We start from the raw sequence: 141,956 nt of genomic DNA, 5'->3' as shown, positions 1-141,956 counted from the left end.
GGCTGAGTAAGAGCTGAGTAAGCATTTGATTCAAATTCCTGAGTTGCATGTATATGGAAAAAGGAGTAAATGTGTTTGAATACTGAGTTTTCTTCCCTCAAGTATAAATCTTGCACAACACATCATTACCAACTCTGAAAACAGGGGTCACATGAGGCTACACTGGAAAACTACCCAACTTGGGAAATCTTAAACATGTTGCAACACTTTGACAAACAGTAACACCTTAGATTTCAAAACAATGACGAATTTTATTGTTTATGATATAATCTGATTTACATTTTTAAAAAGAAATGGGGCTGACAATGTGCTCTTAAACTTATGCTTTTTTAAAAACAAAACAAAACTGCAAACTCATTTTACATTGTGAGTCACATATAGCCTTTGACCTTGAGTGGGCCGGACCAGCGAAACTTCCCTTTCTGTCAGTGAAAAGAAGTTTAACTATGCATTTAATCCCTGGAATATCTTAATATCAGAAAAAGAAATGCAGTTTTGTTTGTCTCAGTTTATCTAAATGATAAACAACATTCTGTAGTAAATGGGGAAAAAAGTCTGTTGGTACTTAAATTGCAAGAAATAAAATTTGAATTGTATATGTGGGGTAATAATATTTATGATAACTGTATAAAAGTACAGTTCCGATTTCCCAAAGCAATCCAATTGGACTCTTAAGCAGTGATTCTGGCTGCTGGCGCTCATGTTTGACATGATGGATGTAAGTCTCATTTGGCTGGACACCACCCGTATTGTAATTTTTTCGCTAGAATAAAGACTTGTAAAAAAAAAAAAAACCCAACAAAACACAACAACCCTACTTTGTCATTCCTGAGACTTCCCTGAGAAGAACTGAATATGACAGCCACAGGCAGAGTCCTGATTACCATACAGTACAATCTGAAGAATATCAGCATACAAAAAAGTAACCTTTCACACAAACAGTTATCCAAGTCACACACTCATTCACTGTCCTCCTTTGAAAGCTGAAGTGCTGAAGTGCAGCCACATGCTTCATCTCCGGTCCCGGTGCCTGCTCCTGTCTCCGTGCCTGCGGTCATCCCACTCTCGGCCTCTGTCCCGGTCATCTCTCCTTCCTCTGTTGCCCCACTCTGCTGTTCTGTGTCGGTCCCGATCATCTCTGGCTCTCCCGCTTGGTCTGTCCCACTCCCTCCCTCCACCACCACCACCTCGTTCCTGCACCGGGTCTACCCCGAGATTGATGGGTTTACGGAAAGGCCTGTCCCTGCCGCCGAACCGCAGCTGTCCGGATTCCTTTTTCCCTCCAAGCCCGCCGCCGAGCCGCCGCGGCACCCATCCTTTAAGAGTCCTCTCTTGCTCAAAATCCACGAACACTTCATGCTGGTCGACCACCAGCTTGTTGGCGTCCCGGCGGGCCCGGACCACAGATCGCTCCTCTTTGTACTCAATGAAGGCATATCCTTTGGAGAAACCCGTGACAATGTCCCGGACCAGCCGGAGCCGCTGGATGTCTCCGTACTTAGAGAACACTTTGTGTAGTTTATCTTCGGTGGTCTGTGGGTTCAAGCGGGACACAAAAAGCGTGAGCAGTGGGTCTCCAACGACGCCTTTGTTGGGCTTGTACCGGGCACCCATGGCCCTCCAGACCGCTCGATCATGGGGTTCCACGTCTGTGCCGTCGATGCTACCAGCTTTCAGCGGGTCGTACACCTTCGCTATCGGACTCCAGTCAGCCATTTTAAACTAGAACGATGGCACAGGAGACTGGCGGGCTTTACAAACAGTTTTCAGGGCTAATATTTCTCTGCATTAGTCGCCAATTACGCGTTAAACCACACCAGTACCGCTGAATCTATTCACTCTTCCAAGTGCATCAACAAAAACATTCCGTAATGAAACGGGGTCCAGTGTGTCACATTTTAAAGTCCCCCTACTCGCCCGACTAAGGATACTAGAGTTCCGCTGTGCTAAGATACTTAGACCAACTTAAAACTTAAATTAAAAATAGATAACGTAGATTAATTATAGCATCAGTCGACAAATTTGCAAGTATGAAGTAAGGTTAATTATTATTAATAATAAATAATACTTTTTATAAAAATAAAAAGTTTATAAATAAAACTTTTTATTCATTGCACAATACTGTCACTTTAAAAATTTTTTTTTTATATAATTACACCATAATCAATAGCATAGATAGTGACAGATTAAAGGCAATAGCATTGTTGTGTTATTAAGCCATTGGTCTAGCATGTGCAACCAGGACACCGATTCCTTGATTCTACAAATCATTCTTCCATAATTCTTTTTGACAGTGCTGGTGGAAAGTGCCTTAAAACTTTTACAGATGTTAGACTGAATCGGACATTGCTAGAAAAAATATTAGAGCCCAACCTGATTCCCTCACTGTGAGAGTCACAGCATCCTGTCAGTGTATGTACTCCCTGATTAATATGGCAAGGAATGGCTTATTTGAATGCCGCTTTTTTCACATCTCTGTAGGTCAGTCTTTTTTAGCTACACCACAGAACTCTCAAATGTGCATTTATCTTGTACACAAACGCCTCACAGCTATACCATACCATCGACAGTCAGCTGTGGACACTCTCTTTCAGCATTTGGTTGCTGTGCACTACGTTTCATTTTGGAGTCATGAGGGACATGTCTCTATTTCTATGTCCAGGACCAAAATATGTTGGTTGTAACAAGCGGTTATTTGAGTTACTGTTGCCTAATAAAATGGGTGGTAAGTGTATAAAATGATCTAAAAAGACTGAATGTCAAATGCTATCCAAGTTACAGGTGCCTGAACACTCTTGGGACAATGCATTACAAAAACATTCTTTAATAAAACACTGAAACCACAACAGCTTCTGCTCCACGGTGAATAACTTCTTACAAAAATTGTGAACATGCTTCACTTCATTTTTCTGTACAGTTCCATCTGATACACATGGTACAGTATCAAAAGGGTTTGGAAAGGTGAAACAAATTCTTCTATGTAGTTTATTTAAAAAAGAACTTTTGCTGCGTAGATGCATCTAGTCTTGTTGTTCTAACAGCATAACAATTATACATAAAGGTTGAGAAGGTGTGCTCTTTAGCTCTGCTCCAGATTCATCATTTTCTGAAAGCCTTTACATATCCTCCACACTCCATTTATAGGCCGCTTCCTGCACAGCCTTTTTATCTGCCATCCTCTGGTAGCGTTTCTGTTCAAAACCATTTGACCTGCAAGACACAAATAAAATAACCCTATTAATTATGATACGACAAGCTAAAAGGCCAAAGACAATCCATTCAATTAGGCGCAAATTTAATATAGACGTGGAAAAAAATGATCACAATTTCTTTACCATTAATGTGCAAAATGACAAACTGATGTGTGTATTAAAAACATTCAATATTAAACTACAGTTCTGTCCTCAACAGTTTTCCTCTGTCACCGATGCACAAACTCTACCTGTCAACTCCGTCCCAGCGGTACCCCGGTGGAATATTGAACCGGTTTGGAGGTGGAGCAGGGCCTTTATATCGAGGTTTCTCTACAAAAAATCAAAACAAACATACAAATAAATAAAAATACAAACAGTAGCAAAAGCAAAACTGCTGCTATTTAAAAGCTTCTTACAAGGATTGACCTGGTGAAATAAAATAAAGTCATAAATAAAATAAAACATATGTAATGTTAAACATCTTGTGTTTTTGTGCCACGGTCCTTTTTACGCCTGCGCATTGCAGCCATAGGATCGCCTTCTCTTTCCTGTTCTCTCAACATGCGGTCAAGATCCTCAAGTGGCTTAAGGGCTTCGCGCAGCGCTTCCTTAAGTTTCTGGTGATGCATCTGGATCTGTGCCAACCTATACATACATTTTAACATAAACCATTGAACCACTTTTATAATTTTTTATGTGGATATAATCACATAAACTGTGATATTTGAAATGATCATGCACATTTACCGTTTTCCCCACTGAGCGTATTTCTCGTCTCTTGCCGCTTTTTCACCAGCTTTCTTTTTCTGTTCATTTCTCTCTGAATTCAGATCCCTGCTTTTGCCACTTTTGTCTCTGAAAATCGCCTGAGCCTTACGCGATTCATCTGGTCAAAGGGGATGAATGGGTAAGTATGTAGAAACTTCATTATTTAATTTTAGGACTAAATAAAATACGACAATATAGATGATAAGCTGAAATGAGATGCAAAGCTGTATGAAGCTCTTCAATCAATGGGTGTAAAAAAATCTTAAGAGAGAAAAGTTGATGAAACCTTCAAGTGGCTGATTGTGTTTTTCTCTGCGTCTGTTCTCCTTTTGCTCTTTCCTTAGAATGTCCACAGAAACCAGGCCTGCCTTTCCACCAGATAGCATCCTTTGGCCCTGGTTATAAAAAAAAAAAAGACAATTGAAAAATATAACATTTGAGTGAAATCAGATTTGACATTAATCTTTGTTCCAACACAGTCTGCTTACCTGTGACTGGCCTGGCCTACGAGGTGGTGACAAATCTCCATCCGAGTCCCTTCCACTCGGTGGCTGCCCCCTGGGTGGAGACTGGTCAGAGTCTGAGCCCCGTTTAGTTTTTGAGGGCCTCCTTGGGGGAGATTGGTCGGAGTCTGAGGCGTTTCCCTTCAGGGGCCTTTTCCTCGGGGGAGACGGATCCGAGTCTGAATCATGTCTATTCTGACCCTTCTTAGCCACCGCTGACCGATGAGGATCCGGTGAGCGTTTTTTACTTAACAAGGATGAGCTGAGCTTGCTTTTGTTGGAGGCTGAATCTGACAAAGACACAGTTAATTTGTTAATTTTCATTTTGTAATGCCTTTTGAACAAAAATTAAAGATTTAGTATTAGATCAAGCTATGTCTTTAAAATAAATTTCAATTCAAAACTCATCTTAAATGGGTCTCTGCTTTTTACTTTTATTCATATGCCACACCAGATTCCACTTTACAATTTAAATGGATCACTGACCTTTACTTTGCATTTTTTCTGACTTTCCTGAACACTGTCTTGGTGGTGACAAGTCTGGGGAGTCATGGCGTCTTCTCCTGGGAGGAGAGACATCTGGAGAGTCGTGACGTCTTCTCTTGGGAGGAGAGACATCTGGAGAGTCATGACGTCTTCTCCTGGGAGGAGAGACATCAGGAGAGTCGTGACGTCTTCTCCTGGGAGGAGAGACATCAGGAGAGTCGTGACGTCTTCTCTTGGGAGGAGAGACATCTGGAGAGTTGTGATGTCTAGTCCTGGGAGGAGAGAGATCTGGAGAGTCATGACTTCTTCTCCTGGGAGGAGAGACATCTGGAGAGTCGTGAGGTCTAGTCCTGTGAGGAGAGACATCAGGAGAGTCGTGACGTCTTCTCCTGGGAGGAGAGACATCTGGAGAGTCGTGAGGTCTAGTCCTGTGAGGAGAGACATCAGGAGAGTCGTGACGTCTTCTCCTGGGAGGAGAGACATCTGGAGAGTCATGAGGTCTAGTCCTGGGAGGAGAGACATCAGGAGAGTCGTGACGTCTTCTCTTGGGAGGAGAGACATCTGGAGAGTCATGACGTCTTCTCTTGGGAGGAGAGACATCTGGAGAGTCATGAGGTCTAGTCCTGGGAGGAGAGACATCAGGAGAGTCGTGACGTCTTGTCCTGGGAGGAGAGACATCTGGAGAGTCATGACGTCTTCTCCTGGGAGGAGAGACATCTGGAGAGTCGTGGCGTCTTCTCTTGGGAGGAGAGACATCTGGAGAGTCGTGAGGTCTAGTCCTGGGAGGAGAGACATCAGGAGAGTCGTGACGTCTTGTCCTGGGAGGAGAGACATCTGGAGAGTCATGACGTCTTCTCCTGGGAGGAGAGACATCTGGAGAGTCATGAGGTCTAGTCCTGGGAGGAGAGACATCTGGAGAGTCATGACGTCTTCTCCTGGGAGGAGAGACATCTGGAGAGTCGTGGCGTCTTCTCTTGGGAGGAGAGACATCTGGAGAGTCATGAGGTCTAGTCCTGGGAGGAGAGACATCTGGAGAGTCATGACGTCTTCTCCTGGGAGGAGAGACATCTGGAGAGTCGTGAGGTCTAGTCCTGGGAGGAGAGACATCTGGAGAGTCATGACGTCTTCTCCTGGGAGGAGAGACATCTGGAGAGTCATGACGTCTTCTCCTGGGAGGAGAGACATCTGGAGAGTCGTGACGTCTTGTCCTGGGAGGAGAGACATCCGGAGAGTACTTCCGACTTCTCTTTGGTGGAGAGATGTCTGGAGAGTCATGCCGGGTCTTTTTGACAGGAGAATCCTGTCCTCTTCTCTTTGAAGACAACTCGGGTGAGTCATGTCGACCTCTGCTTAATGAGCCAGCCTCTGTATTTTGATGTTCTTTTCCATTTCCTTCCTCTGTGTCATCATTTTGATCCACTTTTAGGAGAGGAAGTAAAACTATAGTAAACAACAGTCTTAACTTAATATTGCACAAATCCCCCCCTACTTCTGTGACTTCTTATTTACCTCCAATTGCTTTCCATCTGTTGCTGGTCCTAAAAACTTCCATCTGTTTCACTTCCTCAGGTCGATCATCAATCACCTCAGCAATCTGAACAGTTAACAAGAGATTAAGTTTTAAAACAGAACTTGTTGACATAACAAAATTACCCAAACTACAAGCATACCCATTTAATACAATAGATTAGATTTCAGCATTAAGTAAATGGCCTGTATTTGTATAGCGCTTTACTTAGTCCCTAAGGACCCCAAAGCACTTTACACGTTCAGTCATCCACCCATTCACACACACTGGTGATGGCAAGCTAAATTGTAGCCACAGCCGCCCTGAGGCGCACTGACAGAGGCGAGGCTGCCGGTGTTCCAGATCTACTGGCGTTTAGATCTACTGGCGTTTAGATCAACTGGCGTTAGTCGAACAGATGTGTGGCAGACTTCCGTTTCAGGAGCTGCTACCTACAGACTAGCAAAAAAACGCCAAATGTGTCATCTGTGACACTTGTGAGGTTATCTCAAACACACTCCGTCAGTCTTGATGCTGTTGAACAACAAAATGTTTAAAAATGTGGCGAGTTTACCTAGGGTTATCCTCATGCGCGACGCGATCGCGAAAACAGCAAACAATTAACACCATGCCGATGTTGTTCACAGGACAACAAGAGTAAACGATCGGGAGACTCTTGTTGTCGTTATCGTTCCCCTCACACGGTTTGTTTCTCCGAATTCAGCGTTTTTGCTTCACAACTAAAGCGAGCAGTTTACTTTGTGTGCACTAACATGGACTCGAGTCAACCAGTGCCACCACTGGCCAAGTGCCACAGCCTACAGCCAGATCAACTTGTGACACACATCTGCAGCACGTCTGAATTCGTTTCATGCACAATACATTTGTACCTTTCAATTGTGTCTGTTTGTGCGTCATGCAAATAAACCTTTGAAATGAATGAAATGACACTAATATTTCACTAGTTTTGTAACATCACATGTCGTTACCGTAGTCTGTGTCTTTTCTCTGCGAACAAACATTTTAGAGTTGGTTGTTATATACAGTCTGTATAAGTGTGGTTAATCTAATAAACATTTGTAAGGAGATGGCAGTTACTGTGAATGTACAGCAGTTACACAGTGATTAGTAATAAACAGTCAGACAATGACCCTGACTTTCTCATTCAGTCTTGTAGATTGAATGCACCTTCTGTGGAAAGTGGTACCACACAGTGTGTGTGGACTTCCCCTGTGCAGAAGGCGACTACAAATGTTGTGCATGTTAAATAAACAGAAAAAAGTGATCCCTGATGTCTTTGCTTACTGATTGTTTTCAGTGTTGACAAGCCACATTGCTGCCATTGCATCTTTCAACATGTTTGTGGGTAGATTTGGATGTACCAGGGGTAAGTGCAGCCACTCAGCCTCTACTCAATGTCATCATAGCAAGTTAATCTAGTAGTGGGCTATGGTATTTGGCCACAGGTGGCAGCAGTGGACTGACCTCCATTTGAAACTGCTCCAGCTGCTGTGTGATAGTGGATCTGCTACAAATTGAAGATCATATGGAAGTTTTGGAAATTAACCCTTGTATTATGTTGAAAAACAAAAAAGTGACATTGATTTTGTTGCGGGTCATTTTGACCCATACTGTGTAAATCCACTCAGAATTGTCAAGAAACTGCAATAAAACAATAGCACCTTTATTTTCCATCAGATAAACATGTAGAACACAGACATACAACAGTGACTTTCCATAACTATTTTAGGAACAATTTGGTTTTTCGTTCTTACAAACACGTATTTTGAACTTGCCCAACGTTCTCAGTTTTTCAATGCTCAACATTTTCGATTTTGTCCACATGATGGACAGAATGTAACTGTGTGCTTTCTGCAGATGTACTTCTTGTATTTCTCACAAAAAGTGCTTGTTTTCAAACAGGAATCTTCCTAACTAAGATTTAAAACAAAAGATTTCTACGTCTCCTCCAGTCTCACAAACAGAACCAATCGACACACCTGAGTCACTGACTTTCTTATATCCACTCACTCTCACTGGCTCTGTTTATTACTAATCACTGTGTAACTGCTGTAAATTCACAGTAACTGCCATCTCCTTACAAATCTTCATTGGATTAACCACACTTATACAGACTGCATATAACTACCAACTCTCCAGCCATGTTGATGGATTGCCTATATTGGCTGGAAATATTAATTTCCAGAGAAAGGACACAGACAGACGATGCTTACAGGATGTGATGTGACAACACTAATGAAATATTGACGTGTCATATTTGTCCAAGGCGTATTTCATTGTTATGGAAAAAGAGAATATTAAAATCATGATGACCAATTGGAGCAGTGATTTCTATGACTTTGTGTATATAATTTGGAATTTTGTACAAATGTAGGCCAATAAGGAATATATGATATCATTTCATTCTTTTCAAACAGACACAATTGAAAGGTACAAATGTGTTTTGCATGAAACACTGGGTTTAACAAAAACAACAACATTATCAGTACCCTCAGGTGAGGAAGTACCTTGTTCATGTGTGGTGGCAGCTGGGGACCTATGAAGCCAACACTGTTGTGAGGCATGGTGGCGATGGTGCCTGGGCTCACCACCGGCTGGGGAGATGCCTGACCAGATATGCCAGCGTTATGGTTCAAGTGGCTGTAGTCCCCAGTTTTTCCCACATCTGTGCACCTGATGACATGGAAAAAAGAATATTAACCATGACAAAGCATCAACATTATAACATTAGGTTATAATAATACATTTTCTACAAGAAAAGTGAGAATAAACATGTCTACATTATTAAATAATGATGGGAAAAGTTCTACTGAAGGAATAAGCCTAGAATGTTTAAAAATACCGATGTTTACTCACTTGATGTAGAAGAGGACATAGGCCTGCTGGTTGAGAACAGTGCTAATGTCACTGACTGACACGGACGAGTCATTCATCTGAAACCACTGCTCATTGCTGGCCTGTGAGACAGAATGAGAGAGATGTGACACAGCAGATTCAGTTTCTGAATTGAATTTGAGCTAAAAAGAAGAATCTTATGGTTATATAGGGGTCTTTTTTTTCTTTCTTTCAATGCATACAAAGTAGTTTTCTGCTGAAATGTGTTGTTTATGGTGTTTGTTTGTTTGTACTACGCAACAGCAGCATTCAAACAGATTCGGGCACAGCCAGTACCTTAATATAGCAGAAATAGTGTCCAGTATGACAACTCAATCCAGAGTGAACCAGCACAGCATACAGCCTATAGAGCTGGGGCTCCCCGTGGGACTGCGACATGAAGGGCCGCAGATCCAGATGCTCCAAATACTTCACATCCTGATGACCACCAAACAAAAAAATTCAAACATTACATGCAAATATCCTGTTTTATAATAAAACAAAGCATCTGTCATGTATCTTTATGACTTAAGCAGACACTATTGGCCATTTGCCTTTGTGATTTTGCCTCCACTGAAGTCTGCAAAGCGTTTGAGTGAGATGGTGAGCACATTGGCGCTGCGATGGATTGTAAATCTTTTTGAGGCCGTTACCATTTTGTTGCACCTGAAGGAAACAAACATTCAGCTTGTTGACAAAAATCACACCTAAACACTAAAACTCATCATGGTTTGGCATCTCTTTGACTTACTTGGTGCATTTGTAAGCATTTTCACCACCCAGCTGTTCTGGCTTGACAAACTGCTCCAGAGCTTTGGAGACATTTGGAGCAGTCTATATGAACAGAGAGAGAGAGGAAAAACCTCACACTCCATAATGCAGAGAATACATAGTAGCAACGTCACTTTGAATGTTGTCCAATTACCTTAATTTCCAGAGTGACATCCAGAAAAGGGTCAAATGTATCTGAGACAGCTTTGCAGTTTAAACATTTAACTGAAACAGAAATCAGTGCTATGAGTATCACACAAGCTGTAAGACATAAAAAGACAAATAAAAGAAAAATAAATCAAACCTTAAAAAACAGTGACTTACCTCTGGATCTTAGGTACCCGCCAAACACTTGATGGATGAAAGAGGTTGCCTGCGTTTGCCTGTCCAATCTATAATAAAAAGATAAAGCACAAAAGTTAACTAATAAGGACAGTGCAACAATTAACTGACTGACCATTTATTTTTTAGCATTTTGGAACCAGACAATCACTTTACAGTATTCAAGTAGCAGAAAAGACAATAGGAGGAATTGGAGCACGATTAATTACTTAAGAGGCCATCTGCTGCTACACGGGAAGAATTGATTTGATGAGAATTGACACTTTAGGTTCTTAAAAAAATAAATGAATTAATAAATTATTTTTAGGAGTCTAACAAGAAGCACAACACTCAGCCCAGTGCATCTGTTAAACGTGTAGTTTTGGTTAAATGTGCACATAGACTTCGAAGCTCTATAGTAACACATAGAAAAACCTGGATTTTCTGAATTTTGCTGCTGCAATAATAGCACTAATGCCATTAGGGTGAATAAGAGATGACCTGAGGGGTTGAGTGCTCCTGCTCACACTGCTTACCCTGTTGCCTCAGAAGAAATCTATACTAGACACTAAGTCTGGCAGCTCTCTGCCATAATCCCAGACACCTGTTTTACTACACGTTTAAGCCGCTTCTGATCTTTTCAAGCCCTGTTACCAAAACAAGCTACCACACCCAGTGTAAGAATACTTTCTGTGTTGGAGCAGTCAAGTTCATTAAAAAACTTGATATAATAATGAGGTATTATATCAAGTGGCTTGCCTAGTATGTAAACTGAGGTGTCAGTCAGGCAAGAGACTGAGGAATCTGCATTTCTGAAAAATACTCTCAGCAATTGAAGCATTAATAGTTAAAAGGAACTAGTATAAACTGCACTTCCTGAAAAACAGGATAAAGGATTTATTTCATATTCTCCTACTGTCACGGTGTTACCTCTACGTAGCTAATTATGGATCTTACTACATAATAAAGTGCAAACACTGTCAAGCCCAAGTAAAAATATTTTTGTGTGTTTAACTTGTTTAGAATGCATGCAATGTAAAATGACACTCACTTGGTTCCAGGTAAGCAGGACCTTTGCATAGCATCCACTGTGCACCGCAGGAATTCATGAGCATCTTCCTGGCTTCCATAGCGGAAGTGGTTTGCAATCCCTGTGTGAGGGGACCGAGGAAAAACAGAACCAAAAAACAAAGCAGGAGGTGAATTATTGTAAAGGATACCACAGTTAAATGCAAGTTTACACTTATTTAAAAACAGAATTCAAAATCCCTCCAGATTATTTCCCTCCAAAATTACAAAAGGTAAACAGTCACACAGCGCCTCCTATCATTAAAATATAGGTAAACACTTTGCACAGAGCACAGCAACAACAGTCATCCACTTACACCCAAGCTCATTGAGTACACCAATGGGCTTAATGACATTCCCAGAGTTGGTAAAAACCTGAATGATGTGGTTTTGCATGGTACACATCATACAGAACCCTGGCTCATGACCTGCAGCAGAGACAGAGACAAAATACTGAGTGAGTAAGGAGTGATACAATGTGAGAATCAGCGCAGGACTGCGTAACACCACTGTTGGTGAAATAAACTTACATGTTTTGGAGTGCTCCCGCGTCAGCATGTAGTTTGCTAAAGGAGGGGTGTAGCTGAGACACTGCAGGGCTGAGTTGAGGAAGCAGGTGTTCCCCATGTTCTGGAGGCCTGCACCAATGAGGTGAACCTGGGCCCAATTTAGGCTGAGCCGATCTGGTGAGAACAGCACCTTCTGGGGCAAGTCAATTCCATCGCCACTGCTGATCACTGACACACAGAGCCACAATTATTACTAAAAATCTGTTTCAATACATTTTAAAAAGGAGATAATTTAATGCCACCTTACTTATACAACCACACACTGGCACATGGCAAAGTCATGTCAGGACATCACAGTAATAGCTACAACTATTAACAGTTATATAATGTGATTCTGGCCACTGTGAAAAACTCCTAAACAGCCTCAGGAAGAAAGATAGGACAATTTGCCTTCTCCTTTGTTTCTGCTAAACAAGTTGGGCTGCCGGTCTTTATATAAAAACAGCAATTGCATCACGAGCTGAAGTGACTGATCATGCAAAGCTGGATGCATTACATAACTGGATGAATGAACGGAGAAGGGAAGCAGCAACACAACACCCACAAAAGCAGTTGTCAAACTTGTGTGAAAGCAGAAGCAAAAAGATTAGCTGTACGTTACTAAAACCAATTCTGACAAATATGGGTAAATAATGGCTAAAAAGTGTGGTTCCATATTTGCTAAAACTGGTTGGAAAACTATTCTGTCTGACAATAAAAATCTTCAAACAGCTTAAAAAGACATTTTGAAAAAAAGCCAGGCTTTGCTCTGACCTTGGTCCTTGGGCTGGTCCTCAGAGGAGGGTGTACTCTGAGGACCAGCCCCTTGGTCCTTGGGCTGGTCCTCAGAGGAGGGTGTACTCTGAGGACCAGCCCCTTGGTCCTTGGGCTGGTCCTCAGAGGAGGGTGTACTGTTGTACACAGCAGCTCCAGGTCCGAGTCCGGCTGACTCGTGGTCAGACTTTTCTGAAGATCTGTCAACTATGGTCATTGTTCATAGCTGCATTAGGAACATAGACACATATGTTTATGAACTGAAAACAAAACAAAACAAAAAAAACAACAACAACTCATTGTTATTTTGGAAAAAGGGAAAGGGAAAGAAAACTTAAATACTACATCAATCCTACACTGGTTAGGTAGCAGTACAGTGAGTTTGGACAACAACAACTAAATACAAAAGCCACATTAACAGATTATACCCAATTTCGCTGTGCAAAAAACTGCACAATGACAATAAAAAGCTCTAAGTCTCTTATAGCTTATAGTTAAATAACGCTATATTAAACACTGCCCTCATACCATCGCCTAAACTTTCAGCAAACAAGTATCAGAAATTGTGTTAGATTGGATGATTTGTTTACATTCAAAAACAGACTAGCATAAGTGAGAGCCAAATATTAGTTTTTGACCGTTTGTTTTTATTTGAATCATCTTGTCAGATTCCTTTTAAATAACAAACACCAGTAGACAAGAGTAACTTTCGACATCTAATTTAACTCTGTCCAACTAACAAACTTAAAATATCGACAAAAATTAGTGTTTAGAAAACTCAAGAGGGGAAATGCCAGATAACCCACTCGACCGAGGAAATTTCCAAGTCGGAAGCACGTTTACAACAGAAGCAGCTGTTCCCTCCCACCTGCTCTTACAGAGTGGCTCACATTGGCTAAATGACGGCTGCTAGGCCTTTAACACGCAGCGTCGCAAAACCTCAAGAAAACACACAAAAAACCCTGATCATATCAGACGGAGAGCAAGTTGAGAGCTTACCAGTCTTGTCGATTTCCGAGATGGACTGACGCGCACTTAAAGAAGATGCAAAAACCATGGAAACCACATAAACATATTTGTACATTAACATAAAGCTGTTGCACACACACACACACACACATATGAAGAGAGAGAGAGAGTATGCATAGTATGCAAACGGCTACCAAACAGCCATCATAATTCGTCATACAATGAGAACAGAACAAATCAACAATTGTTATAAACACTGTTATAAACACTGAAAAGTTATAAACACTGAAAAGAGTAAAACAGAAATAGAAACAATGTCCTAGTCAAGAAATAACAAAAGGATTCAAAATTACCGTCATTATTTCTGATCTCGCTTTAATCTCGGTGCACATCACTAAATAAACAGACAGAAATAAAACTTTGTTTTGTTGTCACAAAAATCAGGTCTGTGTGAATGATTAATTGTCACTGCCATTAAGCATATTTTATAGAATTTATATGCAAAGTAAACAAGCTGTGAAAAAGAGACCTAACTGGAAAGATTTCAGAAACTGTGAAACTTGTAAAATATGTGTACACACACACACACACACACACACACACACACACACACACACACACACACACACACACACACACACACACACACGTAGGAAAATATTTAGTATACACATCCAGAAATGCATATACTATTATATATTGTACATATATTTATTAGTTTCAGATGTAGCCATTCTTGTGTTTTGCTTGTTTACATTATTGTATTTTGCACAACTCTGTTGCTTGTGAAGCTCGCACACAAGAATTTCACTCACATGTGCTGTACCAATGTACCTGCACATGTGATGTGACAATAAAAGTGATTTGATTTGATTTGATTTGATTTAACTGGAATCACTCCAAAGTAGTGGGTTAAAAAAGGGGAACAAGAGTCAACAGTCTACGTTTCACCCTTTTTAGGATTCCTCCTCTACCCGGACACACCTGCTAAGATGGAGACCACATCACGTGAGGCTTTCTGCTTCAGGCCTATCCCAGACCAAGATCCAGGCAAAGGTCAACAGACTTGGCTCACCCTAGAGAGTAAACTCATCATGTCTGTATAAAGATAAGACTCATTTATGATGGCACGCAAGGCTGTGGCTTTCTGTTCAGTGCATGTGTGTGTCTTGGAAATGGTTTGGGCAGTGTGCTATGAGTGAGAAGGCAGAGATGGTAGAGATTATAAAGGTGATTTTGTGATTAAAGCTTAGATTTTAAAAAAAACCCTACACTGCCATTAAACTGAAAAACACTGTAATAAAGTATTTAATACCTCAAATAGAACATAAGAAAGACCATATAAGGTTAAATGTGAAAATGCTGTTATAGACACAGAGCATCTGGAGGAGTGATATTGTTTTCTCTGCTGTGCAGTGAAATTCCTGCCACTCTTACTCACAGACACAGGATTGGATTGCCCTCAGCAGTAATTATTTGTGTATGTGTTCCCGTGTCCTTCACACAGCTCTGCGACATCCAAAGCAAATGATTTATATTCATAAGAACATTTCATCTCATTTATGTATAAAGTATTATTCTCTCAAGATTAAAATGAAAAAAGCAAATAGTGTAATACATGTAGTATGATCAAGAAAGTAAGAAAGTTTATTTATGGAAAGTGTGATTACTGTTGATGAAATTCTGCCTTTAGCAAAGTTCTGATTACCCTTCAGCAGGCTGTAACACACAACAGGAATCTCACCATTCTCCTCCTGCATCCTCATGATAAACAGGAAGAGGAAACAGACGCGAGGACAGAGAAGTGAGAGGGAATGAGCAAGAAGGCAACCGTGATCACATGTCAGCAGCAGCAAAAAACGAACAGGAAACAGCCCAGATGCAGTCTCAGTATCAGAAAGACTTCCCTCCCCCATCCTCCTGCCACAGGAGGCGGACACCTGCTTTCCCGCAGCCTGACAACATTGGCATTAACCCTGCGTTCAGGTGAGAGCAGGTTTATCATCATCACAGTGTCCTTCATGTAGGGAGCAGCTACTCTGTGTCTGCGTGCTCTGATTCTTCTGATTCACAGGATCAACTTCAGCACGGTCCAAAGAGAGACTTACCCAGGCTGGCCCATCGTGAATGTCGGGTACAGTGGAAGGCAAAGACCAGCTAAGCATGACTTCTAAGTGGCAGTGGAAATCATCTTGCATGTTTGCATACATGCATGATTAATATTAAATGTCAAAGTCATATTTAACAAATGCTTGAAATTTGTCTTGTCCCAGCATGTATTCCCAATAATCATACAGTAATAAACACAAACCAGTGGAAAAAAGCCTCAGTTTTCAGTGTGTTTGACGTATATGTGTTTGCACTAACTTCATTGTCTCTTCGTATAAATAACACTACAATTGACAGCTTACTACTCAGAACATACTTGGAAATAAAAGTCAGTTCTGCCTCTTGTTTTTTTCTGGTACATTAGAGAATTACCTTTTAATGAAATAAGAGATTCATTTCCCGTCATCTTTCATATTGATGACTTCAGAAATACTTGTGCACAGTTTAAGAATCCACCCAGTGACCCATAACCGAAAGCTGATTGACCTCACTGGGCAGGACCGAGGATCAGATGGCTGAGTAAGAGCTGAGTAAGCATTTGATTCAAATTCCTGAGTTGCATGTATATGGAAAAAGGAGTAAATGTGTTTGAATACTGAGTTTTCTTCCCTCAAGTATAAATCTTGCACAACACATCATTACCAACTCTGAAAACAGGGGTCACATGAGGCTACACTGGAAAACTACCCAACTTGGGAAATCTTAAACATGTTGCAACACTTTGACAAACAGTAACACCTTAGATTTCAAAACAATGACGAATTTTATTGTTTATGATATAATCTGATTTACATTTTTTAAAAAGAAATGGGGCTGACAATGTGCTCTTAAACTTATGCTTTTTTAAAAACAAAACAAAACTGCAAACTCATTTTACATTGTGAGTCACATATAGCCTTTGACCTTGAGTGGGCCGGACCAGCGAAACTTCCCTTTCTGTCAGTGAAAAGAAGTTTAACTATGCATTTAATCCCTGGAATATCTTAATATCAGAAAAAGAAATGCAGTTTTGTTTGTCTCAGTTTATCTAAATGATAAACAACATTCTGTAGTAAATGGGGAAAAAAGTCTGTTGAGACTTAAATTGCAAGAAATAAAATTTGAATTGTATATGTGGGGTAATAATATTTATGATAACTGTATAAAAGTACAGTTCCGATTTCCCAAAGCAATCCAATTGGACTCTTAAGCAGTGATTCTGGCTGCTGGCCCATGTTTTGATAGTGCTGGTGGAAAGTGCCTTAAAACTTTTACAGATGTTAGACTGAATCGGACATTGCTAGAAAAAATATTAGAGCCCAACCTGATTCCCTCACTGTGAGAGTCACAGCATCCTGTCAGTGTATGTACTCCCTGATTAATATGGCAAGGAATGACTTATTTGAATGCCGCTTTTTTCACATCTCTGTAGGCCAGTCTTTTTTAGCTACACCACAGAACTCTCAAATGTGCATTTATCTTGTACACAAACGCCTCACAGCTATACCATACCATCGACAGTCAGCTGTGGACACTCTCTTTCAGCATTTGGTTGCTGTGCACTACGTTTCATTTTGGAGTCATGAGGGACATGTCTCTATTTCTATGTCCAGGACCAAAATATGTTGGTTGTAACAAGCGGTTATTTGAGTTACTGTTGCCTAATAAAATGGGTGGTAAGTGTATAAAATTATCTAAAAAGACTGAATGTCAAATGCTATCCAAGTTACAGGTGCCTGAACACTCTTGGGACAATGCATTACAAAAACATTCTTTAATAAAACACTGAAACCACAACAGCTTCTGCTCCACGGTGAATAACTTCTTACAAAAATTGTGAACATGCTTCACTTCATTTTTCTGTACAGTTCCATCTGATACACATGGTACAGTATCAAAAGGGTTTGGAAAGGTGAAACAAATTCTTCTATGTAGTTTATTTAAAAAAGAACTTTTGCTGCGTAGATGCATCTAGTCTTGTTGTTCTAACAGCATAACAATTATACATAAAGGTTGAGAAGGTGTGCTCTTTAGCTCTGCTCCAGATTCATCATTTTCTGAAAGCCTTTACATATCCTCCACACTCCATTTATAGGCCGCTTCCTGCACAGCCTTTTTATCTGCCATCCTCTGGTAGCGTTTCTGTTCAAAACCATTTGACCTGCAAGACACAAATAAAATAACCCTATTAATTATGATACGACAAGCTAAAAGGCCAAAGACAATCCATTCAATTAGGCGCAAATTTAATATAGACGTGGAAAAAAATGATCACAATTTCTTTACCATTAATGTGCAAAATGACAAACTGATGTGTGTATTAAAAACATTCAATATTAAACTACAGTTCTGTCCTCAACAGTTTTCCTCTGTCACCGATGCACAAACTCTACCTGTCAACTCCGTCCCAGCGGTACCCCGGTGGAATATTGAACCGGTTTGGAGGTGGAGCAGGGCCTTTATATCGAGGTTTCTCTACAAAAAATCAAAACAAACATACAAATAAATAAAAATACAAACAGTAGCAAAAACAAAACTGCTGCTATTTAAAAGCTTCTTACAAGGATTGACCTGGTGAAATAAAATAAAGTCATAAATAAAATAAAAAATATATAATGTTAAACACCTTGTGTTTTTGTGCCACGGTCCTTTTTACGCCTGAGCATTGCAGCCATAGGATCGCCTTCTCTTTCCTGTTCTCTCAACATGCGGTCAAGATCCTCATCGTCACGGTGACGTGCCAGTGGCTTCTGGGCTTCGTGCAGCGCGTCCTCAAGTTTCTGCTGATGCATCTGGCTCTGTGCCAACCTATACATACATTTTAACATAAACCATTGAACCACTTTTATAATTTTTTATGTGGATATAATCACATAAACTGTGATATTTGAAATGATCATGCACATTTACCCTTTTCCCCACTGAGCGTATTTCTCGTCTCTTGCCGCTTTTTCACCAGCTTTCTTTTTCTGTTCATTTCTCTCTGAATCCAGATCCCTCCTTTTGCCACTTTTGTCTCTGAAAATCGTCTGAGCGTTACGCGATTCATCTGGTCAAAGGGGATGAATGGGTAAGTATGTAGAAACTTCATTATTTAATTTTAGGACTAAATAAAATACGACAATATAGATGATAAGCTGAAATGAGATGCAAAGCTGTATGAAGCTCTTCAATCAATGGGTGTAAAAATATCTTAAGAGAGAAAAGTTGATGAAACCTTCAAGTGGCTGATTGTGTTTTTCTCTGCGTCTGTTATCCTCTTGCTCTTTCCTTAGAATGTCCACAGAAACCAGGCCTGCCTTTCCACCAGATAGCATCCTTTGGCCCTGGTTATAAAAAAAAAAAAGACAATTGAAAAATATAACATTTGAGTGAAATCAGATTTGACATTAATCTTTGTTCCAACACAGTCTGCTTACCTGTGACTGGCCTGGCCTACGAGGTGGTGACAAATCTCCATCCGAGTCCCTTCCACTCGGTGGCTGCCCCCTGGGTGGAGACTGGTCAGAGTCTGAGCCCCGTTTAGTTTTTGAGGGCCTCCTTGGGGGAGATTGGTCGGAGTCTGAGGCGTTTCCCTTCAGGGGCCTTTTCCTCGGGGGAGACGGATCCGAGTCTGAATCATGTCTATTCTGACCCTTCTTAGCCACCGCTGACCGATGAGGATCCGGTGAGCGTTTTTTACTTAACAAGGATGAGCTGAGCTTGCTTTTGTTGGAGGCTGAATCTGACAAAGACACAGTTAATTTGTTAATTTTCATTTTGTAATGCCTTTTAAACAAAAATTAAAGATTTATTATTAGATCAAGCTATGTCTTTAAAATAAATTTCAATTCAAAACTCATGTTAAATGGGTCTCTGCTTTTTACTTTTATTCATATGCCACACCAGATTCCACTTTACAATTTAAATGGATCACTCACCTTTACTTTGCATTTTTTCTGACTTTCCTGAACACTGTCTTGGTGGTGACAAGTCTGGGGAGTCATGGCGTCTTCTCCTGGGAGGAGAGACATCTGGAGAGTCGTGACGTCTTCTCTTGGGAGGAGAGACATCTGGAGAGTCATGATGTCTTCTCCTGGGATGAGAGACATCAGGAGAGTCGTGATGTCTTGTCCTGTGAGGAGAGACATCCGGAGAGTACTTCCGACTTCTCTTTGGTGGAGAGATGTCTGGAGAGTCATGCCGGCGTCTCCTCAGAGGTGAGACATCTGGAGAGTCATGCCGGGTCTTTTTGACAGGAGAATCCTGTCCTCTTCTCTTTGAAGACAACTCGGGTGAGTCATGTAGACCTCTGCTTAATGAGCCAGCCTCTGTACTTTGATGTTCTTTTCCATTTCCTTCCTCTGTGTCATCATTTTGGTCCACTTTTAGGAGAGGAAGTAAAACTATAGTAAACAACAGTCTTAACTTAATATTGCACAAATCCCTCCTACTTCTGTGACTTCTTATTTACCTCCAATTACTTTCCATCTGTTGCTGGTCCTAAAAACTTCCATCTGTTTCACTTCCTCAGGTCGATCATCAATCACCTCAGCAATCTGAACAATTAACAAAAGATTAAGTTTTAAAACAGAACTTGTTGACATAACAAAATTACCCAAACTACAAGCATACCCATTTAATACAATAGATTAGATTTCAGCATTAAGTAAACGGCCTGTATTTGTATAGCGCTTTACTTAGTCCCTAAGGACCCCAAAGCGCTTTACACGTTCAGTCATCCACCCATTCACACACTGGTGATGGCAAGCTAAATTGTAGCCACAGCCGCCCTGGGGCGCACTGACAGAGGCGAGGCTGCCGGACACTGGCGCCACCGGGCCCTCTGACCAGTGGTGTCCCAAATCATCAGGCGCATTTTTATTGTTTAAAAGAACCCCTCATATACAGGAACATATATAGCATATGTTTCCGTAATCATTTCAACTGAATGAATGGATAGGTTAGCCAGGTAGCTAGCTAACGTCATCTTACCACCGGAGCTTCTTCTTCATCCTCTTCCTCAATCTCCGTCTGCTGTGTGACCATCTGTTTCCAATCTATGTCATCGTCCACTATTTTAAGTCTTGAATCAAAGAAGTAAACACGAGTAAGTTATTACATTAGGCAGTGAGGAAAACAGCGCTGCACAACAACAGAGTCGTTAACTAGCTTAACGGCTAACAAATACAGCTAAATCTGCGGCAAAAGTCGACTAAACCGTCGCCACCGGCTCACCCCTTCTCGGGAACCTTGCGCCGCTTCTTTTTTGCCTTTCCTTTAGATTTCAGGGAATCATCGTCGGCTGATAAATAACGTTTTAGGTACTCAGCCTTGGAGAGTTCCTGTCCTTTCTTACTGCCTGTGGAAGCAGCCATCATTGTGTTGTTAGAAACTACGGGTGGCGCTGAGGTTCAAGAATGCCAGTTCGGATAGAGGATGCAAAGGATAGACTGAGATTGAGGCAGCCAAGCAAGCATGCCTAAATTGTAAACAATAATATTATTAATAAATTCGAAATAAGGGCAGTATAGTTAGCAAATATAATAATACAAATAAATTAATACAAATAAATCATGAAAGGGTTTTGAGGAATATCCCATTGTTAAATCCAATTTCACTCCAGGTGCAGTGCTGTGAAAGTATTTGTGTGATAAACCACATTTTTTGCTGAGGTGCAAAAGCGAGAGTGAAATAAGTGAACACCAACTGTGTAGTTATATAGTTTTAATTGATATCAGTAAGAGGAAGTTAAACTATCACCAAAAAATTGTCAGTCATGTGTTGGTATTGTTTCTATGTCATCAAAACAATGTTGGTCCAGGATTACTGACACTTACTGACACCATCACTTTATCAATGCTGGTCATCATGCCCTTTTGCTGCTAAAGTATTTAGTATTTAGTATTTAGTATTTATTTATTTATTGTCATTGTCAAGAACAATGAAATTGCGTTTGGGGCTTCCATACAACCCCAAAAAAAGAAGAAAATAATAAATACCCCTTAAAACCCAAGTGTACATATTTAACCCAGTGTGACTCCAATGCAATAAGACAATCCTTAGCAATAATGTTCGTAGAAATTCAGACAAAGACCTGAGAAACATGACAAAATACAGCAATGCAACCCATTCAATATTATTGTACTGTGAGATATGATATCAGATATGATAGTTATCTATTTAAGAAAGAGGGGGGGGGGGGGGCAGGAGGGGGAAGAGAATAAAGATATGATGCACCAATGCAGACCAGTTCATTGCTATTAAGAAGTTGGATATGGTTATTGTCCGTGAGAGGGGGGCAGAGAGTTCAGGAGCCTCGCAGCCTGTGGATACAGGCTGTTGGCCAGTCTGGATGTTCTGGCCTGTATAGACCTGTACCTTCTCCCTGAGGGCAGCAGATGGAAAAGGTGGCGCGCAGGGTGATGTTGGTCCCGCAGGATACTGTGCACCCTCCTCAGACAGCGAGTGGGGAAGATATTACTGATCTCTGGCAGACTTGTTCCAATAATTCTGCCAGCTTCTTTCACCACCCGCTGGAGTGCTTGCTGATCGGCCTTGGTGCAGCTGGGGAACCACACTAGAAATCCATACGTCAGAACGCTGCTGATGGCACAGTTGTAGAAGTTCAACATCAGAGATCTGGGAATGTGTGCGCTCCGCAGTCTCCTCAGGTAGTAGAGGCGCTGTTGGGCCTTCCGTACAACTGAGGTGATATGGTTGCCCCAGGACAGGTCCTCGGTCACAGTTACCCCCAAGAATTTAAAACTGCTCACCCTCTCCACCGCCTCACTGCCAATGAAGAGAGGCAGATGGTTGTTATGACCCCTCTTCCGGAAATCTACAATGATCTCCTTGGTCTTTTTGGTGTTTAAGACCAAGTTATTGTCGTGGCACCATGACTCTAGTTGTTGCACCTCTGTCCTATAGTTTGTCTCATCATTGTTGGATATAAGTCCGAGCACCTACTTTTCTATACCTATACTCTAGGGGTGCAACGATACTCGTATCGATATTGAACCGTTCGATACAGTGCTTTTGGTTCGGTACGCATATAAGATAAGATAACTTTTATTAGTCCCACACGTGGGAAATTTGTTTTGTCACAGCAGGAAGTGGACAGTGCAAAAGTTGTGAGGCAAAAATTAGAATACAATAAGAATAAATACAGTACACAACTGTACAGAATAGAATAAAATAAAATAAATATACAATAAGATAAAAATAGAATACAAATACAAATACTATATACAACTGAGTAAAAATACAACGATGACAGAAAGGATTATTGCACTTAGTATTATTGCATATGTATGGATGTGTGTGCTTAATCAGTTAAAGTCTTTATTATGGAGTCTGACAGCAGTGGGGAGGAAAGACCTGCGAAATCTCTCCGTCCCACACCGTGGGTGCCGCAGTCTCCCACTGAAGGAGCTGCTCAGTGCTGTCACAGTCTGCTGCATGGGGTGGGAGATGTTGTCCATCAGGGATGACAGCTTAGCCGCCGTTCTCCTGTCACTCACCACCTCCACTGGGTTCAGAGGGCATCCTAGAACAGAGCTGGCCCTTCGGATCACCCTGTTCAGTCTCTTCCTGTCCCCAGCAGAGATGCTGCCGCCCCAGCAGACCACACCATAAAAGATAGCAGAAGCCACAACAGAGTCATAGAAGGTCTTCAGGAGTGGGCCCTCCACTCCAAACGACCTGAGTCTCCGCAGCAGGTACAGCCTGCTCTGCCCTTTCCTGTAGAGGGCGTCTGAGTTATGAGTCCAGTCCAGTCTGTTGTTCAGATGAACACCAAGGTACCTGTAGCTGTCCACAGCCTCAATGTCCATACCTTGGATGTTCAGTGGTTGCAGTGGAGAATGCTTGTGCCTGCGGAAGTCTACCACCAGTTCCTTGGTTTTACTGGCGTTGATCTGGAGGTAGTTCAGCTGGCACCAGTCCACAAAGTCTTGAGTCAGTCCTCTGTACTCCTTGTCGTCCCCATCAGTGATGAGGCCGACTATTGCAGAGTCATCAGAGAACTTCTGCAGGAAGCACTGGGTGGAATTGTGGGAGAAGTCTGCAGTGTAGATGGTGAAGAGGAACGGAGCCAGAACCGTTCCCTGTGGGGCCCCCGTACTGCAGACGACCCTGTCCGACACACAGCCCTGAGTCCTCACATACTGTGGTCGGTCGGTGAGGTAGTCCAGGATCCAGGTAGTGAGGTGATGGTCCACTCCAGAGTTCTCCAGCTTGTCCTTTAGAACCGAGGGAAGAATGGTGTTGAAGGCACTGGAGAAATCAAAGAACATGATTCTCCCAGTGCTTCCAGCGGTCTCCAGGTGAGCGAGGGAACGATGTAGGAGGTGAATGACGGCATCATCCGCTCCAATGCCAGGCTGGTAGGCAAACTGAAGTGGGTCCAGTGATGAGCTTATTAGGCGCCGAAGCTGAGCCAGGACCAACCGCTCCAGGGTCTTCATCAGGTGGGATGTCAGAGCCACCGGCCTGTAGCTGTTGAGGTCCTTGGGGTGTGAAGTCTTTGGCACTGGTACAACACAGGAGGTTTTCCAGAGCTGTGGGACTCTTCCCAACCTCAGGCTCAGGTTGAAGAGGTGCTCCATCACCCCACACAGTTGGTCCGCGCAGGACCTGACGACCCTCGAGCTGATGCCATCTGGACCCGCTGCCTTCTTGCCATTAATCCTCCTCAGTTCCCTCCTAACCTGGGTGGTTGAGAGAGACAGGCTGGAGCCTTGTGTTGAGTGTGTATTGGATGCTGCAGTTGGGGGTGGGGGGGAGTGAGCAGGGTGAATAGAGGAGGTGTGAAGTGTCTGAGGTGGAACAGCAGCAGTGGGGGTGGGTGAGTCTGCAGCCGATGTTGCAGACTGCCTCATGGCTGAATCAAATCTGTTGAAGAAATGATTCAGTTCATTTGCCCACCTCACATCCCTCGCAGGCAGTATCGAACAATACACAATTTTTAATTTATTTTATCAACTTTCCTTCTGACGATGCTGTCTGTGTTGAGTGCTCAGTGGATCTGCGCTCGACAGTGCAGCCTAGGCGGAGTAGTCGAACGCAGATTCACTGAGCGCAGGGCAAGCTAGCGAGACAGAAGTTAAACTCTCCTTGCAACATGGCAAATTGAACCTTCCCCACCCTAATTCAGAATCAGAATCAGAATCAGAAAGGGTTTTATTGCCAAATGTTGAGCGGGTTTACAACATTAGGAAATTGCTGCGGTGCTTCAGTGCAGACATATTGTTATAAATTAAGCTTAAATAGACATGAAAATAAAAATGGGAATAAGAATTAAAAGTGCTAAGTAGATAGATAGATATATACATGATATATACATGAGTGCAGGTGGTGATCAGTGCCAAACATGGAATGATGCAGTGAACACAGCGTAGGTTCATGTATTAGTGGTGGGAACAGTCATACGGTTATTGTTCATGTGTTCAACAGCAGAGGAGAAGAAACTGTTCTTTTGAGTTAATATATATATATATATAATTTTAATAAATGACAAATTAAAAAGGCATGAACATTTTTTTTTGTATCGAAAAAATATCGAACTGTGACACCAAAGTATCAAACCGAACCGTGAATTTTGTGTATCGTTGCACCCCTACTATACTCCATACTGGTACCCAGGTTGTTGCACTGTATTTATTTGTATTACTTTATTACTTGTTATTCTGTTTTTTAAATCTGTTTTTTTTTTTTTTAAATTCTGTTTCTTCATTATTCTGTTTCTTTTCGCTTTTCGCTCTCTGTACGTAATTTTCATTCCACCTCATGTAAACTTGTGATGCAAATGACAATAAAGCTTCCTTGGATCCTTGAATCAGCATTGCGACTGACCTGTGATAATGTCTGAGCATCCAAGAAGTTGGCTAATTCAATTATCACTGGCAAACCAATGTGAGTAAACTGTAAACTAATCTGGCTAAACTAAATAGCAAACCTAACTTAAAAATGTATTTACTATATTCTATAAATTAATAAAGAAAAAACTTATACTGACTATTTGTTCTAGGAGAGAGTTTTATATAAACAAGCACATATTTGAGGACATTGCAACGTTATGACATTACAACAAAATGATTGGTCAGTACCAATGTTGATCCTGGATTAGCATTATTATACGGATGCAACACCAACACAAGGACATCAGATACACTGTCACTCATCATGAAAAACAGCATGCCAGAGTCATGCCATGGCCTCAACATAAAAGACAATACCTCTTACAAATACCTCTGTCATGAGAGTGATAAACACACAGTGCAACATTATAGATTACAGATTAAGTTACTAAACTGCTGATCTTTTGTCTTGATGCATGCTCAGTCATCCAGGTAATGAAATCCCAAAAAATGGATTCTGTTCATTTGGATGTAACATTTTGAGTGGGAGAAACACTTCGTAACTCATCCAAGTGACTTCTTCAGTCTCAACTGTCTGCAGGTTTCCTCAATCTCAAAAACCGTGCCTTTGCAGAATTACTAAAACTAGCACCACTGGCAAACAGTGGGTTGTGAGGTAGTTTCTTGATCATTAACCATTTATGACTGTCACTGCTCAGTGACAGAAATACTTATGAGCCCCTGAAACAAGCCCAGGAAGTGGTAACAGGAAGAGGGTGATAGATTGTCTGAAGCAGTTAGAACAACTGCTTCAGCCATTGTTATACACAGACACAAATTTTCAGAGGCTTAGAAGTAATTGAACAAATTAGCATTAAATATAAGAAAAGTCAATGACTGAAGTCTCTCTCTGTCTTCATATTTCTCAGTAACTTCAGTAAACACATGTTCTGTTGGGCTGAGATCAGGTGAATGGCTTAGCTAGTGAAAAATATCTCATTTCTTTACCTCAAGAAACTCTTGGGTTGCTTTTACAGTAAGCTTTGGGTCATTATACATTTGCACTGTGAGCCACCATTTGATCAATTTTACAGCATTTGGCTGAATATGAGCGCAGAGTATTGCGCTGTACAATTCACAGTTCATCCTGCTACTTCTATCAGCAGTCACATCATTAATAAACACTAGTGAACCGGTTCCACTGGCAGCCATATATTCTCATGCCATAACACTGACTCCACCATGTCTGACAGATGAAGTGGTGTACTTTGTCACCTCGCAGTTTCAGACATGCAGATTTTCAGTAAGGTCAACAAGTTGTTGGACAATGACAGACCTTTTAAAATTCCCCCTCTCTGCACGATATATAATTAAAAAACAAAGCAAACAAAAAAAAACAACCGCGATGTGATTGAAGTCCATACCACAGGCTATACCCAGGGACAGTCTATATTGTGTACCTTTAGGACCAATTGTCCTAAAACTCGGTCACCTATAACACCTTAAAGTTTCTGGCTTTGATCCTCAACCCGTTGGTAGGCAACTCTAAACATTACATCCAGAACAGTTAGTTTCGGTCATTGTGCAAGGGTACTGTTTATTCATGTTACAGCAACTCATGAGTGAATGAACATGGTGCAATAAAAGTACTTTTAAAAGTAAATTTTTCCAAACTCTTACATGTACTTAAATTTACTGGAGTAGGGTTAGGGGTTGCCACTTCAGCATGCAGTGAAATTCTATACTCTTGCTAATAACCTACTAATTTTATTCAGGCGTGTTGCAACAGGGACACATGGAAAAGTTTCCGGACACCGGTCCTCGAGGACTGGAGTTTGAGACCCCTGCTCTAGTCTAACCTCCCTGGTACCTGTCCTAGCCTGTGTAACACAGACTTCCTCCCACCCGTAGGGTTGCAGCAATATCTAATGCGTGCATCACCTTTTGCCCTTAAATGGTGTCAAATTTGTAAGGAAAATGTGAGTTGAGCACCAGAGTTGAGTATGTGGGTTGCGGCCATGAAAAATTTGCCAATAACAAACAGTTTATTTTGCTATTGACACTTGTTGGGTGTCGTTTATAGAATTCTGAAAAAACAAGCCACATCCACAATTTAAGATTTTATTCTTTTAACAAATAGGGGCGTCAATAACATGTGGAAGAACAATACGCAGCCACAACAGCCTGGTATCTCAGCCTCATGCTGGTCACCAGGTTGGCCACACACTGCAACTCAGCCAGTGTGTGACCAAGTGCTGTGTTGGTCACTCTGTTAAATGGGGTTGTGTCCTTGTTTTATTTTGTTACATTTTTGGAAGAACCAAACTGCAGGTTCAGAGAGTGTTTCATTTTGCAACAACAGTATGTCATTGATATCTATGATCAACTACTTATTCCAAGACAAAACCAAGTTCCCGAAGGATGTACTAAAATATATTCTGTAGATACCATCCAAGATGTTGGGTCTAAATACCCCCTTTACGAAGTTCTACCAGAGTACTGCACTCAAGCTTGTATCTTTTTCCGACTTCTACAAGTTCATTTTTTTTGTGATTAATATTTTATTGTGCTTTTAGAACACTACAGTCCACTGCAGAGACAGGTTACATCACATAAAAAAAAACATCAGCATAGCAGCAGAACAGTAGAGAATACAAAACCAAAATGAGGGGGGACAAACAAAGCAAGAGAAACAAAAAAACAACAACAAACAAACCAAAAAAAACAAAAACAACAACAACAACAAAAAAGAAACAAAAACAGCCAGCCTTTGACTATGTGGGTCTCACTGCATGCCACACTCTGACATCCCTGAGAGTGCTTTGTCAGAATTCCAATGTCTGTCCCACTCTAAGTTCTAGTCTGATCCTTTTATTCTGGACAGATATGGATCCCACTTCAGATGGAAACTCTCCACTTTGTTCAGAAGCCTGTATGAGAGTTGTTCTAGTGCAGCGAGTCTCCCTAGTTGAATATGCCATACAGAGACAGGTGGGGTGGAAGGGGCCTTCCACTGGGAGATAATGAGTTTACGCCCCAGCATCAATGCAGTCTGTACCCACTCAGCAGCTTTAGGCGGAGCATATTTAAGGAGTGATGGGTCCCCCAAAACAAATATAGTCTTGGTGAAAAAGGAATATCCCATCGTATGGTTGATTTGATAAAGTCATGTATCTCAGTCCAAAAGATTTGGGTTTTAGGAAAGGGCCAAATCATATGGGTCAATGTGCCCACCCCAGTCTAACATCTCCAGCATTCAGGGGACTGCATGAGGTTTGTCCTATACAGTCTATGTGGCGACCAGTAAATTCAGTGTAGTAATATGAATTGGATTAGTCTCGTTCTAAGTTCCCTGGACACCTTTTTACTATTCTGCAAAATTGTAGTCCATTCCTGATCTGTAAAAACCACATCAAGGTCAGATTCCCAAGCTAACCGGAGGGTGGGTAGCCCTTTACTCGTGCCCTTAACAAGCACTGAGTAATATTTAGAGACTTCACGACCTCCCCCAAAGATTTATTTTGATGTAGCTGAGATATTCAATAGTTGGAGGTGGTGTGGAGGAGGAACCAAAGGTTTTCAGCAATAAGTGCCGGAGCTGCAGGTACCTCCAAAACTGACTCTGTGGCAACTGAAACTGTTCTTTAAGGTCGTTGAAGGACTTGAGAGTTCTCCCCTGATTAGAGATGAGTATTGATAAGATTTTCACGATTCCGATTCCATTTTCGATTCTGTTTAACGATTCGATTCTTTATTCTTTTTAAAAAAAGAGAACACTAAGGTCGCTTAGCTTAGAACTTTGTTTTATATCTTCTCTTTGAACAAGATAGAAATTTAGGAGTAACATGGCCTTACAAACCCAACAGTGAGATCTTAAGAGATCCACAGCCTACGGCTCTTCAATGGGTCACAGGGTCCCCAGGAAAAAAAATTGTAAATGTAAAATAATATAATAAATATAAAGTGTAACATAAATTATTCTGTAGCAATTACACAAGAATATCCAGTAATGTCCCTGCCTACAATTAATCACATTCACTTACCGAAAATCGGGGCCATATGCTGTGGCAAATGGGTGCAAGCCTTTGACCACAAACTTAGTCACTGCTAATATGCTAATATGCACTGTTAGTTGATTATTTACCTGCCGCATTAACGGGAGAGGATGGGCAAACATTACCGCTGCTTCTGGGTTGAGATTCACGAGTCCGGAGCGGAATTAAAAACACGACATTCATTTAAGGTTATCACGTGTTTTGTGAGCAAATGCTTTTGCATATTCGTAGTGTTTCCTCCCTTAAATGAAATATCTACTTTTCAAGTATTGCAAGTCGCCCTGTTGTCATCCATTCTCGTAAAGTATAAACAAACTTTTGAGCGTTTGAGCCGCTTAGGCGCCGTGTTTCCTGCCAGGTAAATGAAGCTCCGCAACATGGTGACGTCATTCGGGGCGACTGGAATCGATAAGGGAATCGTTTGCAAAAATGGCAAACAATTCCAAGGAATTGAAACAGTGGAAACCGGTTCTCAACAAGAGCCGGTTTTCGATACCCATCCCTACCCCTGATACAGGTCTCCGAGAACAAGTATCCCTCTCTGGACCCACAGTCTCCAGAAAAATGGAATACAAGTTCATTTTTAGATAAAATTAAAATTTAACCTCAAGGCCCAAACACAGTCATTTTAACCTGTTTTCCTACCATCAAAATATTTATAAATACATTACACAGCACATTTCGACACCCAGACTGTTGAATGCTTTTATTTTCAAACTTTTCAATCCAGGAAAGCCAAATGGAAAATACAAAGTATAGATTTTATTTGAACAACAGAGTCTGCGTCTAACTAATCAAAAGGTTTTTAACCCATGAAGCAGTTCAGCAAACATGTAACGCAGCAAAAATACACTAAAGGTAGAAAAGTGTTTTAAATAATTAATTAATGACGGAAGACTCACTCTAGTTTACCTGAGTTAATTTATTTAAATTCAGCAAGAAAGGGAAAAAAATTCACTGTGGTGTGAACATAAACCAAAAAGCCAACAAATGGTGTCCACAACCTGAAAAATGGCACCATCTTGTGGCCTCTATCTGTCCCCGTAATTCCTTCAAAGCTTTGTGAACAAAACTGTCCCCGCTGACAGTTTTGTTCACCTGCAGAACGTTGAGCGGCTTCAGTCGATGACGTCACACGAGAGTCAGAACGCAAAACTAGCAAGGAAACCTATAACGTTCATCTCTGCATCATTATATTTGGATGTAATTGGTGGAGAAATATCAGTTAACACTTAGCAGCGTTCCTCACAGCATTCACTTGGCTTACTCTACATTTACATCGTGTTTTTAAAAAGCTTGCTAAAACGTTTTCAGACAATTTTAAACGACTTTCGACAGTCTGAAAGTTTTAAACCAGTCAGCTTAAAAGTTGGACAACTGTACCGACCAGTTTCCTTCAGACTGTTTTCATAAATCAAATGGAGACAGGAGACGGAGAGCATAACGACCCCATTCGAAGTAAGAGCGTGATTTCTCTTTTCAGTTTTCAGATGGATTATCTGACAGTTTGTTAGGGTTGCAATTGCAATTCGCCCGATGATCCGCTGGCTGCAAGTCGGTCTTTCATGTGGTGTCTTGACTGAAGAAAGCCTCGTTGTTTTGAGTCAAGTGATTCTTCAAGTGTCGCAAGATGAAATTGACGACAATCTTTCTAACAATGAAGAAGAGGCTGATATTCTTGCAGGAGGAATTGAAATTAATCCACCTCAGGAAGAAGAAGGACCCTGGGAAAATATCATAGCAGAGATCCCAGCAGAAGAAATTGAATTAAACCTGGCCCAGCAAGCAGTAGATCCGATAGTGGAAGAAATGAGATGGTTCTGGGAAGACGAAGGGTCTGATAGTGACAACGAAAGTGTCCCTGAAAATGACAATGATGACAGTGACCCTGATAACAGTGACAATGAAGACTCAGACAGTGGACAGGCTGCCCCTGTGTTATTGCCCCCCAGCCCAGTACCGGGGGGTTCCAGGAGGAGACCAAGAGAAGAGGAGGACGATGAAGAGGAAGATGGGAGAGACAGAAAACATTTCAAATGCTGAATTTTGCTGCTGGACACTCAGCATTGCACCCCATCTTCCAATCCCATTGTCTGTCTTGTAACTCCTAAGAGACTGAATCTTGGCTGGCCTCCTCTGACCCACTGATTTAATTCCCTGCCACCAGGGACCTTTTTACCCGTGGCACAATATGATTGTGCATACAAATGGATTAGCTTTTCAATACTACCCAAGAACGAGGACGGCTCACACTGGAGCCGACACTGAACTCATCAGTGTCAATCAAACTCATCAGCAACCAGCTTCAGGTATGTTGCTTTGACTGATCATTATACCTTACAGTGATATCACCTATGATTGTAATAACTTGTTTCAGACTGATTCACTGTTTATTAGAATATAATATACATTCTGTTTCTTTCTCCAGAGGAGCTTGCATCTGATAAAAGCAGCAAGGACAAATCCAGGAAACAAATGGTTAGACGGAAAGAGTGAAAGGGTACACCGTGCACAAAGTTTTGAACCTCATTACAGCGCCAGTTTAAGATGGGGTTTTGGTCCACTGATCTGGTCTGGATTCTGCTGACTTCAATGAAGGGATAGATCCTTGCCATGAAATGCAGGAATGTATTCATAAAATATAGTTTGAGTTAGAGTTAATGGCACCAAATGTGATTTAATAGAATGAATGAAAAACTGATGTGTGTATTAAAAACATTGAATGTTAAACTGCAAATCTGTCCTCAGTAGTTTTCCTCTGACACCGATGCATAAACTCTACCGGTCAACTCCGTCCCAGTGGTACCCCAGTGGAATATTGAACCGTTTTGGAGCTGGAGCTGGGCCTTTATATCGAGGTATATTGTGGGAGTAGAAGTGTGTTTCCCTAGATCAGGGGTGTCCAACTCCAGGCCTCAAGGACCGGCACTCGAGGCCTAGAGTTGCCTACACCATCCCTGAGCATCTAGAGCAGGGGTGTCAACACACTTGAGTCAGATGATTAGTTCATTCCCAGGCCTCTGGAGAACTTCAAGACATGTTGGAGAGGTAATTTAGCCATTTGAATCAGCTGTGTTGGATCAAGGACACATCTAAAACCTGCAGGACACCGGCACTCGAGGCCTGGAGTTGCCTATCCTGACATAAACCAAACAGCCAACAAATGGTATCCACTACCTCAGGGGTGCCCAATCCCGGTCCTCGAGAGCTACCGTCCTGTAGCTTTTAGATGCATCCCTACCCCAACACAGCTGAATCAAATGGTTTGATTACCTCTTCAGCATGCCATCGTGTTTGGCAAAGGCCTGATAACAAGCCATTCATTTGATTCAGCTGTGTTGGAGTAGGGATGCATCTAAAAGCTGCAGGATAGTAGCTCTCGAGGACTGGGATTGGGCACCCCTGCACTACCTGAACAAACGCGCCATCTTGTGGCCTCTTTCTGTCACTATATCTCCTTCAAAGCTTTGAAGTCTGATTTAGGAAAAAGCCCAATTTTATCTGCTTTGCTTTGGTGTAGAAAGCAATGAAACATTTTCCAAAGTCATGCCCTTTAATTCAGAAAAGCGCATTACAAACATAAAGTTACTAAAAATGTGACTCAGAAAATTCACAAAAAATAGAAACAAACAAACAAAGCCCCAACATAACAATAACAGGATCGCCAAATGTATACTGCAGTTGAAGCACAGTACTGAACACCAATAAATAGTATCAATAAATAAATAGTAACAGCTTAGAATAACAGTGGCAAAACAGATCAAGCAGAAAGGTTCTGTTCTGTTTATTTTAAATCACTACAGTATGAAGCAGAGCTCACATTACCTGGAAGGGCGTTGCAGAAAAGTGGAGCATAAAATTCAAATGTAACTTCTGTATGTTTAGTCTTGACTCTTGGAGCAGAAAGTAAACCTTTTGCAAGTGATCTGAGAACAGTTCAGGGTAGCAGCTATTGTTAAGAGATTGGTGGTTGAAAGAGGAGTTAAAGAAGCCATGTATGTCCACTGTGAGCGACCATTTTTTAATAGAGGCGGTGGTTTACGACACCGTCTGCCATCTATAATCCAGTTTTGATATCCCTTCCCAGACGCCTTAACGCCCACTCACATCCTGGGCCATCTGACCTCAGGAAATCACATGATAGGGTGGGGCTAGGTTTCACAATGAGCTCACCCGAAACCTTGGCTGATTGTGACCTACACCCATTTTCACACCTTGGCTCATGTGATTAGGTAGAGGATCATTAGGGGGTCCATTGTCCCTCTCGGTGGGTTACTCCCACAGATCTTAAATCTGGGACTCTCCACCATTGGACCCTAGAACTGAAGAAGCTTCTCGGATGAGAGGTGAAACGTCTTCGAGGAACTTAAAGAAGTCCAGACGCTTTTCTTTCCAAGCTCCTTAGACTAAAAAGACAAGCTTCTTATGAATCCTTAGCTTTTTCTTTTAGGAGTCTTTAAAGACACCACTTGAGGTTTTTTTCTCTTTTTAAATCATGCCAAGACATGACCCCTTTAAATCATTATTTAGTGTCAAGATGAAGGTAAGACTGATTTTATAATTAGAACCCCCCCCCCCCCCCCCCCCACACACACACACACACACACACACATGTTCCATTTTCTTCATCTCAAACTCTATCTCAGTCCAGTGAGCTCTGACTTCACAGTAAATTAGAATCAGGTTTTAAGTTGTATCTTTATTGAAAACACAGGAAACAAATGCAGCATCTTCCAAAGTAATATTTACAATAATATTAATATTTACCCAGAGTACAGTTGTGTTTATGCATACAAATAGCAAATCGCTAAATATTTATGTTGAACCATATCTGAGTCATCATTATTACCGGAAACATTCCAATATTGTTTCATTGCTTCTTGGAAGAAAAGATTAGACAGAGAGAGACGGTTACATCTGTGCAGCATGTTGTTCAGCGTTTTTTATGCAAGGGGTGTTTGTGGACGTAGACAAAAAGCAGAGATGGGTTAGATGTGTGTGCTCGTGCACTAGCCTGTATGTTTTCTGTAACATAGCTTTCTTAGCTGTGTGTATGATAGAAGAAAAGCAGCAGGTAGACCATCCATGACCAGGAGTTCTTCAGAAGCAGGCTTACAGCTGAGCAGCTGAGAATATTATCTGCCAAAGAAGAAAAGTGGGTTCACACAGACCTCTTAATATTTGTCTTCCCCTCATGCCCACTGCTTCAGATCCACCCATACATGCGCACTTGCCAGTACACTTACCCTTCTGAACAGTGATGTTTTCACCCTGCCCAGATATTTTGCACAGGAAGGTGGTGTTGTCTGAGAGTTTATCTCTGAAGTCGGACAGCGTCATTCTGTAGCCGACGGGCTCCAGCTCCTCCACTCTGCTTTTGTCTTTGAACAAGTTATTTGCTGATTCACCGGACACATTGGTGTTAATGGTCTCCTGCCTGGGTCCGATAGACCACGAGAACTGATAGGTGTTGATTTTATTAGGCTTGGGCTCGATCAGACAGTCTACTCTCAGTTCCTCATCATCTTCCACGCACACGGTCATACGCTTAGATTTTACTGGAATGAGCATCACTGGGACAAAAAACACAAAATTACATACTTTGTGAAGCAGTTTCAAACCTAAGCATTCAAGTGCTTTTTTCCCTCCTCGACAGTAATATTTCCTAAAAATGTTTCTCACCTCCCAACACTCCATATACAAATAGAGACTTAAGCATGTTGAAAAAGTCCCATCCACCTTTAAACAAAAAAAAAGAAGAAAGAGGAAACCTGAGGACAAAGAAAGAAAGAGCAACACATAAATTGTAAACAAGCTTGCAGTGACGCATCAAATTGTATTATGATCTCTGTGGGTTGGGCTCTCTGGGTACATATGAGGTCAGGTTGGGTGAGGTCATAACAATATTTCTAGTATGGATTTTGATTTAAAAAACAAAAACAAAACAAGGTTAAAATGCTCTGTCCTCTGCCTACATCCACAACTTGATCCACCTGTGGCAAAATCTAATGATGATGCAGAATAAAAAGAGGATGACACGGTTCTGGTTTTCCCTTGTTTGTTTAGCTAAACTGTTTCTCATGCCTTTCCAATTACATTGAAACACTTCATATTTATCATTATCACAAGCATTATCATTTTAATCTTAAAGGTTAAAGCCTGTTTATCTCTGCTCGCAGCTTTTGCCTCCTATCATAATCTGGGTATTTCCACAGTCTTGCTCATCTAGTACCATCCAGTGACCCAGTCCTCACATATAGTCCCTGAAGGTGCAGATGAACATCTTCTTGGGGTCTTACCTCCTGCCAAGGTTGAATGATGCAGCAGCTTCTTCCTGCGTGGTCTCGTCTGGCTGTGGAGCTGCAGGAGGTCACCTCAATGTGCTGCACCGCAAAGCCCGACAAGTCTGAGAAGAGATGGAGCAGCACAGAAATGTGGAGGGAGAGTGGGAGGGATGATGGTTGAAGAGAGAGTGCTGATTCGTCTTTCTCCTCTGCAGTGCCTGACGAAGGACATCAGTGGGCAGGCTGTCTATGCATGGAAAGGAAAAACTCAGTCATCATTTTTACCAGCACAGTGTGAGGACAGTGAGTCTCCTCCTCTGGTCATCTCACTTTTCTCGTACATTCTGAGTCCTCTCCTCCTAATTTGTCCTTCATTTTGTTATCTTGTACTCTCTGTCTGATTTACTCTTCTGCAACATTAATGACTTTCAACATGATGAATAATTCTTTTAATGCGTTTTATGTAACAAGAATATGACTATAACCTTACTGTACTGATCAGAGGTATGACACAAATTATTTTGCAGTATAGAGAGAACACACACACACACACACACACACACACACACACACACACACACACACACACACACACACACACAGGCTAGAAATTTCTAGCACCAGTTACAGTGACTCAGGGTCTCCATCCAGAGGCCAATTCAAGGAATTGCACAGACTGATGCAGATTTTATATAGTGCGCTTCTAACGTGACTGTGCTGGGTTTCCTGTATATGGACTGATATAGAGACTGATTTGTGAAGGGCCCTGCTGGGCACGCTATATTAAATTGCCACAAAGTAGCTACAAAGAAATGTAAAACAACTGATATTAGACACATAATGTCATACAAAACACTGGCAAAACACACAAAACAACAAAGAAAAGAGTAAAAATGATCCAAATGAAACAAAAAGTGATAAAAGTGGGACAAAAAATAGGTGCAAATGACCACAAAGCTACAAAGATTTGTTACAGATGCAGAATAACCGAAGTGAGACAAAAACTGTGATGCAAAATGAGCAGAGATGGAAAGCAATTAAAAGCAAGTAACAAAGTAACTACGAAGACATCAAATTAATATTAGAGTACAAAAATAAGTTTAAAGAGATGTAAAATGATCCCAAGGTTACACAAAACGTGAACAAATACACAATGTGAAACATAACTCTTTAAGTGTGGGTGTCCTCAGTCGTTTACATGTTGGTTCCCATGTTCATTTAATCATCTGTGTACATATCAAATATCAAAAGTACTGTGTAAAAATGACAATATGGAAACCATCTGCATCATCCACAGTCTGATATTCAGAGAGTAAAAACATAAGGAAACTTCTAATCAAACTTCTAATATGAACATTTTTTTTTTCGATACTTTTTTACTCTCTTCGCCTGTTTTCATGACCACATGGGATTGTGCAGTTCCCAGGCTGTAAGAACACATCTGGACAGGTTGCTTGTTGCTCAGATGATAACACTGGCAGATTATTAAAATTCATACTATAGCTATAGTCCACTTACAGCTGCATGAGCTGAAAGCATTGACCTCACAGGACAGTGCTGCCTCTTTCCCTTAAATTTTCAATTGCATTCTCAGTCTTGCTTCCTTATATGCTGTAATGTTGTAGATTCAATTTCGGGTGCCTTTCTGGAGCTGCCCTCTGCAGCAGTCACCCTGGACATACAGGCAAGGGTTTAATACTTCATTTTGTAATCATTTCACCGTGATGCAGACTCGTTCATACAATTAATGTTATCATTAAATAAAATTTGTTAAAATTAGTTTATGTCATTTTCTATAATGCAGGGATGGGTATTTCAGCATATTCACATATGACAGGAAACTATTGAGTCATTTAGTCTTTCACATTCTCGCCATGAATTACTAGGATTTAAAGCAGTTTATTTTTTGATCTTGTCTGATATAATGCTGTGCAAAACTCTTAAGCCACCCATCATTTATTTATTATTGCACAGTTTTAAAAAACTTCTTGAAGGACATTCAAAGCTTCTTTGGATATTTGGTTCCTTTTGTCTTCTTCTCTGTCAAGATGATCCCACAAACTCTAGGAGTACTTTTGTACATGGATAATTCCACCAATTTTGACATGATATCCAACACTACATCCAGACTCAAACAATGACAGAGTCTCCACTATGCTTTACAGATGGCTGCAGACATTCACTGTTGTACCTCCCTCCTGACCTCCTCAGTAACTGATGATGATTTAAACTGAGAGTTTCAAATTTGGATTAATCACTCAATAAGACCTGCTACCACTGATTTTCAGATAAGTCCTTGTGGAACTTAGCACACCTGTTTTTTCTCCCTGTTTCCCTTCTTTAAGAATGATTTCTTGACAGTTGCCTTAAGATCATTTCTGACGAGGCTTCAGTGAACAGAAAATGGATCTGCTTAAGGTCCAGATGCATCCAATTTGTAAGGACACGTTGCATGTTGAGATGTACCAAGTTTTTGGCTAATAGCTTGTCTAAACTTATTGATGTGAAAATACAATTTTGTGTCTGTTAAACTATGATATCTTGGCATTTTTTTGTAGACTTGACAAAAGAAATGAGAAACAAATGATGTGTTTTTGACAGACAGTTAGTAACAAAATGCATAAAGTTGGTTCTTTGCTAAGTTGCCTGTTATGTGTGGACACAATGCTGGTTCATCCCCTGAGTTAGGTGCTTTTGTATGGTTGAACGATTCATTGTACAGTACACGGACTGGATTAAAATGGGTGAAAAAGAAGAAAGACTTTAGAAGAAGTCTGCCTTCTTAAAATATAAATATATATTTATATACATACAGGAAAATATAAAGTAAAATAAAGAGACAGCACAAATCAGTTGGAACATTTTTTTCCTGCAAAACCTAGGCTCCATTATTATTAACTGATTGCTTAATTCAAAAGGTAGCATACAGTATAGACTACAAATGTAACTGTGGCTGTATCAATGTGTGCGGTTTCAGCTCACTGTTAAAGGAGGGTTGGCAGGGGTAAGTCCCCCCGGACCACAATTGCTGAAGCTCTGCTTCTGTCCGAGCGCTTAATTGCGTCAACTGAGAGTGCTCATTTAAAATAGGATGTACACACTAACAGTTTACGCTGCTCAGCCCTCACACAGTGGCAGATATCTGTCAGGCGGGACTGGGGGTAGGCTCTCTCGGAAATAATCTGCCCACGCGTTAAGCTGCTTTATCCCCGCCAAGCCTCGGTCGGACAGAGACGCCGCAGCTCCGCTCGCAGTCACAGCCTCAATTAGAAGAGGGGGGCAGAGAAAGGAAAAGTGACCAAAGGTGCGGAGCAAGTTTGAGAAATCGTTTTCTTTTTTCAGGATAACTGTGTGAATCAGAAGTGTGCGCTGCTGTTTGCTCGGATACATGACTGGACTCAGACAGACGCTCCTGAAGTCGAACCTACTGCTGTCTGGGAGGCAGGAGGCGTAAAACAAGTTAACAGAGGGAATTTAATAGCCACAGCCAGACGCTGGCAAGGGTGGCATGGGCATGGAAAAGGCTGGAGTGTGGATATTCCTGATAACAGCTTTTTTTAATCCAGGTGAGCTACTCTGCTTTTACAAAAGCCCGTTAATTAATGTTAATGTGAGCCCGGTTCTGCTCAACCAGGTGAAAGAAGTGCTGTGTGATCATGCGAATTTTGATGTCGATCCGCTACCTGTATTGCCGACACCAAAACCTATACTTTGAACCTGTAGAGGCAGCTGTAATTTAAGAGATGAATCAGTCAGTTTGCTAATTCTGAACACAATTTAATGACTACTAAATCACTGTGATTTTTACTTTCTACGATAATTAGTTAACAGCATAAAAGCACACATTTCAGGTTCATGTACATCACAGTCAACATAAAAGGGTTCATAAAGTACTGGACTGATCATGCTAATATCAATTCAGTACCAATACTAGCATTGGTTTCGATACTGCCGATTTTTGGATTGATCTGCCCAACTCGAGGTGAAAATCATGATTTCTCCGCTCTATGGCGATCCCAGTGAATGGGATGAAGTCAAAAAAACAAACTCATTTAATATAAACAGGTTAACCCAAAAGATAGAGAACTAACATGATTTTCAGAGCTTTATGATATTTATAAACCCTTTATAAAACAGAGAATTAACACATCTCTGTTGTTTTATTAATGCACTTTTATTTTGGGTTGCCAGGTTGTGGATGGTTATTACTTCTGCTAAATATTAGTGCATTTTTGTATGCGTATACACCAGGTGGATATATTAATACCCATTACCATTAATTCTAGCATCATAAAGAGTTTGCATGTTGCATTAAAGGCAGAAATAATCTAGACATATTTGTTGCACCCCGGATCTTTTTTTCCCCACTGTGATTGACACGTTCACAGCCTGAAACTCCACTCTCATCTGCCCGTTTAAGTCTTTTCATCTGTCAAACCACAATCAGCAGTGATCAACTCCACAGGAAGTTGTACACAATGTCAGCAGGTGCGCTGCTGCAATCACACTAAAAACACAGGTGCCAGCGGAGAAAGTGTGCCACATATAAATGTGTGTATGTGTTTGGATGAATGGAGTAACTCTTGCTTTACTGTAACAGGTGCAGCGGTGTAATCACACTAAGCCAGGGCCAAACATACAGCTGTCATAAGAGTTGTGGTCTTGTAATATTGAAGCAGAGGGTGGGTGGGTGGGACCGAGGTATATATATTGCGTAATGGCAAAAGCTATTGTGGCTGCATATGGACGCTGAGCTGCTGTGATTGCTTTTTTCGCTCGTTCAGTGATAAACCCCCCAACTCCTGTGTGAGCTGAGCAGTAGTTTGCCTGTGTGCATACATGTGTTATTAGTGAGTATGAGGCTGGTGCATGTGTGCAGGATTGTCATGCTGAAGGCCAGAGCTGTGGATTAGAGCAGGGAGCAGAAGGGTGTAACAAGTTGATTGCTGCCAAGTCCCAGCCGGCTGACTGTTGCTGCAGTGTATCTGTCTTTTCTCTGGGCTCATGCAGACTCAGAGCACCTCTGCAGGTCTGTCAGATGGTGTAGGGTGTCACCAGGCTGATGTGAGTGCTGTCGCCACACTGTCCCCCCCTTTTGGAATATAAAAGTTTGAAATCCGTGTCTGCGGACTGACACAAAAAAAGGCTGAGTGAGACCAACAAATAGACATCCTCATGAATTCTAGCATAATCCACTGTCCACAGCTGGAACACACAGACGCTACCCCACAAAAATAATCCATCACAAACACACAGCCCGTCTGTTCCCTCCAGTTTTTTTTCCTTTCTCTTCTGTGTACCCCTTTCTCATTAGAGTCTGCAAATATTACGGCTCCCCCCCCCGCCGTCCCCCATTGTCTCTCAAACATTTGCTCTTCCTTCACAGATATTTTCCTCATTTCTCAGCATCTACCTCCCCCTCTTGGCTCTGTGTTCTCCTTTCATGTCTCAAACACAGATGCAGCAGCCATCATAATCCTTCATGAACTGCCCGCTGAACACCGGCCAAGCGTACTCTCCACGTTCCTGCGCTGCCACAGGGATTACACACTCGCATAGACACAAACATGTGTGGGTGTGTATTACACGCGCACAAACACACGTGCACACAAATTCCAAACAAACACAATGAGAGCTTATAATCGATCTGGGGGGAAATTAAAGAGAAGTTGTTGTTTTTTCATTTCATATTAGACAGAAATGGGCTGGAGCTCACACAGTTTAGTAAATGGAGTAAATGGAGGTCTACAAGTCAGTTTGATGCTGTGCAACCTTTTTGTTGGTGCTGCTGTGTGAATTTACATATAGTGGCATATATCATATCATATATGTTACTGTCAGGCCACCTGTAGTATGCACAAGGCAGGCTTCGGTGTGAGTGTTGTGTGTTTTTGTGCATGAGCACTCTACCTTTTAAAGAGGGCCTCTTTAAAAGTCTCACTATATTAGTTTTTTAATATCTGATTGACTTGAAATTTTGAACTTTTTATAGTAAATTTTGGCATAAAAAATGGACTTAGTGTCAGTCAAACCCCCAAAAAGAGAGAGGGAAATAGTTTGGTTTTCCTCTTTTGCCAGTTTAATCAGTCAAATGATTTTACAATGTGAATATACAATAATAAAAAAGAGACACAAATAGAGTGTATAATCCCCGATCAATCACAGATTTGATGGCCTAAAGATTAAACTGCTAATCTGTCCTCTTCCTCTGTCACATCAGGTCAGTTTTTTTCTTCTGGGTAGCAAAACACTGCAGCTTACTGCAGAAATCTTTATTAACAGAACCACGGCAGGTGATGAGATCAGTCTGAGTTTTTTTTAAACTCTCAGACACATGTTTGTAGTTACTTTATCTCTTTGGTATTGAGTTTGATCTCTGTGAACCAGTCATTCACAGAGATCATTTCATGAGTTAACCATAAGTCAGAAAGTTGTTTAACTGCAATTGAATGTTTAACTTGACCAAAATTGTAAAATAATTTACTGCTACCATAACTACAGATTTATGGCTACTGGTTGCTGCAGAGGTACTTTAAATTTAATGTATTGTCACATTAGGTCATTGTTTTTCATTGGTTTTGTGGTTTCAGACAGACTTTAGGAGTTGTTTTAATTAGAGTTTCAATAATTAGCAATCTCTTTAGGGCTGTATTTTACTGGTTGCTTACAAAAGGTTGGTGGGTCACTTCCAGCCGGAGACACAAATCCCCTTTGGGGTTGTGTCAGGAAGGGCATCCGGTTTAAACTGCTGTCAGATCAAACATGGAGAGCGACCTGTTTGGGCGACCCCTTGTGACAAGGGAACAACGGGGAAAAAAGGCAGCTCTAAAGAAAACAGAGATCAGCATTTTTACAGGAACTTAAAGTAATTACAGCAACAACTTGTACAATAATAAAACTCATGCTTGAACTGTTAATTAAGAGATTGATCGTGATAATACTCTTCCTTTCTTCCTTATTTTTTAAAAGCCTTCTACAACACCTGCAGGCACCTCTATTTTGAATTGTCACACATACAAGAAAATGTTCAAATTAGCCTCTCACGTAATGGCGCAGAAAGATGGGGATATCCACTCAGGATGCGAGGGAAAGGTCCAGCATGGTCTGGCTGCACGTTGCACATTCAAGTGTGAAACAATATTGGTATTGTTTTGTGCTTTTCCCATGCTCTTCTGTTGCCCATGCAGTGCTGTTTATGGAGTATTGCCATGTGGAGCTGTGAGGTCATTTCCCATACTCTAAACAATGGAAGAATGTGAATGGACGCAATAGGAAAGAGGAACGTGGGAGAGATGTAGGGCAAATGAGATATGAGTGTGGTGTGTGTGTGTGTGTGTGTGTGTGTGTGTGTGTGTGTGTGTGTGTGTGTGTGTGTGTGTGTGTGTGTCAAGTTGGTCTATCGGTTCTTACCTTAAGCCCATAATGAGCTCAGCTGCTCAGCTCAGTAGGGGGTGCTATCAATGGGAGGTGTGTGTGTTAAAAAAAAATCCCACATAAGTGAAAGTGGGTCACGCCATGGATGAAGTTACAATTACACTTTTCAGTGTTACTCGCCGTGTTGTCTCATATTAACCAGATCTGATTAACAGTGAAAGAAAATTGCCCGGTTAAGTGAACTGCAAGAGCAAATCTTAAGCGGTGGGATAAGCAGCAGGTTAAAACTCACTGCTCGACATCTTTGGGGTTAGAAGCAGGAATAATAGGTACATTAAGCAGATCTGTGGGGTCAGGAACCTTTTCTCTAAAAGGAGTCATTTTCATGCATGGAGCTGCAAACTATATGTCGGTTCGACCCAGTATTTTGAGTTTCTTATGTTTTGGTTTATTTTTGCATTATGGATTAGTTCTTATTCTCTGGTGATACTGTTTTGATTATAATTATATTCTGATTCTTTAGTTATCCGATGATGATGATGTTGATGATGACGATGATGATTATTTCTGGTTTAGGTTTTGTTATCTTGCCCTCATGTTTGGTTTAGGTTGCCTGTGCTTAGTCTTCTCTGCCCGTATGTCCCTCTGTCTGTCCATGACATCATTATGCCTGTTTACGAGTCTGTGTCTCTGTCTGTCGTGTGCTTCCTGTTTTATTTTGTAGGTCTGTGTCCTATGTCAGTGCGTTCAGCTTTGTGCTCTCCCTGTCTCGTCAGTGTAATCAGCGTCAGCCGTGTCTCCCAGCTGTTTCCTCTTCGCTTCGTTCACCTCTTGTATTTAGTGTCTGTCTTCCCCTACTCGGTGTCGCGTCGTTAACGTCTGTTCACCCTCGCTTCCTCTGTGTGTTCCGTTTGCCAGCCAGCCAGCCAGCCAGCCAGCCAGCCAGCCTGCCTGCCTGCCTGCCTGCCTGCCTGCCTAGTTATTCTGTTCTTCCAGTTTAGTTAGTGTTTTTCTGTTCTGCTTCTTACCAGCAATAAAGCTGTGTTTTGAGTTACTTCTGCCTCAGTGAGTCCTGCATTTTGGGTCCTCTCTTCCTGCCTGCCTACACACAGACATGACACAGGCTTTTTCATGGCACCACCACCAGTGTATATGCCACAGGTTAACCTACCAGTATGCACAACCTCTTTAATCAAAATTATATTTTTAATGCTAAAATAGAATTACTGGGTAAAACTTTATAATAGTGTCACACCATTAAGTGCTATTAAGGTATTAGCAAGTGCTTTATTCATAATTCGGCTTTCTTAAAAGTCAAGTTTGTGACAGATTTCTAAAATATTTGTTTGTTTTTTTGACAGTTGGTCTAATAAATGTGTTAAGCAGTGTATAGTTAAGGCAAAGACTCCTTGTTATCTTTGGCATGAATAATTTCTTGTCACAGCTACTCGAAATGTGTTTCCGCTGCCACATTCGTTTCCAGTCCTAAATGTATTTAGCATACCTTAGCATAATGACTGGAAACAGGGTGCAAGAGTTTTCCTGGCTTATATAGCTGGCTTCCCAGCCCCTCTGTTTATGTACAGTATATATAGTTATGGTACAGTATATTTCCTGAACTGTCTGGCTCACATAAATGTCACCACACATTTCATTCTTCATGATTTTGCAGGCTTTTTCAAAGTTTTAAGTGTGAGTTTAAAGCGCTAACATATGATTGAGCACACCAAAAGATAAATGCTGTGGCATTAGTGAGTCACTTTAGGATCCTTTTAAATGCCATTTACATATTTGTTTATAATTCTTTAGCCATTAGTGGCATTTTTTTTGCGACAAGCTGTTATTTGTTACTTTTAAAAAGCTTTGACTTGAAGTTGAAGACAAATGCTCCATTGTTACCTTTCTGAGGTGCTATATCATAGAATTACATGAAGTAAATGTACTCCATAACCTGTACTTATTCTTGTCGTGCTGTCAGGCCACAAAAAAAATTAAATAAAAATTAAGGGCTGTCGTAGACACATTCTTAATATTGTCATGATCAAATTCTTGTCAAAAGTAAATCAAAGAAACAGCAGTTCTAATAATGATTTTTTTTCATTTACCTAAAAACTGGACAGCCAGTGTTGTATCATAGTGATACAGATATTTCATTCTGCAAACACACAGCTTCTTTATTTCTGATGTTCATCTTCCACCAGCTGTGTTTCAATATGTTGATTACCTCGATTCAATATGTTTTCGGGGAAATAGCTTGCATTCACTGGCAACACTTTTGTTAAAATTGAATAGGAGGTGATGGCTGAAATATTACATATTACCATATTTAGAACAAGAATCATGCTTCAGGTTAATAATTATATATATATATATATATATATATATATATATATATAAAGTGAGACTCCAGTTACTGTAAAACCATCCAGATAACTCTTGTCTTGACTAAATGGTTAGTTTAGAGCAGACTCTGAAAATAACTATGCATTACTTCAACCAAAGCAGGTTATAAAGATGAGCTGTCTATATGTACAGTAGTAAATGGGTCATAAATTATGTAATGCAAACGCACTTTAATATCCTGAATGCTGTAATCTGACATTGCTGGCCTTCCCCCCTCCTACAGACCCCCCACAAAAGCACACAATGCATTAATGAAAATGACCTTGCAAAGCGCAGTGAACCCCAGCATTAATACAAAACTTGCTAATATCATAAAACACACAGCTGTGTTTGACCATGGAAAGATTTTGTTCATATTGTGCAGTTGGGTCCTCCTAAGAGATCTGTCCAAGCTCTTGAGTGCATGTTTGCATGCAAATGCACAAAAGCCTATTAAATTCTCTGCGGATGTATATGATGAGACCAAACAAATCTATTCAAGTACTGAGTTTATACACTTTTTCATAATTGGTTTCTGTAACGTGACAGGAAAATGACAACAGCCTTTTCTCTGTAAATCTGTGTGATTTTGTGTCCCACAAATCAGTGTTCACAATCAAAATTCAGTCTGGCAATGGCTGAAATTGAACATTTGAATGAGGTACTGATTAAATAGCTAAGAGAGGACGGTGAAATTAGACAGCAAATTACCTTTGCTTTATCAACTGTCTTAGTTCCTGATCGCACTGATTCAGCAAGGTGCTGGAAGATGGCTACACTGAGGTCATAAAGGGATGACATGGTCAGCAACATTACTCAAGCAGGCTGGGGTGTTTAAATGACTCATGTGGTGCTCATTTATGCAAAATTTTTGATGCTATTATCCAGATGTTGCAGATGAGATTGGGATTCATGAGACCAGACAACGTTTTTGTTCTATTATCCAAGTTTTGGTGAGCACACAAGAATTATGGCCTCATTTTCCTGTTCTTAGCTGTTAGGAGTGGCATCCCATGTGGTCTAAAGCTGCTGTAGCCCATCTGCATCAAGGCTTGATGTGCATTCAGGGGTGCTCTTCTGCATACTTTAGTTGTAACAAGTGCTTATTTGAGTTGCTGTTGCCTGGTGAGCTCATCACTGGACCCACTTCAGTTTGCCTACCAACCTGACATTGGAGTGGATGATGCCATCATCCACCTCCTACATCGTTCCCTCGCTCACCTGGAGACTGCTGGGAGCACTGTGATTTTGGACTACCTCACCGACCGACCACAGTATGTGAGGACTCAGGGCTGTGTGTCGGACAGGGTCATCTGCAGTACGGGGGCCCCACAGGGAACGGTTCTGGCTCCGTTCCTCTTCACCATCTACACTGCAGATTTCTCCCACAACTCCACCCAGTGCTTCCTGCAGAAGTTCTCTGATGACTCTGCAATAGTCGGCCTCATCATTGATGGGGACGACAAGGAGTACAGAGGACTGACTCAGGACTTTGTGGACTGGTGCCAGCTGAACTACCTCCAGATCAATGCCAGTAAAACCAAGGAGCTGGTGGTAGACTTCCGCAGGCACAAGCATCCTCCACTGCAACCACTGAACATCCAAGGTATGGACATTGAGGCTGTGGACAGCTACAGGTACCTTGGTGTTCATCTGAACAACAAACTGGACTGCACTCATAATTCAGAAGCCCTCTACAGGAAAGGGCAGAGCAGGCTGTACCTGCTGCGGAGACTCAGGTCGTTTGGAGTAGAGGGCCCACTCCTGAAGACCTTCTATGACTCTGTGGTGGCCTCAGCCATCTTCTATGGTGTGGTCTGCTGGGGCGGCAGCATCTCTGCTGGGGATAGGAAGAAACTGAACAGGCTGATCCGAAGGGCCAGCTCTGTTCTAGGATGCCCTCTGGACCCAGTGGAGGTGGTGAGTGACAGGAGAATGGCGGCTAAGCTGTCATCCCTGTTGGACGACATCTCCCACCCCATGCAGGAGACTCTGACAGCACTGAGCAGCTACTTCAGTGGGAGACTGTGGCACCCACGGTGTGGGACGGAGAGATTTCGCAGGTCTTTCCTCCCCACTGCTGTCAGACTCCACAACAAAGACTTTTTCAGCTGATCAAACCCTCACACGTGCAATAAGACTGCTATATGTGCAATTCTTGTACAATTCTTCTTCTGACGAAGTTGTACTTTTGTATTTTCTTACTCAGTTGTATATAGCATTTGTATTTCTATTTTATTCTATTGTATATATTATTCTATTCTATTCTATTCTCCATCCATCCATCCATCTTCATCCGCTTATCCGAGGTCGGGTCGCGGGGGTAGCAGCCTAAGCAAAGAGGTCCAGACCTCCCTCTCCCCAGCCACCTCCTCCAGCTTGTCCGGGGGAATACCAAGGCGTTCCCAGGCCAGCCGAGAGATATAATCTCTCCAGCGTGTCCTGGGTCTGCCCCGGGGCCTCCTCCCGGTGGGACATGCCTGGAACACCTCGCCCAGGAGGCGCCCAGGGGGCATCCTTGCCAGATGCCCGAACCACCTCAGCTGGCTCCTTTCGATGTGGAGCAGCAGCTGCTCTACTCTAAGCCCCTCCCGGATGGCCGAACTTCTCACCCTATCTCTAAGGGAGAGGCCAGCCACCCTTCGGAGGAAGCTCATTTCCGCCGCTTGTATCCGCGATCTCGTTCTTTCGGTCACTACCCACAGCTCGTGGCCATAGGTGAGGGTAGGGACGTAGATCGACCGGTAAATTGAGAGCTTCGCTTTTACACTCAGCTCCCTCTTCACCACGACTGACCGGTGCAGCGTCCGCATTACTGCAGCCGCAGCCCCAATCCGTCTGTCGATCTCCAGCTCCCTTCTCCCATCACTCGCGAACAAGACCCCGAGATACTTGAACTCCTCCACTTGGGGCAGGAACTCATCCCCGACCCGGAGTGGGCACTCCACCCTTTTCCGGCTGAGAACCATGGCCTCAGATTTGGAGGTGCTGATCCTCATTCCCGCTGCGTTACACTCGGCTGCGAACCGTTCCAGTGCGAGCTGGAGGCCCTCACCCGATGAAGCCAACAGAACCACATCATCCGCAAAAATCAGAGATGAGATTCTGAGGCCACCAAAGCGAAAGCCCTCCGCCACTTGGCTGCGCCTAGAAATCCTGTCCATAAAAATTATGAACAGAACCGGAGACAAAGGGCAGCCCTGGCGGAGCCCATCACCCACCGGGAACGAGTCCGACTTATTGCCGGCAATGCGAACCAAGCTCTTGCAACGGTTGTATAGGGATTGAATGGCCCGTAGCAATGGGCCAGACACCCCATACTCGCGCAACACCTCCCACAGGACGCCCCGAGGGACACGGTCGAATGCCTTCTCCAGGTCCACAAAACACATGTAGACTGGTTGGGCAAACTCCCACGCACCCTCAAGTATCCTCGAGAGGACAAAGAGCTGGTCCAGTGTTCCGCGACCAGGACGAAAACCGCATTGTTCCTCCTGTATCCGAGGTTCGACTAGCGGACGAACCCTCCTCTCCAGCACCCTGGCATAGACTTTCCCGGGGAGGCTGAGGAGTGTGATCCCCCTGTAGTTGGAACACACCCTCCGGTCCCCCTTCTTGAAGATGGGGACCACCACCCCGGTCTGCCAGTCCACAGGTACTGCCCCTGATCTCCACGCAACATTGCAGAGACGTGTCAACCAAGACAGCCCTACAACGTCCAGAGCCTTCAGGAATTCGGGGCGGACCTCATCGACACCAGGGGCTCTGCCACCAAGGAGTTGTTTAACTGCCTCAGTGACCTCGCCCCCGGAAATTGGTGGGTCACACCCCTCATCCCCAGACTCTGCTTCCTCCCCGGAAGACGTGTCAGTGGGATTAAGGAGGTCCTCGAAGTATTCCTTCCACCGCCCGACAATTTTCTCAGTCGACGTCAACAGCGCTCCGCCAGCACTATACACAGTGCAGGTAGAGCACCGCTTTCCCCTCCTGAGACGCCTGACGGTTTGCCAGAATCTCTTCGAGGCAGTCCGAAAGTCTTTTTCCATGGCCTCTCCGAACTCCTCCCACACCCGAGTTTTTGCTTCAGCCACTGCCCGAGCCGCATTCCGCTTGGCCTGTCGATACCTGTCGGCTGCCTCCGGAGTCCCACAGGCTAACCAAGCCCGATAGGCCTCCTTCTTCAGCCTGGTGGCTCCCTTCACCTCTGGTGTCCACCATTTGGTTCGGGGATTACCACCACGGCAGGCACCAACCACCTTGCGGCCGCAGCTCAATGCAGCAGCATCGGCAATGGAGACGCTGAACATGGTCCATTCGGACTCAATGTCCCCAGTCTCCCTCGGAATGCTGTTGAAGCTCTGCCGGAGGTGTGCGTTGAAGATCTCGCGGACTGGGGCCTCTGCTAGACGTTCCCAGCACACCCTCACTACGCGTTTAGGTGCACCAGGTCTGTCCAGCGTCCTCCCCCGCCACCTGATCCAACTCACCACCAGGTGGTGATCAGTTGACAGCTCAGCCCCTCTCTTTACCCGAGTGTCCAGAACATATGGTCGCAGGTCTGGTGATACGATTACAAAATCGATCATCGACCTACGGCCTAGAGCATCCTGGTGCCACGTGCACTTATGGACACTCTTATGTTCGAACAGGGTGTTCGTTATGGCCAAACTGTGATTAGCACAGAAGTCCAATAACAAAGCACCGCTCGGGTTCAGATCAGGGAGGCCGTTCCTCCCAATCACGCCCCTCCAGGTCTCGCTGTCGTTACCCACGTGAGCATTGAAGTCTCCCAGCAGGACAACAGAGTCTCCAGGTGGAGCACCTTCCAGCACCCCCCCCAGGGACTCTAAGAAGGCTGGGTACTCCGAACTGCCACTCGGCGCATAAGCGCAGATGACAGTCAGGACCCGTTCCCCGACCCTAAGGCGCAGGGAACAAACCCTCTCGTCCACCGGGAAAAACCCCAACGTACCGGCAGCAAGCCGAGGGGATATAAGAATACCCACCCCAGCCCGCCGCCTCTCACCAGGGGCAACTCCAGACTGAGACAGAGTCCAGCCCCTCTCCAGGAGACTGGTTCCAGAGCCCAGACAATGCGTAGAGGTGAGCCCAACTATATCTAGCCGGTACCTCTCAACCTCACGCACCAACTCAGGCTCCTTCCCCACCAGAGAGGTGACATTCCATGTCCCTATTGCCAGTCTTGGCAGCCGGGGGTCGGTCCGCCAGGGCCTCCGCTCCTGGCCGCCACCCGGCTCACAATGCACCCGACCCCTATGGCGCCTCCTGCGGGTGGTGGGCCTGCGGGAGGATGGGCCCATGTCTCCTCTTCGGGCTGTGCCCGGCCGGGCCCCATGGACTAAGGCCCGGCCACCAGACGCTCGCCCTCGGGCACCCTCCCCGGGCCTGGCTCCAGGGCGGGGCCCCGGTAACCCTATCCCGGGCAGGGTAAACTGTTCCCTCGATATTCTTTTCATGGGGGTCTTCTGAATCGCTCTTTGTCTGGTCCCTCACCCAGGACCAGTTTGCCATGGGAGACCCTACCAGGGGGCAAAAGCCCCCAGACAACATAGCCCCTGGGATCCCTGGGACACACAAACCCCTCCACCACGATAAGGTAGCGGTATTCTATTTTATTCTATTGTATATAGTATTTTATTGCATTCCAGTGTTTTCTAATTTCTGCTACATAACTTTGCACTTTTGCTGTAACAAAACAAATTTCCCACCTGTGGGACTAATAAAGGTCATCTTATCTTATCTTTCTATCACCTCAAGTTAGTCTGGCTACTCTCCTGACCCATCTGACCTCTGACATCAACAACGCCTTTTCCCACTAGATATTTTCTTTTTTCTAGACCATTCTCTATAATCCTTAGAGATGGTGGCGTGGGAAAATCCCAATATATTTTTGAAATACTTAGACCAATCAAATTTCATTCCCATTCTGATGCTCGATTTGAACTTCGGGTGGTCTTAATCATACGTCAGTGTATTTAACTGCTGCAATTTCATTGGCTGTTAGATATTTGAGTTAACAAGCAGTACATAATAAAGTGACTTTTGTGTGCCACTAGGTGACAGTTGTTGTGAATTAGCATTAAATAAATAGAACAGAATTATTGAATTATTGCCCTTAATGTTACCATTTGATTTGCCAGAAACCAGATGTAGTAGAGATGCTACTATCTATTCTTTAATTACAAATTCTCCCCTTTGTATTGCATAATCATCTGTTAGACGAACAGGTGTGCCTAACAAAATCCAGTGAGTGCCTGTGGGATTGTAGCTGCTCAGTTTGTCTCCTTCGTTGTATTTTCTTGTTCATGATGCTCCAAATGTTTTCACTGGATGACAGTGAGCCAACAAACAACCATGTTCCTCCATACCATCGCGTTTGCTGGCTTTTGAACTGTGAGCCGTTAAAGAGTCTGTGCAGTGATTTCCATTGCAGACTCTGGTGATCTCTGGATTTTCTGAGTCCTTTGATGATTTTATGCACAGTAAAATGAAATTCCCAAACCAGCTCTGATGTTATGTTGAGAAATGCTATTCATCAGTCGTTGAAGCATTTGGTCGCAAACTCTTACCCAGAGTGGTAGAAACGCCTCCCCATCTTTACTTCAGAAAGACTCAGCTTCGCTCAGCTCTGATATTTTTTAGTCTTGTTACACACTTTATCATGCAACAGACTGGCGACCTGTCCAGGGTGTACCCTGTCTCTTGCCCTACGACAGCTGGGATAGGCTCCAGCGCCCCCAGCATCCCTGAAAAGGATAAGTGGAAGCGAATAGATGGATAATGTAACAGCCTATGAAAAAACAAACAAACTGTGAGGTTTATACCAGCAACTTTTTCTATATCCCATTTTTTAAAAATCAGTCCTTAGTATGTGCTTTTCAAAACCCAACAAATTCAGTTGCAGCATTTTAATACATATGAAGATATGTCCAACAAATTATAGGGGTTAAAAGTTTTGCAAATCAGTTTTCTGGTTATCTTGGTCTTAGGCCTTAAATCTGAGCCCTTGCAATTTTGCTTTGCTGGAGATTTTCAGTGCTAAGTGAGTGATTTCCCATGATGCTTAAAGTTCAGAGAGTGGTAAAACTATTTGAAAAGATTCTTAACAGTCCTGATTGAGGCAATTTAGTTTTGAACAATGCTCTGGAGTTCACTTTATGTTGGTAATGAACTGTGTCTACATCAGCAAGATCTCTGGAATTAAATTAGAGATACAGCTGTGTGTTGTTAGCACAGCAATGATAAAGCATGTAACAAGACAGTGCAGTCCAGGAGTAGTAACGCAGCAAATATCACCGGAGCACTATTCGAGCCCTCGGGAGAACCACAAAGCTGTATTCAGTCCTATCAGTTAGTATCTTTATCATAAACCCACTCTACTTCCTAATTCACAGCCACCTCTTTAATCATAAACAGACAGTTGAAATTAAACCTCAGTTCTACTACTTCAATAGATCCAAATGCACACACTCTGAGACTGGCAAGAATAGAACAAACATAAAGTAAGCTTTTAATAAAACAATGATAGGAACTTACAAGCAAATACGAAAGTTATTAGATCCTATTCTGCGCTGCTCCCTTATTCAAAAGCTGGTAAATATGCAGCTGATAGCGCTGCATATTTATTTTGGATTTTTACACTGCACGCCTATTTTTGCATGCCTGGGGATGTTTCACTTATTAGGTGAATTTGTAAATGGTTATTCTTAAGGAGTCACCAAGCTAAGCTGATAATACGTCCAAAGTAAATAAGGAAACCAAAACTAACTAGACTAAGATAACCAAAGGCAGGGAACTGATGAAGATAGATTTTATTTAAAGTTCTAATTATTTTTCTAATGATACTACTCAAAGTGCTTTAGACTACAAGTCCATAACCATATATTCATACAGTACTGTATACACTCCAAGAACTGATTTATTAATTAATTAATTTTCTATGGTAAAAAGTAAACTAAAGCATCTAATGGGCTCTATTCATAACATGAAAATAATGGCCTGCAGAATGAAATATGGCACCTCGTGATCTTGTTTGTTTTCTTCTTCTTTTAATTATTTCAAACATGGAAACCCCTCCATGTGCAAATTATGTCTACGGTGTCTAATGTACAATGATGGTTTGGTTAGTTAGTAAGTTCCACTAACTAACTTGTACTTGTGTATGTGGTGGGTGTGGCTCTGTGTTGGATTTGTTGAAGGAGATCAGTAAGTCAGTGGGAAAAGTAACAAATCACGCTTATTTTTATCTCTCTCTAATCCACAACCTTCGACCTCAGCTGACCCGTTACGCTGCTGAAATCACCTCTCACAGCTCAGCTCACTTTATGAGCTCAGCATATTTTCTGAGTGTGAACAACTTAAAGCACACCAGTCTAACGCTGTCAGCGTGTATGTTTGTGTGTTTGTTCATGGGAGTGTTTGTGTGTCTTTAACCTCTTCTGCTTCTCCTCTAGGAATAAATGGACAGACTGTGGAAATGGATGATGGGAAGTCAGGGTATGTTGGCTCAAGGGTGGATCTGCTGTGCCGGTTCATTAACAGCTCTCCGCCTGTCAAAATCTCCCAGGTATTAATTGCTCACCTAAATGAATGTACTATGCCAAGTGTATATGGTCCAAAACGTACTAAATCACAAAAACACAGTATATCTGGTCCAGGGGGTGCCTCATTTGTCACCCTCCCATCAAGGATGGCAGATGGCTGCCTCTACTTGGGCCTGGTTCTACTGCAGGTTTCTTCCGGTGAAAAGCTACTTTTTCCTTCCAGCTGTCACTAAATGCTTACTCAGTGTTGATCGTCTGGTTGTTAGCGTTTTCCTTCAATTATTGGAGGGTGTTTACCTTCCAAATAGAGCACCTTTAAATGACTATTAAATGACTATTATTGTCAGTCTTCAAAATTGAATTAAAGACTTTGACAGGTGGGATTGGCTCCAGTCCCCCCTGTGACACTAAAAATGGATCGATAAATGGATGGATGGATATAACAGACAAATAATAATTATCACTGAGATGACAAAACCACAACTATATTCGCAAAACTAAGGCTAAAAGTAGAGTTAGCAGAGGTATAATAAACTCTTAAAATAAGGTTTTTAGAAACAGCCTCTTAAACATTTTAGTAAATGGGACACAAATCCAGTAAAACCTGGAGTAATTCGCCTTTGCATGCAAGCGTGGTGGATATAATAATAATAGTAAACCTCGATCTATTTTCTAAACCGGTTATCCAACCAGGGTCATGAGAGGCTGGAGTCTATTCCAGCTGACATTAAGCAAGCACCAAAGTAACACCCTCGTCAGCCACTTACTCTCACATCCTCACCTATAGCTAATTTAAACTCACCAGTACAAGTATTTATTACGACACAGAACAGGTTCTTACATGGATTTCTCAGTGGTGGTTTTCACAAATAGTAGAAATGCACTAACATTTAACAATAAGATAAGATGTCAGTTTTGTAAACTGCTTTTTATCCTTACAACATTGTCTCTGTAGTAAGAAGTCAATCTAAATCTGTATTTGAAATCTGTATTTGGTTGAATAAAACAAATAAATAAACACTGCTAAATGCAGTCTGTTCCATAGGTATTTGGAAAGTGGTGGAGTTTTCACAACTTTCCGTCTCTTCTCCATCATAGTTATATTTAAATGAATAAGTCAAGATGCATTTGAGGTACAGTTAAGAATTACAGACATTTTTTTAACCCCACGTTCAAAGTTAACTGAGCAAACTGTCATAATTACGCTCATGGATTTTTGTAATCAAGGCAGCACGGTGGCACGGTGGTTAGCACTGTTGCCGCACAGCAAGAAGGTCCTGAGTTCAATTCCACCATCAGGCCGGGGTCTTTCTGTGTAGAGTTTGCATGTTCTCCCCGTGTTTGCGCGGCTTCCTCCCACCGTCCAAAGACATGCAGCTTGTGGGGATAGGTTAATTGGATAATCCAAATTGCCACTAGGTGGGAGTGTGAATGGTTGTCTGTCCCTATGTGTTAGCCCTGCGACAGACTGGCGACCTGTCCAGGATGTACCCCGCCTTTTGCCCTATGACAGCTGGGATAGGCTCCAGTGCCCCCCGTGACCCTGAAAAGGATAAGCGGATGGATGGATGGATTTTTGTAATCACGTGAAGGTAAATCATTTGCAGCCCATGACTGAAACCAAATGCTGATTTTCTTCCTCTGAGATGCTTTATCAGGTTGCTGCTTGTTTATGTGTATTTCTAAATTCAGTTTTATTGCTAGTAAGTGACAGACATGCTTAGTGGAGCGTATCTTGGTTAAAAACAATATATCTTTTCTCCCATATGGAAAAGATATATATAAATCTTATAAAGTTTTTATCTGTCTTGTATGAAACTTGTATGAAAAGCATACAAGAGTGAAAACACATATAAGATCCCTTGAAAAATTATATAATGAAACTTGTATGTTTTGTATACTTACTAAAAAATATATGAAAGTAATGAGAAAGTGGCCACTTTCATGAGTAAATCATGTAAGCCTTAAATGATTTATATATGATTTACTCATGAAAGTGGCCACTTTCATGAGTAAATCATGTAAGCCTTAAATGATTTATATATGATTTACTCATGAAAGTGGCCACTTTCATGAGCAAATCATATATGTTTTTACTATTTCTTTTCCATATGGGCTAATTGGCTCAGTCATTTTGGGGTCATTATCTTTTTGCACTGCATTTGATTAAATCAGAAAGTGTCATTTCGAAATTCATCCTGCTACTTCTGCCAGCAGTCACATTATAAATAAACACCAGTGAAGCTGTCCGTTTGGCAGCCATACCTGCCCACAACCTCACACACTGACCTAGCAGGTGTGTGAGAATCTCGTGTGCTTCGGATAATGAGCTCTTTCTTTCCTTCTCCCTGCTTTTCTTTTCCCATTATTCTGGTTAAAGCCAGTCTTAGTTTAATCTGTCCAATGAGCGTTGCAGACATCCTGAAAGGTGACTCTAGTTCATAGAGTTTGACTGTAATAAGCATACCACCTTGAGATTGTTCTTGACTTTGTAATAAACAGGAAAACAACTCTACAGTCATCCAGGTCACTTGTGTTCCTGTTTGGTGTTACTGAATTGGCCAGTGTCTTTCAAATAGCTAATTTTAGACACTTCTTAAGTTTCTCTCCTGTCTTTTGTCTTTCCTGCCTAATTTCACCCCATTAGCGTCTCTTTGGACCTCATATTGAGAGCATATTGAAATTAACTTCAGACCTTTAGTCTCCTGAATTTATTAGTACTTCTTAGTAGGGCTGGGAGTTGTTTAAAAATATCGATATATTTTTATACGAGATAAGATGTGACAATATCCTTTATATCGATATAGTCTATGTTACGTTATAATTATAGTTGTGGAGCCACAAGTTTGCCTCTCTTTCGTCAACTTTTGTCTTTACGCAACGTTACTCGGCCTCGCCTCTCCTTCACTGAACACAACTCCCCCTCCTTCCCCATCGCTTCACCTGCAGGCAGCGACAAAATGGACACGGCAAATCTCCGTTAACGAGTTACTGCGCATCGCTCCGTGCGTGGGGCTGGACGGCGTCAACGTGTTAACGAGCTAACCACGCTAACGCCATGAAGCCCACAGGGGCTGCACGGCCTAAAATCCTTTCATTCTCTTTAAAAGTTGACAGTGCGCCTTTTGTATGAATTCTGGTTGTGCTTGATGACCGCGAACCGATTTTATGTGGTACACGGCGCTCAGCAATCTGTCAAAAAATGCTTTAGTACGACTTTGGTAAGCTACGGAGCTGCACCGCTTGATGGATTGTCGGAGCATTATGGCTACCGAGGAGCCTCGCGTAGTAATACGAACTAGTGATGTGCGGATCGATCCTGAAATATCGATTCCTCCGATACCAGTTTTAGAATCGATTCTCACATTAAAATATCGATATTTTAGTAATTTAGGGTAAATTTGTAGTTTACCATTAACATGAACACAGTGGAAAGTAACTATATCATTCAGATTGTCTACATTCGAAGGAACTACTTCCTCTTCCACCTTTCATAGTCATGTGCAAAATACGGGTGCATAAATGTCTGCAGCCCCTTGGCGTGCGCACTCACAACAATGGCTGAGCGTAATTGGAGTCATGTGCGGACTATTTTACCTCCACAAACAGCTGAGCTGGTTTGCGATACATGTGGCAAAAAAGTGAGGTGTTGTGGCAACACCACTAACCTTGTCAAACACCTCAGAGTAAATCATATCACAGAATATGACAAGCGTATGTTGAGGCGAACTGAAGAGGAGGAGAGGGACAGGTGCTGCTAGGGCGAGACAGACGTCTCTCATGGAGTCCTTTAGTGCTGCAGGCAGGCAAGGTGTTCAAATAGCGCATAACTTCAGTTTTTTTATTTCTATATGATTAACTCTGCATTATTAAGTGATAAGAACAAGTAATCTGTTGTCCTTTAATCATTATGACACTTAAATTTGAGATACAGTAAATAAAATAAGTTTTTGTACAAAGTATCGGTATCGGATCAGTATCGTCGATACCACCCTGAATTCTACTTCGTATCGGATCGGAAAGGAAATCAGTGGTATCGCACATCACTAATACGTACTCTGCTTCAACGTAATATTACCGTATTGTGTGTGTATAAGGACCATAAATGGCACCTGTTAAGAGACATGCTTACGAAGCGGATTTCAAACTCCAGGCTGTCAGTCATGCAGTAGAAGTTGGGAACAGAGCAGCTGTGAAATCTGTCTCTTTGTTATTATGCTCAGCGTCTTTTAGTTTATATTTTGACTGCACAATTGTGAGCTCTTTGTTATACACAAACCCAACATAGTTTTCTTTTATTTATGGAGCCTTATTATTTAATAAATGCTCACAATTTATTTTTGAGTAATTCTTTTCATGCACATCTATGCTGTATGTTAATAAAAGTGCCCGTGTGACATCTGGGACACAGCTTTGACTAAGAACTCTCTTTTTGTTCTTACTTTATGGCTTTAAAAAAATATCAAGATATGAATTTTGGGTCATATCGCCCAGCCCTACTTCTTACCGCTAAGTTGTTCAGTGGGTGTTGTTCCTGAAAAAATGGGGCACTATGTAAAATGGGTTTAGTTAACAGTTAATGTAATGTTATTGAATATTTTGATCACATCCTGATTATTTGGATCCAGATTATTAACTGGATTTTGGACCTCCTAACAGACTGACCACGTGGTGAGGATGGGGAGCAGAGTCTCCTCTGAGCTAACAATCAGCACAGGATCACCACAGGGCTGTTGTCTCAGCACTAAACTCTTCACAACACTGTCATCATCAAGTACGCTAATGGCATCACCATCCTCGGGCTCATAAAAGGTGGGGGATGAGTCTGCATATAGGGACTTGGTTAAAAACAATGTCTACAGAGAGGAGAATAACCTCCTCCTCCTTAACATAAAAAAAACATCAAATAATTGCAGACTTCAGAAAACACCCCCCGCTTCTATAGCCATCAATAGGACTGAGGTAATGAGAGCCGACAGCCACAAGTTCTTTGGTTTTCATGTGACATTGACTATGACTGTAAACATCACAGCAACAGTGAAAAAGCTCCAGCAGCAGCAGCTTTATTTCATCATGCTGCTCAGGAAGGCAGAAGTGAGCATTCATGCCCTCACTCAAGCTTACAGAGAACTGATGGACAGCATCCTGACTCCTGGCATTACTGTCTGGTACAGAAACACCACCCAGGCCGAGAGGAAGGCTCTCCAGAGAGTCATAAAGACTGCAGAGGGATTATAAGGCTTCATCTTCCATCAATGAAACAAACCACTGTAAGATAAGAGCACTTCATATCATCAGAGACATCCCCATCCTTATTAATAACAATAAAAAAACAATCAGCACACAGCCTGAGACGCAGCACAGCAGACACAGCACACTTCCACTACAGCTTCGCTCCTGCCACAATCAGAATGATGGCAAGAAACAAAATAAGGACTGACTAAAATACACACAAGTGTAATAAACATTTCCATAGCATGCAATATGTTTTCATACTATAGTTATTTAAGTGTTTATAGTAATTTACAGTGACTTGCTGTTCCTTAAACTTGGAATAACTTGAAATATTGCCCCTTAATTGATCTTTGTTTTATTTAGCTTTGACTCTAATCGCTGCTCAATGTCTCTAGTATGTGGCAAATAAAGATTTTTTAATCTATCTTTTCTGATTTGATTTAATTTTAAATACGTTATGATGTACAGGGATACAATTACAAAACTTGTGCCACTGTCTAAAAAATGATGGGCCTGACCCAAGTGGGATAAACTCATTTCCTACAATAGGAATGTTGCCTCAAATCATATTTGTTGTGTGACATCTGTGGCTCATCTAAGATCTTTCAAACTTGAGCAGTATGATGTTCTCCGTCATGTCAGGCATCTTTTCTCCATCGTGAATCATCCTTCTTTCTTTAGGTAACATGGCAGAAACTGGTGAACGGCACAAAGCAGAACGTGGCAATAGCAAATCCATCCCTGGGTGTGTCTGTGGCCCCGCCCTACAGGGACCGCGTTACCTTCAAGAACGCAGCGGTGAGGCGACGAACTCCCACTCTTGAAGACACCACCATCACTTTCTCTTCACTTCGCCTCTCTGATGAGGCCACCTACATCTGCGAATACACCACCTTCCCCGCAGGAAACCGAGAGAACACAGTGAACCTGACTGTCTACGGTAAGGCAGACCTTTGATGGATGATCTGTCGGTGTAGCACAGGTGGATTGCCATCCTCCATCCTTGACAGGAGATGCTGGACGTAAAATTGTTAGAGTTATGATAAGCATAAAAGGTTCAGGACTTTAGAAACTGTAGACTCATGAACAAAAACTTGTAACGTGAGGTCCATATTCAAATGCATTTACTCCTCATATTTCTCTAATTTTAACAGACAACATCAATCGCTGTCATCATGTATCTGCCAGCAGGAAAACCAATATGAATGTCAGAGATGATGTGTTTGGTTATTTGAATATTTAGAGTGCCAGTGTATTGCTCTCTTAAAAATATCAACAGTCCCACCGTCCTTTAAGCTGCTTATTACAGAGTTTTTTGATTATCTGAACACTCACAGTCAGACATGCCAGGACATTTGAAGACATCATATTCAAATCAAGAAACAACCCAACTATTTCATAATTTTGTTTGGCCTAAATAAAATAAAAAAAGTATCATCAGTGCACCGTTTAAAAAAAAAAAATCCTGTTTTACTAGGCGGTTCTTTATTCATCTGTAACAAGTTTAGTTTTTTTCAAGGTCGAGAATGCACTGTCGCACTCATTTCTTCATTCATATAACAGAAGTTTTCTTGATTGATTTTGTTACTTTCCTAAATATACAGTGTAAACCAGCTTTCAGGTGACTGCTGTCGATACGCTATATGAACGAAAGCTTTCGCTTAATCGTTAAATTCAGGTGTTTTCATCCATACACTTAGCCTCTGCAAACATTTGTGAAAGAATCGGTTGTTCTTAAGGTGTTAAGGAAACACAGCAACTCTGGAAAAAAAGAGCCAGATCACGTAAAGCAGGGGTGTCGAACTCCAGGCCTCGAGGGCCGGTGTCCTGCAGGTTTTAGATCTCACCCTGGGTCAACACACCTGAATCAAATGATTACTTCATTCATTAGCAGGCATCTGGAGAACTTCAAGACATGTTGAGGAGGTCATTTAGCCATTTGAATCAGCTGTGTTGGATCAAGGACACATCTAAAACCTGCAGGACACCGGCCCTCGAGGCCTGGAGTTTGACACCTGTGACATAAAGAATCACAAGTCGCTGAGTATTGAGCTCCATAGTGCATAAAAGTTGCTGACTCAGTAACTCCAGAGCTCCAAACCTCCTCTTACATTGACATCAGCACAAAAACTGTGTGCTGGGAGCTTCATGGCTCCTGTACATGTAACGTGTGGCCCGGTACTTTTGTCTATACAGTTTATATAAGGTCAAAGCCATAGTTTTACTTATCAGCACTTTCATCAAACATTGTGTTGTATTACATTTTCACAGTTCGCCCAACAACTCAGATGAGTCTGTCCACACCAACACTGGTGGCTCGTTCATCCAACCTAAAAACTCCAGTGGCTACCTGCGTCTCTTCCAATGGAAAGCCACCCGGTACAATCAGGTGTGTGGGAATTCACTTTTCCTTTTCACAGCGTGCTGTCCTCTGATTAAGGTTTGCCTTTGTCATCTTCAGATAATGGTAAATGGCCTGTATTTATATAGCGCTTTACTAGTCCCTAAGGACCCCAAAGCGCTTTACATATCCAGTCATCCACCCATTCACACACACATTCGCACACTGGTGATGGCAAGCTACATTGTAGCCACAGCCACCCTGGGGCGCACTGACAGAGGCGAGGCTGCCGGACACTGGCGCCACCGGGCCCTCTGACCACCACCAGTAGGCAACGGGTGAAGTGTCTTGCCCAAGGACACAACGACCGAGACTGTCCAAGCCGGGGCTCAAACCGGCAACCTTCCGATTGCAAGGCGAACTCCCAACTCTTGAGCCACGATCGCCCCAGATAATGAGAGTGTTACTGCTAAATCTGTCTCATCTCCATGCTTTCCTCTTTTTAAAAACTTCTACTTTTTGTCCACTAAAATAAACATTTAGGTTACATTTACTGCATACACATGTATTTGTGCATCTCCATTAAGTCCTCACTGATGTGAGCAGGTGGGAGACCAGGGTACCTGGAGAAGTGACCACCCGAGAGTACAGGAACTCAGACGGGACATTCACGGTTCAGAGCGACTACATTTTGGTGCCCAGCAAAGAAACGCACAAAGAGACACTCACCTGCGTCACCACCTACAACGAGGAAGTCTACACTGACAGCGTCACCCTCGATATTCAGTGTAGGCCTCTTTTAAACCTAACAACCACATGACAGTACAGGCACTGAGAGCTTTTGTTGTGATAGTATTGCCAGCTAAATGTTTGTGCATGTGTGCGACAGATGAGCCAGATGTTTTAGTGGATGGGTTTGATGGAAACTGGTACCTGAACCGAGACAATGTTCAGCTGAGCTGCATAGCTGATGCCAACCCGGCCGTCTCTCTGTATCAGTGGAGAGTGTGAGTATAGCTCTAACATTTATTTTCTTACTTTCAGCACTCATGCAGCAGAGAGCAGATCATTTTCACTGGCTTCACCAGCGTGGTGTCTGAGTGTGATTCCAGCTTCTGCTTATGCATTATATTAAACTGCCATTTGACTGATTAATAGTCACAAACACCATGTAAACTCTTTATACTATTGACCAAATTACAATAGTGTCAATTTAATTCAGTTTAGCTCATTTTTATGCCATCTTGGGTGTAATGGCCGACCTAACAGCTCATTCAAGAGCTATATTTTATTTGTCACAGAAACCCTGTCCCACAGCGATGTAAGCAGGCTTTTATATAAAGAACCAGTTCAAATAATATAGACTGAATGTAACTTTTAAACTCTTGCGAGCCCTGAAGTGAGGTTCCCTCTTGGTTTTATTTCTTTCCCTTTTAGCTTCCTACGATAAAAGCATTCTTTCTTCCTTTTCTGGGGAGAGTTTACGTAGTGGTCTCTGTTGTCCTACTAGTCACCGTTTTAGCTCCAGATAGCTCCAGGAGAAACCTGTTTTGATTCAACAAGTCTTCATTTTCCTGGGAGATTTCATATCCAGTGGCAAATAGTGGTAGTGAGGCTTATAAGAACAGAAGGTGTTTTTATAATTTAGCTTCCACATAGGGAGATCAGAATCCGCTTCATAATTAAAAAGTTAAAGCCTAACAGCTGCTGCTGAGTGTCTAAGAAACATTGTAATATCTGGTCGTACTTTATCAGTTACACAGGAGTCTATTATTCCTAACGGCTTTATATATTTTTGTAGCTTCTGTTTTGTGGTGTACTCCTGGGTTTGTAAACTTTGATTTCACACCACTGTGTACTGTTCAGGATTAATGGCACCATCCCGAGCAATGCTGAGATCCGAGACAACGTCCTTACCTTTAAAGGGCCGGTCACATATGACCTGCAGGGAATCTACGTGTGCGATGCAACGAACAGCATCGGGACAAGATCGGGCTCCGTGGAGGTCAGCGTTTTAGGTAAGATTACATGAATTTGTCTGAAATTCAACATTACTACTTCTGATATTGTTAATGCTTTACTATTAATAATAGTAATATATAACACTCCTTCAGAAACAAGGTTTTGCTTACTGCTTTACACTCAAATTTTCCGTGCTGCACAGTTTTTGGAGCTTTTCCTTAAAAGTGTGTTGTTGGGGTTTTTTTTCTGCAGAAAAACCATTACCGCAGATCGCAACGAGTGATGTCATCAGCGTAATCGCCTTATTATTGGCTGCTGGAGTGCTCCTGGGCATTACTATCACAGTCCTGGTGCTTAAAATAAGAAGTAGAAAGTACGACGCCTCGTACGTAAACAGCTCTCCATCTTTTTGCTTCACACGTGCCTGTTTTTTACGACACGGTTTAAAACCTTTAATACATCACTTATTTTGTTTTCTGCTTGATCAGTGACTCTCCATCCAGAAAATTGTCCCAGCCAATAAGAAAAAGGCCAGCAGATGACGTCCAGGTAACGTTTGCACTGAGTGGAATTTAGATAGCACATATTTAAAAAGTTTGTAAAATGTCCACAGGGATTTGGCTAATCCACTAATAAAATAGAAATAAAAATAAAATTGTTCCGGGCCACTACTGAGAGGACAGAAACTTCAGTGAGGACTTTTATGTCGTAAAGTATGTACCTATAGTTCAGGATTTGTACTAGCTTAGATACAATTACCCCTTATTTCTTCATGTTTTCCTTCCAAGAAGACAGACTTGTTTTTTTAAGTAAGTAAGTAAGTAAGTAAGTAAGTAAGTAAGTAAACTTAATTTATTAAGCGCTTTTCACAGACAGACATTCACAAAGCGCTGTACACAAATATTAAAATAAACAATAAAATCAATAGACATTATATACAATGTAAAAGATCAAATGTAATTAGTGTAAAAAATATAAAATATGTAGATCAACTAAAGGCTTGTTTGAACAGAAGAGTTTTTAACTGTTTTTTAAAAGAATCCACAGAGTCAAGCAAACGTAGTGGTAGTGGTAAACTGTTCCACAGCCAGTGGGCTTGAGCAAGTTTTCCAGGTTCATAAAGGCCTTTTAAAGCTTTTCTTTGCTGCTTTTTCCACTGTTCATGACCATTTTTAGAGGAATTATTTGTTTGTTTGTTAAACCACTTAACACCGACTGAGTCATTCAAGCTTAAAAAAAGTCACTTAACTCAAGGGATAAACCAGTGTTGAGTGTACACACTGGTTCAAAAGAAAGAACCAATTTTAAATTGTACTGTTAGACACTTTATTACCAGCAGCCCCCCCTCAATTTAGTTATTTGAATGTCAACCTTAACACAGTTTGACAGGCATAAAATAGTAATTTGGCATCTAGATGATCCCCAAATAGGTTTTAGCCAAAAACTTTGATTGGTGTGCAGTATGTTCTCAGGAAATTTCAAGTAACTGGACAAGTGGAAGACAACAGAAGACCTGAAAACTATTTACAGCAGATAAACAGTATCTGACGCCGCTTTCTTAAGAAACAGGAAGAAAAATCCAGCAAAAACATGACACAGGAGCTGGGAGATGCATCTGGCCCCTCTCTTGAATAGTTTTCTGTTCACTGACGCCTCATCAGGATTGGTCTCAGTGGAAGTGTGGATGTTAAGAAGCTATTCTTAATGAAGGGAAACAGGGAGAAAAGGGTGGCGGTATGCCACATTACACAAGAACTGGCCTGAAAATCAGTGTCAAATTTAAAAATGTCATTAGATATCAGGTCAGGATAGAGGTACAGTGACTGTCTTCAGCCATCTGTAAAACATTGTGGAGGTTCTGTCACGGTTCAAAGCTGCATTTCAGCCAGTGGTGAACATAGATTATAGTAGATAGAAAAACATGAACATAGCAAATGACCACAAACACACTTCCAATTCTATCAAAAGCATACCTGGATAGAAAAACACAGCGGAGCACTATCAGTCATGGATTGTCCTCCCCAGACCCTGGACATCAGCATTAGCCGCGTGGGGTCATCCTGACAGAGAACGGAGGAAAAGCCAGCCGACATCCAAAGAAGAGCTTTGAGTACCCTTCAAGAAGCTTAAAGAATTATTCCTGAAGACTAATTAAGGAAATTACAATAAAGTTTGACTGAGAGTGTTCAGGCTATGTTGAAGAGTAAAGGCAGTCATACTAAATACTGACTGTAAATCTTATTAGAATTGTACAAACTCTGTTTTTGCCTTATATGCCTTATTTATGTATTTCCATGTAAGTTTGTACCTGTTTCCCATCTTCCTTCACTGAAAAAAAAACCATGTTGGATTTACTTAATTCAATAGTGGACATTGGTGGCACACAGTTGTTTTGCTTTGGCAGAAACTTAAACAACTTAGTTAAATCAACATAACTTATTCATATTCAATAAACCTGTGCATTTTGTGTTGATTAAACAGGATTGAAACATGTGTAGATGAAGTAAGTTGAACTCCTGGAATATTTTAATCGTTCACAATTTTGTCATTTTATTCCAAAACTATTCAATAGCTTTTACCCCAGTACTATGTGGTCACTTAAATACTACATGTTATCTTCATATTATATAATGTTCAACAAAGTCTAGAGTCTGGTTAACATAAACATTAAATGGATTTAATGTGTGTTAGCCCTGCGACAGACTGGCGACCTGTCCAGGGTGTACCCTGCCTCTCGCCCTATGACAGCTGGGATAGGCTCCAGCGCCCCCCGCGACCCTGAAAAGGATAAGCGGAAGCGAATGGATGGATGGATGGATGGATGGATGGATGGATTTACAGCAATTACCTTCCTCCTATCTTTATACAAGTTGGAGGGGTGGCTGGGGCATAACCCTGAAGTGATAGATTAAGAGGCAGGGTACACCTTGGACAGCTCACCAGTCTATCAAGTAGAGACAAACAACCATTCATGGGCAATTTGGAATTAACCTAACTCTAATAATTGCATGATTTTTAACTGTGGGAGGAAACCAGAATACCCAGAGAGAACCCAGTGCAAACTAGCCAGATTGCAGATTTGAACCCAGGACCTTCTTGCTGTGAGACAACAAAATTGACAAAAGTTTGAAATCTCATGTGATCTTGTGAATTTCATAAGTCCAGCAACTAGCCACTCTTACTAGATTGTATCATGTCATATCAACAAGAACAAACTAAGGTGTTGAATTTCATACAAATCCTACATGATTTAATTACGTTCACCATAGAAACATGAAATTATTTTGTTCAAATTACAAGTTAGACTTTTGTAAATGTAACAATCACCCAGCCTTCAGCGGCTGCTCGACTTGACTGAGATGGATGCCTTCCTCAAACCACGATCCAAAGCCGTCGAGATGAAATCACATGCAGTGTCGCGAGATTTAACATTGCTATATTATTGACTTACTTACTCACTCGAACATGATATGAACAATTTAATATACCATCTCTGCATATAATGCAGTTTCTACACTATACTGTATCTACACTTCACTTTAAAGCATCAGGCAATTGTGTTGAATACACGCAAGATGCTTACATAAATCCAAGAGATGGGCAATCCCTTTTTTTCAGTGTAGTGAAATTTAAACCCCCCCCCCCCACAGATGATTCACGACTCACAATACTGTAGATCTTTAATAAACACGCCTCCTTTCTTCACAGCATTCAGCACGGTTTTACGAAGAGCTTCCAAGCACAGCTGACTATGTGAGCTACAGACTGGCCTGTAACAAAGAGGATTACCCAGAGCCCTACTCCCCTCCAATCAACCCTCCTCTTACATTTCTTCCCCAGCACCCCTACCACTCTACTCCTCCAAACCCTGCAACGACCATCAGCAGCACCGCCGCATCAGGAAACACCTTCTCTCCTCCTTCACACACCACTGCCATCTTTAAATACCCCTCTGTACCAGGTCTGTCCTCTCCTCCCCCAGGAGTAGCAGCGTACACTTTTCCCAAAGAGCAGTATGTCTGAAACGACATCAGCGAAACGACACGAATGAAAAAAAACCAAAAAAAACCCAAACATATTTAACCTGACTGGACTATGGGGCAGTGTCTCTGCACCACTGAGGATAAGGACAATAAAGGTTTGGCTATTGGACTTTGAATTAAGGCCAGTTTGGAAACATTTTCTCTCTTTGTCCTGATTTATTGTGCTCTACTTGTTCAATGAAAAAAGGAAGGCTGTGACCCTTAAAGGTGAATTGAATTTCTTTTGAAAAATGTCTATTTCATGGTTGTATTAGATTTTGATTATATCAAACTGAATGGATGGGGTTATCTCTTGATGTGGTTGATTACTTACTTTATCCTCTATAGCATCATTTTGTAAAAAAAAAAAAAAAAAGAAAAGAAAAAAAAAGGAAAAAAATAAAGAAAAGAAAAGAGGAAAAAGTAAATGGAAACAAAAAGAAAAAAGAAAATACAGTTTCCTACTTGATATTTGATTCCCATTGTCTTCATCCCGTGGAACAACAGATATTACCTTTTGATTTTACCTCTTGGTTTAATGTAATACTACTGCTGTGCTTGTATTTTGTATAATCTACCTTTTTTTCTATGTAAAGAAAAATGTTTTTATTTACTGAGGAGATTATGTGATGATTTGTAAAGTTGATGTTTTTATTTGTGGTATCTGTGGGTTTTAGCATTCATTGACACTGGTTGTTATTTTGTTAAATAAAAATGATCACATAAATGTGCTTCAACAGTCTAGTAGCTGGGTAAAACAAACTCACCGCAACATGGCTGTGATGGTAGGACCCTCTTTTGACATTCAGATCTGTTTGAGATCTTCGTGGCACAGATTCAACAAGGTGCTGGAAACACTCCTCAGAGATTTTGGTTAATACCGACATGGCAGCATCACACAGTTGCTGCAGATTTGCTGCAGGTCCAGGATGGGAATATCCGGTTCCAACCCATCCCAAAGCTGCTCTATTTAATTAATTAATCTAATAATGGTGTGTTATCCTGCTGGAATCAGGAGCCTCAAGACGATGGATACACTGTGGTTATAAAGACAACCTGCAGTGTTTCAAGGACGCTCAGTTGGCACTTAAGGGCCCAAAAAGAAAAATCCCCCACCATCACACCACCAGTCTGAGTCATTAATAAAATCCAGGATGGAGTCATGCTTTTACGTTATCTACACTAAACTCTGACCCTACCATCTGAGACCCTTCTGACCGGGCAACATCTTTCAAATTTTCAGTTGTCCAGTTTGGTGAGTCTGAGACGCTCTTCTGCAGTCAGGCCTTTCTCCTCTGACCTCTGGCGTCAATAAGGCATTTTCATTCGGAGAACAGCTGCTCACTGGATGTTTTCTCTTTTTCTAGTCATTCTCTGTAAAACAGAAAGATGGTTGTGCGGGAAGATCAGCAGTTTCTTAAAATATTTAGAACAGTCCATCTAGCCAATAAACGTGCCAAGTTCAAAGTCACTTTATTCACCCTACAACTCCATTGTAATGCAGGTCATCTCGACAGTGTCTACATGCCCAAATTCAGTGAGTTGCTGCCATGTGATTGGCTGATTAGTTAACCAATAGAACAGATCTACCTAATCAAGTTTCTATAAGTAGGCGGCCCATATAAATAATTGTGTTACAAACACTGAAGTCTGCAATGGCTTTCTTTCATTTTGGATAAAAAAAAAAATCTCTAACATTAGTGACCAATTTACTTTTTAACTAGTGAGACTGAATAAAAAGTTATTAAAATTTAACCTGTCAATGCTGAAAGGGTAACTGAATTTGTTTGTGTGTGATAGTTTCACACACAAACAAACTCTCCCATGTACACAACTATGCACTTACTCTGTGATTTAAATCCCTCAGGGATTTAGCTAATTATTTCAAAGAAGCAGATTAACAGCGGGATCAAGAAGTGTCAGCCCCACTAATTGTAAGAACAACCAGAAATGACACTTTAGCTTCCTAATGCTGAAGTCCTGTTTATTTAAAATGTGGATTTGGGCCAACAAGGCTTAGCACTGAAAGGAAGAGGATATTAGCTTAGTAATAACATCAATGTTACAGCTTTAAACATGAATACTTAAATCACTTAAATCTTCACCATTATGACACTGGTATCATTAACTATCATTAACTGACTGACTACCTAAACCATGTTAATTAAAACATTTTTAATGCTTAATTTGTGTGTTTTGATTTAATGTTATTTCCCAGAAGATTATAATTGTCATTATATTTACAATCTAGATGTTTAAAAAAACAGATCTATTATGGATTCTATGTCTGGCTCATAGCTCCCTCTCTCTCCTTGTCAGCTGCTACTTTCAAATGTGCAGTTTTTATAGTGAAAGCGAGTGCATCGACTCACTCTTGAGTCTGCTGCTGCTGCCGCTGGGCTTTAAAGTTGATGAATATTGTAATCAGTTTCTGATTGTACCAAGGGAACGCCTTGTTCCTCTGCATAAATCTGATCAGATTTACTATTAAGCTCTCAGACAATAAGTATATAAATGCATACGTTGTACTTCCATAAAACAAAACTGCTCCGAGTGGCACCAGGCTCAGATTATTTTCTTTTGGATTCATTTTCTGATTTATTATGAACCTTAATATCTTGTTGGGATTTGATGAACTGAAGCTAAAACTGATCTCATCTCACATTACATGCTACCTAAAAGTCCCTCCTGCTCCTCTACAAAGATAAAAACTTTCTTTAAAAAGAAGGATTAGGAAAAATGGACCCCAAGACCGTGCATACATGCAGGATCCGTTTTTTATTAACTGGAAATATACATCTTAGTATGTGCAATGATAAAGACCATGCTACGAGGAAACACGGCAAATGACTGCAAGATGCCAGATATCTAAATCAATTTCAACACTAATCCCATCAGTACAGGTTAAGCTTCCCATTTGCTCCTCATATGATCCGATGAAGAAATCTGAAGCCTTTGATTTCACTGTTTACCTAACAAAACAAAGATACAATAAAAAAAACATTGTTTGATCATACTTTGACTATACAAATGAATATTTTTGCTGAGATCCTCACCTACTAAATCATTAAAACCTCTTGTTTTTTGCACAAGATATTTTTGTATTTAAGATGACACTAAAAGAAAAACAAAGGACAAAGAAAACATAAGAAGATATTAATCTCTTTTAATCCCCCCCCCCCCTTTTTTTTTTTTTTTTTTATCCCTGAGCTTTGAGTGCATCCTCTGCGAGGCTATATGAAAATGACTGTTGATAACATTGATCAGCATTCCCACTTTGGTCACAGCTTGAAGAGGATGATGTAAGAAAATAAAAGAAAAACTGCACTCTATGAATATGAAAAAAAAAGGATTTCATTACAGTAAAACCTTTGTGAGATTTTCACATGTGAAAGACATGTAGAGGAATGTCAGCTTCATCCAGTGCAGCCTTGGCTGTATGAGTAGTTGCGTGAAAGGCTAACCCATCCACTCATGCATATATCTTGCATAATAGATGATTTTGGTATAACTGATATTCTAAACCAGCAGGAGAAACAAAGACGGACAGAGAGAAAGGAAAAACCCATTAATACTTCGGTCTAAATCAGTTTACCGATCCTCCGTCCCTTCCTGCTCTCAGTCTTGTGAAGTCAGTCTCTGCAACTGGATTCCCCACAGTGTATCCGAGAAACTCAGAACGACGAAAGCCTCAGGCACCTGAGGGCAGGCAATAACGTGCTATTTTCAGGGCCACGAAATATTCACCTTTCAATCTCAAACACATTTTTTTGGAGTAAAGAAGTTGTTGGACTCAAGATCATCATGATACCATGGTGGCACCACTGCTAGAACTGGCTGTTCTGTTTCTAACTACCAGTCTGGTCACTTTGGGGGCAAATGGTAAGAGTTTTCCAGTGTCCGTGGATTAATTTACACTTTTATTGTTATTGTCTACATAACATCAGACACTGATTATTATAACATCACCTAAGTAGGTACTTCAGTACCTGCAATTCTGTTGGAATTATTGCATAACAGACAAACTAGTAAAGACTTATTACAATTTCTATGGTATTTTTTACTCTCTGTCACATTTCAAAATTCGTTATGCTCAAAAAAATTTGAGATTTTGGAATGTTTTTTAAACAGAAAAACGGATAAATCTGTTTGTATTTGTCTCACATGGATCAAATGATGATATACAGAACCTTGCAGATGAAATTAAAAACAAAGAAGAAAGAAAATGTGTTTGAAAACTGAATCTGGCATTAAAAAAATATTAGAATTGCTTTTTATAACATTACACTGCCTCTGAAACTGACTGTGTAATCAATCCTGCAACTGAACACTGACCAGGCATTTGACACCACCGTCTCCTGTTGCTTAATAGACACTCACAAACAAAGTGTTTGTGTGTGGGTCCATTATTTTATGGACCCACACACATTGTACCCACACACATTGGCCATTGTATCCTCTGCCTCCTCCAGATGTGCAGATCAATCATAAAGGGGAGGTGGTGTACCAGGACACCAGTGTGTATGGGGTGGTGGACAACGCGGTGACCCTGGAGTGTGGTACCACCGTGCCTGACATGTATATATGGAGCTTCACCAAACCCGGCACTGAAGCAATAAAGGCTGTGGTGTATAATGTGGGTCAAGGAATAAAGACCCAGAAGTTGGCTGAGACACTCGGCCAACCAACAGTCATCTCAAACAGCTCAGCTTTAAAGATCGAGAAGCTCCCTCTGGCATCACATGGCTTATTCACCTGCCAGGCCTTCTATGACATAGCACAGGAGGCCAAAGTCTACTACTACTATGTCCATCTGACTGTTCGAGGTAAGAACTCCCCTCAGAAACAATGTTCTTCCTAAACACTCTCAGATCACGGCAAAAAAGAGCTAGTCTGCACAAGGTGAAAAACTTCAGCGGCTTTATAGAAACTAATATTTGAAGCAGTTGCAAAATAATCTTGGAGAAACAAAAAACCTTTGGGCCATCTTTCATCTTGGTGCCCTATGTGTTGACCAAACTTTAAAAACAATAGTTAATGGACATAATTTTAATTCTATAAATATGTACATATAAAGACAGCATTAACCAAGAGTCACGAAAGAGAGAATAGTACACCAAATGTGGAGGCCAAGAAAGTGAAGGCATAAAGTGACACCTTGATGTCCACACAGGTGTGGGCCCTTTTTTCATATCACCCTACACACAGTTTTGGAGCTCAGTTGGTCAACACAACCTGCCATAAATTCCAAGATGCTTGTCAGTGTCACCTGCTGTGATCAGTGATTCTTGATTCAAGCTACTAGCCATCAATGGCAGTATTTCGCTTTGCAGCTCAACGTAGTGAAAGATGTTTTTCAAAGAAGTTTCCAAAGAGACTTGCAGTGGAAACGTGGTTTCCACTAAAGCGATACAAGAGGAGAGCTTATGTATTTGGTTGCTCAGAAAATTACCAAGAAGGTAACTGTGAGCCAGGCTGTTTGTCTTTGCAGGCAAAGACCAGATCCTCCTCCTTGTGCATGCAGCAGTTATCTTGTTTGTTGTACTTGTCTCAGGTCTCTACTACTACAAGCACAGATTAAACAGGAGTTGCTGTTGGCCTTGTGACTACATCGGAAGACACAAAAACAGGCCCAGGTCCCAGGCAGTGAAGTGCAGATGGAGACTCTGAAATATGTTAGAATCTGACACGTTCTCTTAAACATGCCATCAAGCATTCCTGACAGAAGAAAGACATCAGCCAGAGTGCATTAACAATCAAAAATGGTGTGATAAAGTATATAATGGAGTTGAAGGGTGTGATGTTTGTGACTGGGCTATAAGTGCAAAAATGAGGTCCTTGGTACTGAGGGGGAGGAGCCTTGGGAAGATTAACTGATATCAAAGCCTCTTCGAAGCTGAAGATTGTGTTATTTATTGAACACTGTGACTCATTTTCAGTGAAGACGGTAAACATACCTTCACGTGTGTAACTTTATCTTAACCACAGTGCCTGTCAGCAAGCCTTACCTCCTCGTGAACAATGCTCCTCCAGTGGAAGGATCTACAGTGTGGATGAACTGCAGTGTGGAAAATGGGACTGGACCGATCCTGTATGTGTGGCACTATGAAACCTACAATGGTAACGCCACAACCTTTGAAATGGGCAACAGCAGCATTATTAACATGAACAAAGTTAACCGCAATCACACCGGTTGGTACCGCTGTGTGGCCAGCAACGCCGTCAACAGCGAGAGCTCCAAACGTCTATGGCTGGACATCCTCTGTGAGTATAATTAGATCAGGCAGACCTATTTCTTCATTCGTTATTCATTTCTTCATTTAACAATTAAAAGAAAGCATCAGTATGTAAAAACTTAATGCACTGAAGGTGTTTTGAGCATTTTTCAGTTAAATTTATTTACTTCTGTATTGTTTCCATCTAAAAAAAAAAGTAATGCCCTGTTAAGAATTTGGCTTTTATCCCCAAATTCAAAAAATGCTGATCACAGTACAAAAATTATGCAATTATCTGAATTTTTAGGGAATTACACATATTAGGGTTAATTTAGCTGCTGTATGTCTCAACTGCTAATGTAAAACTAAGTAAGAGTCCTACTTTAAACTGGATTTCTTATTAGCTTTCTGTAATCTGCATTTAACACGCCTGTGTTATGTGGGCTTGGGCTTGAAGCTTTCCTTGTTGATAAAGCTTGTAGTTAATGATGGATCAAGTTAGAGTTAGTTTGCTTTCTGTCGCATAAAACAAAGATTTCTTTGTTTCACAGGCACATAACACGCCTGTGTCCCTTATTTCTTGATTTGCGTTCATATTCTTTCTCCTCAGTTGGACCAGACATTCCTCAGATAGACGTGACTCCGTACACTATGACCAGGCGGGGTTACACAGCTCTGGAGACGGAGGCTGTTTCCTTGCTGTGTCAGGCCCAGTCCAATCCAGCCAGTCAGTACGTCTGGTTCTACAACAGCTCCCAGGTCTATACTGGGCAGAAGTTCACCATCACCAAGATCCTCCGTATGCACACTGGTGACTACACCTGTTTGGCACAGAACACCTACCTCAACACCAGCTCCAATAACACCATCAGCCTGACTGTCTACTGTGAGTGTGACCTCTGACCTCGTGACCATGCTATTAATCATCTTACTCCTCTGTCAATCCTTGTATGCTGCACTGACCTGAGCTGTTCCATCGCTGTGCTGCATTTACCAGGATTATAAAACACTACAATGTCATTAAAATCACAATTTCACATTTTTAATAAAACACTACAAACAACTTTTATTTTCATCTTTCTTGTTCATGAATATCCTACCAACTTCTAACTTCATATGTTCTCCCCCCACAGACCCCCCAGATGGCTCCCCGTCCTGTTCTGTGGAGCCGGCCCTGAATCACACCTCTCTGCGGCTGCTGTGTTCCTGGCCTGGTGGATTCCCCTCACCTTCCCTCCACTGGACTGGAGACCTGATACAAGATCAGTTCAACACACCCCAGCAAACAAGTTCAGCCTCCAGCACTACCATCCTCATCAGCACTGCAATCTCGCTGCCCTCTGGAGGCCCGACTTCTAATAACAGCTTGTTTACGTGCCTGGGCTCCCATCCTGCCTTGAAACAGTCGACACAGTGCAGCACACGCACATGTGGGTGCAGAAATGTCAACAAAGAACAACAGAAAGTTAAACAAATGAGAGAGTAAATGTGAAGATTATACACTTTCAACATCACTCATTTGATTTATCCTCCATCAGATATTCCCCCTGCAGAGCCAGTGTGTTTTGTTGACGTGACTAATGACAAACAGTACTTCATGATGTCCTGCTCCTGGGAAGGAGGGTTCCCTAAAGCCTTGGTGTGGTGGGAGGGACCTGCGGGCCAGAGCAGGGGTGGAAAAGAAAACTCCAACATCCTCATCCTCCCGTACGGGACAGCTCACAGCGGGAAACCTTACACCTGCTATGTCAGGCACCCACTTCTGGTTCAATCCAAGACCTGCAGCCTCACACTGGGTCGGTGCGAGTGATGTTCAGCTTACTTAATCTGAGAACCATGTTATCACTTCTACACAAACATTGCACAAAGATTTTAAAGGATCCTTAAATTTTTAAGCCTTTGAATTGTGACAACTTCATGTACAAATCCAGACATTTTTTAGACCTTTTTAATGGAAGGAATAAAACGTAAATGCCATTATTAATTTATTTGAATTTATATTTTCTAATTCAGGATGTTACATAGAATGAGTTAAAATATGTCACGTTTATCTGAGTGATGCTTCGTTATAACAAATGCTCATCATACGAATTTGCTCAACCACACGAATTCAATTTAGTTTTATTTATAAAGCACCATATCACAACAAGAGTTGCCTGAAAGTGCTTTACATTGTAAGATAGATACTACAATAATACAAAGAAAGCAGAGAAAACTCCAACAATCATATGACCCCCTATGAGCAAGCGCTTTGGCGACAGTGGGAAGGGAAAACTCCCATTTAACAGGAAGAAGCCTCAAGCAGAAACAGGGTTACTAAGGGTCGGGCATCTGCATCGACAGTTTGGGGTGAAGAGAGGAAGACAGGAAAACAGGAAAGCTGTCATGAATAGAGAAACTACTGCATCCATAGAGACCAAAAGAATTTATTTTACCAGTTTGTAAACATGCTTTATATTTCCTATTAAATCTGCATTTTAATATATGAGCAGGCCATTACAGATGTTGTCTGGTCAAACCAAGAACAAAATTATACTGGTTGAGAAAAACTTTGGGACAAATATTTTGAAGTCTTTGACCCCTTTCTTAGCTTTGAACCTGGATTTGACTAAAGCTTACATACCAGAGGTTAACATATAATCCATATTTTTAGTCAAAAATGTGACAATATTCTTCTTCAACAGACCTGCATGTATGATTTTGTCTTAAACACAGTGCCTGTCAGTAAGCCTTACATCCTGATGAGTAATGCTTCTCCAGTGGAAGGATCTTCAATGTGGATGCGCTGCAGTGTGGAAAATGGAACGGAACCGATCCAGTACACCTGGCACTATGAAACCTACAATGGTAACGCCACAACCTTCGCACTGGGCAACAGCAGCATCATCAACATGACCAATGTCAACCGCAACCACACTGGCTGGTACCGCTGTGTTGCCAGCAACGCCGTCAACAGCGAGAGATCTGACCGCCTGTGGCTGAACACTCTGTGTGAGTTTTAATATATAAACATTTTTAAAACAAGTTTTCAGTAAATACATTAAAAAACTACAAGCAATTAAAAGCACACAACTGTTACAGACCACAAGTAAGCGAAATTTTTGTTTTCTATACTTGGATTTTTTTAGTACCCAGCATGATTCAGTTTTTTCTTTGATATTTTATGTCTGATTAAATTTAAAGAGAATATGCTGGTATCTGGCACCAAGATTTTAGCAACAGATCCTTTAATTCCCATACGTTGCAAGATAGGGCCTCCATAGATCTGACTTATATCGCCGACAAATCCCACAGATGCTCGAAAACACCTCAGACTTCTTGCTTTCTGTAATATCAGGAACCAAATTAAAAGTCCCTCTACTCACATATAGCCCTTAATTACACATTTACATAACATCCTCAAAACCTAACAGTAACATTTTGACCCGAAAGAGAGTGCTCTCAGAGTGCAGGCTTACTTGTTGTTCCTAGATTTTCCTAAAGTACACTGAGAAGCGGAGCCTTTAGCTATCAGGGTCTCTACTGTGCAGCTCCCTCTTTGGGTTTGGGAGACAGAGAGCTACTCTACTTTTAAGATTGGGCTTGAAGCTTTCCTTGTTGATAAAGCTTGTAGTTATGGCTGTATCAAGTAAGGGTTAATTTTCTTACTGTAGCATAAAACAAGATTTCTTATCAGACTAATATGAGTTTTTCACATAACACGCCTGTGTCCCTTATTTCTTGATTAAGGGAAAGAATTCATATTCTTTCTCCTCAGTTGGACCAGACATTCCTCAGATAGACGTGACTCCGTACACTATGACCAGGCGGGGTTACTCGGCTCTGGAGACGGAGGCTGTTTCCTTGCTGTGTCAGGCCCAGTCCAATCCAGCCAGTCAGTACGTCTGGTTCTACAACAGCTCCCAGGTCTACACCGGGCAGAAGTTCACCATCACCAAGAGCCTCCGTATGCACACTGGCAACTACACCTGTTTGGCACAGAACACCTACCTCAACACCAGCTCCAATAACACCATCAGCCTGACTGTCTACTGTGAGTGTGACCTCTGACCTCGTGACCATGCTATTAATCATCTTACTCCTCTGTCAATCCTTGTATGCTGCACTGACCTGAGCTGTTCCATCGCTGTGCTGCATTTACCAGGATTATAAAACACTACAATGTCATTAAAATCACAATTTCACATTTTTAATAAAACACTACAAACAACTTTTATTTTCATCTTTCTTGTTCATGAATATCCTACCAACTTCTAACTTCATATGTTCTCCCCCCACAGACCCCCCAGATGGCTCCCCGTCCTGTTCTGTGGAGCCGGCTCTGAATCACACCTCTCTGCGGCTGCTGTGCTCCTGGCCTGGTGGATTCCCCTCACCTTCCCTCCACTGGACTGGAGACCTGATACAAGATCAGTCCAACACAGCCCAGCTAACAAGTTCAGCCTCCAGCACTACCATCATGCTGCCCTCTGGAGGACTGACTTCTAATAACAGTTTGTTTACATGCCTGGGCTCCCATCCTGCCCTGAAACAGTCGACACAGTGCAGCACACGCACATGTGAGTGCAGCAATGTCAACAAACAGTAAAAGATAAGTTAGTGGCAGTTTTGTGATCATGTATCTGAATGTGTTTATATCGCTCCTCTCCTTCATCAGATATTCCTCCTGCAGAGCCACTGTGTTTTGCTTATGTGACTAATGACAAACAGTATCTGACGCTTTCCTGCTCCTGGGAGGGAGGGGCCCCGAAAGCTTTGGTGTGGTGGGAGGGCCCCGAAGGTCAGAGCAAAGGTGGAGAAGAAACCTCCAACAACTTTACCCTTCGCTATAGCACTGTACGGTTTGGGAGACCTTACACCTGCCATGCTAGACATCCACTTCTGGTCGAAACCAAGACCTGCAGACTCACGCTGGGTCAGTGCACATTTTCACTTCATTCTTTTTGATCGATGCTGATGCAGTGCAGAGTCACATTTGTATACACGGGAAATTATTTGGAGTGTTCCTTCCACCTGGAAACAAATTATCTATCTTTCAGTAAACTAACATGATTTTAAAATCAGCATCTGAGGTCCTTTGATACAACACATGCAATAACTGACCACCAGCTAAAAAATCTATATGTGATGTCTTACTACCCAAAATTATACAGCAGTACAAATATATTCAAAATGATCTTATCAGTGTTCATAAGCTGGGGTTTTTTTTTTTTTTTAATTTTTAAGGTTCATTGTGCCTCTAAAGCTGACCATTTAAGAGTTGTCTTTACTTGATCTATTAAAAAAAATCTCAGCGACAACAATTTGTCCTTTGAACTCTGCAAAACATGACTGGTTAAGTCTGAGCATAATGACAAATGGTATACACATGTCCCTTTATCTTCATAAAATAGTATCACTGCATCAGCATTTATTAGTCATTTTGTATTAACATGCCCACATCAGATTAAACTTTGAGAAACTTTGAGCCTCTTTCTCAGTTTGGTGTCCTGATTGGCCAAAGGTTTACACATACTGGAAATGAAATTATAAGATCATCTTTTTAGTGTTTGTTTACTGCCCTTCAGTTCTACTACTGACTGTTAACATCCAGACACATCTGTGTTATTCATCTTCATTGTAGTCCCCGTCAATAAGCCTTACATCCTGATGAGTGATACTTCTCCAGTGGAAGGATCTTCAATGTGGATGCGCTGCAATGTGGAAAATGGGACTGAACCGATCCGGTATGTGTGGCAACGTGAAACCAGCAGTGAAGACGTCACAACATTTGCACAGGGCAACAACAGCATCATCAACGTCACCAACGTCAACCGCAACCACACCGGCTGGTACCTCTGTGTCGCCAGCAACAATATCAACAGCCAGACATCAGATCGCGTGTGGCTGGACACCATCTGTAAGTATTGAAGCTGAGGTAGGGAATCACTGGATAAAAGAAAAAACGACCAAAATCATGATATTTTGGTCAATGGCTTATTTTTTCTGATCAGACTGAGTGAGTAATTTTTGGCATTATAGCTGCTTTACAACAAATGACCGCCACAGTTGGTGACCTAATGGCAACAGGATGCAGTAATTTTGTGTGTGATCCTACATGGATCACATGATAAAACTTTTCATTGTACCCTGGTTTGAATTTTAGCTCTTAACAACATTTTCTTGCTCTGCTTTCAGCATAAGTTGTTTGTTTCTTGTATATCTTACATGCACTGCTACGTTTTCTCATCAGTTGGCCCAGATGTTCCTCAAATAGATGTGACTCCACCTCGTACAGTAAAGCAGGGCTACACAGCTCTGGAGACGGAGGCTGTTTCTTTGCTGTGTCAGGCCCAGTCCAATCCAGCCAGTCAGTACGTCTGGTTCTACAACAACTCGCAGGTCTACACCGGGCAGAAGTTCACCATCACCAAGATCCTCCGTGTGGATGCTGGCGACTACACCTGTTTGGCACAGAACACCTACCTCAACACGCGCACCAAAAAAACCATCAGCATGACTGTCTACTGTGAGTGTGACCTCTGACCTCTAACCATTATGATCATTTCACTTTCAATTAAACCTCTCCTGTAATTAAACCTCTCCGCCTCTGTCAGTGCGCCCCAGGGTGGCTGTGGCTACAATGTAGCTTGCCATCACCAGTGTGTGAATGTGTGTGTGAATGGGTGGATGACTGGATATGTAAAGCGCTTTGGGGTCCTTAGGGACTAGTAAAGCGCTATATAAATACAGGCCATTTACCATTTACCATAATGCAGAAATCCTCATAGGTTCCTTTGTTTTAATTCATCCTTGGCTGTGGGGATGAACACAGTATGGGGATGACGTCTGACTCAGATACTAATTAAAGATGTCAATAAGAAATAACAAGAAGCAGAAGTGCCACACCTCAGTTTCTACAAGGACAGACCATGCTCCATGTTTATTGGACAAATATGGTAGAGAAATATAATGGCCATTTCATTGCTATAGCCCACTCCAAGGCGACTCCTAACCCATTTTAATGTGTTTTGTGATTGTCAAATGTGAGACAAGCTTTTGTGATCCTTTTTGGTCAGGAGTGGTTTTCTCCTTGGAGCATTTTTGCCTAGTCTCTTTGCTGTTGTTAAATCATGAAATCTGACCTTTACTGAGGAAAGTGAAGCCTCGATTTCTTTAGATGTTTTTCTGGGTTCTTTTGTGACTTTCTGGATGAGTTGTTGATGCACTACTGGAGTAATTTTGGTAGGCCTGCTACATCTGGGAAGTTTCATCACTGTTCCAAGTTTTGATTTGTTATTTGTGGATAACTCGCTGGAATCCGAAATACTTAGAAGTAGCTTTGTAACCCTTTCCAGACAGATAGATGTCAGTGACGTTGTTTCTCATCTGTTCTTGAGTTTCTTTAGAGCTTTGATGTGTTGCTATCTGAGATTTTTTTCGCCTACTTCACTTTGTCAGACAGATTCCAGTAAAGCAGCTTCTGGTTCTGTCAGTAATCAGGCCTGGGTGTTGCTCATGAACCTGAACTCAGCTTCCCAAAATATGTGTATATAATCAAATAATTTTATAACTTACTCATGCCCAACATTGTAAATACACAACATCTTTCTTGGGCCTTGATTTCACCGCACTTTAAACATCATTACCTTGTTACCTCTATCATATCCCCACAGACCCCCCTGATGGCTCCCCGTCCTGTTCTGTGGAGCCGGCTCTGAATCACACCTCTCTGCGGCTGCTGTGCTCCTGGCCTGGTGGATTCCCCTCACCTTCCCTCCACTGGACTGGAGACCTGATACAAGATCAGTCCAACACAGCCCAGCTAACAAGTTCAGCCTCCAGCACTACCATCATGCTGCCCTCTGGAGGACTGACTTCTAATAACAGTTTGTTTACATGCCTGGGCTCCCATCCTGCCCTGAAACAGTCGACACAGTGCAGCACACGCACATGTGAGTGCAGCAATGTCAACAAACAGTAAAAGAGAAGTTAGTGGCAGTTTTGTGATCATGTATCTGAATGTGTTTATATCTCTCCTCTCCTTCATCAGATATTCCCCCTGCAGAGCCACTGTGTTTTGCTTATGTGACTAAAGACAAACAATACTTGATGCTGTCTTGCTCCTGGGAGGGAGGGGCCCCGAAAGCCTTGGTGTGGTGGGAGGGCCCCGAAGGTCAGAGCAAAGGTGGGGAACAAACCTTCAACATTCTGATCCTCCACTATGGCACAGCTCGCAGTGGGAAACCTTACACCTGCCACGCTAAACACCCACTTCTGGTCCAAACCAAGACCTGCAGACTCACGCTGGGTGAGTGCACATTCTCACTGTACAACAAATAGCAGATATAAATTGTTAAATAATTAGTCTGTACATTGTCCCACGTAGAGGCACCAGTGCTGCAGACACAGCGCAGAGTCGTGTCTGTGTACGAGGGGAGCGACGTTCAGCTTACCTGCAGTCTGAGAGACAACTACCTTCCTGTCAATGAAATCACCTGGTTTAATAATCAGGGTGTCGGTGTGCAAGATACCTCAAAGTACATGCTTCTGAGAACGTCTGCATGGGCCAATCTGACTGTGAGAGACACAGATGAAACTCAAGACAGCGGCGAGTACAGGTGCTCCACTTCCAACGCAGTGGGAGGAACCGAAATCAATATCACTTTAGTCATCAAGAGTAAGGACCTGTTTTATTTTTCTGATCTTTTTTGGGCTTGTTGAATAATTTCCCTGTTGAGAACTGTATTACATTCCTTGAGTCTGTACAGCATATGAATCTCAGTCAGCTTAGAATAAAGATGTGAAGCGAGAGGGAAATGTGTCGACTTCTTCTCCTGATATTTTCCAGTTAAAAACACCTTAAATCAGAATTCAATACACAAAAAAACAACATGGAAAACTCATTCTTTCCCTTTTTACTTTTGTGCAGTTTAGACAATGCTTTCACTGTCTAAATTCAGCCGAGGGGTTAATATCTCCAGTTTAATATATTGGTAATAGAAGTATTACTTAAAAGTAATTAGTAGTCTGAGAATTGACTACACATTATTTAATGGAAATCCACACATTAATTGATTAGATATACAAACTGGATTGATGTCATATCGAAGTCATATTTATTTATGTTTGTTTTATGTGTGTATAAGAGTACCCCATGCCACCCAATGCAACCCTGGTCAGAGTGATGTACACCAGCCGACAGCGTAATGAGGTGGAGCTGGAGTGGGTGGTGGAGAATGAGGAAGCAGGAAGTTGGACAGGTTTCTTTTTGGAGCACCGATGGTTGTCTGAGCGTCCACGAAGGAAAGGAAGTGGGAATGACTCTTCAAGTGAGCGGATGGAGGAGAAAGTTGGTCCCGTAGTCTGGTACCGTAACATCCTCCAGGATCCAGCTGTCAGGATTTATACAGTGGGGAGCCTGACGCCAACGGTTACCTACCAGTTTCGCATCATACCGGTGAACCACCGCACTGTGGGACACCCTTCTACTCCAAAGAAACCAGGTACAGGAAATGCGAGACATATATGAGACTGGCAAAGAATTGGGCAAAGTGGGTGGGGGGCTTTAACAAAAATGTATTAAAATGTATCTGAAAAATTAACCCACAATACTCTAGTTCAACAGAGTTTACATTAATGTGGAACCTAGTAGTCATTCCTATTATGGGATAACGGTACGGTGAACGCTTATCACTTTGCAGATGTGTTTTCACAGAGCTCAGCTCCTTCGCAATGTTTAACTCTGATGTGTTTTAGTGGAACCACGCAACAATTTGTACCCCGCTGTGATTGGAGCAGCTATTGGTGGGATGATTGCAGCCATTGTCACTGTTCTGCTGCTCATGTTCATCCTCCGTAACTGCAGCATCAATCCTCGTGAGTCCTCCACACACATGACCACCACCAGCATCTTGCTGACCTGTGCATAAAGCAACATTATGTAGCTTTAATACTCTGTATCTTCCCCCAGGACTCCATGACTTGCTGTTTGGCTTGTAAGTATATGTGTATCTGTTGCAACCTTCACCCGGCACTTTATTAGGTACACACTGGTAGTATTGGGTTGGACCATCTTTTACTTTCCAATCTGTCTGAATTCTCTGTGATATTTTCTGACCTGAACCATTTCTGTTATGTTTCAGTCTTGTTTCCAGAACAAAACGGCTACATGTTCATCAGAAGTTATTGTGGGTAACCTCTGCTTGTACAGCTTGCAAGGGATAACCTCGGGAAAACACAGAATCTATTCTAATGATCATCAAACCATGTCTTTATTGATCATTACTCAGGTGTCAAAACTTGTTATTAAAGGTACTCAAGAGATGTTCAAGGGGTAACAAGTTAAGTAAGGTCTTGAAAACATCATCCAGTGCTTTTTAGTTCAATTCAGTCCAATTCTATTTTATTTATACAGCACCAAATAACAACAGCAGTTGCCTCGAGTAGCATTATATTGTAAAGTAAAGAACTTACAATAATAGAGAGAAAACCCCAAAATCAAATGACCCCCTGTGAGCAATCACTTGGCTACAATGGTAAGAAAAAACTTCCTAACAGTAAGAAACATCTAAAAGAAATTGACTCAGGTTGGGGGTGTTTCTACAGCTTATAGAGGTCACCTGCCCCATCATGTCAGGTCCTCCAGGGGAAAAACAAGGCATTCTGTACTCAGCAGATATATAATTTCTTCAGTTTTTTCTAGTTCTGTGCCTTCCAAATTGTACAAAACGCCACCGTCAAGAGATGCCCGAATGGAGCTCTTCATCCTGCATTTGTAAATATTAGTGAGTCTTTTCTGCTTATACTTTTAGCTGTCAGCTGATTCAAAACACTGCAGCAAGAGTAATAACAAGGACTGGAAAGAACGAGCCTGAATAATCAGGCTCTATTAAATTCTAAACTCTTTTTGTACTATATCATCCCGATAGAGCCCTTCAAGCTCCGTTTCAAGGCTTATTTCTGATTCTGAGAATTTCCAGAATCAGAAAGCGGACAACTGCTCTACCTCCCTTTTGATTAAGATTGCAGTAAATAAAGCAACCCTCAAGCAGCTCTTAGTTATGTTGCTACAGCCTGTGTTTATGTGCCGCTCTTGGCAGGAATGTTTGCTTTCTCTTTTCTCTTTCCCCTCCACCCCTACAACCACTCAAGACAGATGGCTGCTCTTCCCTAAGCCTGCTTCTGTCAGAGGTTTCTTCCTGGTAAAAGAAAGTTCTTGCTCTCAACTATTGATATTGCAATATAAAGTTCAACAAGACAATTGATGTCAATACCTGCAAATGGCGGGCCCACTGGTGGGTGGTCCCATGTGGCTATTTACTAAAAGTCTCATAGTACGTATTCACAGTATTACTTATTTTTAAATAAGTAAACTTGGTAATGGACCCTCTGAACTTGAGATTCTTTCATTCTAGCATTTATTCCCAGTTACTTGCATAGTACGGACTAATAAATTTTTTTTTTTTTTTTTTTTTAAAGACTCACCTCAGATTCCTGCACATTCAGTATTTTTCACATGTGAACTTGTTTTTGTAATGTATATATACACAGTATAAGTCTAACAAAAAGAGGAACTTTGGGGGAAAAAAAGAGGTCGACATCAAGAGACGATGAGCTGCTTCTGAAGTTTCTAAGCAGGAAAGTGGAACTGAGACTCAGGTTTCATGCAGTTCTCAAGAGAAGGGAGCAGCAGGGACAATTTCATGGTTTGATGCAGCAGTTGAAACTGCAACATGGACACTTTTGTACATATTTCAGGATGTCAGTGGCGCACTTTGAGTTCGAGTTAGCAGAGATGGGCCCAGATCTGAGGAGGCAGAGAAATCATTTTAGAGACGATTGACCCGAAGCAGTCAGTTTTGAGTTTAAAAGCGCACTTGTTGCCAAAAGCATTAATCTGACTGATGAGATCTGTTTATTCTATACTGAAAAATTAGAAAAATCGAGCTTGATCCAAAAAGACAAATGCAGAATATTCATCATATGAAATTAACGGCTGTGAACAACTTTAGTAAGACAGGCGAGTATAAAAACTATTTGGACTAACGCTGGAAACATTAGCATGAATTTTACTAGTTAGGTTTGTAAAGGCCTTTAGACACAGAGGCAACACTCATATATTTTCCCTTTTTAAACATCTACTCCTTGCCTTTAATCATTAGCTTGACATTGTATTCTACTGTTTCTCAGCTGCTTCTACTAAAATGAAAACATAAGCATTAAGCGGGTCAGCTCTAACTCACACTTATAGCCACAAATGCAGCGGGGCTTTGGCAGGTATGGCAAAAACCTGTTTATGCACAGGTAAGGACCCCTTCAACAATAAGGTGAACAGGTGTACCTAATGAAGTGTCTGGTGACTGGTAATGAAACATTTCCAGTTCGCAGCGCTGATGGTAACGATTACTATTTGTAATGCCTTTTCATCTTTGATGATGACTGCAGGCAGCACAGCCAGTCGCAGGAAAACATCAACTTCCCAGAGGATTAAGTGTTTGGTGGGTCAGAGGGAGCAACTGGTGGATCACCCAGTCCAGGAAAGTTGAATAGACACATTTATAGATTCATAGTCTCGAGTCCAGATTAAATTATTTTCTATTTTTAATTAATGAAAAAAAATCCAATTCATTAGGTTCTATTTTATGGATTTTGTTGTTGTTGTTTATTTGATTGTTTTATGACTTTATCTTTTAGCAATAATCAATGCCAGCACTCTTAGTTACCCATCTGCATAGATGCAAATGATGAATTGGACTGAACTTCATTTTCTAATAGATATGTGCTCATTTTTCCCTCATTATGAGCTTTGTTGAAAAAAACAAAATGCCAACAATAGTCTTTGATGTTTGTCTTTTTCCAGGTCCAGCAACGGCTTTACCCCGAGCAGCTTCAACCCTCACCTCCTCACCTATGACTGCCACCCCCATCCCCGCCACCACCAGCCAAGCCCCTCCCTCTGGAGGCGATAACAAGCCAGTCAGCATCACCATCACCGTCAAGGCGACGGGCTCATAGTCACACGCCCCTCTCTTTCAGCTGTAATTCACATGTGACTATTTTTGTTGACAGTTTGCTTTTGAGCTCTTTTAAAATACAGTAAAAAGTTACGAGTTCCCCACATCGACTTTTCACTGCAAAGCTCACAGTCATTTAAAGCATGTTCGACACAGTAAATTAAATGTTATACAGAAAACTCTGACCAGCCTACTGTAGTTTTTTATTTATAAAATAGGAGAAATATTTTGAGTCCATCCATCCATCCACTCATCCATCTTCTGCTTATCCAATTCAGCGTCACCACTCAGGACACAGTGTGGTTCATCGACCAATTAGAAACAACTCCTCAAGTCTGCATGTTGAAGCATCCTTGAGTTGCCCCCAGTGTGTCTATTCAAGTGTGAATGTGTATTTGTGAAAGAAATCCTAGTTTCAGACACTAGAAAAAGTCACTTTATAAGGCACATCTCTCATTCAGATCAGTGGATATGTGCATTTTTACACCAATAGCTTCTAATTACCTGAAAAAATTCTGTGATTCACCTTTGGAGTTCTTGTAGATGTTTTCTGCATCAACTGATGTTAGGGTGATTTGGATAGGGTGGCCAGTGCTGGACTCACCGACAGTAGTTTGAAATTTAGGCCAATTTTAGATGATTTCAATGATTTCCCTTAAAGTAAAATGATTGATCTAAAAAAAATCTTTTTAAAACCTCTTTTTTAAGCCTTTATTCTGATGCCTTACAGATCTCGGCATAGTCACACTGCACACTACAGTAGCAAAGAGAACATTGTAGATATCAGGTGATGTTACTGGAGATGATCAAAGAAGATTAAGTGTTTGTAGTCCACATACGTAAAAAAAAAAACAGCTTTTTTTATTTATTGAGACTTACAACCCGTTTCGTATCATTCTACATAACATCAACATAAATTTGGTCATATTTGGTCAAGACTGAAGCTTTACACACAATATCTTTTATAGCTGTATCAAAAGGTGTCCATCACTGGGAATGACTGGACAACATGGAGGCAAGAACATCTTGAATGGCTCTGTACATAAATCATGTAACATCTTTCAAAATGCTGAATTCTGTGTTTAGAATGCTAAAAAAAAAAAGACAAAGCAAACTGATTGGAAGTCACCATAAACGTATAGGTAACAGAAATATAACAACCAATAAGACACTTTATAATTTGTTTATGAACATGTATGTGGATCAAAATTGAAATTCTTTTTGGGAAAACATAGGCACCTTTTCCTTGGACCAAAGAGAAAAGGAACCATCTTTTTTTCAGTGCTTATCTTCTTTTCTTTTCTTTTCTTCTTTTTTTTTTTAAAAAAAAATGTATTTGTTGTTTGATGTGTGGACATGCTGCAAATCAATTTCCCACTGGGGACAATAAAGTCACTGACCATTGACTCAGCTTAAAAGCCTGCGTCTCTGATGGCATGGTGCCTACGAACTTGGCTGCTGAAAAAGCACCATCAATTCTGAGAGGTGTATACAGGTTTTAGAGCAACAGGTGACATCTTTTTCAGGGAAGGCCTGAATATTTCAATAAAACAATGACAAACCGCATACTGCATCTACTGCAGCAACATGTCTTTGTAAGTAGAAACGTCTAGATGTGAAAACATTTGAAGTATCATCAAGCAGCTATATCCACAAAACTCCAGCAGCTGCTCTCCTCAGCTCCCAGGTGTTTACAGACTGTTGTTAGAAGAGGGGATGTTACACAGTGGTAAACATGACACTGTCCCAACTTTTCTTGTCTATATGCTAAATATAATACAAAAACAAAACAAACCAACAAATAGAAAAGAGCTCTTAGCCAAATTGTTGTAGTGAAAGGCTGCATCTGATTTGAGAAATTATGATTCTGAACGGCACATTTCTGTGCCTGAGGAATTAATTGCACGGGACTATAGACGCCTTAATTTCCCTAAATAAATCTCACGCTGGGATAAAGCTGCATTTTAACATTTGATTAGTTTCCCCTAAATAAGGGAGTAACCTGCTGTATTCCATCATTCTGTTTGTCTGCCAAGTGAGGGAAACTGATCTGCGCCCTGCATTCATTCATGACAAACGTCTCACATTACATACTCACGGCTCCACCAAGCAGTCTATTCTGCTCTTGTATAAACATAAAAACATGTTGAAAATGGTTACAATTACTGAATAAAAGTGTTTGATGGACAGACTGTGTATTCTTGCAGTCCACTTTAAAGTGGAGATTACATTTTTAAATGTTGGCATGCAATGAGAGCATGCTGTGAGGCAACATGACAGTGAAATACTGAATACTTTTACTGAATGATTTTAATCCCACTGGTAGAGTTTACTCTGCTCCTTGGATCCTCATAAAACCTTTGAAATCTGAAGCCTTTAATCTCACAAGTCACCCAAGATGACTGCACATTACAAATGCAGTTTAATCGTACTCTGACTGCATAAATGTTTTTGCAGAGCTCTCCACCTATATATTTTTGTCTTGTATATATTTATACATTTACATATATAGAGAGAGAAATTTTATATATAGATAAAGATATATGTTTATGGCATTCCAGAGATCTGAAATTTGTATGAAATTCCAGTGTAGAGGATTGTGGTATTAAGTCCGCAAATGACAGATTCAGCTGCAACTGTGACTGCATTAGTTAATGTGCAGGTGTGTGTGTGTGTGTGTGAAAGGCCAGCCCATCCACTTACGTGGCTTTCTTGTATAATAGATGGTCTCGGTGTCAGTGTGTTATTCTAACCCAGCAGGAGAAAGAAAGAAGGATAGAGGGATAGAGAGAAAGGAAAACACATTAATAATTGAGCCTAAATCAGTTTACTGACCCTCCGTCCCTTCCTACTCTCAGTTGAATGCACTGGAATCTCCAAGAAGACCTGCAGATCAGAGAGTACGAAAGACGGAACATCAGGCATCTGAAGGAGGGCTGTAATGATCAGTTAGGCTTCACCTTTTGATCTTTTCCACATTTTTTTGGAGTAAAGAGGTTGTTGGACTCGGGATCATCATGATACCATGGTGGCTCCACTGCTAGGACTGGCCATTCTATATCTAACTACCAGTCTGGTCACTTTGGGGTCAAATGGTAAGAGTTTTCCAGTGTCTGTGGATTCATTTAAACCCCTACTTTTTAAACATCCTTTAAAACAGCAAATTAAGAGAAGTGAATTCTTCATGATCTGGAATGCTGTTGCAAAAATGTAGGATTTGAATACTTGCATGTCATACATTTACATTTTCTGAAAGCACATATCAGTATGTAGACTGTATAAATAATGCAAAGTATTCAATATAACATTTCAAAATTCGCCAAGAACATATATTTGGCATTTCTGTAATCAAATTTGGGGTGAGCAGCAAATACACTGATGCATCTACAGTTATTTGGTTCTTACTGATTTAAATGACGGGTCACAGGGCACTGTAGATAACAAGCAGAAAGGCTATGCTAGCAAAAGCTGTTTTAGAACCTGCATGTGGAAATTAAGGAAAAGAAATGCCTGGAATCACTTGTAACAATGTTACACTGCCTCTGAGACTCACTGTGTAATCAATCCTGTGACCGAACACCGACGAGGTAAACAACACCAGCGTCTCCTGTTCCTTTACACTCATATCTTTGTATCCTTTCCCACCACCAGCCCTGCAGATCAACCCCAATGGAGAGGTTGTGTACAAGGACACCCAGATGTATGAGGTGGTGTACCAGGACGCCAGTGTGTATGGGGTAGTGGGCAAAGCCGTGATCCTGGAGTGTGGTCCTTCTGTACCTGACATGTACATATGGAGCTTCACCAAGCCTGGTACTGAAGGCATAAAAGCTGTGGTGTATAATGTGGGACGAGGACCGAAGATTCAGAAGCTGGCTGAGACGCTGGGACAGCTGACTGTCATCTCAAACAGTGCAGCTATAAGCATTGAGAAGCTGCCTCTGGCTGCACAAGGCTTATTCACCTGCCAGGCTTTCTATGACATAGAGAACGAGCCCAAAGTCTACTACTACTACGTGCATCTCATTGTCCGAGGTAAGACTTCCTGCTGTCATGAATGCTACAAATTTTTAGTCAGTTTATAGCTGAAACAGAGACTGACATTCAGTCTTGTTGCCCAATTTCTCCAACATGGCTAATTTGTCTTATATATTCCAAAATAGGACAGTAGACTTGTTGTGTTTACTTGTGTGTATTATCCTAAATTATTATACAGTGTATTACTATCCCTGTTGCCATGTGCATTGGAGAGAAAGAGGAAGAGATGGAACAACTGAAAATAAAAATCTGTAGATATTTCTCTCTTTTTTTGACTTTTATCAACTAAGAAACTCTACTGTTCAGCATGTGCTGCTTTGTCTTTTGATTATTTGTTGGTCTTTTGAACAGAGCATTTTAAAACTTTATGAAATAAAGGCTTCTTTACTTTATTTGGCAAAGACGATTTAGATTATAAAAGTCTAAAACACAATTCCCTATAATCAGGAGATTATAGCTTTGTATTAAGGCTGGCCATAGAGGGACCATAGACTGCATACAAAAGATGAATACAGGCACTACCGATTATTTCTCACCCTTTTTAAAGGGTGAGCTTGTTTTTTCAAGCCCACAAAATAGGAATTTTAGGATAAGGGGGTGGAGGCCCAGCTTATGTAAACTAGCTTGTTTGGCAAGTGCCTCCATAAACGGTATTGAGGTTTTGCAGACAGGTGACCACTAACCACACAATTAACTTGTCAGCAAATTTAAATGTTTAACAATCAAGTTTTCAATGTAGGATCACATGAAGAAGGCCTAAGTGACATAGGCCTTGACCAACTGCAACTTAGCTAGTAGTTAGTGGATACTTGCAGACAAACACAAAAAACTACAAGCAACTGTGGCACTCTGATAGCAACCAAAGCAATCACACAGAGGGTTTTGGTGTAGCACTTTCTTTGCAACCAGATTCCACAAGTGAGAGTCAGCAACCTCCAGGAAACATCACCAACCACCCAAGAAATATGTTTGAGAAGCTCATTAAGTGCAATATGGTAGACATGAAAGAACTATTGCTAAAAAATTCATTCACTTCGACTGGAGCAGAGACTGTAGAAAAGCTGTTAGATTAAATACCGAAAAGGAAACATTATTTTGTCAAATGACTGCATTGAAAATGTTAAATGCTAACAGTGGTGAGCTCCTGTTTTGTAATCGAAATTAGCATAAGTAAAGGCAGGAGAAAGTAAAAAATTAGCCATAGGGCCCCTTTGTAGGGCCCCTTTTGACACTGGTCTCATGTTCAATCTCCAATGTTGCTGCTTGTGGGAACTTGCAGCTTTGTTCTGTTTGTAAAATGATCTTTCCAGTTACTGAACACTGTGTTTCTTCGCCGCCAATGCAGTCCCCGTCACTAAGCCTTACCTCTCGCTGAGTGAAGTATCTCCAGTGGAAGGATCTACAATGTGGATGCGCTGCAATTTGGAAAATGGGACTGGACCGATCCAGTACGTGTGGCAACATGAAACCCGCAGTGGTAACATCACGATCATCGCACAGGGCGACAGCAGTGTTATCAATGTGACCGACGTCAACCGCAACCACACCGGCTGGTACCGCTGTGTGGCCAGCAACGCAGTTAACAGTGAAAGCTCCAACCGCTTGTGGCTGGACACCATCTGTAAGTTGAGGAAGTTGGATCAATATGGAGATTTTTGTAAAACTTTTTTTTTTTAAAAAGAAGCAAAAAGAATAAGACAGTGGTTTAAGTTACAGTCTTAAAGAAACAGAAATTGGTATGACTTTGATGTTTTCTGTGTAATTTAAACTTGTCTTTGGCATTTTCTGTGTGAGTAATCAGTAAATTACAGGTAAACTGTGCATCATCAGCATTTGTCACTCTCAGAGAAAATGTCATCTTGTGAATCTAAACTAACTTGGATGAAACATTTTGTTATGAGTCAGCTTTTGTGGACAATTTTTAAATGAAGCAGAAGGTCCATCACATTAAATTTCACAGCAATGATTTTTCTCCTCAGTCGGCCCGGACATTCCTCAGATAAACGTAACTCCGTACAGTATAACAGAGCGGGGTTACTCGGCTTTGGAGAGAGAGACTGTTTCTTTGCTGTGTCAGGCCCAGTCCAATCCAGCCAGTCAGTATGTCTGGTTCTACAACAACTCACAGGTCTACAGCGGGCCGCAGCTCACCATCACCAAGATCCTCCGCATGCACACTGGCGACTACGCCTGCTTGGCTCTGAACACCTACCTTAACACCCGCTCCAAAAAAACCATCAGCCTGACCGTCTACTGTGAGTGTGACCTCTGATCTCTGATCATGCTATTAAGCATCTTACTCCTCTGTCAATTCTACCCTAAAGCCTATTGTTCTCTTGTTACTGCAAGGAGTGTAAAAGAGTCAAATGTGATCAAACTGTTCAGATTTGACATTTTCAGTACAATACTATCAACAGCTTAAACTCCTAAGACCCAAACTCTTCCATGGCATGTATTTTTAATTTCTCTTTGATATTTGGGCATATTGGGACCCGATGAATGTAAAAACAAAGAATCACCAGAATTTTTTGTTCCTAAGAAAAAGAGAGCCACATATGAGGATATTCGTTTTTAATTTTGATAAAACAGGGGCAGTATAATGTCCTCATAAGTGGATATCAGGCCCTTGTAGAGCAAAATTACGTTTTTTGGTCTAGACAACCCAAAATGTGATGTCCACATATGTGGATGCCAGGTCCTAGGAGGTTAAACATCTTTGATTTTCACCCAGGATCTCTGACCTAGAAACATCTCCCTGATCATTTCACTTAATGCAGAATCCTTTTCAGTTTCTTTTTCTGAATGTCTTCTGACCCCATTCAGCACATTCATCTGATATACTTATTTCAAAAGCTTAAACACCTTCAAACTCTGTCTCACTCACACACACACACACACACACACACACACACACACACACACACACACACACACACACACACACACACACACACACACACACACAGCAGATAATGGAAAGCTTGCTGAGCTGTTCTCCTGTTTGGACCATCTTGGAAGTTGATGGGACTCTCTGGCAGGTATCTCACTGTGACGTCACAATCATGGCAAGCACGTCATTCACTCTCCCTACTTTTGGTTTTGCACACGTCTTATGTTTTTGCTATTTGCTAAGATTACATTTTCAGAAGAACTCCACCACCAACAAAAGAAAAAAACAGCAAAATCATAACAACATATCTCTTCTTCGATAATTTATGTATAGTTATTTTAACCAAACATCCTTAACAATGTAGCAATAGTTGGAAAAAAAAAAAAGGTTCCGGGCCCTGATGACATCAGTTTACTCCACTCGGCACATCATTACCTTGTTACCTCTATCATATCCCCACAGACCCCCCTGATGGCTCCCCATCCTGTTCTGTGGAGCCGGCTCTGAATCACACCTCTCTGCGGCTGCTGTGCTCCTGGCCTGGTGGATTCCCCTCACCTTCCCTCCACTGGACTGGAGACCTGATACAAGATCAGTCCAACACAGCCCAGCTAACAAGTTCAGCCTCCAGCACTACCATCATGCTGCCCTCTGGAGGACTGACTTCTAATAACAGTTTGTTTACATGCCTGGGCTCCCATCCTGCCCTGAAACAGTCGACACAGTGCAGCACACGCACATGTGAGTGCAGCAATGTCAACAAACAGTAAAAGAGAAGTTAGTGGCAGTTTTGTGATCATGTATCTGAATGTGTTTATATCTCTCCTCTCCTTCATCAGATATTCCCCCTGCAGAGCCACTGTGTTTTGCTTTTGTGACTAAAGACAAACAATACTTGACGCTGTCCTGCTCCTGGGAGGGAGGGGCCCCGAAAGCCTTGGTGTGGTGGGAGGGCCCCGAAGGTCAGAGCAAAGGTGGGGAACAAACCTTCAACATCCTGATCCTCCACTATGGCACAGCTCGCAGTGGGAAACCTTACACCTGCCACGCTAAACACCCACTTCTGGTCCAAACCAAGACCTGCAGACTCACACTGGGTGAGTGCACATTCTCACTGTACAACAAATAGCAGATATAAATTGTTAAATAATTAGTCTGTACATTGTCACACGTAGAGGCACCAGTGCTGCAGACACAGCGCAGAGTCGTGTCTGTGTACGAGGGGAGCGACGTTCAGCTTACCTGCAGTCTGAGAGACAACTACCTTCCTGTCAATGAAATCACCTGGTTTAATAATCAGGGTGTCGGTGTGCAAGATACCTCAAAGTACATGCTTCTGAGAACGTCTGCATGGGCCAATCTGACTGTGAGAGACACAGATGAAACTCAAGACAGCGGCGAGTACAGGTGCTCCACTTCCAACGCAGTGGGAGGAACCGAAATCAATATCACTTTAGTCATCAAGAGTAAGAATTATTAATCTATGTTTAATTCTAAATTACTTTCTTGCTGAGTGTAAGATCAGAATACTATAACACCTCTGATGTTTGTACAATTACTGCCAATAAAGTTACAGTCAGCATGAAAGTTGATGAGCTATATAAAAAGCTACAAGTGGTCATCACAAAGAAGTCATACAGATGGGGATATTTCTGTTTGTGTTATCTCTGTAGAGAACCCCATGCCACCCAATGCAACCCTGGTCAGAGTGATGTACACCAGTCAACAGCGTAATGAGGTGGAGCTGGAGTGGGTGGTGGAGAACCAGGAAGCAGGAGGTTGGACAGGTTTCTTCCTGGAGCACCGGTGGATGTCTGAGCGACCACAAAGGAAAGGAAGTGGGAATGAGGAGAAAGTTGGTCCCCTAGTCTGGTACCGTAACATCCTCCAGGATCCAGCTGTCAGGATTTATACAGTGAGGAGCCTGACGCCAACGGTTACCTACCAGTTTCGCATCTTACCGGTGAACCACCGCACTGTGGGACACCCTTCTACTCCAAAGACACCAGGTACAGGAAATGTGAGACATATGAGACTTTTAGCAAAGAGATGGGCATTTTCAGCTTGTTAAGCTCAAATAAAAAGAGGCAAAATCACAAAGATGATGTAATATAACATGTAATATATAATATGTAATATAGATGATGCATATAGATGTAATAATAACTGTTCTGAAAGGTGTGTTCAGTTTCAAACTTCTCCATTAACATGACATAAAACATGATCACGATGAGCTCTAAAAGTAGATAAGACCCCAATTAAACAAATGATACAAACATATTAATGATCAGTTCTTTACTGAGGAAGACGATCCAATCCAACTGTGACTGACAAAGGTATGTGAAACATTGCTTTCTATACAGACCTAACATTATGCAGAAGTAACTGCACCTTAAACATCGGTCTGGCATACAAGAAATTGGCTTAAAATTGGGACTTTTACTTTACCCGTTAAAAAAAAACTAGCATTAAATCAATTTGTGATCGAACAGGATCCTCATCTTGCTGCAACTTTCTCATAACAGGCGGGAACGAAGTGATCTCTTTTCTCCAAACACGCAATTTACAATTAAAATACAATTAAAATACAGTTAAACCATCTATTAAGCATCTATTTTGTTCTCACACAGTGGGCCAAATATCACACCAACAGGACTCTTATGTGCTCTGGACAGAGTTCTTTTTGAACAGCCAAGCACACCATGATTGCTTATTTACTCATGAATGTGAAAGAGGGCGTTATTGCACACCTTGCGTTGATGTTCAACCACTTCGATGGAGTAAAACAAAGACTTATTATTCCCATTATTTGTGTACTGTCTGTTCATTAGGATCTGCCTAGGTGGTAGATAATATTTTTGTGTCATTTGCTTAACTGTGTTGTCTTTTTTTACACTCGCGTTAAAATCAGATGATGCTTCAGGTTATTTTTATACAGGAATATAAAAGATTCTTTCAAGCAGCATTGCTAATTATGAGATACAATCTTTAATGTTGTGTTATGATTAATGTGTCTAACTGTGGTGTTTTTTTGTTTTTGTTATCCACTCAGGTGAAAGAGTCAAACAAAAACACATGCAAACAACGACACATACCTCATGCTTACACACCTTTCCCTCACTTCCTTGTTACTTTCTTCTTTTCTGTCCTCCTGATCTTCCCTCGAATTCATCCTGTGTGATAAATGTGCCACTTTGTATTATATTATTGCAGGAAACTGTTCTGAATAAGCCATTTGTTTTATTTAGGTTGCAGAGAAACCTGTGCAGTTATGGTCAGATTTTCATACACTCATCATTGGCATGAATGTAATTTTGGGTTTCAGCAATTTCTTTGATTTTTTCTTTTTATAGGCTTGTATGATGGTGCAGCATATGTCTTTATTACTGATGTAATAAAGAATTATTACATCTGAGGGCACTCCCTGGGTTGACTAATACTCACAACAACAGGAAAGTCCAAGAAATTCAGTGAAGAGATTTGCAGTTCGGAAAGTCTCTTAGAGCCATTTCTAAAACAGATTCTAAGATCATTGGTTCAAACAAGAGTGCATAAGTACAAGTTATTCTGATGTGCCTCCACTTTGCCAAGGACGCAAAGAAAACCCAAACGGTCACCCTCAGATCAGAGGAAATTGGTTATGTTGTTCAGGAACAACCCAGGAACCAACAAGGCTCAAGCCTCCCATTAACTAGAAACTGCTGGAACACCAGAGTCACTGTCCACACTAAAGGTAACTATTTGACCACAATGACTAAGAGGTATGTTTGGAGTAAAGGTGAGACTTTCAAAGCTAAGAGCACTGTGCCAGACGTCAATGGTGGCACATAAAGTTCATAAAGTGGGTGGAATAGTGAAGAAGGAGGACTACCTCCAAATTCTTTATTTTCATCATTAATCAGCAGCTACATGGTTGAAATTGCAGATGAAACAGGCTAACACAGGCTAATTTCTATCATCTGTTGATTACAGAAAAAAAGAAAATTGTGCACCTAATTCTTGTTTTTTTAGTCATTAAAGATGTATGCTGTACAATCCTTCCACCCTGAAAAAAGAACAGTTCAAATAAATCATTAAAACCCTTAATTTATCATGAGATTCATGCCCCCGATGAGTAGATGTAAACATCTGACTAGAACTGTAACATGGTAGGATGGTTCAGTGGTTTTCAACCCTTGTATGAAGGAATGAATGAATCCACGTTGTTCTGTTCAACAGAGCTCCTTTTAAAGAAGAACCTAAGCAACATTTATTTACAGGATAATAGTAAAGTGATGTTTTCAAATCATGACATACACTGACCTGGGTTGAGAACCACTCGAGCTCCTGGATGTAGCTGCAGTGTTCTGACAGATATGAACTTTTTTGCAATCTGTAACTATGATGTGTTGCAGCTGAACCAAGCTACAATGTGTACCCTGCTGTGATTGGAGCAGCTATTGGTGGGATGCTCTTTGCAGCCATTCTTACGGTTCTGCTGCTCATGTACATAATCCGCAACCGCAACAACAACCCTCGTGAGTCCACCGCACATGAGCACCAATATCCTGCTGATCTGTTTAAAATCACTGTGATGTTAATGTCGTCTTCTTTCCACCAGGACTACATGACTTGTTATTTGGCAGGTGAGTATCTAGATATATGTCTATAAAACCAAGAATTAATGATTTCCTGTTTGCAGTTATTGCTACAGACATGGCGTTTTAACATTTCCTGCTTCCAGGCAGCACAGCCAGTCAAGGGAAAACATCAACTTCCCAGAGGATGAAGTGGTCAGCAAGTCAGAGGGAGGAATAGAGGAGATTGGTGGATCATCCAGCCTAGGCAAGATGAGCTACCCTAAATGACCATACACCTATAAACACACATATAGACCCATATACAGTAGGACGTTGCTGATGGCCCACATGGAAGTGATGGAATATCTCTAAGCAGATGTTTCAACCGTCAGCAGGCCTAAAGATCGTAATGCACATCTGTCTTATCTGCTGAACTTTGATGTTTTGCAGGTCCAGCCATGGCTTTACCCCGGGCATCTTCACCCCTCACTTCTTCACCTGTGAGTGCCACCCTAACAACCACAAGCCAAGCCCCTCCCTCTGGAGACGATAATGAGCCAGTCAGCGTCACCATCACCGTCAAGGCGACAGGCTCGTAGTCATATATCCGACCCATCCAGCAGGAAATACGCAAAACCCTTGAGCCATCTCCCATTTCTTCATATTTTGCTTCCAAGGAGACAATAATACATCTTCAGGCTTTCTGATGGGTTTTTCTTTGGACATTGGCTGCTTTTTCACTCATTTTCAGTCCAGTCCTTGTACCTGAGCATTTCCACATTAATGGTTTTAACACTGATAAGAAAGTTCACTGTTGTGTCACATGTGACATTAAACACAGCAAAGAGTCAGTTTGAAATCATGTCTTTGGGCACCCTGTTAATATCAGATTTTCATGAAAACATTATTTGTTCATTTTTCTTTATTTCAATCTGTGAAAAAAAAAATGGACAAGCAGAGGACAAAAGAAGTAGCAGGCCTAAAGGCTATTTACAGCAAATGAACAGTATCTGAAAGTCGTGTCAATGAACAAATCCAACAAAGACCTGAAACGGGACCAAAACATCAGACTTGATCAGAAATGTGTCATCTGAAGCGTGGCTGTCAAAAAGCCATTCTTAAAGAAAGAAAACTGGGAGAATAGGCTGAGGTATGCCAAAATACACAAGAACTGGACTGAAAATCAGTGGTAACAGTTCTTATGGAGTCACGAATCCAAATTTGTCATGTTTTACTGAAATTGTCATCAATACATACAGAGGAGGTCAGGAGAGAGGTACAAGTGGGGTCCACAGCCATCTGTAAAACACCATGGAAGCTCTGTCATGGTTGGAGCAGCATTTCAGCCTGTGGTGTTGGAGCTTTTCAAAACCGACGAAATTATGATGAGCAAAGTACTACTGTTTTGATCCAACATGCAACATCATCTGTAAACCATCTCATTGGCAACAACTTTTCAAAAGGACAATGATCCCAAACACACTGCCAGTATAATAAAAGCTTACATAAACAGAAAAAACACACAGTGGAACACGAATTGGCTTCCCCAGACCTGTATCTTTATATTATTGAAGCAGTGTGGGAATCATGTTGACAGATATCCGAATAAAAAGCAGCCAACATATAAGGAAGAGGTTTGAATGTCCTTCAAGAAGCCTGGAGAACCATTCCTGAAGACTACTTAGCCTTGAGAGTTCAGGCTGTGTTGAAGAATAAAGGTGGTCATACCAAATATTGACTTGTTAGAATTGCCTTATTCTCTATATTTCTATTTATGTTTGCATATGTTTCAATAAATAACACTTATGTCTGTGTAGATCTTCAGTTATTCTAGGCTGTGATAGCCTTAAGGTAAGACTAGCAAACTAGCACCTAACAAAGTATAAAGCAATGAGGTGTAACTCCAGACTTTAACAGTACTGTGTACTTGATTTTCATGGATAACAGCAAAGCTACAGTGTGAATTTATCAAAATACTCTGCGCACAACTTTGGTCTTTTAATAATTTATTCAAGACTTTGGACTGTTTAAACATAATCAGAACACATCAGTCTTTAATAGCAGAAACACAAACGACAATGTAGACATACTCATACTCACTCAACAGCAGAATACATGAAAAACATCAACAAAACAAGTAAATATATACACAGGTTTGCCTCTCTACAGTCCATGGTAGAGAGCATTAGTGTGAAGATCTGCTCACTAGATGGGGACCAAAATCTTTTGAGTGCTGATTATGTCAACGAGCTTGTGTTTGATCTTCACAAAGAGACGCTTGAACTCCAAACCATCACCCTGGAAACACACACACACACACACACACACACACACACACACACACACACACACACACACACACACACACACACACACACACACACACACGACCATCTTGATTAGATGAAAGTGCACTCATACACTGAGGACATTGTACTCTTAGACCTGTTCATTAGGTGACTCAGACCAGTGGGTTTCTCTGTATCAATTCTGCTACAGTTTGTCTTTCAGTAAACCCGTTTTAAACAAACATGAGTGAAACCAACTGACCTATAAGGATGACTGCATGCATACATCTATATAGATAGAGTTAAGTTTTACAGATATTTTACATGAATATAGGCTACAATCTAAGCCCTATATGCCTACATCTGTTTACCTATGGGTATCATTAAAAACAGTATTGTTTTACAGACACAAATGGATGAATATTAGGGGTAATATACACTAACAAGTTCCACTCCACTCACCCAAGGACACTGTACAAGTTTAAGAGCATGGGAAGTTATACAGAGTAGGCTATCTTAAACAGGTGGGTTTTGAGGGTTGACTTAAAAAGAGGGAATAGTGATGTTTTCGAGGTCAGAGGGTAGGGAATTCCAAAGTCGAGGGGCAGAGCGACTAAAAGCCCTGCTCCTTATTGTGATAAGACGAAAGGAAGGAACAAAAAGAAAAAGAGGAGGATCTGAGGCACTGGGATGGGATGGAGATCTGTACCAAACCAGAACGGCATGGTGGGGAGAGAGAATGAATAGCCTTAAATGTATAAAGGAGTATTTTAAAATTAATGCGAAGTTTAACCGGGAGTCAGTGAAGCTGCTTCAGGATAGGGGTGATGTGGTGGGTAGAGGGAGTCCTAGTAATAATACGGGGAGCAGAGTTCTGGACACGTTGAAGCTTATTGATGGATTTTTGTGTATGGCCAAATAAGAGTGATTTGCCCTGCTTATCCATGTAGAGGTTTTCAAGTGAGTTTATTGGTTCAGCCAGTTTGAAAAATCCTTATTTACAGACAGCTGAAACCAACTTTCCACCAGTCTGGGGAAAAGACTGAAAATGATCTTCATGTCTTCCATTGTCCAAGTTCAAAAGCACAAGTCACAATGTTTGTTGTAAAGTCATATGAAATAGAAAGCTTTCAAAAGGACTCCATGCAGTCCTGCAAAACACAAACTACATCCTTACTGCAAGTGTCAAAGCCCCAAGAGCTACATCTCAGACTCTACAGGACTCAGTTTGCATGCTAAATGTTAAACAATCATTTCAAAAAGTTCTAGTTGAAAAAGACTCAACAAGTAAAAAAAAGAAAGAAAAAAGAACAGGCAGGTTTTCAAAGTCGCATCTAAATACACCACAAGATTTCTGGAAGAATTCTTTGGACAGATGAGACGAAGGTAATTATGTTTAACTATAATACACAGGACCACGTGTCAAGCACAGTGGTGGCGGTGTAAAGATTCAGGCTTGTTCTGCAGCCACAGGACCCGGGCACCTTGCGGTCACTGAGGTTTCTGTGTATACCAAAGTATTCTAGAGGCATATCTGAGGCCATCTGGCCAACAGCTTAAGCTTAGCCAAAACTGGGTCATGCAACAGGACAACAATCCCAAGCACAGCAGTGCATTTACCACAGAGGTTTTGCAATGCTCCACTCAAAGTCCAGACCTCAACGTGACTGAATAGCTGTAGTGGGACCTTAAGAGAACTGTGCATAAACAAACCTCAATAAAGTGAAGCAGTACTGTAAAGAAGAGTGGGCCAAAATTCCTCCACAATGATGTGAGACACTGATGTAGCTACTGAATCTGAACTTCATTTTTCACACGACTGCATGGACTGCAAGCTTGAGTGGTTAAGATGTCAGAACGTGCAGAAGGCAGGGGATAAATCGTGTTAGAAATAATATACAATTCATCTTTTAAATGATAAAACCTACCTTAGACAGTCTGAAGTCCAGCAGCACTCTCTGATTCATATCCAACAAATGAATTTTAAAGATGAGCTTATTATTGCGTTTGTCAAGCGTGCTCACGGTCACCTAAAATGTGTGTTATAAAAAATAAAAGTATGTTATGATGAGACGCAGAAGAAAAGGCTGTGTTATCAGGAAATGTAAAAATCTTGTATATTTGAGTATAGATATACCTGTTTGGTGCTAGTGAGTTTGAAGCCAAGTGCCAGGCCTTCACAGATGTCTTTCAGGGCAGTTAAGGAGGCATCAGCACTGACAGTAGTGAAGAAACGCGTCATTCTCCGCACTAACCTCTGCCACGGCGACTGTGCACAGAAAGAAGAAATGAGGACATGTTAAAAAGCTCACAGCAATAATGCATCAGAGTTTTGTTGATATTCAGATGCCTTTAAATCAAAAGAAACTTTGGTGAAAGGTTAAAAAAAAAAAAGAATAATCTGCATCTTTGTGTGTGAGAATAAATACACATATAAACATTTACGTAGTGAAACCAATCCAGCACTGAGTATGTGAATTACCTGACTGGCTCCTGGTGTAGCTAGTAACTGACTACCCAGTAACATGTGCTCAGGTTTGGTCGGCTGGGAGAAGCTGACTTGACCGTCATTTTGACTAATTAACAACATGGCTTCCCAGCCACCGGCTGCAAAGTCAGGCTGAGAGCTTGAAAACTGCATCCTGTCATCACTACAGAAAGAGAAAGACATTCTTAAGATTATCAGACACAAAAAGAAATTGAGCTAAAATTAGAAAAGCGCAAAGTTCTGACCTGTTGGCCCGAGATATGAGTGACCCATCAGATCGAAGACTGTTGTTCCCTCCTGAGTGCAGAGAACTTGTTGGCTGCTTCACTCCTACAGAGACAGAAAGACCATTATGAGTACAGTGAACACTGAAGCTAAACTAAACCTGTTGCTGGGACTTGCCTTCAGTAAACCAGCGGTCTTTCTGGATGTCTGTGATGGAAATGCGTGCATCTGGACTGGCCAGCAGCAATTTGGATAACAAACCTGAATTTAAAAAAAGTTACACATGAACCAAAGAACAACATGTAAAACATGCAGTAACTAAACTTACAATAGCGTGCGACTCACTAAGAGGCAGTGGTTGTATTTTTTTCCAAGGAGGTAGATATGTTTTCTTCTGAAGCCAGTCTGCGTACTCCTGACAGCTCTCAGTTGGCTGGTCCCACGGCAACTCTAACAAGGAAACAACAAAAAGGTTTCCTCACATTAACTGCATGGACTTCAATGATGCACAACCTCAGAGAAGTAGCGTTTGCATTTTTTCTAATGATGTAAGACATGCTGTCTGATCTTTCAGAACTGTATACAATAAATAAACTGAATTTTTAAACAGACCTCAATCTCTTTTTTTTACCATTACAGTGATGTGACTGTATTTCAAGATAACTAAATCACCTTGAGTCTATAATTTGGTTAAGTTTACAACCAATTCTTAAGCGTATAAACACAGATATCTATATCTGTATGTGATATAAATATATCTATAAAACTGTAACTTGCCAGCGTCCATCGACCTGACTGATTTCCGCAGCGATGGGGCAAAAAATAAGCAGCGGATAACAGACATGTAGTGACAAAGTTTAAGACAACATACACAGCTTTCACCTTAGAAATACTTTACTTTTTAATTTAGTCATTTTCCCCTTCACGTCCCTCCTGCTGGGTGTCACTGCTAAAGTAATGTGCCCTCTCACAGAGCAAAACTCAAGCATCTCAGTCTCTTCCACTGGTTGTAAAAAGCAACTTGAATTTTTGCCTCAATGTTTGTCATGTTCAACAACAAAAACAAAAAACAAAACATGTTTTCAATACACTGTGTGTCAACTCCGTACCAGCACTCTGGACTAAAAGTTTCACCCTCCTGGGGTAAACAACTTTTCTAGCGCACAACTCCTTGTCAGAGAGACAGAGAGTGTGTGTGTGTGTGTGTGTGTGTGTGTGTGTGTGTGTGTGTGTGTGGAAGCATCTAGTTGATCACTGGATTGTAGCCAACCTCAGTAGCAGTGCTGATTTGCAATGTGGAGGTTGGGGCAGTTAAACATAGAAGTTAATCTTTAAACAAGTTTGACATTCATGGTGAAATCAGAGACGGGTCAGAGCTTTGATGGAACTTAAAAAAAAAAAGAAGAAAAAAAAAAGTCAAAAACTGCTGAACAGAGGCCAAACTTAAATCCAGTAAGCGTTTAGATTTTTATGGACAGAGTGAAAGAACTTAAATGGCACCGTGTACAACAGTGAGAACCATGTGGACCTGTACATTCTCTCAACATCACCAGAAGGGCACAGTCAGGAAATCTGTCAAACGAAACGGATTAAGGGCTTTAATGTTTTGTTGTTGTTTTTTTTAATATATACACTAACTGTTTATACTTCTATTATAAAAATTCTAACCGCTATAACCAAAGAATTTCATATATAAGAGATAAATAAAGTATTTCTTCTTTTATTTCTATTACCATGTGATCTCCTAGCTTGTTTGTACTTCACTGTTGACTTAAAATAAGATGATATTCAGGTAAACAGGTCAGGCTGTAAAGATTGAAAACTGAATCTGCTCGACTGTAAAGTTCAGACAATGTCAGACTGAAGATGGAGACGAAAACTGAGGATGGTCCTGTCTGACATCAGGCAGAAATATGACAGCAAGTTACAAGACAGTAAAAATGATGAAAAATCAGCTATTTAATTTAGTAAAATTAGTAATTCAATGCAAATTCACACAAGCACAACAACCACTTGCAGCTTTGACACTGGCCCTGCTAACCTAACAGCTTTGTGATATCATCAACTTCTCATTGCCATTGCTGTCATATGGTATTGGACTACAGATGTGTGTATGATCTTCAAATTTGGGATCTTACCACCAGCCAGCATGGCAGTGAGAACTATGCCACAAGCCCAGATATCTGCAGGCTGAGCTCTGTACTCTGTTTGGCTCAGAAGCTCCGGAGCCACGTAGGGAAGAGTCCCACACAATCGATTCAGACGGCGCTCTCGGCCTTTAAAGCGAAACATGGTCGCCAGGCCAAAATCTGTCAGCTTCAGGTTATCTGAAGGTAAAAAAATAAAATAAAAAATCAACCCTAGAGGGCGGTGGTTATAAGAAATAAAAGAGAATCCTAAAAAGAGAATCCCTCAATAAAGATTGCATTTCCTCACCTTTGTCATCCAGCAAAATGTTCTCTGGCTTTATGTCTCTATGTGTGATGCCAAAATCATGGAGGTACTCCTAGAAAAGGTCAAATAAAAATAAAAAAACTTAAAAAAGAGAACAACAGCAGGAAAATATGCAGGAAGTCACATAAACACAAAGATGTTCTTCACTCACCACAGCTGCTATTAGCTGCTGGAAAAATCTATGAGCATCTTTTTCAGCCATCCCTACATCGGGCTCTAAAGAGAGCGTAAAAGAAGAAAGAGTAAGCCTGAAATCACATATTTGCAAAGAATGATTACTGAAGACTCCAGACGCATTTCAGCTAAGTTGAATTCATGTATTCATGCTAATCATATCTGAGTCAGGAAAGTTACATTTGGAAGAATAAATCAGCAAACAAAAGGTTTTTCTTGTATGACAGTTTACGGCTCACCGATTCGGTCAAACAGCTCTCCCCCGGTGCAGTACTCCAGAAAGAGGTACACAGTCGGTCCTTCCTTCCGATGGCCAAAGAAGCGTACAATGTTGGTGTGTTTGAGCATCTATGAGTTAAGTGCACACACAAAGATCCTCAAAACAGTGTTCTCAGCTATCATTCTACCTAGCTAAGAGCTTAACGTTTTTAATTAATTCTACAAATCTAAAACAATTAAAAATAAAATAAAAACAACTTCAGTCTGTGTTAAATTGCTTACAATCAGTTTGTACCTGTAAACCAGAGGAACAAACTGGTCAGTCTCAGCCAGTTTATCTTTATGAATCTAACCAACATTAATAACAAGTGCCATTTCTTTATATTTTACTTTAGTATGAAGTATGACTTCATACATGTTTGCTTTCAGTTTGCCTCTTCGGTGTCTGTTCAGCTGGTTTTTGGATCTTCTGTCATCATGTCACATCATTTTAGGTGAGCCAAAACAAGCAGACACATCTGTACATCTGTATTCTTATCTGCATGTTTGCTTTCAGCTTGCCTGGAATAGCATTAGCTTTAACAAACTTTTCCCAACAAATGACACCCTCGAGCTGAGGGCTACCAACGTCCCCAGATCAGCTGAGGCTAGAGTTGGTTTTCACAACAGTAACAGTTTTTATCTAATTCTCACAGTCAGTAACTGATGCAAGGAAAAGGGAAATGAGAGCATACAAAGCTGTGATTCAGTTAATTAACAATTTATTTCATGCAGCTGTTTACTGTATTAATATATGGATTTAAGAACAGCTGGACTTGTTTTACAACACACCACTGGTGAGCCGCTGCTTTCATTCATACTAACTGTGCAGGTGAAAGTGATGGATGTACCTTGTGGATGCAGACCTCCTTCTTGACATTTTCAGCACACTCTTTTGCCTGCGAGGTATCGATGACCTTCACTGCTACCGCCTCTTCAGTCTGTCTGTTCACCAGGAGCCTCACTCTGAGACCAAGAACACAAGAGGACAAACCGGTTAGATCATAAAGAGAAAAGAGAACACAGAGGTGAAGAGAAGTGAGAGGAAGTCTGAATGGAAACAGGATGTACAAAGAGCTAAAGTCTTCCTAAAGTGTTTCTAGATATAATTTTCAAGTAATTTAAACTTTGTTAAACTTTTCAATAAAATCAGAAGGTCAGGTGTCAAAGTCCGTCTGTTTTAGTTGTTTATATTTTATTTATTTTTTTCCCCTTCTATATGTTACTACATCACTGTTGTGCATTTTATTTATTTTTGTTGCATTTTAGATTCTTAAGTACTTTGTGCAGCATGCAATGTTGAAAATGTGCTATATAAGTTAACTTGACTTTGACCTCTAGAAAACAAGAAAAGCATGATTGATATTAGTGATGTCATTCGCAGCTGCAGGTCTTTCTGATTCAGTTGATTAAATACCTGCAATCATCATACATCAGAAAAACAAAAACAAACAAACAGAAATATTTAAGATCATTTTAAACCCACTCAAAGAGTCAATCTAAAGTTAAAAGGTTCTTTTTGTGCAGTAGTTTTCTTCTATAACAAACTTTGAGCATTTGTATCTCTGGACACCTCATTTAATGGTGGCATAATGCCATAATTTAAGAATGATAGAAGCAGTCATTGCTACCCTGACTGTTTGATTTGTTTTCTAACAATTCCATTGCAAAAAACATGGAATTGTTATTGTAAAAATGGTTAAACTTTCAAGTCTCATAACACTACATTAAACATGTTTTCGCATATGTAAGGTCTCATTTTTACCTACATTTTGATACCTGGTTCATCTACCTTTTTTTCAAAGCTAACTGTGACTGCGATGGAGTCAGGTGTCTCCTGTGAGTGATGTTTTTGGATTATCAGATGAACATTTCTAGTGCATATACATGCCTGTCATGATCCCATGAAACAAGAAAAAAAAATCCTTGTCCGATGGCTAGAAGAGGACAGCTATTAAAGGCGATAAGCTAATGATAAACAATGATAAGGAATCTTTCATACTCTCCGTAGGCTCCTTCTCCCAGAGTCTGAACAACGTCCCAGTCCTGCACAAAAGGCACCGCCATGCTAGAGACAGAAACACACGCATTCATCACTTTCGCTTTCTAATATTTACTTATGTGTTCATTATTTTCATAACATGGGTCCTATTTTTTCTAACAAGTGTCTGTTAAGCCTTTACCAGTTTACAAAACTGTTAACTTTGACAGCACTTTGACAGAGTTCTGTCAAATGTCATGATGCTCAAAAGAAAACCGCTAAGAAAACTAAAATACGAAAATATGAGAAAATAACCTACCTGCTCAGCCTTTTCACACAGCAGCGACTGCCACATGTAGCTATCCTTAAAGCTCAGACGCACGTGTTCACCCTGCTGCACTGACCTCTGAAGATTTTTCACAAATTTGGCGCGTTGTTGTCTCATTGGCGATAACTTTTGCTTGGACGTCATTTCCGCCTTGTCTTCTTCTACGCCTCTCTTCTTCTTCTTTTTCTTTGAGTTTAGCCGGTCAGACGCATGTTACTGCCACCTACTGTTCACCTACTGTTATCCAAGTCTTATTTGGATTAAACATGCCAGATTTATAATTCATTATTCAACATTATTTAAAGCCTGAATAATTGCCACAAAATTTTTAAATGGAGAGTTCATTGAACCAGTTGACAAAATTTGTTTATAAAGTTATTTAGATATTTTCCCCCTTATACTAGTTGTAATTTGCATCATATTTGCTACATCTGGCCTTTAAAAAAAAAGCTTAAAAAAGTATTGCAAAATTTATTTATGCTTTAAAATGGGGGAAAAAAAATCACACTGATGATGTAGAAGTCTCAAAAACTCACAAAAAACTGCATGTATTAAATACGATATACTAGGCGTGAAAGGGTTAAACATCCATCCATTCTCTTCCGTTTATCCTTATTAGGGTCTCACGGGGTTGGAGCCTATAAAGTTAAACAAGTTGCATGTTTTTTTATTTTCTATTGTGAATAAGATTTGGGTTTATGAGATATGCCAGTCATTGCATTCTGTCTTCAGCGCTTTGGACAGCTTCACAATTCTTTTTGAATTGGGCTTGTAAAGAGCTGAAAAGCATTTTAAATCTTTCTTTGAAATTACTGATGCAGGTGTTTCACGGTAATAATTGCCACTTTGCTATTTTAAGAAGTATAATAAAAGATAGAAAACAAACAATAACATATGAAACAAACAAAAGCCCACCCATCCACCCATCCTCATTTAGAGTCGCCCTAACTCAGGTCAGCACCAACACAGAAAGAATGACACCAAACTCTACCACTACCCTGACATTAAAAATGATGTCCTAATATCTATTCCCTTCTACAATATATTTACCAATATTTATACACTCACTTAATGTAATTATATGTTAATAATCTAATGTGACTCATTGTGCAGTGTAAAAAACTACGTAAGAAATACAGATTATGACATTTACAATAACATGCTAGCTGCATGTGGAATCCACAAGATCCAATTTTAGTAACAAAAAATGCTACAATACAAATGGGTCAAAAATAAAGGAAATGCAATGCAGCTGTGAGTTTCATGCAAATGAATGTTCAAAAAGCCTTTCTTCCCATGTGAGAAAACATTTTCTAGTTAATGGATGTTACAAAGCTTTTATTTAAACCACTTTCAGGTGTCTGGAAGTGTGAAGCTTCAGCTGGAAGCTCCTGCAGATACTGTCATTTCAGAAGGCCCTTACAGAACTAAGGCTTTTCAAATTGAGGGCACTAAAGGGAAAATAATAGTGGAGTTTTGTTACTGGAGGAACTGATGTGTCCAGTATTCACACTGTAAAACTGCCCAGTTAGTCTGTGTGGCATGTAAATTAAAAAGAAGACCAAAAAAATCACATTTTCAAAACATAATCTCTTAAATGTTTTTCAGAAAACAAACTCAAAGCCAGAGAGAGCTTGAGGCACGACGGAGTGTTTAATCAATACTTGAATCAATGTGTCAACAAGCAAGCCTGGTGCTTTTGGGAAATGATGAAGTGAATGTTTGTACTTTGTCTTGATTTCACAATGATTTTGTTTTTCGTGTAACACGTGACAGCATGTGTACACATGACAGGAAATCCTGGATCCAAAAAAACTTAGTTAAGGTCAGGACACACAACACAAACCATGCAACCCACATTTGTAGTTGATGCATTTAACTATTTCATACATAAACAATTGAATAAATGAAAACAGTTAATCAAAAAATCAAAAATCTGAGTCAAGAGCACTTTTGTTACTGTAGTGCTTCACCTTTTGTTTTAAGTGAAAGATAATTGCTTAATACAGCGGTTCAGCTGCTCAGCTGCTTTCTGTTTGTCACCTCACACTGCACCAACCAGGTGTTATAACACAACATCACATAGTTTGGCATCTTTTTCATAACATGAGCAAAGTCTTCCCAGAAAAAAAGATATCAAGAAAAAAGACTGCAAAATATTCCTAGTAAAGTGTCAAGTGTGTCTTTAATGGAGGACCAGCTGGAGATCCAGAGATTGGGGGCATTCGGGATCAGTTCTTGGCCTCGTGCCTTGTGTACTCTGAATTTGTCGGTTTTCCACGTAGTCTTTCACAAAGTGATGAAGTGATCTTCATTCTTATTGCTGAAAGATACAGAGACTCTTTGTATGGCAAATCTTTTTACTAATGAACCTAATCAGTTTGGTAAATGTTTTGCTACTGGTTGTATTTATTTATGTATTTAATTGAGATGCTCAGCACGTAATAAAAGTAAAGCGAAGTTTACAAATAATAACTACTGTAAATAGCGTCCCAGCTCACATTGTAAGTAATATATTAGATAAGAGATCTTTGCGTAATTCTAAATAAGTTATCAGTTGAGAAGGATTTATGTAAATGTAGAAATTGTTTGAGTGTTTTCTGTGATAAACATGTATTGATCCTCTTTTACGGGTCATAAAGTTAATAAGTACCAGGATGGTCTTTGTCCACTCCCAGTTTAAACATCACTCTCTATTCCGAAATAAATCGGCCACTTCTGCAATATACTCTCATTTTTAAACTGTCCCCCAGTTTAAGCTTCAAGATGGGATTTTCTATCCACTGGAGTCGGCTTGCAGCGCTTTTATGTGCACTTTGGATGGGTAAGATACTTTTATTTTAGATAAAAAATTATATACAGTTTTGAATTTCCATTAATGTTTTTGTTGTTTATTTAGGTTTATGCATTGTATAAGGTTTAGTATTCATAACATAGTTATAAAAACTGATCAATTTTCAAATATATTTATTTATTAACTAATATATAACTGAATATTACACAAACGTCCTTCTATCCATCAGGTTTTAGAGACTTCTATGCTTATTTTTCTTAAGGTACAATAGTTTTATGTTCTTAAAACTATGTTATGTTCTTAATTTGAGGTAGTTATATTGCCAAGAATAAAATAAATAAAATAAAATTATTATCAAGTAGCAACATCATCAAATGTGATTATAGTGAATTTTAAAGATTTTTTTTTCAGAAAATGTAAGTCTGTTCTAAATTTTGTTCATCATCTATTTATGGAAATAAAGAAATAATGTTGTGTTAAATATAAAATATCAGACTTTTGCATTTTTACACATTAAAACATAACAATTTAAATTCTTGTAATACAAACAATACTTCGCAATGGTAAGTAAAACAATGTATAAACCCTTCGTGATGATAAGATTTTAATAAAATAATAAAATGATGATTTTAATAAAAGAACATTTATTCATTGCATACTGTGCACTTTAAAAAAAGGCAAGTTTTCAATTTTACACTACTTTAGTAATTGTGTAGTGGTACGTATGTAAGTGTATGATATACTTAAATTGTAGCCTCTGAGAACTGTGGACTTTTTTTTTCAGGAGCTGGTGTTCGATGTGCTTGCCCTGAGAGTAATTTGCAAATGCAAGGAGGGAATTACACACTGAGTAACAACCTGGAGGAAGGCAGCATGTTGGTATACCACTGTCCTGAGGGCTACTATCCATACCCAGCAATAACCCGCTTATGTCAGGCTAATAACTCCTGGAGACCAAAACCCAAAAGATCTCCAGCTCAGAGATGCAGGCGTGAGTGGCAAAGATGTTTCTCCCTTGCCTCACACTGCCTGATAACAACATATTAACTGAGGGTCCTTTTGTTTTGTTTCACAGTGATTGAATGCCCAGACCCCAATGTGCTAGAGTACGGAAGTGTCTCCCCCCCTCAGGAGAAGTACTATGTGGACAACGAGACCACGTATGAGTGCTACTCTGGATACACAATGCAAGGCTCAGTCACACGCGCGTGCTTAAAGAATGGGAAGTGGAGCGGCTCCACTCCAATCTGCAGGCGTGACTGTGAGTCCCAAACAGCAATGATTAAAACTTGATCATTGCTGTTCCAGCTTTCTAGATTTCATTCTCGTGTTTAAAAAAATACAATTTATTATGTATATTTAGACAAACTGAAATTGACATTTTATACCTTTAGATTTGACAGCTGTTAAAACACACAGTATGATGAATGTAAGGTTTTTGTTGTAGCCCCACAACGGTCTTTTCTTGAGTAGGTGCTTGCATTCAGGCCTTCCATTGGGTTTTTGACATTGGGTTTTTTTCTTACCAAAGCTGGGGATCGTTGTGCTAATCCCGGTATCCCACCTGGTGCCTCAAGAGTGGGGAATAGTTTTGGAATTGATGACACGGTGAGATACACCTGCAATGAAAACCTGTTTTTGGTGGGCTCCAGTGAACGAGTGTGTCAGGAGAACGGCGAGTGGTCTGGCAATGAGCCAGCATGCTACTGTAAGAATGACACAAACACATACTGTTTACACTCTGTGCCATCATCTTAGCCACTCTTTGCTCTTTTAAATGTTCTGGTTGTATGATATCTACTGTTTTCCTTTGGAGGCCTTAATGGTGGGAAGCCAGTGTGGGATCACGTCCTGCTGTGACTTAGTCACTGGTTAAGCAAATAGGATCTGCAGATGTGTGCTGACCATCTAAATATCACGTGTGCAGTGACAATATGATCCCTCACCAGCTTCTTATCTATAAATGTTTCCTGAAACTCCTGAGAGTCACCTTGTTATAAAGTCTTTCTTTAGTATAATTGTTATATATCACATACGTATTTCTTGCAGATAAACACACCTTCGACACACCACTGGAGGTTTCAAAGGCATTTGGCAATTCAATTAAAGAGAGCCTGACCACTTTAGAGTCCACAGGTAAGTTATTGATCAACAACTACATACTCTCACTGGACACTATATTAGCTACATCTTGCTAGTACCATTCTGGAGCCCAGGTACAGGATATCTTGAAAAACGTTCAGCAGAGAATTTGGTCTATATTCACATGACAGCAAAATGCACATCTGTTGGCTTCAGATGTGAATCATCCCCACATCCCAAATATCCTTTGTTGGGTTGATATCTGGTGACTGGAGACCATTTGAGTTAATTTACTGAAGTCTTTGAGAAACCAGTTTGAGATGATTTGGGCTTTGAGACATGGTGGGTTTCCTGCTGGGAGCAGCCATCAGAAGATGGGTACGCTGTGATTGCCAATATTCTAAAAATGTTTTCTAAAAGGGAACGGGGATACAATTTGAGGGGGGAATTAAATTTAAAACATCCTCGTATCCGTACAACATTAAAAAGTTTTTGCATCTCTGTGTGTGGAGTGAAGCTGTGGAACAGACTAAGTAAAGATATGAAGCAATGTCCAAGCATGGCGCAGTTTAAAAAGCGGTTTAAGGATATGGTTTTTACAGGGTACAGGGAAAAGGTAGAGATTTGATAGGGTGTTCTTGTCTAATATTTTCATGTGTGTGCGCATGCACGGGTTTGTTGGTATGGGTATATATGTATGTGTATATATATATATATATATATATATATATATATATATATATATATATATATATATATATATATATATATATATATATTAAATATATATAAAATTGTAGGTTGTGTATCCTTCAGGTGTTAATGGGGTTATTGAAAATGTGTATATGTGCGTATGTGTGTATATACGTAGGTATGGATAGATAGAAACATATATGTGTATATATTAAAAAAAAAAAAAAAATTACACATAACATATAATGTAATTACAAGGAGGTATTTCTGTAGTCTATTGATACTAGATAGTGGAAAAGGGGTGGGATTAAATAAGCTTATGCTTCTTCCTGCTCCTTTTTGAACATGGACGTTATTTGGAGTTGTGGTTGCTCGTTTTCCTTTTGTTTGCTTTGTTCATTTGTCTCTTTTAATTCTATTAGACGTGGTAAACAACAATACTTAGGCAGTGGCATTAAAATGTGTTCTGTTTGGCCCATAATTTGTCAAGAAAACCATCCCACATCATTGCACAACCACCAGCAGGGTGAATTGCTCATGCTTTCATGGAGTTGTTTACACATCATGAATGTCTTTGCACTATAATCCGAATGTTGCAGCAGAAATCAAGACTCATCGAACCGGGCAAATTTTTTCAAATCTTCTGTTGTCCATTTTTTGTGAGCCTGTATGAATTGTAGTCTCGCACTCCTGCTCTTAGCTGACAGCAGTGACAGCCAGAGTGGTCTTCTGTTGATGTGTCAGGCATTCAGAGATGCTCTCCTGCATACTTTTTTTGTAACCAGAGGTTTACATCAAGAGTAGCAAAGCTGAATTTGATGCTGAGATTCATTGCCTGAATCCGGCCTTTATATCAACTTTATATTGGAAATATAAATGTTTGTGAAACATCTGCTTACATCTCATTGAACTCAGTTTTGTAAATCCACGAAGAGCAGTAAACATCAGAGGAACAGCAGCAAGTCAGCTGATCGCAGCTTGTACACCAAGAAAATCTACAACTCACAATAAAAATTATACTGAGGTTATTGTTCCCCGTGCTGAGTCAGTACAACGGATCTTAGGGTACCACATCCACTGAATCCCACTTTCACCCCTGGCTGTACAAATTTTCCAGTTTAGGTGTGAAGGCAAAGTCACTCTCTAACACACATGTAACAAAAAATAGAGCTTTTTTAAAAAAAATTCTACTTTTTCTCTGCTCATATTTTACATATCTGATTCAAGCTTTAGTTTTTCACTTTTACTTGTGTAAAGAAGTTGATTCAGTACTTCAACTTTTACCAGAGTACTTTTAACACAAATATTTGTACTTCAACTTAAGTATAAATATGCATACTTATGCCACCTCTGGTTGTGACAAGTGGCTATCTGAGTTACTGTTGGCTTCCTATCAGCTCAAAGAAGTCTGTCCATTCATAGGGCGGCTGTGGCTACAATGTCAGGGCAGCTGTGGCTACAATGTCAGGGCAGCTGTGGCTACAATGTCAGGGCAGCTGTGGCTACAATGTCAGGGCAGCTGTGGCTACAATGTCAGGGCAGCTGTGGCTACAATGTAGCTTGCCATCACCAGTGTGTGTGTGAATGGGTGGATGACTGGATGTGTAAAGCGCTTTGGGGTCCTCAGGGACTAGTAAAGCGCTATACAAATACAGGCCATTTACAGGCCATTTTTATTCTATGACCTCTGACCACAGCGAATGCGCACCTGCGGACCACTTATGTGCAGCCCTGGTTATTTAGCTCGTCATATTGCAGCCACAGAAATTCTTTTGTCCATGAAACCATAAAGCTGCACTTTCTTTTTGCCTTATAGTCTGATTTGTCATAACTTCTCCGTTTTGTGGTAAGCTTTTCTTTGGCTGTCACTTCTTCACCCTGACCTGTCTTATTTGGCTCAGCAGAACTAAAATATATATCTGTCTGTGAAGGTTCTCAGTCATCCAGGTCATCGTAGTCAAATATAAATCCTGCTGCTTTTACACACGCACTCACATAAGCTCAGCGATTCTCTGCGCGATCAACCTCTCACATGTTTAAGCTGCGGGAGATTTCACTTGTCATGTTTCATGTTTGCATAGTAAGCTAACAATTAATAAGACGATGTCAGAGGAATTGGTGCGCAAATTATCATCACTCACAGATCAGTGCTGTCGCTCTCTATACACAGTTCGCGCGATTGCAAAGTGAAAGCAAAAGAACAAGCGCAAATTCAAACGAGATTTCAATATGTCACATATTGACAGTGGCTCACCGATGCCAATGACATAATTACCCAGCTACATTTCCGAAAGAATGCAAAAGCATTGACATATATTTTTCTTCCTACAATAGCCCGACGGGCAGGGCAGAGATAGATTTTGGTACCCCGACTGAAAAAATCGCTAGCACCGGGACGTTGGGCTAGCGATATTGCGAGCCCTGTATCTGATTGAGGAATCACTCATCTTTGGAAAAGAGAGTTTATTACAGAGAAATGTCTCTTTCCAAAATAAAAGCTATACTATCCGCTTCTTCTGGGCTATATTCTCAGCAGCATATTAAACAGCTGTCTAAATGACTCGGCTAAAGTTAGTAGCATGCTTGCTTGTTTTTTTTTCTGCTTCCACTTGTCTTTGCACTAGGATGATGTCGGTGTAAATGTGCAGTCATATTCGTTGTGTTCCCACTAGTGCTTTCAGGTTACTCTCGTTGAAATGACCTTAACGCCACAACACGGCAAATCTCCGTTAACGAGCTACCGCGATCCCCCCCCCCCCTGCATGGGGCTAGACGGCCAACACGTTAACGAGCTAACTGCGCTAACACACTAGTTCCCACCCATGTAATTGAGCATTGCACGGCACATCCAACATACTGTTTTACTTTAGTCCATGACTCACTTACCTTCAGGGTCATACCTCACATGAAAACCAAAATAATTCCAAACGCCAGATCTGAATGAGGGTGGGGGAGGTCCATGTTACAAGGGGAGCTTAACTTCTGTCTCGCTAGCTTGCCCTGCGCTCTTCCTTCTGACGATGCTGTCTATGTTGAGCGCTCAGTGAATCTGCGTTCGACTACTCCGCCTAGGCTGCACTGTCGACCCTAGGCGGAGTAGTCGAACGCAGATTCACTGAGCGCTCAACACAGACAGCATCGTCAGAAGGAAAGTTGATAAAATAAATTACAAATTTTGTATTGTTCATACATAGGATATGTAGTTTTTTCTATGCAAATCCTAGAAATGGTTGTGCGAGAAAATCCCAGTTGGTCAGCAGTTTCTGATCTACTCAGTCACCTTTCTTCAGTCTGATGCTCGGTTTGAACTTCAGTGGGTCGTCTTGACCACATCTGCATTAGATTCGATTTTTGCTTTAATGAGCAGTTGAACAAGTGTATCTAATAAAGTGATGGGTGCGTTTTGCTGTTTAGGCATATTTAAATAACAATAAAATTACTTGTGGCAATGACTGGGGGTGTTATGAGAGAATTAATCATAGCATAATAATGCATGCTTCTTTGTTGTTAATTCAGCCCAACAAAATGTGCTAATATATGCAAACATATAGTGTAACAGAGTTGCTATCTGTATAATAATTTAACAATGACAGTGTTTATTCAGACTTTTGTTTGTGAGGTGTAAGCTGACAGTATCTTTTGTCATTCAGTTGACACACAGGAGGGCAGAAAAATCAGGATTTCAAAAAATGGCACACTTAACATCTACATTGGTGTGGATATTTCTGACAGCATCAGCGAAGATTATGTCAATAAATCCAGAGACGCTGTGGTGAAACTCATCACAACGGTGAGAAACAAACAGCTTTTCTTTCAAAAATTGAGAAAAAAAGTCAAAAGTAGAGTTTTCCAAAATGATATGAAAGCACATTTTACTGGAAGCTTTTTGTTTTTTATGCTGCTACAAAACCTCCTTTTGTGCTATAGCGTGCTGATTTTGCAAACAGTCAGCAACATTGGGCTTGGACTGGAATTATATTAGGATTGCTTTGCAAATTGCAGGCTCAGTTTGGAGGTCTAACGCTGTGCATAGGGTGAAGCTACAGGCTGCTGTTGAAGGATGCTGGCAACATATTCGCTGAGTCTTTAGAACATTCGATCAGATATTTGATAAAATGACAGGCTGCAGTTTAATTATTCACGTGTCACTGGTTTATTTCTGCCTTTAAATGTGGCACATGGACCCACAGGCGTACGTGAGTGTGAAGCTTTTTACTCTGACACACTTTAAGGAGCGCATCTTCCATGATGTACACATAACGTACACACTAAATCTCATCCAATCTGGCTGCCACCGCAACGGCCCATTAGAAGTAAATTTCATTATGTATTACAATTCATAACCGTGACTGATGCTTCTTGGCATGAGTCCTTTGGCTGGTTGTCAATGTTCAGCACAGGATACGCTAGCTGCTGATTTATGGACCAATTACTAAACAAAATAACAAACATAAGCAATCTGAAATGTAAGGAGGTGTTGCATTAAGTTTACACGTGTTCACAATGGCGTGACAGAAGTTCATATGAGATCAACCCTTTATGTAACCGATTTCCTTTATGTATCAACAGATTGCCTCCTTTGACGTGACCCCAAACTACGAAATCATCTTTTTCTCCTCTGAACTCTATGAAATTGTCAACATTATTGACCTTATGGACGGCACTGCCAAACTATCAGATGTCAAAACTAAATTAGAAGAATTTGATATTGGTGGTGAGTAAAGCACCTATTGCTATTGTACTCTGTTAGTTTGTTTCTAACAATAAGTTAAGGAATGTGCGTTTTGTGCTTCTTCCTGCTCAAAGACAGAAACACGGGAACAAATCTGAACCTTGTCTTTGAGGAATTCTTGGAGAAAATGGCTCTTATAAAGGTTCGAGCTGGAGAGAATTTTAAGGAGCATCGTCACGTCATCATCGTTTTTACAGATGGTATTTCCAGCCTCTTGATTAACTCTGCTGACAACAATAAGAAATGCTCGTTAACTTCTTGTTATCACAATATGGTTGTTTTTTTTTTTTTGGCTCTAATAATATCTAAAAATATTGGTCCTTTTTAAAAAAAAAAAAAAGGTTTTGTCATTGTTTTTCACAACAGGGGCTTATAACTTGGGCGGTTCACCAGCACCCACTGTAGCGAAAATAAAAAACTCAGCGTATTTGAACCTGGCAGATGGATCCAGAGACGACTATCTTGGTGAGTTTTCCATCCAATTTGTGCATGTTTCTATTTTTATACAGTGTAATCATTCCAACTTGATCCTTCTTTACAATAACATTTTATTGATACACAACAGTTTCTTGTTCGATGCTCGCTTTAATGCATAACATGCTCATTAGCATTCTGTATATATTGTATATAAATAAACATGTTATGCTTCATTCTGCTACAGACATTTATATCTTTGCCATTGGAGATGACATCCTTGATGATGACCTAATGCCCCTCACAGCAGGAACTGGAGGAACCCATTATTTCAGAGTTAAGGACTTAGAAAAACTACAAGACACTTTTGATGAAATGATCAGTAAGTTGTGTTTGAAGTGAAGCATGAACGTCCATCTGTTTGTAGTTCAGCTGTGTGTGTATTTGTGTGTTTGCATTCACTCCAGCATTCATCATCCAGCACTAATAAACACAAGGGAGACAAATGATCATAACTGGAGGCCTGCTTGGTTCTCTCGTTTCCTAAAGTACCTGAGATCAGAGCGATTACTCTTTATCTAGCCTGACACCAGTGATGTAGCCGTGATAGAAATATGATCATGTATCCCACTGGACCTGTATAATGCAGTTTAATGTAATGTAAAGGGTTTGAGATACTGAAATCCAAACTGAATGCAGCCTAATGTTCATTGTTCAACTTCAGTCTTCACTGCTGCTGCTACCAACTACTACTAACAACAGCAGTACTGATGATAATAATTTATAAAAACCAATTTAGAATTGAACAAAATTGCAAAGTGCTTCACAGAACAGATGAAAACGAAATTTTAAAAACTTCAATAAGAAAATAATGATAAGTCATGAAAAAAACATCTTACTGTGAAACTGCACACTCATTGAGCTGCAGTGTTAATGTGGACTGTATTTTACAAAATATAGATGATGTTGTATTCAAGAAGAGTTTAAAATGAGGACCTGCGAGCATAAACTCATTAGGAATGGGCTCACTGTGCTTACATATGCAAGCACAGTTATTATAGTTAACAAATGCTCTCCACAACATAAAAACTAAAATGAAAGCAAACCCACTACGTAAACAGAAATTGAACTTTAATTATTTCAGATTTAAGGACTTAGAAATTAAACTGAATTACAAACAAACACATTAGAAAATACAAAGCCTGGGGAATTTTTCCCATTCCCTTCCATACAAACAAGCTGCTGACCAATGAAAAAATCCAAGTTGCTCCATGTCACTCACAGAAGCTACGTGCAGTTTTACATGCAGTCATATGTGAGTCCATGAACATAAGCAACCTACAACCAGATGATTAATGTAACTATCGCGATGTCAACCACTGGCTTTTTGCATCTTGCAGCTAAGATGTTGATTTTGGGGACTGGAGGGGCAGGTCTGAATGGGAACTCGCACACGCATTGTTTTTTTTTTTTTGTTTGTTCTTTTTAAACATACTTAATATTTCAATAATAAATTACAGAGATCAAGACAAAAAGCCTTTTCCCCTGTAAACTTCTACAGCACCACAATTACCCCAATCTGGTGGCCCTCTGATAGAATTTAGGCTTAAAGCACTTCTGAATTGGCACTTTGAAATTAATTTTTCCAATCTGGAGGCTACATCCATGTTGTATGCTTATGCAACCTGTCTGTGCAGCAGGCCACAGTCCCTGTCTGCCTCACGTCCTTTATCATTTTACCTGTAACAAAAAGATCAGCTGTTTCCTGCCTCAGTGATTACCGCGTTTACTCGCCCCATCTCCCTGACTATTTTAAATGGTAAGCTAAGTGCCCCTTCTCTTCCGTGCTGAAAGCTGCAAAAGAAATTTAATTGATAAACACATAACAAAAAAATGTATTCCTTGTCTTCTGCTATCTACATGAACAACACTGGATTTTCTATTTTTAATTATCATTCATTTATTGTTTTCATGCAGATGAAGATGAAGTCAAGGGTCTCTGTGGACTTCACAAAGAGTATACGGATAACCGCAATGAGCTGAAGAGGAAAATGTATCCATGGATGGTGGTTATTTCTACTCAGGTGAAAAGTTTCGCTGTTTCATTTAAACCAGTAGAGTAATGCGACTGAATATATAAATCTCTATCCTTACATGTTTGCTAGTGAACCATCCAAAAACTCATAGGCATAACTTTGTGCTGAACATTGGGGAGGGGGGGGGGGGGGGGGGGTCTGTCTCATTGAATAAATAAATCTGAGTAAATTCCCATAGCCCCCCTGGAAATTACGCCCCTGCAAAAACTCATAGATTTAATGAATTTTTATTTTTAGGTGAACAGACATCAGATTCATCTACCATGTTGCTATGTTCTCCCTACCAGATGTTTTACATAGTAGATTAATTATGTAAATTAAGCGTGTCTCGCTTCAGTGCATGCAGCAGTCTAAGTATATGATTGTTTTTTATTTCAAATTTTAGGCTGACGGTCCCCCGAAGAAATGTATGGGCTCTCTGGTGACACCTGAGTTCGTCCTGACTGCTGCTCACTGCGTGTTTGGTTTTTTGCCTGAAAAAGTCACTGCTGAAATTGATGATGGAGATAACAAAAGTAATGAAAACTTTATCTAAAGATAGCATGATACCCTGTTTTATAAATTTGCTATAGATAAATATGTCTAATATTTTTGATTGATGATATTAACAATAATACAACTGATTTTTTTTTTCAGTTAAAAAAGCAAAAACTTTATTTTATCATCCACTCTACAATGTTACTGCCAAAAAGAATAAAGGCATTAACGAGTTTTATGACTATGATGTGGCTCTGATCCAACTGGAGAAATATGTTGTCATATCCACTGACGTGAGGTAAGAAATTAGGCTATGCAAATTATTCTGTTTGTACTGTACTGATTTACTGATTATTGATAAAACACTTTTTATTGTTTGGAATGTTTGAAATAATACATTTTTTCAGGCCCATTTGCATACCTTGCACCCGGGAGACCAATGCTGCTCTACATTTGGTGGACCAGAGCTGCGAGTCACAAGGTGTGATAACTTTGTATGTATGCTGTATAGCTTCATCATAGAGCCAAGTCTGTAAAAACAACAAAAGATATAGAATTTTATGTAGAGCTGGGTGATGTTGCCTAAACAGACTGTGAGTTATTGAGCTCAGAGCCACACTGTCCTTATATATTTGTACAATTAGTTTTGTCATTGTCTTTCTGAAATAAGCAAAACCCTAAGAGGAAAAGTGGATAACTGGACTGCAAGTGGTTGCAGACCTGGTCCAGTTTTAGAAGCAACCATTGCAAAGGTAGCAAGATCGCACGTTTATCACACACAGTTGTGCTGCAGTGTCCAACCACTGTTTTTCTTGTGTTCCCCACAAGGAAAAAAATGTGTATCTCGTGACCAGCGTTTAGAGGAGTTTGCTGGTTCTTGCTCCTTGTATTTGCTTTGGCTGCTCGCAGGATGCAGCAGACAAAGTGATCCAGTGTTTAGGGACTCACTTTGCAAATTTTCACTGACACGCGGATGTTTGCTACACATTTCCATTATTCTTTTTCTTCGTGCTTCTGCTTGTTTTGTTTTTTTCCCCTAACTACTACTTATGTGTCTGGTGTGCATTGGCTCCCTGTCTGATGGTTCTTTGTTGCTTTTTAGCTTTTCCCTCTGTTTCATCAGAAAGCTTTGTCTTTTGTTGGGTATACACTGTGAATAGGTGTGCTTTGTTGAAAAAAAAAAAAAGGAAAAATCTGATGGAACGGGTTGCAGAGTGGCTCACCTGTATTCTTCTGTCTCTCTGTTATCTACAGAGAGACTTCTGTTAAAAACTGACCTCGAAAGACTGAATTTCCTGACAAGGACAAGCAATGTAGTGGACCTGAAAGATGTCCATGCTAAGCTTGGTGATAATGTAAGTTTTACACTTGTGAGCTGTGTTGTGCATGTGTCTTTGGGTATGTAAGCACAGGTTCCTTATTCTTCTCCTAAAACCTCTTTGATGTAGAGATATGAATGCATCAAACATGCCGTAGGTGTAGAGGGCATAACGGCTGATACACTGAGAGATGCTGTGACGGATAACTTCATATGCACTGGTGGTCGGGAACCTTTCAGAGATCATATTGCATGTACCGGTAAGTTCCTAATTTTATATCAAATTTTATACTCCAATACAGTGACAGTGGTGCAGATGAGTGACTCGGACTTTGTTTTCTGTTTTTTTGTATCTCTGTGTGTTTCTATTCATTGGTACAGGTGACTCTGGAGGTGCTGTGTATAAAAACTTTCAACAACGCACAATACAGGTAGGCTGCAATATACACGGTGCAACCACTGCACTCAAACGGTTCTGCTGCACAGCCATTACAAACAGAAAAAACACACATTTTAAATTTGCCTGACATTCCGTGCAAAAGTCCTACTCAGAACAGACAGACATCCAAACAGCAATTTTAGCAAGAAGAGCAGGTAGTGAGCAAAGATTTCCTTGGTTTGGTGGCGTGAGTGGTAGCACATTGGTGAGTTGACAATTTGCAGGACTCAACCCCGTGATTGTCAAGGAGAAAGCAGAAACAGTAAAGCGATAAGTCGTGTACGACCGCTCCATAAGGCTATCTTACATGTGAGGGCAAATCAGTGAAATCTAAATCAGCTACTTTGTTTTGTATATCACAACCAAGTATAACCTTAGGGAATAAATTCACTAAGAAAATAAGTTCATGTCATTTTACCTTGTACATTCTTTTTTAAATAACCAATATTTTAATTAACCAATTGTTTTTTTGTTTTGTTTTTTTGACAGGTCGCATTGGTCAGCTGGGGAAGCCAGAAAGTGTGCACAGCCGGTGGTGTTAAAGAATCAACGTCAAACTCCAGAGACTTTCACATTAATCTCTTCAGAGTTATCCCTTTCCTCAAGGGTGTACTTGGAAGACAAGATATGGACTATGCACCACTTGTGTTTTTGGAAAATTAAACTCTTTGACATGCTGCAAATTCGTTTTGGGATTTCTCTTATACAATGTGTGCTCTGTTTAAAACGCTGCCTTGGTTTATTTTTCTAATTGAAGAACATATGATTGAACCCACTGAATCATTCATTTATTCTTTTTGTCACACTGTAAATTCACAGTGAAAACAGACTTTCACAAAGTCTGTTTTCACTTTTTTACTCAGAATTTTCTGAAATAAAACCAATAATTGAGGTTTGAGCTGTGCTTTGCTATGTTTTGAACAGAAGCTTGTTCAAGATCAGTTTGATCAGGGTAAAAGATATGACCGTATGCAGGAAAGAAATGAACATTTTATTCGACGCACATAGTTCACAACCTGCCAAAACAAACTAACAAACAGACTTTAGCTTCTGTAAACGTTACAGACCCAGGTCACAGTTCATGAACAGGTGCCTGTGTACAAAAGGGTCGATAAGAGAATCTTCACTAATACAGCAGATGGGCATTGCAGTATGGATACCAGGGGAGGGGCTGGGATTAATGATGAATGGGAGCTGCTGTGTAATGTGACTGTGTATAGATAGTTTTTATATAGGCGCTTCCTGCTGTGGAAGGTAACTCCATTGAAAAGTGCAGAAATGCATTTGTTATGGTTTTAATTTCTAGTTTCAAACACTTAAGTGGCTGCATTGTTAGTGATTGGGTTGATCTTTATATACACAGACACATTAACCTCATGCAGTCCCACTGATGCAAATATTATGGATTCAATCGGCAAAACTAAAAAGTGCCTTGTAATCTATTTCTCACACACACACACACACACACACACACACACACACACACACACACACACACACACACACACACACACTCAGAATACAGACAAAATTAGGACACAACATTTCTGCAGTATCAAATATGATGTCAGTGGCGTGTCACACACACACCTGCAAGCAGACATACCTGAGCCTTTTTTGAAATAATTAAAAACAACATAATGACAACAGCATAGATGTCAAAATTTTCTATCATTTTCCAAACAGATGCCATGATCGCATGATCTTTGACACATCCCATGTAAACAGCTTGAAATCCTAAGGTTTTTATTCAGACTGAAAACTATGTATATACAGCATATCTGCAAAAAGCCTTTTTGCACCTCCAAAGCTCAACATTTCCCCAAAACTGACATAATGTGTGACACAGATCGCAGGGCCTCTGTACAAATTAGCATGATAATAAAATTATTCCTGACAAGCCTTTAAATCCCACCTGAACTGTAACGCTCTGTCTACAAAGCCACAATAATAAGAAGGATAGCGTATACACAGTGATGCTGCTTGGTAATAAAATAACAGAGAGCCTTTTTTGAATAAGCAGGATGCTTTTTGTTTCTTTGCAGATATGAACAGAGATCTATCACACGGCTAGCACACAGTTTGGTTAATGGTAGCGCTTTCCGTCCCTCAAACACATTTCCAAAACCAGATTAACAAAATGAATGACTAAAAGAATTACTTCAGCTATTTAAAAGGTTTCATCAAAATTCTTTTATGGACACTCAGCTCTGCTGATAGAGCAGTCCGGCTCCCTCAGGTCAGTGACTCAGGGCCCATTTCCAGCTCTCTGTGCGGGCGTACGCAATGCGGACACTTGGTGTGGGCAGCGTGCCAACCTCTGATAATCCAAATTGAATTTAGTGGAAAGTTGAGTTCTTTTGTAGCGTGTAATTAAGTTTTTTCTTTCTCTTTCCTGCTTAAAGACTGGAATTAACTGAGTTTGACAGTCGTCGTATTTTTACAGCCGGCAAACAAACAAGCTCATTACATTACGAATGATTTGTTGTGGTCAGAGCCAGTTTATGGCTTCAAATCATGTTATTTTAACTACGTGGCTTTGTCTCAGTGAAATGTGCGTTTAGCAGTTCTCTCTGCTAATGCATATTGGCTTCAACATCACAGAACAGAGGTACATTTTCAACATTAATGCTAGGCTTCTTTATGAGGGGGAGTGTCTGCACATGTGTGGTGGTGCTTTGGGCTAGTGATGCACTGGCTTCCCATGGGAATATTCATCTGGTTTCCCTTTAACTAAATGGTAGAGAGGGTGGAGGCAGAGAAAGAGGGAATATGTGAGAGGAAGATTGAGGAAGAGAGGCTTAATTTAATGAAACCCTCTTCTGGTCTCAGATGCTATAAACAAGAAGGAAATTTAAACCAAGGCCCATTCCTTATTGAATCTCTCTTAAGGACCCTATAACCCCTCTGTCTTCTCTTTTACCATTCAGAGCGCAGGGTAATGCAAACGTCTCGTACTCCTCCTTCAGTTTATACAAAGCTGAGCCCCTGACTGAAATCAGTCTACACCTAAACTGATTAGCTGTGTTTAGATAGCGCATCTTGCATGAGGACAGTACTTTCAGAGCAGCCCCGCTGCCCCCGCCCTGGCTCCTTATTCAAAGCTAGCACACACAATATATTCCTGATGAAGCATCCTGCTGTTTAAACTCTGGCTGATCTGTCTCTCTGCGAGCCTTAAATCAACCTTATGGGCCATTTCAGAAATTACTACCATTAAGAACTGCATACATACACTTTTCCTCCATTTGTGCTCTGAAAAGCGGGTCACGTGCACATGCATCCTTGGCTTCAGTTCATCCTGCTGACTGAATATAAAACTGCAGCGGTAAAAATGCGTCTCAGTACTTTGACATGCTAATGCCTCTGCAATTGAGCTTGTCTACAAAGTTGTTGTTTTTTTTCTACCAGTCTTGTTATCTGCAGGTTTCCTGTCTGTAACTGGAAACAGCAACAAATAGCTAGTGGGTCTCTGGCCATGTAGCAATTCACCAACTAGCACCTTTAAAATTCCTGGGCTAGAAACCACAATCTGTATTCAAAAGATGGACATAATCACTGTGACATCACCCAGTGGTTTTGGACTACTTGAAACTAATCTGAAGTTTAAGATTATGAACTTGTTTTTGTTTGTTTGTTTTTTTCAAAACAAAGTTATTCCACTTTGAAAAGGGAGGAGTGGTGAGACATGAGCTAACAATGTAAATATGCATACACTGTTGTAGATCAGAATAACAGTGTGTACAGAGAGCTGGCACTGAAAGCAGCTACAATCCATTATCTCTTTAGTGAGTAAAATATATATACTGTAACTATTCAAAATGAGTGCTGCACTGAGTATTTGACATGGGGGACCATCAGTTAATTACACAAACATTCTTAACCACTAAAGAGTGCATGAACAATTCATATAACACACCAGTTTACAACCCACACTGTCTTAAGCAGGGAAATCATCACAACACACAACAATTTGTGATACAAAAATACTTTTAACACTAAAACATTTACAAAGCTACGCCTCTGGGCAGCAAGCTACTTATAACCAGGCAGCATGGAGCCTTTTAATCACTAAATTCAAGAACAGTAAAGACAGATGGAGGAGGAAGGAAAGATATCACAGACCCACCAAAAGTTATGTCTTAAAAACGGTGAAGATGACACACATGAAAATGACCAAAACAATAGATCAAATTGTTAAGTCAAAATTTTGAAATCATAACCCAGATTCTTTTACTTACACATGGCAAAAAATGTCGTTTTTAGTCGCAATGAAGGGAAAAGCTTCCATAATAGCAGACAGGCAAAGGTCTTTGACTCCCGTAGTGCTTTTTCTGATTAAACAGAGTCGCTGCCCAGTCAGAGCTTGATTGTAATAGACACCTACAGCCCCTTGTTGGCTTCTGTCTCTCACTTTGGCTGCAGATAACAGCAGTGGTGGTTACAGGATGCTAGTTTTCACACTGTACTGCATGTTGCATGTTACTTTAAAGGAGTTAAAGTGTTAGCTAGTGGGCTTTAGCAGCCCAAACTTTTTCTATGTCCCTGTTTTTTTCCTGGTTCATACAGTCTATGCACACTGCTGCAGAAATGCTGGCTCTTTGTTGATATGTAAAATCACTGTCAGAAAAGAGAACTACTCCCTGAGTCCTGAACTTACATTACTATTTTTTTTAAAGACTACTTAAAGACATTAAATGGTCTTAATTATCATGAAAGATGCTTTCCTTCATGATTACAGGGGTTATTTGGGGGGTGGGGTTGACTTTGCTTACCATGCCTCATTAAATCTTGAAAACAGTTGTGAGGTTGTTGATATTCCCTGAGCTGTACACTTCAGTCTCACCAGTACACAGATAAGACCTGATAAAAGAGATTTTAATAATAAAGGCATAATGTGTTGTAGGGCTTGCCTGCTGGTTGTACGTGTCTGCTGTGTTTGGCTCTGTCTTGCTTTGTAACGAGAAACAATCAGCAAGAATGCTGCGAAGTGGACTTGAGAGAATATCTTAAAATATCCCTGATTGAGTTAGAGGGGATCATTTTCATGTAACACTTTTGTAATGATAATATCCGAAGCTTAAGTAATAAAGGAAGGAGTGAAATCTGCCTCTTGTCAGCATTTACGATGAGAAGCACTTGCATGATTAGATGTCTTGCGATCGATGCAGCCTCTTCTCCCAATCATTAAGACTGCTCTTAACAGATTACAGCCCCCTCCCAAACATGCAGCCCTTCCTCCTCTTCTCCCTGCTCCTCCTCCTCCTCCTGTCTCACACACTCCCCTTTTTCAGCAGAAAGAACTGGAGCCGAGACGCTCTCGTACTTCTTAAGCTTTATTTTTTTTAATTTTAGCCTCTTTTTATAGCATTTTCTTACACCTAAAGCTGAAGCTCACCTCCTTTGGTATAGGTGGCCGTTATCTGCTTTCACATGAGCACTTCTGATGACCTGGCACATGAATGGACAGCAGAATGAAAAAGACTAAACTGTAATACAAGATTTTGTGGTTAGAGAAAAGACAACAAAGATGGATCTGCGGACAATCCTTTATCACCTGCTGCTTTTCTGCTTTGATCCATCTACAGCCACAAGCCTCATAACAGGTAAGACGCACTCACACACAAAAATGCTGCAAAGATACGTCTGCTTGATTTAAGTGTGGATCTATTTTTGCTTCCTCATGTGCTGAATATCTGATTGTGTGCTGAACTTTGGGCTCCTGAAGCAGATATATTTGAAGCCAGAGGTAAGCACTGTACTTCTACTGAAACTGAAACACTATAAAGACGAATAACTAAGTGTATTTTTGTAGTTTTCCTATATTTACTATTACAAAGTAATTTATTTGTTAGTGTAATACAGACTATTTAGTGAATGCAAATGTGAAGCCAATTCAGTTTATATCCAGCATGAACAATGTTGTGTGTGTGTGTGTGTGTGTGTTATAGGCCAGCGCGTGTGCAAGGCAGGAAAAGGGAAGCCATGCTATAAGCTGGCCTACTTCTCCGAGCTCCGCCGTAAGCTGAACTTCGTGGAGGCAGAACGCGCCTGCAGACGGGATGGGGGGCAGCTCCTGAGCGTAGAGTCTGAGTCCGAGCAGAAGATCATAGAGCAGCTCATCACAGAGCTCCGCCCAACTGATGGAGACTTCTGGATAGGTCTCCGCCGAAACCATGGAGGCGAGGATAGCAACTTGGACTGCTCTTCCCAGTATTACTGGCTGGATGGTAGCAAGTCCACATTTAGGTCGGAACAGAGTCAGTTTGTGAAAAGTTCATTTTAAAGCAGAGATGTAAAAAAAAAACAAAAAAACTCCACCAGATGAGAAAACATAGACTGTATAAAAGATGGATGTAGCTTGTAGAGATTTTAGCTGAATTCTTTTTAACGGCATGTAGGGGTTGAACCATCTTATTAATACTTGCATAGAAATCTATGAGTAAACAGCCTCTAGCTGACTTTGTGTCCTCAGAAAATACTTCATGCATGACTAAATCGGCAGTTTTGGATAGTGTTAAATAAAACATGAAGTTACGACAAACGTGAAGCTATGTTCGTTTTTTGCGTCATTAGAGAATAAGTGTGTGTACCTCCCCTGCACATTTGAATTTAAATGACCAAAAATTGTGGTGGTGCAAACACTCATGGCTTCTTAACACGACTTCACTAATCAGCTGATTGAGTGGCTGCGTCCATCTCTTTATAGTCTGTGTGAGAAGACAGGTTTTTCTCATTTGTCTGATCTGCTCAAAGACTTAAATGTGTTAGTGTCAATGCTACCTTTTGTTATTTCAGACCTACTTATGTTTTTCATTTTTGTGTTAAACTTGTTGAGTTTACCTGTAATGAAATGTGCTATATAAATATAATCGGCCTTGCCGTTGTCAAAACCAGCTTGGTAGAAAAAGAAGAGGAAAAAAAAACAGGACAAAAAATCTTTATTTCAAGGATTCACGTGAAAAAGGTTAAATGCTCCCTTTTTTGCAGTACAACTGATATTGTTTTAGGTCTGTAGTGTAGTACAGCACAAAATCTTGCAATTAAGTTTTGCTGTAACATATTCAACAATTATTTTTAACTTGAAACCTTTTGATGCCAGCTTTAAATAGTGTACATCTTAATAAGCAAAACACTAAAATATCTTTTATTTCTTTCCTTCATTGGGACTAAAAAAATGATTAATTAGTTAAAGCATCCATTACTCAGTCTTTAAAAAAGTCAGACTTCAAACACTTCGTTGCTTTATCACATTGTCACGTTTTATTTCATTTTTGTTCGTTATAATACTCCTATGTGCTCATATCTGGTGTTAAACAATCAGCAGCGGATCAGCAGAGCTCGACGAGGTCGAAGGGACACTAGTTACCTCTCACGTTACTTTACAATACCTTGAAAAGTCATTATAGATTTTTTTTCTCCAGTGATGCCAAAAATATGGTTGCTTTGTGTGCGTCTGTATAGGAACTGGCACTGGGATGAGCCATCGTGTGGTTATGAGGTGTGCGTTGTAATGTATCACCAACCGTCCGCTCCTCCTGGTATAGGGGGGCTCTACATGTTCCAGTGGAACGACGACAATTGTGAAACCAAGAACAACTTCATCTGCAAATACACTGCAGGTATTACTCAGAGGTCATTTAATTTTTGTTTGACTTGAAATTGTTGTTACTGCTGAATTCATTTTTTTTTCTTTCCAGAGGAGTCACTGGAACCTTCTCCTTCACCTAACTCCACTCAAACAGGTAAAAAAAAATATTTATATTAGCTTTTAGGCTGATGTTGACATTTTGAATGTTTAGAGACTGATAGCTTTCATTACAGATGTCTTCCCTTCACCCGTGGTGCCGTGGAATCCAAATGATCACAACCACAACCAAACAGGTCACGATGATAAACATTTCAATCATTTGTGAAAAAAATCAGACAAATTTCGACCTACACGACAATTACTAAATCTGTATCTTTGTTGTCTGTCTTTTATTTAGTTCTGAATTTGGTTTACATCGTCATTCCCACCATCCCCCTCATACTGCTGCTGCTGACAGTGACAGGCGTCTGCTGCTTCAAGCTGATTGTCCGACGGTGAGGATACAAAATAAAGGCAAATACTAAATGCAAGAATACTAAAGACAGCAATGTCACGAGGTTATGGTGACATACACACACAGTGGGCATGAATCTCATGGTAACTGGGAGCAAAAGGTGGAATTTATTTGGGATTTTCTCTAAATCCACACAGGGCCAGAATTATTCATACATCCCCACTAGTATTTGACCTTTCCAAAGTTCCAACCTCAACCATATTGAAGTCTACCAAAAGCATCTGGTTGCAGTGTAACTTGCTAAGGGAAATTTAACCATTTGAGGAGATTAATGTTTCCCAATTCAGTTTTCAGTATATTTGAGATCATTGGCCTGTTGGGTCACCCAACTGTGTCCATGTTTCAGTTCATGGCAGGTTTGATCCTTCAAGCTTTCTGGGTTCTTCCAAAAAATCCTAAACAAATTTACTCTCATCTGGGTTTAAAGAAATCTGAGTTTCTACTGGACCTTGGCAAAGTGGTGGCACATCAGAATAATTTGTATTTGTGTACACTTGTTTGAACTGATGATCTTGAAATCTGCTCCAAGCAACCTTCCCAACATCCTTCTCAGATATTCACTGAGTTCATAGGACATTCTTATTATTCTAAGTATTGGTCAATCCAATGAGTGCTGTTAAATAAATCCTTTATATGCTGGCAAAGGAAACTACCAGTTTTAATCAGTTCTGATCATTAACAAAATGGTAAATGGTCTGTAGTTGTATAGCGCTTTACTAGTCCCAAAGGACCCCAAAGCGCTTTACACATTCAGTCATCCACCCATTTACACACACATTCACACACTGGTGATGGCAAGTTAACAGACACTGTAGTGCTTCAGCAACTTCAGCACAACTTATTAAAAGATTTAAATGAGTGTATGTATATATTTGAGCCTGTGTGGATTAGAGAAAATCCTAAATAAATTTAAACTTGTGCACCCAATTATTGTTCTTTAACGTTATTAAAGATTTATGCAGTACAATCATATTTACTCTGGAAAACAACTGTTTAAAGAAATCATTAAAAGCTCAAAATGACTGTGATATTCATGCCCATGATGACTGCATCTAAACGTCTAACCACAATTGCATTGCTACTTTCCCTATTTCTACCTCTAATGGTAAAAAAAAAAAAAGGGGTTTCCTCTTTATAGCATTATTTGAGCTCTTCTTCCAATTACATGCTCACTTTTCTTCCCTATCAGTAGCACTTAGTCCGCTATAGATTGACAAATCCGAAATGGTTTAAAAATGTAATGTTTTTTTAATTAAAATGTCTGAGAGATTTCTAAACACAGCTGAGATGTGCAGTTTTTCATAGACATGACTCATACTGAAGTACACTGAGGAGGAGTATTTTCAATGTTGATTAATACACAATATTAATTTATGGCAGCATTCACAATGATGTATGTGGGGTGTGCTCATAACACACAGTAACAATCCATAATGGTGGAGATAGATGGATGGATAGAGTCATGTTGTTTTCTGTATGCGTGAATGTTTTAAGGTGTCTTGTTTGGTGTCTTCTCTCTCTGTGTGACAGGAGGAGGAAACAGCAGAAATCCGAAGTATGTCAAACAGACCCAGGACTGTGCCCAAGCCCAACTTCAACTGATGTCTACAACGTCATTCGTTCCCAGAAGGATGACGACCTCGTGTCAGCTCGCCCGCAGACCAAGAACACCTCCTTTTTATGCCCCTCCCCTGACACACCAACTGGTGACTACGATAATCTGGGGGGCCGGGACACAGAGAGCGGCTTTGTGACACTTGCAAGCACAGAGAGCTGTTTCCTAAACTTTGACCTCAACGACCTCAGCCTCGGGCGCCGTGGCACTCATGACTTCTGCGACACCAGCTTGGGCCGCTCAGGGAAGAGGGACGTGAGTGGCAGCAGTTTGGGTCGCACGGGTCACAGAGAGTTCTACGACAAGAGTCTGGGTCGTCGTACAACGAAGAGCGAGCATTTCGGCAGCAGCCTATACAGGGACCACGGACTGTATGATGGCAGCACCACAGCGGGGAGTGACCTCTATGATCCCAAACTAAGACCTGGAGGTCACACACGAAAAGCTGACCTGTATCAGACATACTTCACCAATGGAAAGGAAGACACTTACCGAACCAGCCTCGGAACCTACGGAAACCGAAAGTCCTACAACGCAAATGTGGATTGCTACAGAAATGGGCTGAATTTGGACGGTGGAAGAAGATACTTCAACGAGCATGAATGGATCAACAGGGAAAATTACTGATTGCCTCAAAATCTCCTTTATTATGTGTACAGCACTGAATGAGTGAATGATACTGAGAGAGTGGCTAAAGACTGTGCATGGTTTTAAATGTTTCTAGTCTGTTATGTTTAAAGGACTGAAAATCAGGTTGAAAAAATATATAATTTATATTTTATTGCTGGCCCAATAATTCAGCCTGTAGCCTGCTGGTAGACTAGTCTGTGTAGGTATTCGTTTTTAGTAAATGAACACAATTTTGTCTATGAATACTAAAGTAACCAGGTGGCGCAAATAAGTTATATTTGTTTATGCAGATAGTTTGATGTGCTCCCGTTTCGTGATGTCTCAGCCTCTTCCTCTACAGTGATGCTTACTGAAAGAACGCAAATCAACGAAAAGATTTGGGTTACTCAGAATCATTCAGACCTACTGTAATGAATTTCTTTTGAAGACAAGGTCATAGGATTATTTGTGACTTTATTACAGGGAGGTAGGGGCAGAAATACATCAAAGCAACAATTACAAAAGGGGAGTCTGTTACTGGCATTTCCACAATTTTACGCATTGATTTCTGTTTACAGTTTACCCTGAACGGGCTGCGTATAATGCCTTAAACGATGTCCGTTCAATCTGTGCCGTTCTGTGCTTTAAAACTTCCAAAGGCGGAACGAAAAGTGTTGTAGGTTTGGGGTTAGAAGAAACAAAAATGCATGGAATAACAAAGACAATGTCTCAGGTTAAAGTTTCGTCCTATTTAATAATGATCCAAAGTGACAATATTACACGAGATCAATTCCAAACCACCGGAGTACCCTTGACACAAAGGTCACCTAATGGTAAAGCCTCCAGATTTTATCTGGACCTCACTAAAGCATCCAAGCAAATATTTCAATATATGCATGCATAGGAAGTTTTTGGAAAGAGCCATAATACAGTTACATTACAGAAATGACCCAGTAAAGAAGCACCTACTGTAAGCTAAGCTCACATTTTCTTGTGTACATGGCATCATTACCAAAATGTAGACGTTTACAGTTGACTCTGAGGATTATGAGCATCTCTGTCTATAAAAGCATGTGTGTTTTCATGTGTGTGTAGCAGCCTGTTTTGCATGGTCGTGTCAGGTAAGATAACTGAGGTCTTGAACTGTTATGTTTGCTGTGCTTGAAAACTGTTTTGTACACCCAAGTATACCTGAGAGATGCGGGCTACCTCAAACAGATTAAACACAATAAACCAGTACTGCTCGTGGAAGGTGGTTGTATTTATCTCCTGTGTGGTTTTATATTGCCTTAAATTGTGACGAGACCTTAATTTTACACACTTATTAAAGTATTTATCAAAGCCATTCTTAAAAAAAACAACAAGTGCAACGGTAGCTGCTACAATTTAGCTTGAGTGCCTGCAGCCTAACCAAACATTACGGCATGCTATTACAGTGTAATATAAACCAAAGCATCATCATTATTACTATTAATTCAGAATGTATTATGTCTTGATATCTCTCCTGTAAGTGAAAGTGGTTTGTATGTTTGCTACATAAGGAATATTCCAATAAAATGAGATGAAAAGCCAACCTGTCAAAGAGTGACTTTACTGCCCCAATAAAAACAACATCGGATTTATATTCACAGTCAATCATGATTTTATTAAGTTAAATTACTTAAGCATCCTTGGTTTTATTTATCTTCCACACTCATACCTGACAGAGCACACAACAGGACACTGTTCAAGCCCAGACGTGAGAGGATTTCTGCGTTTCACTGGTCAGAGAAATTCCTCCAGTCAGGCCACATTTTCAAGTTTCGAATACGGGCTGAATTAATGCAAATATTTTGTGGTGTGCATCCCCTTAAAGACATCCGGCTCAACACAGGCATACAAAATAAGATAAAACGTCCAGCTGATACCCTGCCAAGCATTTTCTTTCACTCTGACATGCACTGTCTCACACACAAGCTCAAAAGCAGACTGATGTCTTTTCCACATATTTTTCTCAACTTTTTCTAATACGTTTCTGCCTTTCATCCACACGCAAACACTGTTTGGTCACCAAAAAGTGGTCCAGGATGGTGATATTCAGAGAGTCTGTGTAGTGTTGATGACAAGTAAACAGGGGGATTGATGTCTTTAAAGGGTCTGATAGCTTCAAAGGTTTCTTGAGACAACATGCACACTGACACACAAATACCAGCTGTTTTGAGAAGAGGTGATTGACGTCTTTTGTTGGGATTTTGTACAACTGCACAGGTTCGGGTGTAAAAGGTCAGCCGTGGCTCCGCTTACGAGGCTGCTTTTGCCGCCGCGGTTTTAAGATGGCGTAGCGCCTAAAGGTGATGTGGTGGTCAGATATGAATGGGATGTAGAACGCTCTGAAGAGAGGAGATGACCTGAGAGAAAAATGCCTTACATGTAAACAATCTGTTTCACATTGTAGATCTCCTTAATGTTTACATTTTCTCAGGATGTTTCCTTTTCTTTTCAACTGCAATACGTTATGCTTTTTCCTTCATTTACAGATTTTAATTTTACTGTTTTTTACACTTATTTGTAAAATATTTACTTGTAAAACTACCTTGATGTTTGAAGAAAAGGCTTATAAGCGATGATAGTCCACTCCTCTTTGCTGGCTGAGTAACGTGGCTCAAGCGGCGTCTCTTCATCTGTGTCTAGGTCCACTAAGTAGTGGCACTGTTTTAAATCAACCTGCACAGAGAAGACAAATACATTTTTAATTTATTTGCTCTTAACTACAGTATTAGTTAGCAAACATGTCTGCGTCTAAGGAACTTACATATCTGCTTGGCTCCTCCAGGTTCTGATCGTTCATATTAGCTGGGATGATCTGTGTGGCCAGAGGACCAGAGGCATACGGCTGAGGCAGCTGCCCCTTAAACTCAGACTGAATGAAGTGCAGTTGCCAGCTGGAGATTAAAAGAGAGACTTTTAGCTTAGTGAAAACATAAAAATGAGAAATCACCCTTACAGACTTTATCAGACACTGAAAACCTGTGCAGATTTTCTGGACACTGACTTGTGTGGGAGAAGAAAACTGCTCGGGAAGCGATACCACTCTTTGCCAACACATACGCTGACAGGCCTGCTTTCGGGGACCGAGTGAAGAGTCGGATCCTTGGCAATGCGGTGAAATTCTGGGTACAGGTCCAGAGGGGCATGGTAGCCTGTAAACAGACCAAAATATCATAAGCCTTCGCTCAATGCTGATGCTGGTGCTTAGGGAAAATGGGACACACACACAAACCTCTGAAGAGGGCGACAGAACGAGACAGTGACAACACAGCGAAGACCACCACTGCGCTTAAAGCCAACCAGTTCGAGGAGACGGTGTAGTGTTCCAGTCGGTATCGCTGGAACAGGAAGTGGTAGCATTTCTGTAAATAAAATGAATAAAATCCATTTCATTTACGTGCACATTTGTGACCAAATGGGCCTAAAAATGCTGAAATCAACTAACGCAGCAGGCTGTTTTGCTTTGAAAGCCAAAATTAGACAATGGTAAACTACACCTGTAATGAGGAGAGGGCAACTGCCCCGCTGAGGCAGATGAGAGGGTAAATAGGAAAGAGAAAACGCTCTTCTTTATGAGGTCTAGTGAAGAAAACCAACATCCACAGATACATGGGAGACAGAGTCAGCCAGTACGGGCGGCCCAGGTTCTGCACTGAAGAAAACACATGTGTGTACAACGATGTGAAATCACAAAAGGTAAACCCTGTAAATGTGCTGGAAGATACTGAATATACTGCACTGTGGAGCACAGTGACTTAGAAGAGTGCTAACCGGAGTTAATGTGAGACAGTAGATGAGGGTAACTACCTGGACTAAATCACGAACAAATGTATATAGGTGAGTGAATCATTACAAGTGTAATGTAAATGTAACAAGCCAAAATCAACATATTTTGTGCATACGCAGGAAAACACACCATTGAACCTGTGTAACAGTGTCTCCATGAGAGCAGTGAGTGGCAGGGAAAACAGTGCCAGAGCAAACACCAGGTTGAAGTTCAGGACGCCGTTTACAAAGTAAAAATGCCACGGCTCCGTACCTGGAAATTAAACAACAGAAAGCAAGTGAAGTTACCCTGTGCCCAACAAAAACTGCAGCGACAAACTGTTAAATCTTAATATTTGCTTGATATTGTCATTGACGTATTATCAGTCCAACAGTTACTGTAGTAAATTAGGCAATTCATAAAAGGCATATCCAACATTGTATATCCTAAATATCTCATACTTTATATAAATATCACATGTGGATGTATTGAGGTATTAAATGTGACAAAACAGGTCATTTACCATATAGATCAGGCCCATGTGGTGTAAAGACATTGTACAGGAGAATATTGAGTGGCGCTATGACCAGTTTGCCATAAAAGAAAGAGTCCACCGCCACCAGAGGTACCTGAGAACACAAGATGAGAAGGAAAGTGAACTGATGCAGGTCACATAAACATTAAGCTCCTGCATAAAAATATGCTATAATTCACAAAGAACTACAGATACAGATGGACAAAAGGGTTAAGCCACACCTCTTAAATCTTTGAATTCAGGTGTTTTTCGTCCCATTGCCACAAACTAAAAGAAAATCACCAACCTAACTATGCAGTCTGCTTTAAAAAATATCTGTCAAACAGTGGTTCATTCTGAAGAGCTCTCTGATTTTGAGCGTAGTGCTATAATAGGATGCCATCATTTCAACAGATGAATTCGTCAAATTCCTTCCCTACTAGATATTCCACAATCAGCTGTAAGAGGTGTTCCTGCAAAGTGGAAGGATTTAGGAACCACAGTAACTTAGCCACAAAGTGATAGAGGACATAAAGTTACAGAGTTAGGTTAGTGAGCGCTGAGGTGCACAGTGTGCACAGTGTGTCATCCTGACTCAATAACCTCCACTGGAATAACCATCAGCATAAAAACTATCCACTGAGAGTGTCATGACATGGGTTTCTATGGCCGAGCAGCACCTGTAGGTGTATGTGGCCCAATATTTTTTAGTATAGTTTACATATGTTGTGACAATGTGACACATGACAGCAAAATGCATTATTATATTCCTGCCCCTGTGGTACGTCCACAGAGATTTTGTGGGGAATGCTCTACCTGTGACAGAAAAGAAACCCATTATTCTAGTAGTTCTATATTCTTACCAGCAGCAGAAGCAAAGCAATAAATGACCAGGTGATGAAACTCTTCCACTGCCTCTTCAACACAAGCAAGTCGAAAGCAATTGGAAGTCTAACAAGAGAGAAGAAACTTCAATGACACAGTAGCTGATCCGGCTCACATTCATCCCAGTTCATATGTTATTGTAACGTGATACAAGTGATACATTTTTTGTTGTCAATGGTTGGCTGTATTGCACTAACTAAAAAGAATTAAACTCCACTGAAAATTCAAGCAAGCCCGTAAACATTTATATCCAGAATAAAGTAAAAAAAAATTTTAAGGTGTAAAGTTTTTTCAAAAAAAGCTGTATTACAATTAACACATAGTTAAAAGCCTGCAATGCCAGTATTTACAGTCATACCCGATCAATGCAGAGAATGGCCATCCAACAATGGCGCCGGCAGCCACGCCGATGATGGCTAACGGTGTTGAGTCTTGGAACCAACCCGTCATGGCAACCAGTGTTGTGTACATACAGAAAGACGAAGGTAGGAAAGCTGTAGAGAAAGAAATAAACTTTAATCAGAAAAAGACTAAGCACAAACACAAAAATGTCCCTACAATCCCTACAGCGTTAATGGGAGCACAGGAGAAATAAATCATAAATATGAAATGTTCCTTAGAGGCAAACACTGCAAACTGTTCGTTTGGCAGTTCTGCTCTTCTTGATCAGTGATCTGCCAAAAGGCCAGAAAAGCAAGGCTTTGTAATGAGTTGCTCGATGTAAAAACCAACAGATGTAAGGATGGAGGCAACTGATAGTCCCCAGAAATGTAGCTAAACACGACCAACCTGCAGAGGAGCAGAACAATCCTGTGCTCAGGACGAGGAATGCCAACATCAAACGACCCACGTGCAAACCAAACTTCTTACAAACTGCTCTGTGGCACACACACACACACACACACACACACACACACACACACACACACACACACACACACACACACACACACACACACAAATAAAAATGCTTAACTTTAGTAACATATCTTAATCAGAAAAAAACGCTGCAGGAAAATTGCTTTGTAACAGATGATTCTAGACATCTACAAAATTATCCCAAAATGTGAACACCAAAGTGCTAACATGCCTTGCATTTAAGAGGAGGGTAAACTCACTTGTAGAAATAGAGCTCACAGACACAGCAGGAGAATGCTAAGACACATCGCACAAAGTAGAACACCAACACCTGCAACACAGTCATAACACAAGCCTGAAACTACTGCACATGTCCCACTATAACGTTACACGCACCTGTGTGTGCACGCATGTGTGAATTCATGTATTTTAAACTTTAGATGCCCCGTGGAGGAATATTGAACTTTTTAGTCTATCCAGATTTTAGTTTAAAGCTTCTTCTAATAGAAGTAGCATGTCCTGCAGGTAAATATAGTTTTCAATTTTAAAAAGAAAAAGTATACTGATGATGAGCTTGTTAGATTTTACACAGAATGCATTCACTGTGGTGTTAGGATCAGCATAGAATTTCAGAATCGGTGCATCCCTATTATAAAATACAGGAACGTCAACACATGGCAAAATCCGAGCTTGCGATACTTACCTTGTTTGTCTGTAGAACATGGGCGTGCAAGCAAGCAGGAAGTGCATGTAACCATAAGTAAGCATAGGACCGGATGGCATACAGTGGAGAGTATTCCCATGTTTGCATTCCTGTGCCGTAGAGCAAGTAGTGCATCTGTCAGAACACAGGAATAAAAGACAAACATAATCCATTGGAACAAGAGAGAGATGCTACAAAATGATTCTGAAGCAGGCATTAGAAAAACTGTCACACAACACACTATGGTAGGGCTGTGCGATATGACCAAAATCTCATATCCCGATATAACACATTTATCGCTCTGACAACGATATAAATCACAAAAATGTAACATTTTCTGTAAATTCTGTAAATCTCTGGCAACTCAACTTGCGTGAAGTGTTTGCTTCTCATCCGTAAACTCTCTGCATACTCTTTCACGTGATTCAGTTTATTTTGAAAAGTCTCAACAGGATCTTGAGCTTTATTGTGAAAGGTTTACGAGGAAAACAAACAAGCCACGCGGTGGTTTTACCATCATTGTTGCTAAAGACAACAGGTAAAAACAGACGCTTGTTCGTCCATAGTGTGGTAAGAGAAAGAGAGAACTTTAAGAAATTAATATAGCCACTACAGTGACCATCAAAACAATGAAAAAACATTGCTGTAAACAGTTTATTTTACGACACCACAAAACAAACGATAGCGTAATAGGAAACGATAGATGTTTTTATATCGTCATCCGATATATATCGTTATATCAAACAGCCCTACACTATGGCACTTTCAAATGCCCCACAGCAGAGATCAGTACTCACAGGCTCCCAGTAGTTAAACGTCTCATCGCAGTCGGAGATGTTGCTGAGCAAAGCTGCACAGAAGCGTGCAGAGAGCAGGCATTTAAATGCAGTCGAACCTTCTGGAGCCCATACCTGCCCCCCACGACTTATTGACCTATTACAAAAAAAAAGATTAATATGAACATTCATTCAATGCATATGTATATA

General features: G+C 40.8%; 11 protein-coding genes and 1 pseudogene across 14 annotated transcripts in view; 6 read left to right on the top strand and 6 right to left on the bottom strand.

Annotated features, from left to right (window-relative positions):
• Nucleotides 1-226: 226 nt before the first annotated feature.
• On the bottom strand, nt 227-1,997 carry LOC113030796 (U11/U12 small nuclear ribonucleoprotein 35 kDa protein-like). Its single transcript, XM_026182514.1, has one exon. The coding sequence runs from the start codon at nt 1,714-1,716 to the stop codon at nt 1,012-1,014; it is 705 nt and encodes a 234-aa protein (XP_026038299.1). The 5' UTR covers nt 1,717-1,997; the 3' UTR covers nt 227-1,011.
• Nucleotides 1,998-2,804: 807 nt separating this feature from the next.
• LOC113030516 (BUD13 homolog) lies at nt 2,805-13,061 on the bottom strand (annotated as a pseudogene).
• Nucleotides 13,062-17,647: 4,586 nt separating this feature from the next.
• Nucleotides 17,648-21,326, bottom strand: bud13 (BUD13 homolog). 2 transcript variants are annotated; one of them, XM_026182025.1, is made up of 11 exons: nt 21,110-21,326; nt 20,867-20,957; nt 20,346-20,430; nt 20,101-20,256; nt 19,813-20,061; nt 19,312-19,616; nt 19,110-19,218; nt 18,803-18,941; nt 18,519-18,700; nt 18,286-18,367; nt 17,648-18,053 (listed from the first exon to the last, which is right to left on the bottom strand). In XM_026182025.1, exons 1-11 carry the CDS (start codon nt 21,250-21,252, stop codon nt 17,960-17,962), a joined length of 1,635 nt encoding a protein of 544 aa, XP_026037810.1. In that variant the 5' UTR covers nt 21,253-21,326; the 3' UTR covers nt 17,648-17,959. The 2 variants fall into 2 exon arrangements, with proteins under 2 accessions (XP_026037810.1, XP_026037809.1); XM_026182024.1 differs by having other exon boundaries at nt 19,813-20,256.
• A 13,139-nt stretch (nt 21,327-34,465) lies between these two features.
• LOC113030781 (thy-1 membrane glycoprotein) lies at nt 34,466-36,220 on the bottom strand. Of its 2 annotated transcripts, none has more exons than XM_026182495.1 (4): nt 36,086-36,220; nt 35,469-35,525; nt 35,033-35,359; nt 34,466-34,925 (listed from the first exon to the last, which is right to left on the bottom strand). In XM_026182495.1, exons 2-4 carry the CDS (start codon nt 35,503-35,505, stop codon nt 34,828-34,830), a joined length of 462 nt encoding a protein of 153 aa, XP_026038280.1. In that variant the 5' UTR covers nt 35,506-35,525; nt 36,086-36,220; the 3' UTR covers nt 34,466-34,827. The 2 variants fall into 2 exon arrangements, with proteins under 2 accessions (XP_026038280.1, XP_026038279.1); XM_026182494.1 differs by having other exon boundaries at nt 35,469-35,557; nt 36,086-36,219.
• Nucleotides 36,221-39,154: 2,934 nt separating this feature from the next.
• On the top strand, nt 39,155-68,308 carry nectin1a (nectin cell adhesion molecule 1a). 2 transcript variants are annotated; one of them, XM_026183072.1, is made up of 10 exons: nt 39,155-39,636; nt 54,301-54,413; nt 60,307-60,565; nt 61,897-62,014; nt 62,573-62,754; nt 62,856-62,973; nt 63,833-63,984; nt 64,181-64,313; nt 64,417-64,477; nt 65,954-66,303. In XM_026183072.1, exons 1-10 carry the CDS (start codon nt 39,579-39,581, stop codon nt 65,990-65,992), a joined length of 1,233 nt encoding a protein of 410 aa, XP_026038857.1. In that variant the 5' UTR covers nt 39,155-39,578; the 3' UTR covers nt 65,993-66,303. The 2 variants fall into 2 exon arrangements, with proteins under 2 accessions (XP_026038857.1, XP_026038855.1); XM_026183070.1 differs by lacking the exon at nt 65,954-66,303 and adding an exon at nt 67,637-68,308 and having other exon boundaries at nt 39,160-39,636.
• Nucleotides 68,309-71,762: 3,454 nt separating this feature from the next.
• Nucleotides 71,763-75,975, top strand: LOC113030929 (V-set and immunoglobulin domain-containing protein 10-like 2). The gene is made up of 6 exons (XM_026182738.1): nt 71,763-71,840; nt 72,401-72,776; nt 73,939-74,214; nt 74,776-75,051; nt 75,299-75,595; nt 75,704-75,975. Exons 1-6 carry the CDS (start codon nt 71,763-71,765, stop codon nt 75,973-75,975), a joined length of 1,575 nt encoding a protein of 524 aa, XP_026038523.1.
• Nucleotides 75,976-76,939: 964 nt separating this feature from the next.
• Nucleotides 76,940-87,284, top strand: LOC113030873 (V-set and immunoglobulin domain-containing protein 10-like 2). The gene is given in 14 exon segments (XM_026182633.1): nt 76,940-77,156; nt 77,923-78,198; nt 78,446-78,724; nt 78,823-79,080; nt 79,789-80,064; nt 80,398-80,673; nt 81,821-82,099; nt 82,198-82,455; nt 82,534-82,824; nt 83,294-83,650; nt 83,904-84,023; nt 84,118-84,142; nt 86,592-86,677; nt 87,007-87,284. Coding segments are annotated over 14 exon segments (3,153 nt in total). The 3' UTR covers nt 87,162-87,284.
• A 2,901-nt stretch (nt 87,285-90,185) lies between these two features.
• Nucleotides 90,186-98,935, top strand: vsig10l2 (V-set and immunoglobulin domain containing 10 like 2). The gene is made up of 12 exons (XM_026182408.1): nt 90,186-90,256; nt 90,783-90,837; nt 90,868-91,195; nt 92,544-92,819; nt 93,178-93,453; nt 94,551-94,829; nt 94,928-95,185; nt 95,264-95,554; nt 95,762-96,097; nt 98,483-98,605; nt 98,689-98,713; nt 98,812-98,935. Exons 1-12 carry the CDS (start codon nt 90,186-90,188, stop codon nt 98,933-98,935), a joined length of 2,442 nt encoding a protein of 813 aa, XP_026038193.1.
• Nucleotides 98,936-100,640: 1,705 nt separating this feature from the next.
• On the bottom strand, nt 100,641-108,913 carry chek1 (checkpoint kinase 1). The gene is made up of 14 exons (XM_026183050.1): nt 108,835-108,913; nt 108,537-108,602; nt 107,386-107,500; nt 106,516-106,624; nt 106,254-106,318; nt 106,085-106,154; nt 105,787-105,975; nt 103,994-104,098; nt 103,826-103,909; nt 103,669-103,753; nt 103,418-103,586; nt 103,073-103,204; nt 102,864-102,965; nt 100,641-100,945 (listed from the first exon to the last, which is right to left on the bottom strand). The coding sequence occupies exons 2-14, from the start codon at nt 108,599-108,601 to the stop codon at nt 100,853-100,855; spliced, it is 1,383 nt and encodes a 460-aa protein (XP_026038835.1). The 5' UTR covers nt 108,602; nt 108,835-108,913; the 3' UTR covers nt 100,641-100,852.
• A 2,640-nt stretch (nt 108,914-111,553) lies between these two features.
• On the top strand, nt 111,554-124,664 carry LOC113030597 (complement factor B-like). The gene is made up of 18 exons (XM_026182194.1): nt 111,554-111,667; nt 112,422-112,628; nt 112,713-112,898; nt 113,169-113,345; nt 113,687-113,773; nt 118,063-118,202; nt 118,982-119,126; nt 119,219-119,344; nt 119,511-119,609; nt 119,806-119,940; nt 121,536-121,642; nt 122,040-122,169; nt 122,291-122,429; nt 122,539-122,612; nt 123,386-123,486; nt 123,580-123,709; nt 123,831-123,880; nt 124,378-124,664. The coding sequence occupies exons 1-18, from the start codon at nt 111,610-111,612 to the stop codon at nt 124,549-124,551; spliced, it is 2,265 nt and encodes a 754-aa protein (XP_026037979.1). The 5' UTR covers nt 111,554-111,609; the 3' UTR covers nt 124,552-124,664.
• A 4,523-nt stretch (nt 124,665-129,187) lies between these two features.
• On the top strand, nt 129,188-134,875 carry LOC113030830 (layilin-like). The gene is made up of 8 exons (XM_026182560.1): nt 129,188-129,494; nt 129,617-129,637; nt 129,840-130,137; nt 131,353-131,510; nt 131,589-131,633; nt 131,713-131,772; nt 131,877-131,973; nt 133,524-134,875. The coding sequence occupies exons 1-8, from the start codon at nt 129,419-129,421 to the stop codon at nt 134,233-134,235; spliced, it is 1,467 nt and encodes a 488-aa protein (XP_026038345.1). The 5' UTR covers nt 129,188-129,418; the 3' UTR covers nt 134,236-134,875.
• A 960-nt stretch (nt 134,876-135,835) lies between these two features.
• LOC113030829 (alpha-1,2-mannosyltransferase ALG9-like) overlaps nt 135,836-141,956 on the bottom strand; it is an 8,716-nt gene continuing 2,595 nt past the window's right edge. Inside the window, exons 2-15 of the mRNA XM_026182558.1 lie at nt 141,768-141,903; nt 140,971-141,105; nt 140,528-140,598; nt 140,199-140,287; nt 139,768-139,903; nt 139,388-139,475; nt 138,534-138,639; nt 138,161-138,283; nt 137,742-137,896; nt 137,477-137,606; nt 137,249-137,396; nt 137,009-137,138; nt 136,790-136,920; nt 135,836-136,604 (exon numbers count right to left, since the gene is read on the bottom strand). Coding sequence (XP_026038343.1) covers nt 136,481-136,604; nt 136,790-136,920; nt 137,009-137,138; nt 137,249-137,396; nt 137,477-137,606; nt 137,742-137,896; nt 138,161-138,283; nt 138,534-138,639; nt 139,388-139,475; nt 139,768-139,903; nt 140,199-140,287; nt 140,528-140,598; nt 140,971-141,105; nt 141,768-141,903 — 1,702 coding nt within the window. The 3' untranslated portion in view covers nt 135,836-136,480. The remainder of the gene's footprint in view (nt 136,605-136,789; nt 136,921-137,008; nt 137,139-137,248; nt 137,397-137,476; nt 137,607-137,741; nt 137,897-138,160; nt 138,284-138,533; nt 138,640-139,387; nt 139,476-139,767; nt 139,904-140,198; nt 140,288-140,527; nt 140,599-140,970; nt 141,106-141,767; nt 141,904-141,956) is intronic.

Source organism: Astatotilapia calliptera, chromosome 10 (genome assembly GCF_900246225.1).
Source record: "Astatotilapia calliptera chromosome 10, fAstCal1.2, whole genome shotgun sequence".
Lineage (NCBI taxonomy): Eukaryota > Metazoa > Chordata > Actinopteri > Cichliformes > Cichlidae > Astatotilapia > Astatotilapia calliptera.
The sequence above is the reverse complement of the archived record's forward strand: the minus strand, read 5'-3'. Positions and strand labels throughout refer to the sequence as shown.

Bases quoted from the DNA above. Each gene is read 5' to 3' on its own strand.
- LOC113030796 (XM_026182514.1), bottom strand. From the start codon at position 1,716: ATGGCTGACTGGAGTCCGATAGCGAAGGTGTACGACCCGCTGAAAGCT.
- vsig10l2 (XM_026182408.1), top strand. From the start codon at position 90,186: ATGGTGGCTCCACTGCTAGGACTGGCCATTCTATATCTAACTACCAGT. The intron at 91,196-92,543 runs GTAAGACTTCCT...CCGCCAATGCAG, and splicing joins CGTGCATCTCATTGTCCGAG to TCCCCGTCACTAAGCCTTAC. The intron at 96,098-98,482 runs GTACAGGAAATG...GATGTGTTGCAG, and splicing joins TTCTACTCCAAAGACACCAG to CTGAACCAAGCTACAATGTG.
- LOC113030929 (XM_026182738.1), top strand. From the start codon at position 71,763: ATGGTGGCACCACTGCTAGAACTGGCTGTTCTGTTTCTAACTACCAGT. The intron at 71,841-72,400 runs TTTCCAGTGTCC...ACACATTGGCCA, and splicing joins TGGGGGCAAATGGTAAGAGT to TTGTATCCTCTGCCTCCTCC. The intron at 74,215-74,775 runs GTGAGTATAATT...CTTTCTCCTCAG, and splicing joins TCTATGGCTGGACATCCTCT to TTGGACCAGACATTCCTCAG.
- nectin1a (XM_026183070.1), top strand. From the start codon at position 39,579: ATGGGCATGGAAAAGGCTGGAGTGTGGATATTCCTGATAACAGCTTTT. The intron at 64,314-64,416 runs GTACGTAAACAG...CTGCTTGATCAG, and splicing joins AGTAGAAAGTACGACGCCTC to TGACTCTCCATCCAGAAAAT. The intron at 64,478-67,636 runs GTAACGTTTGCA...CTTTCTTCACAG, and splicing joins GGCCAGCAGATGACGTCCAG to CATTCAGCACGGTTTTACGA.
- LOC113030781 (XM_026182495.1), bottom strand. From the start codon at position 35,505: ATGCTTAAGTCTCTATTTGTATATGGAGTGTTGGGAG. The intron at 35,360-35,468 runs GTGAGAAACATT...TTTTTGTCCCAG, and splicing joins TGTATATGGAGTGTTGGGAG to TGATGCTCATTCCAGTAAAA. The intron at 34,926-35,032 runs GTAAGTGTACTG...CTTCTTTGGCAG, and splicing joins AAACATCACTGTTCAGAAGG to ATAATATTCTCAGCTGCTCA.
- chek1 (XM_026183050.1), bottom strand. From the start codon at position 108,601: ATGGCGGTGCCTTTTGTGCAGGACTGGGACGTTGTTCAGACTCTGGGA. The intron at 106,625-107,385 runs GTACATCCATCA...CTTAACTCATAG, and splicing joins AGGAGGTCTGCATCCACAAG to ATGCTCAAACACACCAACAT. The intron at 106,319-106,515 runs GTGAGCCGTAAA...CGCTCTCTTTAG, and splicing joins AGAGCTGTTTGACCGAATCG to AGCCCGATGTAGGGATGGCT.
- LOC113030597 (XM_026182194.1), top strand. From the start codon at position 111,610: ATGGGATTTTCTATCCACTGGAGTCGGCTTGCAGCGCTTTTATGTGCA. The intron at 119,127-119,218 runs GTGAGTAAAGCA...TCCTGCTCAAAG, and splicing joins AGAAGAATTTGATATTGGTG to ACAGAAACACGGGAACAAAT. The intron at 123,487-123,579 runs GTAAGTTTTACA...TCTTTGATGTAG, and splicing joins ATGCTAAGCTTGGTGATAAT to AGATATGAATGCATCAAACA.
- bud13 (XM_026182024.1), bottom strand. From the start codon at position 21,252: ATGATGGCTGCTTCCACAGGCAGTAAGAAAGGACAGGAACTCTCCAAG. The intron at 20,958-21,109 runs GTGAGCCGGTGG...CTTTGATTCAAG, and splicing joins CGCAAGGTTCCCGAGAAGGG to ACTTAAAATAGTGGACGATG. The intron at 18,701-18,802 runs GTAAATGTGCAT...ATGTATGTATAG, and splicing joins TACGCTCAGTGGGGAAAAGG to GTTGGCACAGAGCCAGATGC.
- LOC113030830 (XM_026182560.1), top strand. From the start codon at position 129,419: ATGGATCTGCGGACAATCCTTTATCACCTGCTGCTTTTCTGCTTTGAT. The intron at 129,495-129,616 runs GTAAGACGCACT...GGGCTCCTGAAG, and splicing joins AGCCACAAGCCTCATAACAG to CAGATATATTTGAAGCCAGA. The intron at 131,773-131,876 runs GTCACGATGATA...TCTTTTATTTAG, and splicing joins TCACAACCACAACCAAACAG to TTCTGAATTTGGTTTACATC.